Here is a 144,179-nt window from a genome sequence, read left to right as displayed (position 1 = left end):
TGCACGTCCACAGCGGGAACCACATAGGATAGACAGTAACGAGAATCCCAGAAACAAACAACCCTCAGTTGAAGAGAGAGCAATGGACAAGAGAGGACAACTGGAAGAATGGACAATGGAGCAGAGAGGAGAATGGAGAAACAAGGACAATGGACAAGACCGGCTAAGAATGCAAAGAGTAGAATGAAGAAGAGAGGAGACAATGGAGACAAATTGATCAGAGAGGAAAATGGAGCAGAGAGAACAATAAACAAAGGGGACAATGAAGGAAAGAAAATGCAGCACAGAGAAGTGAAGCAGAGAAAATAATGGAGAGGAGGGGACAATGAAGCAGAGAGGGCAATAGAAGGCAATGGTGAAAAGAGGACAGTGAGGCAAAGAACATGCAGCCTAGAGAACAATGGAGAAGAGGGGACAATAGAGCAGAGAATAATCAGAAGAAGACATTGGCAAAGAGGGAATAATGGAGCACAAACCACAATGTAAAAGAGAGACCAAAGGCGAAAGGACAAGGAAGCACAAAGGAGCAGAGAGGACAATGGAGCCGAAGGGACGATTTAGAGGGGACAATAAGGAAGAGAGAACAAGGGAGAAAAGGGGTCAACGGAGAAGAGAAAATAATAGATGACAGGACAATATAGAAGATGGGACAATGGAGCACAGAGGACAATAGACAAAAAGGGTAATGGTGAAAAGGGGACAATAGAGCAGAGAATGCAGCCTAGAGAACAATAGAGAAGAGGGAATAACTGACAAGAGAAGACAATGGAGAACAGGGAACAATGGAGCACATAGGACAATGAAGAAGAGAAACCAAAGGAGAAGGGGGGGGGGGGGGGGAGCAGAAAAGATAATGGAGAAGACAGGACAATGGTCCTCTTCTGCCCAGCAGAGATTGAAGTAACATAGCAGCCCATTATAGGTGTAGAGAGGTTACAGCACCATCTAGTGGTGGTTAAAATGTATTACACCTTGTTTTTCTGTCATGAAGACTAATGTATTATGGGTAGTTTGCAAGGCATTGTGGGAAGGAGGAACTTCCAGCTTCAAGTCTGAGAACAGACCTGCCTTCTGCACTCTCCTCTTCAAATTCCACTATCCTTGTAAAAGTATCTCTGTTCTACCAATCGCACCGAACGCACGCTGGTATGCTACGATCTGTTAGCCAATAAACCTGTCAGACTAATAGGAACAGTCTATGTATTTGGAAGACAGAAATGGTTAAACGGAATGTCGGACTGCCCACCGTGTGACCGTGTGAGACAGAACAGTAAAACAGATGCTAGGCACCAGCGATAGTGGATCGGACTAGACAGAGCCGCCATCAGCCACGCGGTCTTATGTACAAGATTGGAGCGGCCGCCATCCAGTCACAAGAAACACGAGTGCGGCCCCCAGTAAATGCAGCACGATCTAAGCCAAGCTGAAGTCCGTTCCTACCTGGACTGAGTCTGCACAGAGACATTAGGCAGCCAGCAAACAGGCACACAATGTCCACTAGCCAGACATCCTCCTATAAGACCAGGTCACGAGCAAGCTGCTCTAGCGGGTCTTCAATAAGAGACATGGCTGTCCTCGCCCGCGCAGAAGCTGAGGCAGCAAAAGTAAGGTCCACCTTTGCAGCACAAGAGATGCAACTGAAGCTAAAGCAAGTCTGCCTGCAGGTGTCACTGGAGAAACTCGCCACAGAGAAAGAAGCGGCAGCCGCATTAGCCAAGGCAGAGTTCCTAGAAACCGCAGAGTTTCCCGAATTAGAGAATCACAGCCAAGTGCTCAGGTTAGACCTAGACCAAGAAGATGCAGCACAGCGCGTCTCAGAATATGTCCATCGGCATCCCAAGGCGGAAGACAGCTATGATCCAGTATATCAAACAGAGCGTCAAAGACCCCACTTTGAAGCACAGTACCCCGAACAGGGTGGTATGCGACAAAGCAATGATGATCACGACTACTGCCCTTCATAAAGGAAGCTATAACCCTCTCCCCGGCTTAAAGAGACAGCTTTCGCATCAGAGTGGTATTTAACAGACTGCCCTAAGCCAGAAACTCCTAAAAGGTATGGTGATACACTTCACACGCAGCATAACAACAGCACACTGGGTAGTATTGGCGCTAAGCAGGCTATCGTGGACTTCGCTAGGTTCTTTGCTAAACGAGAACTGGTTACCAAGGGACTTACAAAGTTCACCGATCGCCCAGAGAACTACCGAGCATGGCGAGCCTCCTTCCAGAATGCCATAAGGGACTTGGGTCTCTCCTGCAGTGAGGAGTTGGATCTCTTGGTGAAGTGGCTTGGAAGCGAGTCTGCTGAACACGCCAAAAGGATCAGAGACATCAACATAAACTATCCGGGCGAAGGCCTAAAGATGGTGTGGGAAAGACTCGATGAGTGTTATGGGTCAATAGAAGCTATAGAAAATGCTTTATTTAAGAGAATTGATAATTTTCCCAAAATAGTGGGTAAGAGTTACCAGAAACTCAGGGAACTTAGTGACTTGTTACCAGAGGTACAGGTTGCTCAGGTAGAAGGAGATCTGCCAGGCTAGCATTCCTGGACACCGCCAGGGGTGTTAATCCGATTGTCCAAAAACTTCCTTATAACTTACAGGAGAAGTGGATCACGCATGGTTCTCAGTACAAACAGGTTCAAAATGTACCATTTCCCCCCTTTCGGGTGTTTGTAGGCTTTGTTGCTCAACAGACAAGGATCAGAAATGATCCCAGTTTTGACTTTACATTGTCTTGTCCCTTAGCCCTGGTATTAAAACTCATAAAACTTCAGTAGCGGTCCACAAAACTAATGTTGCCTCCACAGGTTCTCCTTGCAGGTCATTTAAGCCTCATCAAGTAGAGAACAAACATGAGGATCCTACCAAATAATGCTCCTTGCACAAGAAACCACATTCTTTGCTAAAATGCAGAGCCTTCAGAGAGAAGTCTTTAGAGGATCGCAAGGAATTCCTGAAAGAAAACAACATCTGCTTCAGGTGCTGCACTACAACATCGCACTTCGCCAGGAACTGTAAAGTTAGTTTGACATGCACGGAATGCGGTAGCACAGAGCACAACACGGCTCTACACCCTGGACCACCCTCTCTGGTATCATCCCACGCAGAGGAACAGGACAGAGAGCAGATAGACACAGCAATAGTCACTTCTCAGTGTACAGAGATCTGTAAAGGACTCGCAGGAGGAAAGTCATGCTCCAAAATCTGCCTTGTCAGGGTTTTGTAAGGACTGGCGGTTCGCGGGTCCGTCGTGCCCGCACCGCCGGTCCGATCACACGTGCGGCCGCTGTGCGGCGCAGGGGAGCCCCAGTCCTCGTCACCACCCCTGGCCGCCGGGCTCCGCCTCACCGCCGGGTTGCTAGGGACGCGGTGGGTGTTGCCCCGCGTCGCGTCCTAGGTATCCTGGCAACCAAATGTGTGTCTCCTGTCCTGCCTCCTGCAGGGCTGGGGGCGGGTTCCCCATTGCTGCTGGGTGCACTCAGCTGCTGTCAGGCTCCCCGCCCCAATCAGCTGCTGGGGCGGGAGCTCTGACAGCATTTAAACCTGCTGGTGTCTCCTGACCAGTGCCAGTGTTAGTCTGGGATTTCCTGCTACACCAGCGTACTGCATCTTTCTGACTCCTGACTCCTGTTACCGACCCTCTGCCTTTTGACCTGACGTTGCCTTTGCCTGATCCTCTTGTACCGCGTACCCTCTCGTTGCTGACCCGGATTGTCTGACTCTCCTTGCTGTGGTTTGTTCCAGTGTCTGTCTGTTTGTTAGTCCCCGTGTCCCCCTTCCTTAGTGAGTGTAGGGACCGTCGCCCAGTTGTCGCCCTGGGGCGTAGCCCAGGGGGGCAAGTAGGAAGGGACAGGGGTTGCGGGTATTTTCAGGGACCTCCAGTTTCCCGGACCCCGAGTCCTGACAGTAACACTGGCCGAACGGAAGTCGGTTCCCTACATCCGACCAGCAACCTTGAAACCCACTATGGAGGCTGTGGCGGCTTTAGCCAACCAGGTACAGATTCTGACGGACCTGGTCCAGGACCTGACTGCTCGCCTGCAGCATCAGGAGCAGCGAGGGGCTTCTAAGATGATGCAGCTCCCTGCCACTCCTGGTACGGTTTTCGAACCCCGAGCAACACCTCCTGACTTCTTTTTCAGGGAGAGAAGTCAGTTTTTTGTGTTCAGAGAAGGCTGCAAGCTTTATTTTGATCTCCGACCCCACACCTCTGGCACAGAATACCAGAAAGTGGGTTTTGTGATAACTCGCCTGAGGGGAGAACCCCAAAATTGGGCCTTCTCCTTACCAGCTGACTCCCCCACCCGACAGTCACTAGATGCCTTTTTTACTGCTTTGGGCCAGCTGTATGACGAGCCTGACCGTGCGGCCTTCGCAGTCTCTAAACTCCTGGCCTTGCGACAGGGGCGGAAGGTGGCTGAGGACTATTGCTCACAATTTCGCCTACACTGCACGGAGTCCGGGTGGAATGACGCGGCCTTAAAGGATCTGTTTTTGACCGGTCTGTCGGAGGGCCTCAAGGACCTCTTGGTGGCACACCCGGAGCCCAGAACTTTGGAGCAAGCCATGTCTCTGGCCATCCGGGCTGACCGACGCTTGAGGGCCAGACGCTCGACTCGGACCAGCCCTGTCCGTACGTCTACTCCGTCGGTGGTTCCGACCTTAACCCCTCCCTCCACAGAACCCATGGAGCTGGGAACCATGACCCCGAAGCAACGCCGGGAATATCGTCTCAGAATGAACCTCTGTCTCTACTGTGGGGAGCCGGGTCATCGCATTGTGACCTGTGAGAAAAAGCCGCGGCAGGAAAACTTCCGCTCCTGGGCAGTTGTCGGGAGGACTGCCTGGGAGCTAAGGTACTCCCTGTAAAGTCTAAAATGTTGTTGCCCTGCACCTTAGAATTCCGGTCTTTCTACCGTGCTGGGCAAGCATTTCTGGATTCTGGAGCTGCTGCTAATTTTGTTAATTTTGAATTTGTTGCTAAACTGTCTGAGTATTTTTTCCGTGTAGACCCCCCTATTCTCGTCTCTGGTGTCGACTCTACTCCCTTGCAGGCTGGTCTTGTAAATCTGGTTACCCCGGAGTTACAGTTCACTATTGGGGCCTTACATACGGAGTCCTGTACATTTTTGGTTATGAAGAACCTGTCTGTGGATGTTGTGCTGGGGCTACCCTGGCTAAGGGAACACAACCCAGTAATTAACTGGGATACGTTGGAACTGGTCAAGTGGGGTTCTCGCTGTGACAGCCACGTGCGCCCAGTGGGGGTGGATGTCTCCACCTGTGAAGGAGTTGAACTACCTGACTACCTCTCCGAGTTTTCGGACGTCTTTTCCAAACAGCTATCAGAAGCCTTGCCTCCCCATAGAGAATGGGATTGTAAGATTGAGTTGATTCCAGGGGCCAAACTTCCTAAAGGTCGCATCTATAATGTTACGGTTCCGGAGAGGGATTCTATGAAGGACTATATCCAGGATAGTTTGTCCCGGGGGCACATCCGGCCCTCCGAGTCTCCAGTAGGGGCTGGTTTCTTCTTTGTGGAGAAAAAGGATGGGGGTCTCAGACCCTGTATTGATTACAGGGAGCTAAACAAAATCACGGTCAGGAACCAGTACGCCCTTCCGCTCATCCCAGACCTCCTCAACCAGGTCACCGGTGCCCAGTGGTTCTCTAAACTCGACCTAAGGGGAGCTTACAACCTCATTCGTATTCAAAAGGGGGATGAGTGGAAGACGGCATTCAATACGCCCCTCGGTCACTTTGAGTACCTGGTCATGCCTTTTGGGTTGTGTAACGCCCCTGCTGTATTTCAAGGTTTCATGAACTCAGTTTTTCAGGACATCATGGGGGTGTTCGTCGTAGTGTATCTAGATGATATTCTGATCTTTTCCTCCGACTGGGAGACACACCAGGTACATGTTCAAACGGTCCTGACTCGACTCAGGGCTAACCAGCTGTTTGCTAAGCTTGAAAAATGTGTTTTTGGGGTGCAGAAGATATCCTTTTTAGGGTATATCATTACTCCATGGGATATCCAGATGGATCCGGAGAAGGTGAAAGCCATCACTGAGTGGGCCCAACCCATCACCCTAAAGGCCCTCCAGCGCTTCTTGGGCTTCGCTAATTATTATCGGAAGTTCATCAAGAACTTTTCTGTAGTGGCTAAACCTTTAACGGATCTCACCAGGAAAGGGGCAGATGTGAGTACCTGGTCTCCAGATGCGCTGGCAGCCTTCGCTACCCTGAAAGCTGCCTTTTCCTCCGCACCCGTTCTTGTCCAACCAGACCTGTCGTGCCCGTTTGTGGTGGAGGTGGATGCCTCTGAGTTTGGAGTAGGGGCGGTACTTTCTCAGGGGCCGTCTACACTCACAAATCTTAGACCGTGCGCTTACTTTTCTAGAAAATTTTCCCCAACCGAACAGAATTATGATATAGGCAATCGTGAGTTACTTGCTATAAAATGGGCGTTCGAGGAGTGGAGGCATTTTTTGGAGGGAGCACGCCATCAGATCATGGTACTCACAGACCATAAGAACCTTGTATATTTAGATTCTGCTAAAAGGTTGAATGCTCGACAAGCTCGTTGGGCTCTTTTCTTTTCCCGTTTTAATTTCCTGGTTACTTACCGACCCGGTTCCAAGAATGTGAAGGCAGATGCCCTATCTAGGAGTTTTGGTATTCCGGAACCTCCGGAGTCGGAACCTGAGACCATCCTCTCCCCCGGGGTGGTCCTAGCAGCTGTCTCCTCTGACCTCTCACCGCTAATTCAGGATGCTCAGCAATCTGCCCCTGAAGCACTTCCAGAAGGCAAACTCTTTGTTCCTTTATCATTAAGGTTAAAGGTGTTAGAAGAGACGCATGCCTCAGTCCTTGCTGGTCACCCCGGTATCTGGGGAACTCAGGAATTACTTGCCAGAACTTATTGGTGGCCTCATATGAGTAGGGATGTTCGGGCTTTTGTCACTGCTTGTCCGGTGTGCGCCAGGGAGAAGAGTGTCAGGAGACGTCCTGAGGGGCCTCTTCTTCCCTTGCCCATTCCGTCCAGGCCCTGGACACATCTGTCCATGGACTTCATCACAGATTTGCCGAAGTCACAGGGGAATGCGGTCATTTGGGTCATTGTAGATCGGTTCTCCAAAATGGCACATTTCGTTCCTCTGAACAAGTTACCGAATGCCAAGTTATTATCTGAGATGTTTATTAAGGAGGTGGTGCGGTTGCATGGGATTCCTGAGGACGTGGTCTCAGATAGAGGTGTACAGTTTGTCGCTCACTTCTGGCGAGCTTTCTGCAGGAAATTGAATATTGGTTTGTCCTTTTCGTCTGCCTTTCACCCCGAGTCGAATGGGCAAACTGAGAGGATGAATCAAGAATTAATCCAATACTTGCGATTGTTCGCGTCTGACAATCAACATCTGTGGGTTAACTTCCTACCTCTCGCCGAGTTTGCCATTAACAACCATGTAAATTCGTCTTCTCAGGTGTCTCCGTTCTTTTGTAACTATGGTTTCCATCCTCGATTTTCTTTTTCTCCCTCAGTTACTGACACGCCGTCTGCGGACTCTGCCATTAATGAACTGTGCACAGTTTGGGCCCAGGTTCGTAAGAACCTTCAGGGTTCCCAGGATAAACTTCTTGGTCAAGCTAATAAAAGACGCACGATCTCTGCTCCATTCGTGGTTGGGGAGCAGGTATTACTGGCCTCAAAAAATTTGAGGCTCAAGGTTCCATCCCTAAAACTGGCTTCCCGCTTTGTTGGTCCGTTCACCATCTCCCATGTGGTCAATCCTGTTGCATACAAACTATCTCTTCCGCAGTCGTGGAAGATTCATGACGTCTTCCACAAGGGGCTGCTGAAAAAATATGTAACCCCAGTTCTGCCCGCCCAGAGCCCGCCCGCTCCTACTCTTGTACAGGGGGAACTGGAGTATGAGGTAGAGCGTTTGATTGATGCTCGGCGTGTGAGAGGTAGTTTGCAATATCTTGTACATTGGAAGGGTTTCGGCCCTGAGGACCGTACATGGATTCCTGCCCGGGACGTACATGCACCCCTATTGGTCCGACGGTTCCACAGAGCCTTTCCCCTCAAGCCTGCTCCGGGCCGTGGGGGTCCAGTGTCCCCCCCGTAGAAGGGGGGGGTACTGTAAGGACTGGCGGTTCGCGGGTCCGTCGTGCCCGCACCGCCGGTCCGATCACACGTGCGGCCGCTGTGTGGCGCAGGGGAGCCCCAGTCCTCGTCACCACCCCTGGCCGCCGGGCTCTGTTTCACCGCCGGGTTGCTAGGGACGCGGTGGGTGTTGCCCCGCGTCGCGTCCTAGGTATCCTGGCAACCAAATGTGTGTCTCCTGTCCTGCCTCCTGCAGGGCTGGGGGCGGATTCCCCAGTGCTGCTGGGTGCACTCAGCTGCTGTCAGGCTCCCCGCCCCAATCAGCTGCTGGGGCGGGAGCTCTGACAGCATTTAAACCTGCTGGTGTCTCCTGAACAGTGCCAGTGTTAGTCTTGGATTTCCTGCTACACCAGCGTACTGCATCTTTCTGACTCCTGACTCCTGTTACCGACCCTCTGCCTTTTGACCTGACGTTGCCTTTGCCTGATCCTCTTGTACCGCGTACCCTCTCGTTGCTGACCCGGATTGTCTGACTCTCCTTGCTGTTGTTTGTTCCAGTGTCTGTCGGTTTGTTAGTCCCCGTGTCCCCCTTCCTTAGTGAGTGTAGGGACCGTCGCCCAGTTGTCGCCCTGGGGCGTAGCCCAGGGGGGCAAGTAGGAAGGGACAGGGGTTGCGGGTATTTTCAGGGACCTCCAGTTTCCCGGACCCCGAGTCCTGACAGGTTTATCCAGTCGGCCACAGAGCTAAGGTGATCAAGGTATACACAATCTTAGATGACCAAAGCAACAGGTCTTTAGCTAAATTCACCTCCTTTGACACCTTCAATATTGTTGGGCCCGGTTCTCCCTACTCCTTAAGGACGTGCACAGGTACCGTTGAGAAAGTGGGGAGGAAGGCAACTGGATACATGGTAGAGTCCATAGATGATCAGACCTGCTTGCCCCTGCCAACCATACTGGAGTGCAATCACATTCCTGACAACCGGTCTGAGATACCTACACCAGAGGTAGCACCATATCACCCTCACCTGAGACCGTAACTTGACCCAGAAGTGCCAATAGTCCTACTCCTTGGAAGAGACATACTACGAGTTCATAAAGCTAGGAGACAGATTAACGGTTCCCAGAATGCTCCATACGCCCGGAGACTTGACCTAGGATGGCTCATCATAGGAGAAGTCTGTCTAGGAGGAGTACACAAGCTGACCTTAGTCAACAGCATGCTCACCAACACACTTGAAAGCGGACATCCTTCCCTATTCTAGCCATGCCACAACAGTTTCCTGATAAGAGTTGCCACAAAGCACTCCCGTGCCTTGTCCCTTCGCAGACCCTTCCTGTGAAGACCACACCTGCGACGGTGAGCAAGATCATTTAGGGTGCACAGTCTTTCACAGGACGAGAGAGGACAACAGGGTCGCGATGTCCATAGAAGACAAGCTATTCTTGGTTATCGTGGATCAAGAAATAGTAAAGGACGAGTCCAAAAGCTGGGTCGCACCTCTACCGTTCAAAACCCAGAGACGACACCTGCCTAACAACAAAGAACTTGTCTACAGCTGATTTATCTCCCTCAAACACAAACTCCAGAGGACACCAGAGATGAAGGAACATTTCTTCACCTTTATGGAAAGAATATTCCAGAACAACCATGCAGAAGTGGCACCCCCACTCCAAGACTCCCAGGAGTGTTGGTACTTACCCATATTTGGCGTTTAAACCCCCCTAAAAAACCAGGATGGATAAGAGTATTCGACTCGAGTGCTAGGTGTGAAGGCATCTCGCTAAACGATGTCTTATTGTGTGGTCCAGACCTCAACAACAGACTTTTAGAGGTACTTCTCCACTTCCACAGAGATTCAGTTGCATTCATGGCCAACATACAACAAATGTTCCACTGCTTCCTTGTCAAGGAAGAACATAGAAACTACTTAAGGTTCTTCTAGTACCACAACAACGACCCCAATGAGGACATTGTAGAGTACTGAATGAGGGTGCACATCTTTGGAAACAGTCCTCTGATATTCTCCTTCGACTGGGAGACACACTGTGCACATGTTCAGACCGTGGTTGCTCGACTCAGGGCTAACAAGTTATTCACGAAGATTGGGAAATGTGTGTTCGTGTGCAGAAGATATTCTTAGGGTACATCATTACAGCATGGGCTATCCAGATGGATCCTGGAAAGGTGAAAGCCATCACGGAGTGGGCCCAACCAGTCATCTTGAAGGCCCTGCAATGCTTTCTTGGGTTTGCTAATTACTATGACAAGTTCATTAAGAACTTCTCTGTGGTGGCTAAGCCTTTAACGGATCTCACCAGGAAGGGGGCAGATGTGAGTACCTGGTCCTCCGATGCGCTTGCAGGCTTCGCAACCCTGAAGGCTGCCTTCTCTTCAGCACCCATCCTCGTCCACCAGACCTTTCCTGTCCGTTTGTGGTAGAGGTGGATGGCTCCGAGTTTGGAGTAGGAGCGGTACTTTCTCAAGGCCCCTCCACACTCACTAATTGTAGACCGTGTGCTTATTTTTCTTGAAAGTTCTCCTCTATGGAATGAAACTACGATATAGGTAATCAGGAGTTACTTGCTATTAAGTGGGCTTTTGAGGAGAGGAGGCATTTTTTTGGAGAGGGCACGTCATCAGATCACGGTACTCACAGACCATAAGAACCTTATTTATTTAGATTTGGTTAAGAGGTTGAATGCTCGGCAAGCCCGTTGGGCCTTATTCTTTTCACGTTTTAACTTTCTAGTTACCTACCGACCCGGCTCGAAGAACGTTAAGGCTGATGCCTTATCCATGAGTTTTGACACTTCGAAGCCTTCCGAGTCTGAGCCTGAGACTATCCTCTCTCCTGGGGTGGTCCTCGCCGCTGTCTCCTCTGACCTTTCACCTCTGATTCATGAAGCACAGCAGTCTGCCCTTAAAGCCCTCCCAGAAGGCAAACTGTTTATTCCTTTACCTTTTGAGGTTGAAGGTGTTAGGGGAGTCACATGTCTCTGTCCTAGCTGGTCACCCAGGTATCCGGGGAACTCAGGAACTACTTTCCAGAATCTATTGGTGGCCTCATATGGCTAGGGATGTTCGGGCGTTTGTCACTGCTTCTCCAGTGTGCACCAGGGGGAAGCGTATCAGGAGACGTCCCGAGGGGCCTCGTCTTCCCTTGCCTATTCCGTCCAAGCCTTGGTCATACCTGTCCATGGACTTCATAACCGATTTGCTGTCGTTGCAGGAGAATACGGTCATTTGGGTCATTGTGGATTGGTTCTCTAAGATGTCACATTTCATTCCTCTGGGCAAGCTACCAAATGCCAAGTTATTATCTGATATGTTTATCAAGGAGGTGGTTCGGTTGCATGGGGTTCCTGAGGATGTGGTCTCAGATAGGGGTGTACAGTTTGCCGCTCACTTCTGGCAAGCATTCTGCATGAATTTGAATGTTAATTTATCCTTTTCATTGGCTTTTCATTCCGAGTCGAATGGGCAAACAGAGAATGTATCAAGAATTTCTTCAATACCTATGACTGTTTGTTTCAGATAATCAATATCAGTGGGTTAACTTTCTACCTCTTGTCGAATTTGCCATAAAAAACCATGTTATTTCGTCATCTCAGGTCTCACCGTTCTTTTGTAATTATGGGTCCCATCCTCGATTTTCTTTCTCTGCTCCTTTGGTTTTGGACACGCCCTATGCTGAGTCAGCTATCGATGAACTGTGCACAGTTTGGGCCCAGCTTCGTAAGAACCTTCAGGGTTCCCAGGGAAGAATTATTGGTCAGGCTAATAAATCTCTGCACCCTTCGTGGTTGGGACACAGGTTTTATTAGCCTCAAAAAACTTGAAACTTAAGGTTCCGTCCTTAAAGCTGGCTCCTCTTTATGTTGGTCCATTCACCATCACAGAGGTGGTGAACCCTTTGGCTAACAGACTTTCTCTTCTGCAGTCTTGGAAGATTCATGATGTTTTCTATAAGGTGTTGCTCAAGAATGTAACCCCAGTTCTGCCCACCCAGAACCCACCCTCTCCTGCTCTTGTACAGGGGGAACTGGAGTACGAGGTAGAGTGATTGATGGATGCCCATCTTGTTAGAGGTGCTCTACAATACTTGGTGCACTGGACTGATTTTGGCCCTGAGGACTGTACATGGATTCCCGCCTGGGACATACATGCACCACGGTTGGTTCGGCCTTTCCCCTCAAGCCCACTCCGGGTCGTGGGGGGCCGGTTTCCCCCCGTAGAAGGGGGTGGGGGGTACTGTCAGGACCAAAGGCTCGTGGTCCTGTCACCCAGGCAGCTGCTGTGTGGCGCAGGGGAGCCCCAGTCCTGGTTACCTCCCCTGGTAACCTCCCCAGTTCCCGTGTCCCTCTTCCCAAGCGAGTGTTGGGACAGTCATCCAGTAGTCGCCCTGAGGCTTAGTCCAGGGGATCAAGTTGGTAGGGACAGGAGTTGCAGGCTTTCAGGGATTTCCAGTATCCCAGACCCCAGTCCTGACAGTAACAATGTAGAGGAGGGAACAAGTGAGAAAAGGTGACAATGGAGTAGAGAAAATGCAGCATAGAAAATAATGGAGCTGAGAGAACAATGGAGGAGAGGAAACAAGGGAGAAAGGGGACAATAAAGTATTGAAGATAATGGAGCAGAAAGGACGATACAAAATGAATTACAGGGGCCAATATATCACAGACGTTAATGCAGTATAGAGGACAAAAGGACAGAGCGAACAATTGGGAAGATGAGACATTGGAGTGGAGAAGAAAATGAAGTAGAGAGAAGGACACAATGGAGTTGAGAAGACAGTGGAGCAGAATGAACAATGCAGAAGTTGGAACAATGAAGCAGAGAGTCTGATGGAGAAGAGGGGACAATTAAGCACAGAGAACAATGCAGCAGAAAGGCCAATGGAATACAAAGGACTTTATACAAGAGAGGACAATAGACAAGAGGGTGCAATGTAGAAGAGAGTAAAATGGAGGAGAGAGAACAACGGGAGTGTCCGTATGTCCTACATTAAGTGTGACATGAAAAAAACTGAAGATTAAATGCTGCGAACTCACAGGAGACACATCTAGTGATGGTGGTGATGACAATAACCAGACACAGGGCCACCAAGAAGGTCACCAGGATAACGTGGCAGCGCCTACCTGCAGGTGCAATAGCATTCTCATGAGATAACCAGCAGCAACACAATGGAGAGGCATCCTCTGTGGTGTCAGTGCTGAGGATACAGCTATACACACCCCACATCAGGGGATTACTATAGAGCCTGCAGTCTAATATAGACATAGAGTTGGGCCTATAGGTACAGGTGCAGCACAGGAGACATCCTGGAGATATATGGGACTCATCTTACATTTCTCTCTCCATCACTGATGCCCTTGCTCCATGTCCAGCATTACACGGGTCAGATCCATGATCTGCCGCTCAGATAAAGACCTACAGTTATCACCCTCCCTCACTAACTTCTCACCTGGACTTCTCCCGTGCTGCACCAATGCTATAGAATGCCCCGCCATACTCATCCTCATGCCCAGGACATAATCTCTCAGCCATTAACAGAGAGGTCCACTTCAAGGACTCACTATACCTATACATAGAGTCATGACCACACCTTGGTATAGTCTCTGCTTACAGTCGATGGGCTCCGGGTCTCCTCCAACTATCACACACGTGTTTTTCTCAAACTGACCTGGAAAATAAACAGAAGAACCTGAGAAGAAAATTGCCAGCTCTGTATGACATTTGTGATATAACATGTAGAGAGTCTGTATTACATGTGTAATATAACATGTAGAGAGTCTGTATTACATGTGAGCTAAAACATGTGAAGCTTATATGGAAAAACAAAAAGGAAAGGTTCTGGGTCCAGCAGGTCCCACTGTAATGAATACCAAGACCAATATATTTGCCAAAAGCAACACCCCTGAGTGGATCCACTTAACAGTAAACTTTTATTAATCATATATAAAATTGGGGTGAACTCTTATAAGTGATTAATAAAACCATGTGAAGCATCTGCATTACATTTGTCTGTATTAGGCCCGGATTTCGGGTCCTCCCTGATGCTCTCCCAGATTGTGGATTCTTCAGGTCTCAAGTTCTTTTCCCACCTTTTTATTTAATACTTATTTGTCCTATTTATATTATATATTTTTTCCTTGCTTATATTTAAGGGCTCTATAGTGACGTGTCTGTTCCACTGGACTGGCATGTAGCTGATGTGATGCTAATATTCAAAAAAGGGTCAAAAATTGACCCAGGAAACTACAGGCCAGTAAGTCTGACTTCTATTCTGGTTAAGGTGTTTAAGAGTTTTCTAAGAGATGCCATCCTGGAGGACCCCAAGGAAAATAGCTTAACTTCGTATCAACCTGGGTTTATGAGAGATCGCTCCTGTTACACCAACCTGATCAGATTCTACGAGGAGGTAAGATCTAGAATGGACTGGATCTTGTGCATCTGGACTTTTCCAAAGCATTTGATACTGTGCTGCATAAAAGGTTGGTATTAGAGATGAGCGAGCGTACTCATCCGAGCTTGATACTCGTTCGAGTATTAGGGTACTCGAGATGCTCGTTACTCGTGACGAGCACCACGCTGTGTTCGAGTCAATTCCATTTTCTTCCCTGAAAGATTTGCGCCATTTTCTGGCCAATAGACATGCAGGGAAGGCATTACAACTTCCCCCTATCCCATCCCCCTGCAGTGAGTGGCTGGCAAGATCAAGTGACCGCCGAGTATATAAAGTGGACCCGCCCACGGCTCGCCACAGACGCACGCTGGCAGAGATTAGGGACAGTGCTGCTGCTATAGGGAGAGTTAGTGTCCACAAGAACCCCAATGGTCCTTCTTAGGGCCACAGCTCACCTAGGGCACTACTGTTGTGGCTGCTGGGAGCAGTTGTGCACTTTTTTTTTTGTATATCGGGCGTGCAGCCCCATTACAGCTATAGCGTTCTCACGCTGCAGTCTGTACTATGTAGTATAGGGGAAGTATTGGTGAGGCAGGGACAGTGGTAGTGTGGAATCCTGTCTACAACAATCCCAGCGGTCCTTCTTAGGGCTACCTGTGGCCGGGTGCATTTAACTCCGTGGTTGTTGGGAGTTGTAGTACCTCAGTATTGACTGCGTGGCCTGTGGGACTTCAGGTGCATCCCAACTGCATAGTGTACAGCTAGTCCTGCTTGCATCCTTCCTTAGAATTTATTTCTGGCTTCATTTTGAGTTATATAACCGCTGGCAGCCACCAACTGCGCGGCAATAATTCACAAAAATGTTTACACCGCTCAGTGTCTGCTCGATTCTTAATCCACCATGCTGAGGGGTAGGGGAGGGGTAGAGAACGTGGACGCGGTCGAGGACGCGGAGTTCCAAGTTAGGGTGTGGGCATAGGCCCAGTTCCTGGTCCAGGTGAATCGAAGCCGGCTGCTGCGGGATTAGGAGAGAGGAAAGTTTCTGGGGTCCCAAGCTTCATATCACAATTTTTGGGTCCACGTCGTAGACCTTTATTAAAAAACGAGCAGTGTGAGCAGGTCCTGTCGTGGATGGCAGAAAGTGCATCCAGCAATCTATCGACCAGCCAGTCTTCTACGCCATCCACTGCTGCAACTCTGAATCCTCTCGCTGCTGCTCCTCCTTCCTCCCAGCCTCCTCACTCCATGAAAATGACACATTCTGAGGAGCAGGCAGACTCCCAGGAACTGTTCTCGGGCCTCTGCCCAGATTGGGCAGCAATGGTTCCTCTCCCTCCTGAGGAGTTTGTCGTGACTGATGCCCAACCTTTGGAAAGTTCCCGGGGTCCGGGGGATGAGGCTGGGGACTTCCGGCAACTGTCTCAAGAGCTTTCGGTGGGTGAGGAGGACGATGACGATGAGACACAGTTGTCTATCAATGAAGCAGTAGTAAGGGCAGTAAGTCCGAGAGGAGCGCACAGAGGATTCGGAGGAAGAGCCGCTGGACGATGAGGTGACTGACCCCACCTGGTTTGATATGCCAACTGAGGACAGGTCTTCAGAGGGAGAGACAATTGCAGCCGCAGGACAGGTTGGAAGAGGCAGTGGGGTGGCCAGGGGTAGAGGCAGGGCCAGAGCGAATAATCCACCAGCTGGTTCCCAAAGCACCCCCTCGTGCCAAGCCACCGTGCAGAGGCCAAGGTGCTCAAAGGTGTGGCAGTTTTTCACTGAGAGCACGGACGACCGACGAACAGTGGTGTGCAACCTTTGTCGCGCCAAGATCAGCCAGGGAGCCACCACTGCCAACCTCACCACCACCAGCATGCGCAGGCATATGATGGCCAAGCACCCCACAAGGTGGGACGAAGGCCGTTCACCGCCTCCGGGTTGCACCACTGCCTCTTCCCCTGGGCCCCAACCTGCCACTGAGATCCAACCCACCTCTCACGACACAGGCACGAGTGTCTCCTGGCCTGGACCCACACCCTCACCTCCGCTGTCCTCGGCCCCATCCAGCAATGTCTCTCAGCGCAGCGTCCAGTTGTCGCTAAGAGAATCATTGGAGCGAAAGCGCAAATACGCCGCCACGCACCCGCACGCTCAAACTTTAAATGTCCACATAGCCAAATTGATCAGCCTGGAGATGCTGCCATACAGGCTCGTGGAAACTGAGGCTTTCAAAAACATGATGGCGGTGGCGGCCCCGCGCTACTCTGTCCCCAGTCGCCACTATTTTTCACGGTGTGCCGTCCCAGCCCTGCACGACCACGTCTCCCGCAATATTGTACGTGCCCTCACCAACGCGGTTTCTGGCAAGGTCCACTTAACAGTGGACAAGCACAGGCAGGCAGGGCCACTATATCTCCCTGACAGCACATTGGGTGAATTTAGTCGAGGCTGGGACCGAGTCAGAGCCTGGGACCGCTCACGTCCTACCCACTCCCAGAATTGCGGGCCCCAGATCGGTGCTGGTATTGGCGGCGGTGTATGCCACCTCCACTAAACCTTCCCCCTCCTCCTCCTCCTACGCAACCTCTGCCGCGCAATCCAGATGTGTCAGCAGCAGCACGTCGCCAGCAGTCCGTGTGGCGCGGCAGCACAGCGGTGGGCAAGCGTCAGTAGGCCGTGCTGAAACTACTCAGCTTAGGAGAGAAGAGGCACACGGCCCACGAACTGCTGCAGGGTCTGACAGAGCAGACCGACCGCTGGCTTGCGCCGCTGAGCCTCCAACCGAGCATGGTTGTATGTGACAACAGCCGTAACCTGGTGGCGGCTCTGCAGCTCGGCAACCTCACGCACGTGCCATGCCTGGCCCACGTCTTTAATTTGGTGGTTCAGCGGTTTCTAAAAAACTACTCACACTTGTCAGACCTCCTTGGCAAGGTGCGCCGGGTCAGCGCACATTTCCGCAAGTCCAAGATGGACGCTCCCACACTGCGGACCCTGCAACATCGGTTTTATCTGCCAGCGCGTTGAGGAGGAGGGGGAGGAGCATAAGGAGGAGGGGGAAGAGACAGCTTGGCCCACTGCTGAGGGTACCCATGCTGCTTGCCTGTCATCCTTTTAGCGTGTATGGCCTGAGGAGGAGGAGGAGGAGGAGGAGCAGGAGGATCCTGAAAGTGATCTTCCTAGTGAGGACAGCCATGTGTTGCGTACAGGTACCCTGGCACACATGGCTGACTTCATGTTAGGATGCCTTTCTCGAGACGCATTTTGGCCACTACGGATTACTGGGTGTACACACTGCTCGACCCACGGTGTAAGGAGAAGCTTTCCACTCTCATTCCCGAAGAGGAAAGGGGTTCGAGAGTGATGCAATACCACAGGACCTTGGTGGACAAACTGATGGTAAACTTCCCATCTGACAGCGCTAGCAGCAGAAGGTGCTGTTCCGAGGGCCAAGTAACAGGGGAGACGCGGAGATCAGGCAGCATGTTCAGCACAGGCAGGGGAACACTCTCCAAGGCCTTTGCCAGCTTTATGGCTCCCCAGCAAGACTGTGTCACCACTCCCCAGTCAAGGCTGAGTCGGAGGGAGCACTGTAAAAAGATGGTGAGGGAGTACATAGCCGATCGTACCACCGTCCGCCGTGACGCCTCTGCTCCGTACAACTATTGGGTGTCAAAGCTGGACACGTGGCACGAATTCGCGCTGTATGCCCTGGAGGTGCTTGCTTGCCCTGCGGCTAGCGTCTTGTTAGAGAGGGTGTTTAGTGCAGCTGGAGGAATCATCACAGATAAGCGTACCCGCCTGTCAACTGACAGTGCCGACAGGCTTACACTCATAAAGATGAACAAAGCCTGGATTTCCCCAGACTTTTCTTCTCCACCAGCGGACAGCAGCCGTACCTAAAGATTATTTTCGCTGCAACCGCGGATGCAAGCATTGTTCTCTATCACCGTAAAAAATGGGGACCTTTACCTTTGTCAATCTGTCTATGATATTCACCCTCCTCCTCCTGCTCCTCCTCCTGAAACCTCACATAATCACCCCAAACGGGCAATTTTTAGGTGGCCGAAAAGGCTCATAAAACTTTTGTAAACAATATTTTTACGTTTCAATTCTCATTAAAGCGTTGAAACTTCCACCTGAACCAATTTGTAGTTTAACTGGGCTGCCTCCTGGCCTAGTTAAAAATTTAGCCACAGTAAGGTAAGCGATTAATGGGTTTCACCTGCCCTCTGGGTTGGGCATGGGCAATTTTTCTGGGGTACATTTGTACTGTCGGTACAACAATTTTTCGGGCTCTCGCCTACAATGTAATCCAAGTAATTTTTATGGGCTTCGCCTGCACTCATGGTACACCACTGTGTCTGGGGTTGGCCTACACTTTTGCTACAGAAATGTAACTCTGTTCTGCCTACCTATACTTCTGCCACAGTAATGCTACAGGGGTCTGACTATACTTCAGCAACAGAAATGTAACTTCGGTCTGCCGATACTTCTGCTCCTGAAATGTTACCTTGGTTTGTGTATACTGTTACTACTTTAATGTTACTAATACTGGCCTCTGCCTATGCTGCTGCTACGGAAATGTTACTGGGGCCTGTCTATACTGCTACTACTGAAATGTAACTAATACTGGCCTCTGCCTATGCTGCTGCTACGGAAATGTTACTGGGGCCTGTCTATTCTGCTACTACTGAAATGTTACAAATACTGGGCTCTCCCTATACTGCTGCAACAGAGATGTTAATCTGATGCTCTGCCTATACTGCTGCAATGGAAATCTTACTGGGGTCTGTCTGTACTGCTACTACTGAAATGTTACAAATACTGTGCTCTCCCTACACTGCTGCTACGGAAATGTTAATGTGCTGCTCTGCCCATGCTGCTGCAACGGAAATGTTACTGGGGTCTGTCTATACTGTTACTACAACTGAAAAGTTACGGGGGTCTGTCAATACTGCTGCAAATGAAATGTTACTGGGGTCAGACAACACTGCTGCAACAGAAATGTTAAAGGGGTCTGTCTATACTGTTACTACTACTGAAATGTTACTGGGGTCTGTCAATACTGCTGTAAATGAAATGTTACTGGGCTCTGCCTATACTGCTGCTACGGAAATGTTACTGGAGTCTGTCTTTACTGTTACTACTGAAATGTTACTGGGCTCTGCCTAGACTGCTACTACTGAAATGTTACTGGCGTCTGTCTATACTGCTGCATATGAAATGTTACTGGGGTAAGCCTACACTGCTGCTACGGAAATGTTAAAGGGATCTGTCTATACTGTTACTACTACTGAAATGTTACTGGGGTCTGTCTGCACTGCTGGAACTGAAATGTTACTGGGGTCTCTCCCTACTGTTAGTACTGAAATGTTACTGGGGTCTCTCCCTACTGCTGCCAATGAAATGTTACTGGGGTCTGTCTGCACTGCTGAAACTGAAATGTCACTGGCGACTGTCGCTACTGATGCTACTGAAATGTTACTGGGGTCTGTACCTACTGCTGCCAATGAAATGTTACTGGGGTCTGTCTGCACTATTGGAACTGAAATGTTACTGGGGCCAGTCGCTACTAATACTACTGAAATGTTACTGGGGTCTGTTCCTACTGCTTCCAGTGAAATGCTACTGGGGTCTGTCTGCACTGCTGGAACTGAACTGTTACTGGGGCCTGTCATTACTGATACTACTGAAATGTTACTGGGGTCTGTCCCTACTGCTGCCAATGAAATGTTACTGGGGTCTGTCTGCACTGCTGGAACTGAACTGTTACTGGGGTCTGTCTATACTGTTGCTACTGAAATGTTACTGGGGCCTGTCTATACTGTTGCTACTGAAATGTTACTGGGGTCTGTCTATACCGCTGCAAATGAAATGTTACTGGGGTCTGTCTACACTGCTGCAAATGAAATCTTACTGGGGTCTGTCCCTACTAATACTACTGAAATCCTACTGGGGTCTGTCTGCACTGCTGGAACTGAAATGTTACTGTGGTCTGTCCCTAATGCTGCCAATGAAATGTTACTGGGGTCTCTCTCTACTGTTAGTACTGAAATGTTACTGGGGTCTGTCACTACTGATACTACTGAAATGTTACAGGGGTCTGTCTGCACTGCTGTAACTAAAATGTTACTGGAGACTGTTCCTACTGCTGCAAATGAAATGTTACTAGGGTCTGTCCCTACTGTTACTACGGAAATGTTACTGGGGTCTGTCCCTACTAATACTACTGAAATCTTACTGGTGTCTGTCTGCACTGCTGGAACTGAAATGTTACTGTGGTCTGTCCCTACTGCTGCCAATGAAATGTTACTGGGGTCTCTCCCTACTGTTAGTACTGAAATGTTACTGGGGTCTGTCACTACTGATACTACTGAAATGTTACAGGGGTCTGTCTGCACTGCTGTAACTAAAATGTTACTGGAGACTGTTCCTACTGCTGCAAATGAAATGTTACTAGGGTCTGTCCCTACTGTTACTACGGAAATGTTACTGGGGTCTGTCCCTACTAATACTACTGAAATCTTACTGGTGTCTGTCTGCACTGCTGGAACTGAAATGTTACTGTGGTCTGTCCCTACTGATACAACTGATCTGTTACTCGGGTCTGTACCTACTGTTATTACTGAAATGTTACTGGGGTCTGTCCCTACTGATACTACTAAAATGTTACTGGGACCTGTCTATACTGTTACTACTGAAATGTTACTAATACTGGGCTCTCCCTATACTGCTGCTACGGAAATGTTACTGGGGTCTGTCCATACTCTTACCACTGAAATGGTACTAATTCTGGGCTCTGCCTATACTGCTGCTACTGCTATGTTACAGGGTTGTGGAAACAGAGGCTTCCCAAAGACATGAAGGCGGCGAGGCCACGCTACTAGGTCCCCAGGCGCGACAATTTTTCAGCAACGCGGTTACTGGGAAGGTGCATATAACCATGGATACGTGGACAGGACACGTACTGCCTCAAAAAACATCCCCCTCCTCCAACAATGAAAACATTCTTGGCAAATGCTTTCACAGTGGTCTGTCTGGCAGCAGTCCAAGAATTTCACCTTAAACGAAACTATACTGTTACTACTGAAATCCCACTAATACTGGGCTCTGCCTATACTGCTGTAACGGAAATGTTACAGGGGTCTGCCGATACAATTACTACTGAAATGTAACTGATACTGTGCTCTGCCTATACTGCAGCTACTGAAATGTTACTGGGGTCCGTCTATACTGTAACTACAGAAATGTTAATAGGGTCTCCCTAGACTTCTGCAATATAACTGTTAGTGGGGTCAGCTTATACCTTTGCTACAGGAGTATTACAGGGGTCTGTGCATACTATCGGTGCACTAAGTGTTCCCATCGTGGTGTTCAACATACATGGCCCAAAAAAAAATAACCCAGACTGACTGGGGCGTGCAGTGTGGGCCGAAGCCCACCTGTATTTAATCTGACGTTAGCTCAGCTGTGCTGGGCACTGCAATGGGATATATTTATGTACCGCCGGTGGCTTCCTGGGACGCACCCATGCTGTGGGGGCACACGCAATTCACATAGGGGAGTTGTACCTGCCTGTGTCTACTTATAAAAAACCCAGTCTGACTGGGGCGTGCAGTGTGGGCCGAAGCCCACCTGTATTTAATCTGACGTTAGCTCTACTATCCGGGGCGCTGCAATGGGACAAACTACAGGATCAATACAGCGCTAATGAGACGTCCCCAGCTACGCTAGCATTGGAGTCCGCTCTAGGCCCACGATTGCTGAGGGTTTGTGCAGAGGTCTATGTGCTGGGTGCAGTGAAAGTCTGCTTCCTGCCTAGGATTGCTGAAGCTGTGGGCCGAGGCCTATGTCGTGGGCGCGGTGCAAGTCTGCCATGTTTGGCCGCTCTGATTTATTTATTGTTCATGTCTTGGGTTTCCTAGGACCCCCCTATGCTGTTGGTACAAAGTTAGCTCCGATCTCGGTGTTTGACCTGTCTGGCACAAAGACACTGACTGACTTGGGTAGAGGGCAGAGCGCTGACGGCTTTCCCCTTTCAGTGTGGATTGAGCTATGAGACACCTTGACAGAATGAATACTGTGTGGCACATGGATTCCCCATTGCTATGCCCACGTGTGCAGCTCCTGATGGAGGTGGCACAGGATTGGATATCTCATTGCTTCTGTATACTATCACTATATGCTGGTTATATCCGGTCATGGTGTGGAGGTATTATTCTATCACTGTACGGTAGTTATATCCAGTTATGGTGTGGAGGTATTATTCTATCCCTGTACGGTGGTTATATCCGGTCATGGTGTGGAGGTATTATGCTATCAGTATGGGGTGGTTATATATGGTCATGGTGTGGAAATATTATTCTATCACTATATGGTGGTTATATCTGGTCATGGTGTGGAGGTATTATTCTATCACTGGTGGTTATATCCAGTTATGGTGTGGAGGTATTATTCTATCACTATATGGTGGTTATATCTGGTCATGGTCTGGAGGTATTATTCTACCACTGTATGGTAGTTATATCCAGTTATGGTGTGGAGGTATTATTCTATCCCCGTACGGTGGTTATATCCGGTCATGGTGTGGAGGTATTATTCCATCACTATATGGTGGTTATATCTGGTTATGGTGTGGAGGTATTATTCTATCCCTGTACGGTGGTTATATCCGGTCATGGTGTGGAGGTATTATTCCATCACTATATGGTGGTTATATCTGGTCATGGTGTGGAGGTATTATGCTATCAGTATAGGGTGGTTATATCTGGTCATGGTGTGGAGCTATTGTTCTATCACTGTATGGTAGTTATATCCAGTTATGGTGTGGAGGTATTATTCTATCACTATATGGTGGTTATATCTGGTCATGGTGTGGAGGTATTATTCTATCACTATATGGTGGTTATATCTGGTCATGGTGTGGAGGTATTATACTATCACTATATGGTTGTTATAGCTGGTCATGGTGTGGAGGTATTATTCTATCACTATATGGTGGTTATATCTGGTCATGGTCTGGAGGTATTATTCTACCACTGTATGGTAGTTATAGCCAGTTATGGTGTGGAGGTATTATTCTATCCCTGTACGGTGGTTATATCCGGTCATGGTGTGGAGGTATTATTCCATCACTATATGGTGGTTATATCCAGTTATTGTGTGGAGGTATTATTCTAGCCCTGTACGGTGGTTATATTCGGTCATGGTGTGGAGGTATTATTCTATCCCTATATGGTGGTTATATCTGCTCATGGTGTGGAGGTATTATGCTATCAGTATAGGGTGGTTATATCTGGTCATGGTGTGGAGGTATTATTCTATCACTGGTGGTTATATCCAGTTATGGTGTGGAGGTATTATTCTATCACTATATGGTGGTTATATCCAGTTATGGTGTGGAGGTATTATTCTATCACTATATGGTGGTTATATCTGGTCATGGTGTGGAGGTATTATTCTATTACTGTACGGTGGTTATATCCAGTTATGGTGTGGAGGTATTATTCTATCCCTGTACGGTGGTTATATCCGGTCATGGTGTGGAGGTATTATTCTATCACTATATGGTGGTTATATCTGGTCATGGTGTGGAGGTATTATGCTATCAGTATAGGGTGGTTATATCTGGTCATGGTGTGGAGGTATTATTCTATCACTTTAGGGTGGTTATATCTGGTCATGGTGTGGAGGTGTTATTCTATCACTGTACGGTGGTTATATCCGGTCATGGTTTGGAGGTGGTATTCTATCACTATATGGTGGTTATATCTGGTCATGGTGTGGAGCTATTGTTCTATCACTGTATGGTAGTTATATCCAGTTATGGTGTGGAGGTATTATGCTATCCCTGTACGGTGGTTATATCCGGTCATGGTGTGGAGGTATTTTTCTATCAATATATGGTGGTTATATCTGGTCATGTTGTGGAGGTATTATGCTATCAGTATAGGGTGGTTATATCTGGTCATGGTGTGGAGGTATTATACTATCACTATATGGTGGTTATATCTGGCCATGGCGTGGAGGTATTATACTATCACTATATGGTGGGTATATCTGGCCATGGCGTGGAGGTATTATACTATCAGTATAGGGTGGTTATATCTGGTCATGGTGTGGAGGTATTATTCTATCACTATATGGTGGTTATATCTGGTCATGGTGTGGAGGTATTATTCTATCAGTATATGGTTGTTATATCCAGTTATGGTGTGGAGGTATTATTCTACCACTGTATGGTAGTTATATCCAGTTATGGTGTGGAGGTATTATTCTATCCCTGTATGGTAGTTATATCCAGTTATGGTGTGGAGGTATTATTCTATCCCTGTACGGTGGTTATATCTGCTCATGGTGTGGAGGTATTATGCTATCAGTATAGGGTGGTTATATCTGGTCATGGTGTGGAGGTATTATTCTATCACTATATGGTGGTTATATCTGGTCATGGTGTGGAGGTATTATTCTATCACTATATGGTTGTTATATCTGGTCATGGTGTGGAGGTATTATACTATCACTGTATGGTAGTTATATCCAGTTATAGTGTGGAGGTATTATTCTATCACTATATGGAGGTTATATCTGGTCATGGTGTGGAGGTATTATTCTACCACTGTATGGTAGTTATATCCAGTTATTGGGTGGAGGTATTATTCTATCACTATATGGAGGTTATATCTGGTCATGGTTTGGAGGTATTATTCTATTACTATATAGTTGTTATATCTGGTCATGGTGTGGAGGTATTATTCTATCACTATATGGTGGTTATATCTGGTCATGGTGTGGAGGTATTATTCTATTACTATATAGTTGTTGTATCTGGTCATGGTGTGGAGGTATTATTCTACCACTGTATGGTAGTTATATCCAGTTATGGTGTGGAGGTATTATTCTATCCCTGTACGATGGTTATATCCGGTCATGGTGTGGAGGTATTATGCTATCAGTATAGGGTGGTTATATATGGTCATGGTGTGGAGGTATTATACTATCACTGTATGGTAGTTATAGCCAGTTATGGTGTGGAGGTATTATTCTATCCCTGTACGGTGGTTATATCCGGTCATGGTGTGGAGGTATTATTCTATCCCTATATGGTGGTTATATCTGCTCATGGTGTGGAGGTATTATTCCATCACTATATGGTGGTTATATCCAGTTATTGTGTGGAGGTATTATTCTATCCCTGTACGGTGGTTATATTCGGTCATGGTGTGGAGGTATTATTCTATCCCTATATGGTGGTTATATCTGCTCATGGTGTGGAGGTATTATGCTATCAGTATAGGTTGGTTATATCTGGTCATGGTGTGGAGGTATTATTCTATCACTATATGGTGGTTATATCTGGTCATGGTGTGGAGGTATTATTGTATTGCTGTACGGTGGTTATATCCAGTTATGGTGTGGAGGTATTATTCTATCCCTGTACGGTGGTTATATCCGGTCATGGTGTGGAGGTATTATTCTATCACTATATGGTGGTTATATCTGGTCATGGTGTGGAGGTATTATGCTATCAGTATAGGGTGGTTATATCTGGTCATGGTGTGGAGGTATTATTCTATTACTATATAGTTGTTATATCTGGTCATGGTGTGGAGGTATTATTCTATTATTATATGGTGGTTATATCTGGTTATGGTGTGGAGGTATTATTCTATCCCTGTACGGTGGTTTTATCCGGTCATGGTGTGGAGGTATTATTCTATCACTATATGGTGGTTATATCTGGTCATGGTGTGGAGGTATTATTCTATCCCTGTACTGTGGTTATATCCGGTCATGGTGTGGAGGTATTATTCTATCACTAATTGGTGGTTATATCTGGTCATGGTGTGGAAATATTAGTCTATTACTATATAGTGGTTATATCCAGTTATGGTGTGGAGGTATTATGCTATCAGTATAGGGTGGTTATATCTGGTCATGGTGTGGAGGTATTATTCTATCACCGTATAGTAGTTATATCCAGTTATGGTGTGGAGGTATTATTCTATCCCTGTACGGTGGTTATATCCGGTCATGGTGTGGAGGTATTATTCTATCCCTATATGGTGGTTATATCTGCTCATGGTGTGGAGGTATTATTCCATCACTATATGGTGGTTATATCCAGTTATTGTGTGGAGGTATTATTCTATCCCTGTACGGTGGTTATATTCGGTCATGGTGTGGAGGTATTATTCTATCCCTATATGGTGGTTATATCTGCTCATGGTGTGGAGGTATTATGCTATCAGTATAGGTTGGTTATATCTGGTCATGGTGTGGAGGTATTATTCTATCACTATATGGTGGTTATATCTGGTCATGGTGTGGAGGTATTATTCTATTGCTGTACGGTGGTTATATCCAGTTATGGTGTGGAGGTATTATTCTATCCCTGTACGGTGGTTATATCCGGTCATGGTGTGGAGGTATTATTCTATCACTATATGGTGGTTATATCTGGTCATGGTGTGGAGGTATTATGCTATCAGTATAGGGTGGTTATATCTGGTCATGGTGTGGAGGTATTATTCTATTACTATATAGTTGTTATATCTGGTCATGGTGTGGAGGTATTATTCTATTATTATATGGTGGTTATATCTGGTTATGGTGTGGAGGTATTATTCTATCCCTGTACGGTGGTTTTATCCGGTCATGGTGTGGAGGTATTATTCTATCACTATATGGTGGTTATATCTGGTCATGGTGTGGAGGTATTATTCTATCCCTGTACTGTGGTTATATCCGGTCATGGTGTGGAGGTATTATTCTATCACTATATGGTGGTTATATCTGGTCATGGTGTGGAAATATTAGTCTATTACTATATAGTGGTTATATCCAGTTATGGTGTGGAGGTATTATGCTATCAGTATAGGGTGGTTATATCTGGTCATGGTGTGGAGGTATTATTCTATCACCGTATAGTAGTTATATCCAGTTATGGTGTGGAGGTATTATTCTATCACTGTACGGTGGCTATATCCGGTCATGGTGTGGAAATATTAGTGTATTACTATATGGTGGTGATATCTGGTCATGGTGTGGAGGTATTATGCTATCAGTTTAGAGTGGTTATATCTGGTCATGGTGTGGATGTATTATTCTATCACTATATGGTGGTTATATCTGGTCATGGTGTGGAGGTATTATTCTATCACTATATGGTGGTTATATCTGGTCATGGTGTGGAGGTATTATTCTATCACTATATGGTGGTTATATCTGGTCATGGTGTGGAGGTATTATTCTATCAGTATACGGTGGTTATATCTGGTCATGAGGTGGAGGTATTATACTATCACTATATGGTTGTTATATCTGGTCATGGTGTGGAGGTATTATTCTATCCCTATATGGTTGTTATATCTGGTCATGGTGTAGAGGTATTATGCTATCAGTAAACGGTGGTTATATCTGGTCATGGTGTGGAGGTATTATTCTATCATTGTACTGTGGTTATATCTGGTCATGGTGTGGAGGTATTATTCTATCACTATATGGTTGTTATATCCCGTCATGATGTTTATGTATTATTCTATCCCTTTACGGTGGTTATATCCGGTCATGGTGTGGAGGTATTATACTATCAGTATATGGTGGTTATATCTGGTGATATTCTGGAGGTATTATTCTATCACTTTATGGTGGTTATATCTGGTCATGGTGTGGAGGTATTATTCTATGACTACATGGTGGATATATGTGGGCATTGTGTGGAGGTATTATTCTATCACTATATGGTGGTTATATCTGGTCATGTTCTGGAGGTATTATTCTATCACTATATGGTGGTTATATCTGGTCATGGTGTGGAGGTATTATTTTATAACTGCAGTATTTTTTTAAGAAGAAAGGTGAAAAAAAACAAACACAGGGGTGGAGCTGCCTGAATGGGTGAGTGATTTGGTAAAATTTTAGGTAGAGAAACGCGTGGAAGATGTGATTCTTCTCTCTCAGGATGTTGGGTCTCAGAAAAGGCCTAGTTGTTCGGGTGCAGCCAACCCAATGATAGTCGTGTGGGCGGGTGAGACTATTCTGAGGGATTAGTGAAGAGAAAAATGTGCTGGGGGCCGGCGCAGCGGACCGGAATATAACGTTCATTACAATACTGGAGGTAAGCTCAGCTTCTCCATGTTGTTTTATACCAGCATAAAAAGACGCGTTTCGGGGCTCTGCCCCTCTGCCTGGTACACCAAGCACATACTAACAGCCAACACAAGGTGTATCCCGGCTATACCTGAGGAAGGTGCGCTGCCCCGAAACGCGTCTTTTTATGCTGATATAAAGTAACCCGGAGAAGCTCAGCTTACTTCTTGTATTGTAGTGCATGTTATACTTCGGTCGGCTGCGCCGGCACCCAGCACATTTGTTTCATCACTAGTATTATTATACACCTCTCTACAGGTCGGACGAGTCCACAATGTAGATGGAGACAGGAAGCCGTTAATGGCAGCAGAGGTTTACCTCCCAGCTTACCTTTCTGTCTGGCAGAGCTCTTCTTCTTCTTCCCTGGAAGCGTCTTGACGGCTGCATACGTCACATCGAGGTTCTCATCCTGTGGAAGGACTAAACAGCCATATAATTATCAGTCAGGCTTCCTCTGACCTCACAACGCTGTATCACATGAGCCCCACATCCTGATGCCGACCTGCATTCTTCCAGCAAACTTCTCAGATGACCAAACGTGGTAAAACGGTTAAGTCATTTGTGTTAACTAAAGTTTATTGGTCGTCCAAGACAAGGAGGACAAGACCAGTTCATTTGTGGGTCGTTGGTTCAGACTTCCCAGAGGGAGGATCCCCAATAACATGATGGAACATTATAGTATGCAGATCCACCATTCACAACTGACAGACAGGGGTGTCTAGCATCCGGGACGTCTTAAGAAGATATGAATTAGCCCCCCACATGTTGGCTCGCACTGCCGTCCCTCCCTATAAGGGTTTAGCACTCGGTCATGGGCAGTGTGGCCCTCAGGTTTCTTTGCTCCAATTTAATTTGCTAATTTTTCAGAGCCCGAGATGTTAATAGACCCATGGTTCACAGCAGGCATGAAGGAGTGGTGGGGGCATAATTTGGAGCTCCCCATGGCCCCCATGACAGTTGCATGTTGATGTATGCAAGTCCGTAGAGGAAGAAATGATGCTGAGAAATAAGATCAGATGTTAGCCTCAACCACAAATGCTTCACTGGCACCGCAGCTAGAAGTCCTCAGAGACAGTTGGACAAGATGTGGAAAACAGGAACAACCCCGTGACGATGAAGGGTTCTAAAGGCACAATCAGAAGTCAAAATTCTATAAGTACTTACCTGAAAACAGTAAGTAACCCTGACACACTCGACCACTCGGGAACTCAAATCTGATGAAGAACGCAGCTGATAAGTGACGTCTATAGATCACATACCGATAGGATGACTCTAATAAGTAATAGCTGCTCTGATAACATCACTAGACCAGGAATTGGAGCTCAGGGAAGATAATTTGCATATTCCTAGTGCATTCTGGGAAGAGTCGCTGTATGTTGGACAATTGCAGAGTTTAGCAGGGTCTAGATGCTTAGCTACACTTAGTAACATCATATAGTTTATATATCATCATGAGAATGACATCAACTGATAACATGGAGGGGGAGGAGCCATATGGTGAGCTATAACGTATGCTATATGTTAACAGACTGACCAGAGGAAAAGCTAAACTTCACCGGCCAGAAGTGCAAGCTTGTGTCTCTACTGGAGGAAAAGGTGCAAAGTCTTTGGAGAGAATAGCTACATTGTAACTCATTAAGGGAGGTGAGGATTTCCTTGACAGCAGAAGTAACTCTTCGGAATAATGAAGGAAATGTCCAGTGTACCTGCAGAAGCCGAGGAATGGAAGCATGTGACCCCAAGAAGCCGGAGGATCAGGAGTCAGCCAGCACCCATACTGATCAGGAACCGGTACCAGGCTCTATCACAGGGGAACAATGCTCTATATTGTTATAAGTGTATCTATAAGTTTTGATTATGCATTTTTAGAGGTAATATTATCTATTTATTTATTTATTACATCCAAATACATATGACGGAGCGGGTGTTACGAGTGCTGTCAGCGCCAAGCGCGGCGACATAAATTGTTCCTTGCGCAAGCGCAGTGTGTTTCATAAGGAATGACACGCAAAGTGCGGTTCATCCCCCTGCACATGCGCATTAACACACAAATTTACTGATAGACGCGTCACACGTTTTGCATGATGACATCAGTACGTAACAAGCGCAATGACGCGGCATGCGGGTCGCAACGGGACGCAAGACAGCCCCGTCACCGGCTCCACAGGTGAGTAAGATCTTTTACTCTTGTATTTTATTATTTATAGAGTGAGAAAATAGAAGTACTTTATGCTTGAGAAAGGCGTATTAACACGCCGAAACGCGTCGCATATCAGCTGCAAAATCTCCTATTGTACTGCATAATAGCCAGGCTTTGGCATTTTATTAAATGTGCCGTGGGCACTATTAAATTTATTTTCCTTGGAGGTTCATTTTTCTGTTAGTCACTGGCATTAGCGCGGATATACCTCTTTGACTGTTCCATTCCCCTCTTGGCAATTGTTCCTCTTGGGGATTTATTTTCTTCTGCTGCTTACTGGACTTCAGGATACTCCAAGCACCTGCTACAGGCAAACCAGGACGTTTGGTGCAGGCAGGTAGCCCATTGTTCACACAGGGCTCCCGCCAAGCACCAGGTGAGTTTAGACAAATTTTTCATTCTTTTCTTTCATGTCAGGTGGCGCGGATCATTTTGTCTCTCCACAGAGGAACAATGAGGAGGTGCAGCATGAAATGACTTCACCCACAAAGAACCATGTAGTAAGTGCACAGAGTCTTCTTGGATGGAGGAAAAGAAGTGTTGTTGTGAAGAAGAAGAGAAGAGTGGTGGTTGTGGGGGATTCCCTGCTGAGAGGAACAGAGGCCGCTGTCTGCAGACCTGATACCTCACGAGAGGGCTGCTGTCCTCCAGGGGCACAAATCACAGACGTGTCTGATAGGCTGTCAAGACTCTTTAGTCCTCCAGAACACCATCTATTCCTACTAATACATATAGGGACAAATGACACTTCAAAAAAGGACCTTGCAACTATCTGCAGAGACTCTGAAGACCTCGGAAAGAAGGTGAAGGAACTAGGAGCTCAGGTGGTCTTCTCATCCATCCTCCTAGTGGATGCCATGGAATAAGAAGATACAACAGGATTCTAGAGGTGAACAACTGGCTATGTCGATGGTGCCGTCAGCAAAGATTTGGGTTTCTAGACCATGCAGTGAATTACCTATATGATGGACGGCTTGCTAGAGATGGGTTGCACCTTACTAAGGCAGGAAAGCATTTTCCCCTCGTCATCCTGACAGCATACACATGGAGGATGTCCACTGGACCCCTGTTGGGACAGGAAGCGGAAAAACATACAAAAGGCACCTCCCGCCACCGGCTCACCAGTGTCTTCCTGTCCCTACAGGACAGTCCAAGCAGAAGCCTCCAGGTGTATGCTGGAGGCAAGGAAAAAAAGAAGAAAGGAAAATTCCTATGCAGCCTGTCCGCCCATGGGGGGACGACTCTCTGGTCGGGCTGGCAGAGCTTGCGCGGGTGAGACCCTACGTGGGGACCCTCACCCGCAGGATCCCAAGGACCAGCACCACGTTCCCTGCGGGGAACCCTTCCCTAGCGCGCTGCCCAGTGGGGTTGTCGCACTGGGAAGATACAGCCCGGTACCTGCAGGGCTTGGAAGCCGCCCTCCGGATCAGGCACCCGCTCTGGACGTCGGGACCCAGCTTCCAGAGATCCTCTGTCGGCAGAGCGGCTGAGCAGGTATGCCAGCGAGGGGGAGGGGGAGAGCGCGCGGCGCGGGCCGACGGTTGCGCTCGATCCGACATCCCCGGACATCTATGCACCCTCCTCAGAGCCCGACGCAGAGTGTATCCCCCGGGTCCGGCGCAGCGGCATGACGTCAGCACGGCCACGTCATGGGGGGGGGCGGGGCCTCGAGGGAAAAGGCGCCAAATTTGAAAATCAAAAAAAAAAAAAAAAGAGGAGAAAAGCAGGTATTCCCCACATGTCTTCGGTCAGCACCTAAGTAAAGATGTCGGCCAGAGAAGACACGGAGAGCAGCCCGCTGGTGAGTAAACCTCCGGGGGCTCACACCAGGGGTAAGGAAGGGATCAGGTGCTGGAAAACCCCCCCTTTTTTTCTGCTGTCTCCGTCTCTTAGGACAGAGAAGCACAAAAGGGCAGAGAGGCCAAGAAGCGCGTGCGCAAGTGCCCAGTCTGCCTGCGGCGACTGGACGAGGGACACACCAAACCCTTATGCGCAGCCTGCACAGAGAAAGTGGTTCGTGAGGAAGGCCCCTCGGGCATATCGGACATCCGAGCTATGATCCGCGAGGAGATCGAGGCCTCTCTCTCGTCTCTTTCCGTTCCGCCCCCCACGAAAAGGGTAAGGCGGTCACGGATAGAAGAATCAGACTCTGAGGAAGGGTTCTTAGAAGATTCCCCCTCAGAATCCATACCGCCCATGGAATACACGAGGAAGTACTTCTTCGCATCGGCGGATCTGGGGCAGCTACTAACAGCGGTCCGTCACACCATGCAGGTGGAGGAACAGACGCCGCAGCAGCCATCCCTCCAGGATACCCTGTTCCGGGGACTCATACCTCAGCCCAAACCATCATTCCCGGTCAATGATATCCTAAAACAGCTTATCTTGACCGAGTGGAAACAGGCAGAACACAAGTTTTTCCTGCCTAAGGTGTTTAAAGAGCGTATGGTCTTCACCCCGGAAGACATTGAGTTCTTGGACACCGTCCCGAAGGTGGATTTGGCGGTCGCCAGGGTCTCGAAGAAGGCTGCCCTCCCCTTTGAGGACATCTCCCAATTGCGGGACCCACTGGATTCACGAGTGGATTCGGCAATGAAGAAGGCCTGGGAGTCGGCGGCCCTCACCATGAAATCCAACATTACGGCCACGTCGGTAGCGAGATCCATGACGGTCTGGCTAGACCAACTCCAGGCCCTGGTCTCGCAAAGGGGTTCGAGGGAAGATATCTCCAACTGCCTTCCCCTCCTCCAACAGGCCACCGGCTTCCTGGCGGATGCCTCGATGGAGTCAGTAAGGTTCGGGGCCCGGTCGGCGGCACTTTCGAACACAGCCAGGAGGGCCGTCTGGGTAAAAGCCTGGACGGGGACAATGCCTCAAAGAACAGGCTTTGCTCTTTGCCCTTCCAAGGACATCGCATCTTCGGACCTTCCCTGGATACACTCCTGGAGAAGGCCTCAGACAAAAGTCAGGGGCTACCAGCAGAGAGACCCGTCAAGCGGCCTTCCTCCTCCTACCCTCCTCCCTTTGTCCCCCCGAGAACATACAGGGGGAAGGGGAAAACCGGACGCTGGTCTTACCCCAAAGGCGGAAAGGGTGAGAATCCGCCCATCGGGATCCGGCAGGTGGGGGGCAGACTTAGGGGGTTCGCCAATAGATGGAACGAAATAACCTCCAATCCCTGGGCCCTTCGCCTGGTCTCAGAGGGCTATAGAATTGAGCTTTCCGCCCCCCCTCCCCGGAGATTCGTGGTTACCCCCTGCCAGTCACCCGCGTCGGCCCGGGCCCTCCAGTCGGGGGTACGGGACCTACTATCGCTGGGGGCCATTATCCCGGTTCCCGCAGAAGAACGGTTCAAAGGCTGCTACTCCCCCTTGTTTCTTATTAAGAAGCCTAACGGGGCCTACAGAGTTATAATCAACCTGAAATACCTAAATAAATCTATAACATACCAAAGATTTAAAATGGAATCAGTAAGATCAGCGATCCCCCTAATCACACCAGATAGCGTCATGGCCACGGTGGACTTAAAAGACGCCTATTATCATATTCCCATACACTCAGACTCCCAACAGTTTCTTCGATTCGCCCTGGTGATAGAAGGGTCAGTCTCGCATTACCAATTCGCATGCCTGCCGTTCGGGATTTCCTCCGCACCTCGGGTATTCTCCAAACTAGTATTGGAGATGGTAGCAGCACTAAGGACGGACAAAGTACTAATTGTCCCATACCTCGACGATTTCCTGCTTATAGCAGGATCACCCTCGGAACTCCAGCACCGGGTCAACCTCACCCTCCACCTGTTCGAGTCGCTAGGTTGGATCATTAACTTCGACAAATCCAATCTTCAGCCCGAACAAAGGAAAAAGTTCCTAGGGGTTATCCTGGACTCACACCACCAGTGCTCTTCCCTCCTGCTAGAAAAGCAAAAAACGATCCAAGACGAAAGCCGGGCACTTTCGTTAGCCTCCCAAGTATCCCTTAGGAGAGGCATGAGGGTCCTCGGTCTCATGACAGCCTGTATTGGAGTAGTCCCGTGGGCCCAGTTACATGGTAGAACTCTCCAGGACTTTATCCTGAGCAACTGGGACAAATCACCAGCTTCCCTGGATCAGGAAGTCACCCTCACTCACAAAGTAAGGTCCTCCTTGGGGTGGTGGACATCTATCTCCAACCTCGCCAGGTCCACAAGTTGGGACCCGGCATCCCCAGTATCCATTTTCACCAACGCGAGCGCAACTGGCTGGGGGGCCCACTTAGGCTGTCGCTATGTCCAGGGGGTCTGGAACCAGAAAGAGGCCACTCAATCCTCCAATTACAAGGAGCTTTGCGCGGTCTGGAGGGCCATCCGTGACCTCGAGACAGAGATCGGGGGTAGACCCATTAAGATATTTTCGGATAACATAACAACTGTGTCCCTCATTCGCCACCAGGGATCCACGCGGAACCCCCGACTACAAGACCTGGCGGCGAAAGTGCTCGGGTGGATAGAGCAGCGGATGCCTTCCGTTTCAGCGTTCCACGTAAGGGGCCCAGAGAATGCCATGGCAGACTACCTCAGCCGCAGGAGGATAGACCCTGGGGAGTGGGCACTACATCCAGAGGCATTCCAATTGATTACAGAAAGATGGGGGACTCCAAAGGTGGACTTGTTTGCCTCTCGGGAGAACAACAAGTGCCCCCGGTTCTTTTCCAGGGGGGCAGACGGGGGCTCCCTGGGAATAGACGCACTATCCCAAGCATGGGAATGGGACCTGACATACGCCTTCCCACCTATCCCCCTGATCCCTCGGGTTCTAAAGAAGATCCAGGGGTCCCCGGGCTCCGTTATCCTGGTGGCCCCGTTCAGGCCCAAGAGACCTTGGTTCCTGCTCCTGGACGCTCTATCAACACAGGAGCCCCTACATCTGCCGTGGAGAGACGACCTCCTACAACAGGGCCCCCTGATTTGCCCAAAAGCCCGACAGTTCAGACTAGCGGCCTGGAAGCTGTGCGGGTAAAATACCTGAACCAGGGCCTATCAGGGAGGGTGACCACCACCTTATGTGAGAGTCTCAAAGAGTCCACCAGGAACATATACACCAGGGTGTGGGACACCTTCTCTAGGTGGTTGGGGCACAGCATTCACGACCTCCAACAACCAGACATTAATAAGATTCTAGAGTTCCTTCAGGATGGACTGGACATGGGCCTAAAACCTGGTACCCTTAAGGTCCAGGTGGCCGCCCTAGGAGCCTTCTTTGACTTCCCGTTAGGCGACCATAGGCTAGTCAAAAAATACCTTAAAGGAGCAGTCAGACTTCACCCCTTTATAAGAAGAACCATGCCCCCATGGGACCTGAATCTTGTTTTACAGGCCCTTTGCGCACACCCCTTCGAGCCCCTGGAAGAACTCTCAGTTAAGACCCTCTCATATAAGGTTGCCTTCCTGGTGGCCATTACATCCGCCAGGCGGATCGGGGAAATCCAAGCCCTCTCTATAAAAACCCCATATATGACCATCTTCCCGGACAAGATAGAGTTTAGGCCCGACCCCTTCTTTCAACTGAAAGTCCTCACGGACTTTCACAGAGAGCAAAGAATAGTACTTCCCTCCTTCTGCCAGGAACCCCGGAACACTACGGAACAGAGGTTCCATAACCTAGACGTGAGACGAGCAGTTCTGAAGTACTTAGAGGTCTCACATACCTTTAGGAAATCTAATAACCTCTTCATTCAATTTCAGGGTCCACGCAGAGGAGGGGCCGCTACTAAGGACTCCCTAGCGCGGTGGGTCAGGAGGGCCGTAGAAGAGGCATACAGATCCCAAGGGATCCCACTCCCGGGCGAAGTTAGAGCCCATTCTACTAGGGCGGTCGCCTGTTCCTGGGCGGAGAGAGCCCAGGCGACAACCGACCAGATTTGCAGAGCCGTCTGGACGTGGGGGCCAGCCGGGACACGGCCTTTGGGCGGAAAGTTCTGCAAGCAGTGGTCCCTCCCTAAAGCCCTCGGTTGTTGGTATTCCTCCATGTGTATGCTGTCAGGATGACGAGGGGAAGACAGGAATTAGGTTTACCTGTTAATTCCTTTTCTGGAGTCATCCTGACAGCATAGGGGCTTTTCCCTCCCCTTCAGTTATCCTTCTCTACGTGAAGTAACGTATTGTACTATGGTTTCGGTATTAAAAATGAGTGATTAAGCAAAGCCGGGTCACTGTAGTTATTTGGTACACACTGGTGAGCCGGTGGCGGGAGGTGCCTTTTGTATGTTTTTCCGCTTCCTGTCCCAACAGGGGTCCAGTGGACATCCTCCATGTGTATGCTGTCAGGATGACTCCAGAAAAGGAATTAACAGGTAAACCTAATTCCTGTCTTTTTGGCAGTATCTCATTCCATCCTTATTGAGAAAATTACCAAATATGGGATCGAGATTCAAAGAGAGAGGAATCAAAACGATCTAGAAAAGCTGGCACAGTGGGTGGCGACAGAATGGTATTTAACAAGGAGAAATGCAAAGTCCTATATCTGGGCAAGAAAAATTAAAAAAAGCACATACAGAATAGGAGGAATTGGGCTAAGCAGCAGCACATGTGAAAAAGACTTGGGTATACTAATAGATCATAGACTGAACATGAGTCAACAGTGTGATGCAGCAGCCAAAAAGGCAAACACAATTCTGGGATGTATTAAGAGAAGCAAAGAGTCTAGATCACTTGAGGTAATTATCCCCCTCTACTCTTCCTTGGTCAGACCTCATCTGGAATGTTATGTCCAGTTCTGGGCACCCCACCTTAAAGGGGTTCTGGAAGTAAAATAAAAAATGTATACTCCACTGCATCCCTGCAGCGTCTAACCTGTGAAAAGAAAAGAGTTAAAAAACAAAGCAAACTCACCTAATCCCGTTGTACTTCTTCCCTCCCTTGTTTACCTGGCACGTGAGGGGTCGGCTGCTGCGCGCTCTCGTCGACCTGGCCGCGTCTAACCTCCAACGTTCCTCGGAAGATTGATGGCGAGTGCGCAAGCACATCGGGAATGGGCGCACATGTGAACTCACCGTCAACTCTCCAAGTACATCGGAGGTTAGACGCAGCCAGGCCAATCAGTGATGCATCAACCACTGACTGAGGTGGCAGGACTTATCATCCGGCAGTGGTCGAAGCATGGGCAGAAGCTGGAACTTTGCCAGCTACTGCCCTGCGATCGGACGGCTGCCGGAGGGACAGGAGAAGAGCAGCAGCTTCCAGTGAACAGCCATGTAAGACACAAGTGAGTAACATTTTTTTTTCTGCCAGAACCCCTTTAAGGGCACCTACCCACTAGCGATTTATTTTCTTGTGAAGCGAGATTGAGTGAAAGCACATTAGTATGAAACGAATGATTTTCAATGGTTTCATACTCATTTGCGATTTTTACTCTCAAGCCACGCAGCATGAAGAAAAAAATCTGTGGTATCGCTTATTGTTTTCAATGGGTCCGACGGCAGCAGCGCCAATCCCATTGAAAACATAGGGAGTACATCGCAGACTTCTGTCACAGCTGTGACAGAAGTCCATGATGCTATCCCATTGTTTTCAATGGGGTCGGCACTGCTGAAGCCCCATTGAAAACAGTAGGTTGCAGGCAACCCCCACAGCGATGAATTTCGGGGAAAGGGTTTGAAATATAAGCCCTTCCCTGGTCACAGCACTCAGCCAATCACAGGCAGCGCTCAGCCAATGGCAGACATAACACTGCCCTATAAGCCATCTCTCAGAGAACTCTCTTCTCCACCCCCTACAGTCCGGCTTCCGCCCCCTACACTCGACAGAAACCGCCCTGACTAAAGTGCTAAACGGCCTCCTGATGGCCAAATGGAGGGGTGACTACTACTTACTGATCCTCCTCAATCTCTCTGCAGCATTTGACACTGTTGACCACAAACTCCTCTTCAGTATGCTTCGCTCCATCGGCCTAAAGAACACTGCTCTCTCCTGGTTCTCAGCTATGCCCTGGATGAAGCGTCACTACGGCAACCTTGGCTCATGTCCCAAATGTGCTTCATCCGGGGGTGCTCTAGGTGCGCCGAGCGGCTGTGGAAAAAAAGCTGCCCGCTGACTTCCTCCAGTTCAAATTCATGCTTAAAGCTTATAACCTAGCCCTCCACCATGCCAAACAAGTTTATTTCACCTCCCTTGTCTCCTCACTATCCCACAACCCCAAATGACTGTTCAAGACCTTCCACTCCCTCCTCAGCCCCATAGAACAGGCCCCTGTGATGGATCTGACTGGTGGAGAACTAGCTGCCTATTCCAAAGAAAACAAAACGATAACATCCAAAAAGGAATCTGCAATAGCTGCACGGCTAGCCCTGATCCCAGTCTCCTCAGCACTGCAGCTAGCACCTACTCACTTTCTTTGTTAGAACCAATGACAGACAAAGTAGTCTCCAGGCTGCTTTCCGTTGCCCACCCCACCACCTGCGCTAGCGACCCTCTCCCCTCTCACCTCCTCCGATGCCTCTCCCCAGCTCTCATTACTCACCTCACCACAATCTGAAACCTCTCTCTAACCTTAGGCACCTCCCCCTCCTCATTCAAACACTCCATCATATCCCCTCTGCTTAAAAAAAGCAACCCTGGACCCGACTGATGCTGCCAACTACCGACCCGTCTCAAACCTCCCCTTCATCTCAAAATTACTAGAATGCCTGGTCTATTCCCGCTTCACACGTTTTTTCTCTGACAACTCACTTTTCAACACCATCCAGTTTGGTTTCTGCTCTCTACACCCAACCGAAACCACCCTCACAAAAGTATCAAATGACCTGATGATGGCAAAGTCGTAGGGTGACTGCTCTCTCCTGGTTCTCTTCTTACCTCTCTGACCGCTCTTTCAGTGCCTCCTTTGCTGTCTTCTCTCCACTTCTTCTCACTGTTGGGGTCCCCCAGGACTCGGTCCTTGGCCCCCTCCTCTTCTCTATCTACACAGCCCCAATTGGAGAAACCATCAGGAGATTTGGCCTCCAATACCATCTCTATGCTGACGACACCCAACTATACACCTCTTCCTGTGAAATCTTCCAAAATATCACCGACTGTCTGTCCGCTGTCTCTAACACTATGTCCTCCCTCTTTCTCAAACTTTACCTCTCTAAAACGGACCTCCTCATCTTTCTGCCTTCCAACCGAACTACCCTCAACATCTCCATTCCAGTGTCTGGCACCATCATGACCCCCAGACAGCATGCCCGCTGCCTTGGGGTCACACTGGACTCCGATCTCTCCTTTACACCCCATATCCAATCTCTGGCCTGAATATGCCACCTGCACCTCAGACATATTGCTAACATCCATCCGTTCCTCACCACGAACACGCTAAAGACACTCGTGGCCACCTTCATCCACTCCTGACTCGACTACTGCAACTCGTTGTTCATTGACCTCCCCCGCACCAGACTCGCTCCACTCCAACCCATACTAAATGCAGCAGCTAGACTCCTCTTCCTATCCTGCTGCTTCTTAGAAGCCTATGCCCTGTGCCAGTCGCTGCACCAGTGCCCATCCACTGTGGAATTAAATTTAAACTCCTCACCCATAAAGTTCTCCGTGGTGCCGTGCCACCATTCATCACCTCCCTCCTGTGCGTACACCACCCAGCCCACACACTCGGATCCGCTAACACACTCAGACTAAACACCCCTCTAATACGAATCTCACATACTCCCAGCACGCCTGCTGCCTTGGGGTTATTTGCGCCCCGATCTCTCCTTTACCCCCTTATATCCAATCTCTGGCCCGAACTTGTCAGCTGCATCTCAAGAACATCACAAGAATGTTTACCTCCAATCCATCCTGAATGCGGCAGCCAGGCTCATCTTCCTGTCCAGCCGCTACTCGGTCGCCTCTGCCCTGTGCCAGTCACTGCACTGGCTGCCCGTTAAATACAGAATTCAATTCACATGCACCACCCTGATCCATAAAGCCCTTCACAGCACCGCGCCACCCTACATTTCCTGCGTCATCTCAATCCACCACCAAGCCTGAGTGCCCCTTTAACTCGAACCTCTCATCCCCGCCTCTAAGACATCTCTAGAGCAGCACCGGTCCTCTGGAACGCACTACTAAAAACTATCCATGCAATCCCCAACACACAAAACCTCAGGCGTGCTCTAAAAATGCCCCTTTTCAGAGAGGCATACCTTATCCCCTAAACCAAGCCCCTCTGTACTTTGCCTGATAACATGCTCCCTGACCTACTGACTGCAATCCCTGTCATCAACCACCCCCTGTAGTCATACTGATTCAGCCACTATACGGCCTGACCATCGTCTATGTGTATAGCATCCCAAACTCTCCACCCTGCCATACAGTGCACATCTCCACCCTGTCATACAGTGCACATCTCCACCCTGCCATACAGTGCACATCTCCACCCCGCCATATCGCACACATCTCCACCTTGCCATACTGTGCACATCTCCACCCCGCCATACCATGAACATCTTCACCCTGCCATACCGTGCACATCTCCACCCCACTATACATAGATATCTCCACCCCACCATACTGTGCACATCTCCAGCTCTCCATACCGCATACCGTGCGCATCTCCAGCTCTCCATACCGTGCACATCTTCACCCCATCATGCATAGATATCTCCACCCCACCATACCGTGCACATCTCCACCACATCATACCGCGCACATCTCCACCCCGCCATACTGCGCACATCTTCACCTCGCCATTCCTGTACATCTCCACCCCGCTATACCGTTCACATCTCCACCCCGCCATACAGTGCACATCTCCACCCTGCCATACCTGCACATCTCCACCCCGCCATACCGTGCATATCTCCACCGCGCCACACCGTGCACATCTCCACCCCACCATGCATAGATATCTGCACCCCACCATACCGTGCCCATCTCCACCCCACCATACCTGCACATCTTCACCTCGCCATACCGCACACATCTCCAGCGCACCACACTCCAGCCCCTTTACCTTCTGTACTTCCCATTATCTGTAGTCTGTAAGCTCGTTGGAGCCCCGCACCCCTACTGTCTCCATCAGCTGATCACTACATGTAATCAGGGTTTTGTTTCTGTTCCCTGTGGTATATGTTGGCGCCATATAAATAAAGATTATTATTCTTCCTCCTTTTCTTTGTGCTGTATTTTAACTACTTGGTCTTATTAAGCCTTATAATTTCCCCTAAAGAACTGAAGTAGAGAAGTGACAGGCCGAGTCAGGATGAAGGACCCAAGATCTCTCCGACTGTGGGGACATACCCGTGTACTTCACAAACTACCATTCCATCACCACACATAACCATAAGCAGTAAGAGGAGGCAATGAGAGTCCTGTCTTCTCTGAGACCTCTTATGGAGCCTCTGATGAGATCCGTCTCTACAACTGATGGAGGTCATGTCTGTCTTTCCTGTAGAGTCTCTTCCCACGTACGATCCTGACCGTAGGTCCTGGATTATGGGTTTGGATCAGGTCCTCATTTTGCTACATCGAGTGAACCTGTCATATTGAACATGGAGTCTTATCAGTGGGCAGCGTGTTACAGAGCAGGAGATGCTGAGCAGATGGACATATAGTGCTGTGGGAAAGATTCAGTCCAACTTGTATTTTCTTATAGAAATTCCTGCTCTTCTTATACTTAGGAGTCTGGTTGGTGAACCAATAACTGACAGCCTATAGAGGCCAGGGGGTGGTATTATCAGTGCTTTACAGCCTATAGAGGCCAGGGGGTGGTATTATCAGTGCTTTACAGCCTGGGGAGTCCAGGGGGTGGTATTATCAGTTCTTTACAGCCTATAGAGTTCAGGGGGTGGTATTATCAGTGCTTTACAGCCTGAGGAGTCCAGGGGGTGGTATTATCAGTGCTTTACAGCCCAAGGAGTCCAGGGGGTGGTATTATCAGTGCTTTACAACCTAAGGAGTCCAGGGGGTGGTATTATCGGTGCTTTACAGCCTATAGAGTTCAGGGGGTGGTGCTTATAGTTAGCTGTCAATCACTGATTAGACAACATGTTCAGTGCGACAGGTACCCTTTAATTTGTCAGGGCAGAAAATTCAAAGTTCTCCAAGTTGGTCCTTCTGCCTCAACAACCCAATGCATCCACAAAGTAAGTTCCGTTAGTCTCCGCCGGCAGGAATTAAATAGTGAATTCTTGGTTGCTGACAGGTTATCTATGTTCTGTCACCTGAGATGATCCCAAGATACCAAGAAGAATTGGAAGTTTCATAAAACAAACATGAACGCTGTGAGGATTTACTGTACCAATTGTACCAATTAAAGACCTGCAGGGGGGAGGGGGGGAGTTGTGATTATTTGCCCACTTTTAGGTCACCCACTTCTGTGGGTACAATAGTAAGTGCCATCCAACCTGTGAGGGTGGAGAGCAGAAAATAGCGCAGTGTCAGAGACGCCAGACAGATGGAAGGATTCTCTTTGTCAGGAAGGGTCCGCTGCAGTGCAACATGACCGCCCGGACCACAGAGGGTTGCAGAAGCAAAGTAAGAAAACCCAAGTTTCATATAAAAAAAATCATAGAAAAAAAATGTCCATTTAATAGCAAGTAACAGAAGCGCAGCTCCGTCAAACAGTGTGTTGCTCTTTTGGCCTAGACATGGAGGTGTAGGGGCAGGCACTGGGTTCACTTGGGTGGTACACCAGGCGGACTCTGAGGCCGGTTGCTTCTCCTAATCCCAGGCATGCTTTCTAGCAGGTTTCTCGCATATTGCTCCTGCACTCTTGCCATAGTGTGAAAATTGCGCCATCACTTGCCGCACTGCGTGAGAACAGGACTGCTGCAGATATTGTGCACTCTGACATTCAGTGTCATTTGCAGTCTCACTTTGGCATTCCTATGCCAACCTGGCTGCACTCAACCCAGGCCGAACAATACCACCGCCTCACAATATGTCCGCTATGTACATAAAGTGCAATTATAAGTCATACAATCCACAGAAAGGAGATTTATCTTCTTCCCTTACAGGAAAATCAAACCAGTATGAGTGACAGGGAGGGTCAACTGCCAAGCCATGAATAGGATCAGTGATTGAGAGTCCACTGGAGCACCAGGGCCGGTATCCGAGATGGAGAGGGTTCACTGCAGAATCAGAGCCAGCGTCGCGGAGTAACCACTGCAGAACCAGTATGAGTGACAAAGGGAAGCAACTGCAAAACCTGGACAGGGAAGGGTCGGTCCACTGGAGCATCAGGAGCAGTATAAGTGACAGGGAAAGTTCAAACAGCATCAGATCCAGCATGAGTGATGGGGAGGGTGTATTGGAGCACCTGAACTAGTATGAGTGACAGAATCAGGGCATCAGGGTCATGAGTGATGGGGAAGGTCTACAGGAGCATCAGAGTCAGCATTAGTGACAGAAAGGGTCTACTGCAGCATGAAGACCAGTATGAGTGACAGAAAAAGTCCATTGAAGTTCCAAGACCAGTATGAGTGATGGGGAGGATTCACTGGAACACCTTGTCCAATATGAGAGATGGTGAAGGTTGACAGTACCAACAGGGCCAGTATGAGTGATGCAAAAAGTCAAATGGAGCATCAGCACCAATAATAGTGATGGGGAAGCTCAAATGGAGCACAAGGAGCAGTATGAGTGATGGTGAGGGTCCACTGGAGCACCAGGACCAGTATGAGTGATGGGCAGAGTCCAACTAGAGCACCATGGCCAATATCAGGAATGAATAATAATATTATGTAACTGGAGACCACAGCACATACAAGCCGCGTACAATCAGAGATGTTTACACACAGCGATGTTTCAGGTTCATACATGAAACCCTTCCCTGTCCGAGCCTGAGAAGGTGTGCAGCGCTGAGATCAGGTCTTTTATCCTTATCTACATGATGACTGAAGGACTATAGATGCCCAGACTAGCTGGAGGCTGACCCTGCGACCACTCTGCCATCTGCATTCACACCCTTAGCAGAAAGTGCACCCGTAGTAAACACTGCACCAAAAGCACATCAGAAACAAACACCTGTTTTTACAATGCTGTTACCCCATTTGGGGTAAATACAACCTGCAAGCCGGGGCAAAACATAGCAAAAACGCACCAGGTTTTACCGATACAGTTTTGGTTCAGTTGTGTGAATGCACCCTCAGAGGGCAGTGACTGGAGGTAGTCCACATCACTCATGTGCTAGGGGAATAAGACCAGCCACTCACCCTATAGTAGCCAGAAGTGCTGTCTAGGGGGTGCACGGGTGCCACAGGTGCTGTCTACGGGGTGCACGGGTGCCACAGGTGCTGTCTACGGGGTACACGGGTGCCACAGGTGCTGTCTACGGGTGCACGGGTGCCACAGGTGCTGTCTGCGGGATGCACAGGTGCCACAGGTGCTGTCCGCGGGATGCACTGGTGCCAGAGTTGCTCTCCCTGGGATGCACGGCCCGATCTGCACATACTTCTTCTGCCTGCAGTAGTTGATAAACCATAAAGTGCAAAGACTTTTGCATGGTCTTGTCTTTTTTGGTTCCAGCCTCAGCTTGCCCAACCCCTTACTGTCTCACCATAGCATCCTCTCACCTGTATTCGTCTTTTCTGGACCTTTCCCTTTGCCGGTGGTCAAGGTCATCTCAGCATAGGTGATGTTCTCTGCCATGGTGAAGTGTCTCTCTGTAGAGCAACTAGGAAGTGAGACGGTGAGAAAGGAACTGAAGACGCAGCGAAGACAGCGAGGTGCAGATGTGAAAACTGGACAATAGCGCAAGGGCTAAAAATAAAGACCATTTGTGATGTAAGTGACATCCGGTGGTTTGTGAGGGATGACAAGTGTTGTGCTTCTTATTGGAATGGTCACCATAGCGGAAGTTGCTCCTCTCACTCAACTACTGCACAGTAGATCCACGATGATCTACACCTCAAGGTCAATCAGCTGCACAAAAGGGATGCAGTACTTTGTTTAGCCTCACTTTGTCCCCAGAAATCTGTACAGCTCTAAGACTCTCCTGCATCGTATTGTGTGTTTCTGTTATTTTCACCAGGAAATTTAAGGTCATATGTTCAAAATGATTAAGTAGAAGAACCCAGAAAGAGCCGGTCTGTAGGTAGGTCCCTCCCTTCGGGAGAAGACTCTGGTTTGGCTTCTACCCTTAAGGTCACAGGCCTGTTAGAAGGTGAGACATTGATGTACAGGGAAGGTGGCATTGTAGGTATTGTGCCATCGGTCACTTGTATTTCCCAGGGTGAAGAAGCAAAAAAGGAGTGACAAAGCGCCCAAGGACAATCAATCAAGGAACTGATTAGTGAGAAGCTATTTCACCAGCTCCGTGCCGATCAGAATCTCCATCAGCTCCATGCCCACCAGGCCTCTCATCAGTTGAGTGCCCAACAGGACCTCCGTCAGCTCCTTGTCCATCGGGACCTCCGTCAGCTCCTTGTCCATAGGGGACCTGCGTCAGCTCCTTGTCCATCGGGACCTCCAGCAGTTCCTTGTCCATCGGGACCTCCAGCAGCTCCTTGTCCATCGGGACCTCCAGCAGCTCCGTGTCCATCAGGACCTCCAGCAGCTCGGTGTCCATCAACACCTCCAGCAGCTCCATGTCTATCAGCAACTCCAGCAGCTCTGTGCCTATCAGATCCCAGTCACCTTTGTGCCCATCCAGACCCCGTCAGCTCTGTGCCCATCAGGACCTCCATCAGCTCCATACCCACCAGACCTCCCGTCAGCTCAGTGCCTAACAGGACCTCCGTCAGCTCCTTGCTCATCAGGACCTCTGTTAGCTCTGTGCCCATCCGCTTCATGCCCATCAGAACCCCCGTCAGTTCTGTGCCCATCGGGAGCCCTGTCAGATCAGGACCTCTGTCAGTTCCATGCCCATCAAGACCCCTTTTATCTCCATGCCCATCAGGACCTCTGTCAGCTCTGTGACCATCAGGACCTCCATCAGTTTAATGCCCAACAGAACCTCCATAAGCTCTGTGCCCATCAGCCCTCCCTTCCCCCCATCAGTTCTGTGCCCAACAATGTTAGAATGTAATAAACGCCAGCTCTACTCCCCAGCCTGCTGTACACCCGCTAACTTTCTACAAGAGATTAACCGTCCAACTATTTCTGCCTCACAACTCCAAGACCTAAATGCCCCCATTTCTCTGAATCAGGTCACAAAAATAATCAAATCCCATAAATTTCTCAAATCTCCAAGTCCAGCAGCAGCGGATGGAGAGCGGGAGCAGAAGGCAATAACCAGCAGTAGATGAAGCACAGAGCACACATGTGAGCCGCAGCCACTCCTGGTGGTAGCGGCTGCATACACAGATACTGCGGTCTGGGGGCGACGTCACCTGGCCTCACTAGGGAAGCTAAGAAAGCCAAAGCACTGTGACGTGTATCAAGACCTAAACACTGGTCTCTTCCTCAGGGAGAAGTGCAGTGTCTTGTGTTGAGACTCAATTCTATAGTAGTTGCACAGAGGGAAACACCGCTTTAGGGCTTCTTCACACTGGCCAGACAATTGTGCGAGATTCGTGCGTTGCGAGACACACAATGGGTTTATTCACTTCTGCGATGTTTCCCTGAATGGCGCCACCTTGTAATGCAATGCAGAAAACAAATCACAGCATGTTCTTTCTTTTAGCGACATCGCCCATTGCAGCAACGGCCCCATTGAAATCAATGGGAGAAGATTGCTAATGAATCCCCCATAGTGGGGAGAGAGGGAGGGGGGGAGAACTCCAGGGAATCTTCTAGAGATCTTCCCATTTTTGGAGAGATAGGGGCCCAGGGGTAGAGGGCTTCCCCGAGAGAGGACTATCAGATCACACAAAATATAAATGCAAAGCTGCTACCATATGCTCCTCAAGACCTGTATCGTGAGCCACAACGCATGCTTGCATCTGCTTCCTCCAGGGGTCGGGTAACAATGACTGATCATGTTTAAAAAGTCTCCTAAACAACTTAACATGGAACACCTGATGTATCACATGACTCCAAAGAACCCACACTCCAGCATGTCTCCCTGAGAGGGAGGGGTTCAGAAGTGTACAACTGTTAAGGACCGCTGCACGGCCACCTAACCTTTCAGGTCTTGAGCTCCAAATTAGCACCGTATCTGGATGCATTCCAGAAACCAAGAACTAGACACTGAGACAGTTATCAGTTTCCGCAGATACGTAGAGAGGAGCCACGGCAGGTAACAGGTGGATCTCTCTGTAAGGAGGCGTGCCGTACTCTGAGCGTTTATTCACCTTGTATATTTTTTTATACAGAAAAGGAATGGGTCATTAGTCACAGCGTTAATCTCATTGGGTTAGACAGACATTATGAATCATGCATTGTTCAGCAATCGCATAGCGTGAGAGTCTATGAAATGCCCTTCAAATATCTGTTTTTTCCCAGCGTGGTCCGGTTCCTATTTATACGGCCATAGTGCCTTGTTAATACAGTCAGTTCTTTGTCCAAATCTCCCTGGAGGCGTGGGGGAGCTTCTTCTGATAACAATTGTACATCAGGCACCAAGACTTGGTTTCTCGGAAAAAAACTGAAACAAATCATTAGACGCTGTACCGGACCTCCTGCTCTAAACTTATATCTGCTTTGAATTATTTTTTTACTACACACAAGCCTCTTCACATCATATAATGCTCCATTTTGTATCTAGCGTCCATTTTGAGACAGATTCTTCCATGTTATGAGCCTGTACCTTCTCACAACCCAAATTGCAAAATTAGATGTTATGTGAGTGACTTGCTTGTATGTGCACAGCTATGGCACACCAACTATGGTGCCCCCTCTCCAAGTTCAAGTCCCCAATGTATCATGAAAAAAATATAGAATATAAATAAATAAAAAGTTCCACAATCATCAAGTGGATGATTCAATGCAGAAAGTATACATTACAAGCAAGGGCAGAAATCTATCAAAAGTACGTACAAAAGATTTTACAATATATTACTAGAATATTGGGGACTTCCACTTGGGTCGTCTTACTTGGAGAGGGGGCACCTTAGTTGATGTGCTGTAGCTGGGGTATGATCAGAAATCTATTGGGAAAGGCTATTTTACTAATTATAATTCACTGACACTGAAGTGCTCCCCCCCTTCCCCCGCTGCTTCATATCTGCTTAAACTGCACCACTGCTATTTCCTTGCATCTTCTCACTTATGTCTATGGTACGCGGCTCTTGCCTAGCTTGATTACTGGTCATATTTGTGCAACTCCCCCCCATGTAGTATCATCCCCCACTTCTATGTCCAGTTTTAGTGTGGAGGTGTTGTTTATGTAAGGGAGCCATAAAACCTCTGGGTGGGTCCCTAGCCAGCTGCTTAACAAATCTAATTGAACTAGTCCCTCCCAGGTGAGGGTTTTGCCCTGGTTTTAAGAGTAGTATCCATTCACTTAAATAAGGGAGATGGAATAAATCCTCCACAGTGCCACCTATTGAAAGGCAGCATTCCTTCGAGTCAAAGTGGGACTTTTTATACAAGTCTTGTTACAATGACTGGGAATCAAAAGCAAAGCCAGACTCCATGTACATACAGCTGTTTCCGGGTTATTGCCCATCATCAGTGTACAGTAGGAGTCTGGCTTTTGCTAGTGAGAGGCCTGGGACGGGGGTCAGAAACGCTCTTTTCTCCTTAGGGAGAGCAACTATATACTAGGGAGAAAAGAGCGTTTCTGACCCCCGTCCCAGGCCTCTCACTAGCAAAAGCCAGACTCCTACTGTACACTGATGATGGGCAATAACCCGGAAACAGCTGTATGTACATGGAGTCTGGCTTTGCTTTTGATTCCAGTCATTGTAAGAAGACTTGTATAAAAAGTCCCACTTTGACTTGAAGGAATGCTGCCTTTCAATAGGTGGCACTGTGGAGGATTTATTCCATCTCCCTTATTTGCATATTACCCAGAGGAGCGTGCGTGGCCATTTGAGTCTCCTCACTTAGTTTATAGTATATAGTTGCTCTCCCTAAGGAGAAAAGACCATTTCTGACCCCTATCCATTCACTGACACGCATCTGTTCCCTGTGATGAAGTTTGCCCGTGATCAAGTGTGACTTCTATGCAGTTCAACAGGGCAAGAGACAGGTATGCCGCATAAATTGTCTTAAAACCCTGCACTCCCTGACCATTACCACTGCTGTAGTCTCTATTCTTATCTTTACTGTTTTCTATCAAACCCACATCCAGCGCCCCCTCTGGGGCATTCTATCCATATCAGCTCCTCTCTCCTTTCTTCACCTATGCACAGCTCACATGCACTCTTTACTTTCCTTAAATGTCTCAAGCCCCTGAAGCCACAGGGAAACATAACTATCGCCTTCACAAATCCCCTAACCACCTGCTCACCCTCGCTATACTGCTGCTACTGGCAGCAGGGGACATCTCTCCCAATGCACCCTCTAGTGCCCCTAACTATTACTCCCCACCTGCCCCACAGAGACACCCCTCTAGTCCAACCTCTAGTCCGTGCTCATGCTCCCCAGTTTCCTTTCCATGTGCACTCTGGAATTACCAGTCAGCATGCAACAAACGCCCCACCATCCATGACTCTAACAGAGACATGGATACAGCAGTCTGACACAGCCTCCCCTGCTGCACTGCCTTACAATGGCATGCAGTTCTCCCATACTCCAAGACGGAAAGACAGGTGAGGGGAAGGAGTAGGTGCGCCCCACTCCCCACAATGTACCTACCAGATCATACCCCCAGTACCCTCACTCACTTTCCCATCATTCAAGGTACATGCCCTATGGCTTTTCCGTCCACTGTCCATGCGAGTAGCAGCTATCTACCGCCCCCCCCCCCCCAGGTGCTCCTCGCCTGTTTCTGGACCACTTTGTCACCTGGCTCCCCCACTTCCTCTCCTGTGAAATCCCAACCCTCATCCTAGGAGACTTCAACATCCCCACTAACAACTCCATCTGCCTCTCAGCTTCTATCGCTCACCTCCTCCCTTGGTCTCTCACAACTCACAGCCTCTCCTACTCACAGGGACGGCAATACTCTGGATCTGGTGGTCTTCCGTCTCTGCTCTTCCTCCTCCATCACTAACTCCCCTCTCCCGCTCTCAGACCATAACCTTCTCTCTTTCTCTGTCACGCTCCCTAACATTTCCCCAGACCCTCCTACCTCCCGTACGTACAGGAACCTTCAGGCCGTTCACCCCCAAAATTTTGCATAGTCCCTACAGTCCTCTCTGTCCCCTATCTCTCTCCACTCCTGCCCCAACCTGGCTACCGCACATTACAACACCATTCTCAAACATGCATTGGATGAAGCTGCGCCCCCCGTAACCCAAGCCATCCGATACAGACCGTGGCAACCCTGGCTCACGCCTCAAACACGTTTCATTCGGCGAAGTGCTGAACAGCTGTGGAGGAAGTCTCAAAAGCCCACAGACTTTCTCCACCTTAAATTCATACTCAGAACATACAACCTCGCCCTCCACCACGCCAAATAAGTCTACTTCACCTCTCATCTCCTCACTATCACACAACCCTAAAAGACTCTTTGACACTTTCCACTGCCTTCTCAGCCCAAAACTGCAGCCCCCTATGACAGATCTCAGTTCTGATGAGCTGGCTGCTTACTTCAAAAAGAAAATTGATGACATCCGTCAGGATATAACCTCCCAATCCCAGACTAGCCCCGACCCTAGTGTCGTCAGTATTACATCTAGCTCCTGTTCACTCTCTGTACTCTGGCCAACGACAGAGGAAGAAGTCTCCAGACTGCTCTCCTCTGCTCGCCCCACCAACTGCGCTAGCGACCCTCTTTCCTTTACCTCCTGCGGTCCCTCTCCCCAGTGGTCACCTCCCATCTCACCACTATATTCAATCATCTCTAACCTCGGGCATATCCCCCTCATTCAAACATGCTATCATTTCCCCACTGCTAAAGAAACCGACTCTTGAATCGACCGATGCTACCAACTATTGACCCATCTCAAACCTCCCCTTCATCTCCAAACTACTAGAACGCCTGGTTTACTCTTACCTTATAAGCTATCTCTCAGAAAACTCTTTCTTGACCCTCTACAGTCTGGCTTCCACCCCGTACATTCAACAGAAACCACCCTGACTAAAGTATCAAACGACCTCCTGACTACCAAATCGAGGGGTGACTACTCCCTACTGATCCTCCTCGACCTCTCTGCAGCATTCGACACTGTTGACCACAAACTTCTCCTCACCATGCTTCGCTCCATTGGACTAAAGGATACTGCTCTCTCCTGGTTCTCCTCCTACCTATCTGACCGATCCTTCAGTATTTGCTTTGCTGGTTGTACCTCCCATTCTCTTCCCCTTGCTGTTGGGGTCCCCCAGGGCTCGGTCCTTGGCCCCCTCCTCTTTTCCATCTACACAGCCCTCATTGGACAGAGCATCAGGCAATTTGGTTTCCAATACCATCTCTATGCTGATGATACCCAGCTATACACCTCCTCCCAGGACATCACAGCAACATTCCTCCAGAAAGCCACCGACTGTCTGTCTGCTGTCTCTAACACTATGTCCTCTCTACCTAAAACTGAACCTCTCTAAAATGGACCTACTGGTGTTCTTGCCCTCTACTAACCGACCTCCTCCTGACATCTCCATCTTAGTGTGTGGTGCCACCATAACTCCCAGCACGCCCGCTGCCTTGGGGTCATATTCGACTCCAATCTCTCCTTCACCTCCTACATCAAATCTCTTGCTGGAACATGTCAGCTGCACCTCAAGAACATCGCAAGAATCCGCTCTTTTCTCACTGTGGACACGCTAAAAACGCTCACTGTTGCCCTCATCCACTCTCGGCTCGATGATTGCAACTCGTTGCTGATCGGCCTCCCCTGCACCAGACTCTACCCCTCCAATCCATCCTGAATGCTGCAGCCAGGCTCATCTACCTGTCTAGCAGCTACTCGGACGCCTCTGCCCTGTGCCAGTCACTGCACTGGCTGCCCGTTAAATACAGAATTCAATTTAAACTCACTACCTTCATCCACAAAGCCCTCCACATCGCAGCGCCCCCCTATATTGTATCCCTCATCCGCAGCGCCCCCTATATTGTATCCCTCATCCACAGTGCAGCGCCCCCCTATATTGTATCCCTCATCCACAGTGCAGCGCCCCCCTATATTGTATCCCTCATCCACAAAGCGCTCCACAGCGCAGCGCCCCCCTATATTGCTTTCCTCATCTCAATTCACCACCTAGCCTGTGCCCTCTGCCCTCATTCCCACCTCCAAGACTTCTGCAGAGCAGCACTGGTCCTCTGGAACGCGCTACCAAAAACTATCTGGACAATCACTGTCACACTAAACTTCAGACGTGCTCTAAAAATGCGCCTCTTCAGGGAGGCATACCATATCCCCTAAACCAAACTGCTCTGAACACCGCCTGATAACATGCTCCCTGTCCCACAGACTGCAATCCCTGCTAGCCGTAATCAACAGCCCCCTGCAGTCATCCTGATTCTATACAGGCTGACCATTGTCTATGTGTATAGCATCCCTCACTCTCCACCCCCCCATACTGGGCACATCTCCAGCCCTTTACCTTCTGTATCACCCCTACTGTTTCTATTAATTGGTTACTTCATGTAACTGTGGTCTTGTGTTATTTCCCCTGGATTGTAAGCGCTGCGGAATATGTTGGCGCTATATAAATCAAGATTATTATTATCACGCCCAAACACCAGCTGTCAGTCTTTATGAAGATCACAACCACACCCCAAAGAAAATCATAGTGTAAGATATCCCACAATACAACCCCGGATGGTCTCAGATGAGATGAATACAGAACAAATATTGGAATATTCCCAGGGTTGATAATCTTACCAGAATGATCATCGATCACTTACCGTAAATCACCAAATTTGGGAGGAGTCAATTTATTCCTAATCAAACTACATTTTTGTCAACTAAGGGCCCCAAATGGGGAAGCCGACCATGTGGTCATTGTGTGGCCTGCAAGAATATGGATTCAGCCACCACATTTACCAACTCCAGACAGGACCACACATTCCAAACCCCACATGCTATCAATTGTGAAGGTGTAGGAGTAATCTACTATGGAGTATGGCCATGTCATTATATTTATATAGGAATGACCACAAGACCCCTTAGGAAGCGGGTTAGAGAACACATTCTAGCTATCCAGGCGGCACGACAAGGATCTGAGGAGACGGAAAACCATTCCCAGACACTTTACGGAGTTCCATCAGTGTGATGGAGACTTGTGTAGGATCGGAGGTATTGACAAAACTCTAATCAGTACTAGAGGGGAGAATGGAAGAAGCTTCCTGCCCGAAGGAATGTAGATGGATCTATACTCCATCCAGTCCCCCCTTATGGGCTCAGTGAGCACATCAGCTTCGCTCCGTTCTCGTAGAGCCTCTCGTTCTCTCTGACATCACATTCTGGATGGTTTATATTACATTTTATTGTATAATAGCTTTACTAATTCTATATCTTTAACAGTTTGTGTATTACTGGATCGGTCGTGTTGGTCTTTAATTAATTGTATTTTGTCTCGTTCTTCCTCTATTTTTGATATACATAGACCCATCACCCTGCGGTATTTGTTTTCTATCTTCCAGGTGATGAACCAAATGCCACATCTGATGGATTGTCTGACTGGTTGTAGGCATTCAGCCCCTCACTCACCCCTTGTTTTTTCGCTTTGTATCCCCTTCCTGATGTATATATTTTTGGATACTCTTCCCTTTTTCTTCTCACTTTTGCGTTGCACTCGGGGCGCACTGTGACACCTCTATTCACTTTATTTCCCTCTTTTTGAAAATCATCATATTTGGACTATTTGGATGATTTCACACAGTTATGTCTCTTCCAATGGTATATGTGTATATATCTATTTTTGCAATATATTGTAAAATCTTTTGTATGTACTTTTTAGGCCCGCTGTCCACAGATGTGATTTTGCCGGTGGTAAATCGCCAGTGAATCACGCCGTCTGAAGCTATGGAATCCCCGGCCCCGTGTCCACGAGCGGAGAATCATTGCGATATATAAAACCCATAGGTGTCGTAGGTGTATCAAAGCCAGCCAAGTCACCAATGACAATGGTCCGTGGCAGCTGCCCTACGCCAGTTCGCTGTCTACCAAAGAAGTCTACGTTTATTACTACAGACAAGTGTTTTATCAAGAAGAGGAAGAAAAAAAGAAAGGACAGGAGCATACATGGCTTTATGCCAAAGCTTCACATAAGGTCTTGTGGGAGCCTATTAACTCATGTAGACAAATGCATGTGAAGCGGACAGACAGCACATATCTACAGAAACCCGTAACATTTCTACTGTGGAGCGCTGATGACTGAGCGAGCCGTACTTCAGGGAGACTCTGGAAGAACCAAGGAACGGCTGAGCACCCAGATCCATCCTCATCTAAGGTGAGAAACACAACTGGGCTAAAGTCCATCGTTAGTGATGTATGAGACAAGACTAAACGGAGTTCAGCAGCTTCAGACCCAACATTCCCCCATTTATAACAGATCATCTGAAGACTCTTGGTGACGCTGCATTACAGGTACGTTCACCTGTGTCTGCCGGATCCCCACCGTCACCGACTCCTCAGAGGCCGTTTTATGTACAGGTAGACGTTCTGAAGTCCCCTCGCTCGTCTCCGTACTCAGCAGAACCAAAATGTTTATCAAGCATAAAATGACAAAGAAAACAAGACAAGATTACCACAGGGTACAAGAACAGGTTGCATCGGTATTACTTCTGTTTACTGGTTAGGCTAAGCCTGGCTGCACACGCGGCGGAGCCCGTCACGGTGCACCCCAGAGACCCCCAAACTTACATGCGGATCTGGCGTCCTCGCTCCCGCATGACGCTTTGGCATGACACGCCGCAGCGTCATGTGACACGCCCACCGCGTCATATGACGCGGCCGGCCGTGTCATATGATGCTCCAGCCGCGTCATATGACGCAGCGGTAGGCGGGGAAGCAGTTTCATGCTATCTTTTGCTGTGCTGCAATGGAATGACTGCAATGTGACTGCAATGGAAGCCGTCCACGCGTACACCCGCGGCAAATAGAGCATGCTGCAGGTGAGGACGGGTGATTTCACGGTGCGGAATTCCTATAGTTCCGGAGTTCCAATAGAACCTAATAGCTGCCAGCAACGCGGCGGAAATCCGTCCGTGGGAAGGAGCCCTAAGGGTTTTATAAAGACTCCTTCTGGTGTGCCCAAAACATCTAATACGTAGAGATATTAAAGATGGTATACATTGTATGCAGTAATATACAGATGACCACCACCCCGCACACTATTCCGAACAACTGTCAAGATAGGCTGAACCAGGATCCAAACCACCAATCGCACCATCCCTGCTCCTTATCTTGTCTTATTGATTGCACTATGTCTGTATCTCCTGTATCTTTTTATGTATAGATTCTGCATTGTTAGTCAAATTAAAACCGCACCTTCCCTCAAACTCCTCACACTGGGGATTTAAGGCCAGCAGCATGTAGTCAATAGTGGCCCTTTTCTGTAAGGTGGCTTTATGCACCCCTATTACATCTAGAAGCAACAAGTCCAGGGCTTGAGAAGTAGCATTCAGAACCCTGGCCATGTTATATGCTATTCCATTTATTGTATATTGCCAAGCCCCATACCCCTATTATGGAGGCTTCCAACGCTATCACCTCAGAATTACTTAAAAGGGCTGGAGGGCCTTCACAGTTCTCATCCAGTCCTTTTGTCGCTCTTATTTCTGTGCAGAGGTTCTGTGAGCCTTCTAGAGAATTAGGATCTGGAATGGAAGAGAACACTTGGTCGTTGTGGTTTACTTTCAGACGCTTACTTAGAGACTGTACATAGTCAGTCAGTGTCCCAAACTGTGCCCACAGTTGTTGAGGAAACTACAGGCCCAGTCTTGGCACACTGCCAAACAAAATTTCATAGGGAGACAATCCTGTCTTTCTATTAGGGCTAATGGAAGGCACTCAGTCCAAGGTTTACCCGTTTCCTCCATTGCCTTTTTGTATTTTTAATTTCAGGGTACCGTTCATCTTTTCTACTTTCCCACAACTCTGCGGACGGTAGGGTGTGTGAAAGGCCTGGGATATACCCAGAGCAGACATGATGTGTTGCATTATTTCACCTGTGAAGTGTGTACCTCTGTCTGACTCAATCACTTCCGGTACCCCGTATCTTAAGATTACATCGTTCATGAGCTTCTATGTGGTTACCTGCTCATTTACCTTGGTGACAGGGTCAGCCTCCAACCTGAAAAGACATCAACAACAACAAGCACATATTCATGCTTCCCAACAGGTGGGAGCTGAGTGTAGCCAATTTGCAATCTCTGAAATGGGTAGAGTGGTCTAGGCAAGTGTGATGTGGCCAATTTACTTCTGCCCTGTTGCCTACGGCATAGATCATGCAAGATTGGACAAATTATGCAGCAACTGCAGAGAACCCAGGAGCCACCCATCCTCATTCAAGCGTAGACGTCATTGCTGCTTTTGATAGATGAGTCTTTCCGTGCATCAGCTGGGCCATCATCAGGTACAGGGACCGTGGTAGGCAAGTTCTGTTGACTGTTCACCATACGCTGTCCTGTTCTGTCACTCCCATCTTAGTCCATTTGTCCTTTTCTTCTTTGCTGGTTTGTAACTGTAAAGTAAATCAGAGTGCCCAAAAATGGCAGTTTCACCTTGCCAGGGACCTCGGCCCACATTTCTGCCCAAGTCAGTCAGTGTATTTGTGCCAGAGAGGTAAAACACCGCTATGGGAATTCTTTGTGCACCCACAGCATAGGCGGACCCCAGTAACATTTCTATAGCAAGAGTATAGGCGGACTCCAGTAACATTTCTATAGCAAGAGTATAGGCGGACCCCAGTAACATTCCTGTAGCAGAAGTATAGGTGGACCCCTGTAACATTTCTGTAGCAGAAGTATAGGTGGACCCCTGTAACATTTCTGTAGCAAGAGTATAGGCAGACCCCAGTAACATTCCTGTAGCAGAAGTATAGGTGGACCCCTGTAACATTTCTGTAGCAAGAGTATAGGCAGACCCCAGTAACATTTCTGTAGCAAAAGTATAGGCGGACCCCAGTAACATTTCGATAGCAAGAATATAGGCAGACTCCTGTAACATTTCGATAGCAAGAATATAGGCGAACCCCTGTAACATTTCTGTATCAAAAGTATAGGCGGACCCCAGTTACAATTTTTTAGCAAAGGTATAGGCAGACCCCTGTAACATTTCTGTAGCAAGAGAATAGGCGAACCCCTCAAACCATTCAGTAGAAACTGGATAGGCAGACCCTTGTAACATTTCTGTAGCAAGAGTATAGGTGGACCCCAGTAACATTTCTGCAGCAAAAGTATAGGCGGACCCCAGTAACATTCCTGTAGCAAGAGTATAGACAGACCCAATTAACATTTCTGTAGCAGAAGTATAGGCGGACCCCAGTAACATTTCTGTAGCAAGAGTATAGACAGACCCAATTAACATTTCTGTAGCAGAAGTATAGGCAGACCCCTGTAACATTTCTATAGCAGCAGTATAGACAGACCCCAGTAACATTTCTATAGCAAGAGTATAGGCAGACCCTAATAACATTTCTATAGCAAGAGTATAGGCAGACCCCTGTAACATTTCTATAGCAAGAGTATAGGCAGTCCTCAGTAACATTTCTGTAGCAAGAGTATAGACAGACCCCAGTAACATTTATGTAGCAAGAGTATAGGCGAACCCCTGTAACATTTCTGTAGTAACGGTATGGGCGAACCCCTGTAGCATTTCTGTAGCAAAAGTATAGGCAAACCCCTGTAACATTTCTATAGCAAGAGTATAGACGGACCCCTGTAACATTTCTATAGCAAGAGTATAGACAGACCCAAGTAACATTTCTGTAGCAAAAGTATTGGCGGACCCCAGGTACAATTTTTTAGCGAAAATATAGGCAGACCCCTGTAACATTTCTGTAGCAAGAGAATAGGCGAACCCCTCAAACCATTTAGTAGAAACTGCATAGGCGGACCCCAGTAACATTTCTGTAGCAAAAGTATAGGGAGACTCCTGTAATATTCCTGTAGCAGGAGTATAGGCGGACCCCTGTAACATTTCTATAGCAGAAGTATAGGCGGACCCAAGTAACATTTCTATAGCAGAAGTATAGGCGGACCCCAGTAACATTTCTGTAGCCAAAGTATAGGCGAACCCCTGTAACATTTCCGCAGCAAGAGTATAGGCGAACCCCTCAAACCATTCAGTAGAAAAGGTATAGGCAGATCCCAGTAACATTTCTGTAGCAAGAGTGTAGGCAAACCCCTGAAACATTGGTGTACCAAGAGTATAGGCGAACACCTGAAAAAATTTGGTTACCAAGAGTGTTGCGAAGGCCGGAAAAATTAATTAGATAACAATATAGGCGAGGGACAGAAAAATTGGTGTACCAAGAGTACAAGTGCACCCCTGAAAAATTGCTCAACCACGAGGGCAGGTGAAACCCATAAACATTTTTTAAAGATACAGCTCGCTGTTGCTTAATGTGTAACAGAGCCTGGAGGCAGCCCTGTGAAAAAATTAGTTTCTGTTAGAATATCAATACTTTTGAAAAATTGCAAAAAACTTTTAAACAGAGCCTTTTGGGCCATTGGCAGTTCAGCATGATGACATGCTGTTTTAGGAGGAGGAGTAGGAGGGGGAGGAGTAATAATATCTCAGAGTGATTGACGAAGCTAATTCCCCCTTTTTTGTGGTTATAGAAGATGCATTTTTCTTCTGTTGCAGTGAAAAGAATCATTAGGTTCGCTAGCGGCAGGGCAGGTCAGCACCTCTAGGGTGTACAGCTCAAGTTCGTGGCACGTGTCCAGCTTTGACACCCAATAGCTGTATGGAGCAGAGGCGTCACAGAGGACGGTGGTACGATCAGCTACATACTCCCTCACCATCTTTTTACAGTGCTCCCTCCGACTTCGCCTTGACTGGGGAGTGGTGACACAGTCTTGCTGGGGAGCCATAAAGCTGGCAAAGGCCTTGGAGAGTGTTCCCCTGCCTGCGCTGGACATGCTGCCTGATCCCCGCTCCTTCCCTTCTACTTGGCCCTCTGAACTGCGTCTTCTGCCACTAGCACTGTGAGATGGGAACTTTAGCATCACTTTTTCCACTAGGGCCCTGTGGTATAGCATCACTCTTCTACCCCTTTCCTCTTCGGGAATGAGAGTGGAAAGGTTCTCCTTATACCGTGGGTCGAGAAGGGTGTAAATCCGTGTTTGCAAGAATGCATTTAACGCGTGGGTCACGGGAAAGGCAGCCTAACATGAAGTTGGCCATGTGTGCCAGAGTCCCAGTACGCAACACATCGCTGTCCTCACTAGGAGGATGCTCCTCCTCCTCCTCTTCTTCAGCCCATACACGCTGAACAGATGAGAAGCAAGCAGCATGGGTACCCTCTGCAGTGTGGCCAGCTGTCTCTTTCCCCTCCTCCTCCTCATCCCCCTCCCCCTTCTCCTCCGAAACGCGCTGAAATATAGACATAAGGGTGGTCTGGCTATCAAGCGACATACTGTCATCCCATGTCTCCTGTTCCAACCGCAAAGCGTAGGCCTTTATGCTTAGCAGCGAACTTCTCAGCAGGCAAAGCAGGGGGATGGTAACGCTAATGATTGCTACATCGCCGCTCACCATCTGGGTTGACTCCTCAAAGTTTCCGAGGACCTGGCAGATATCTGCCATCCATGCTCACTCCTCAGTAAAGTATTGGGGAGGCTGACTACCACTCCGCCGCAGCTGGTATTCCACTATTCCTGTACGCTGCTCGTACAGCCTGGCCAACATGTGCAGCGTAGAATTCAAGCGTGTGGGCACGTCGCACAGCAGTCGGTGCTCTGGCAGCTGAAACCGATGTTGCAGACGCAGTGCACCTTGCCGAGCAGGTCAGACAAGTGGAGGTAGTTTTTCAGAAACCGCTGAACCACCAGTCAAGAAAACTGGGTGGTCGATAGATTGCTGGACACATTTTCTGCCATCCACGACAGGACCTCCTCACACTGCTCTGTTTGTAATAAAGGTCTACCACGCGGACCCGTAAATTGTGATATGAATCTGGGGAGCCCAGAAAATTGCCTCTCTCCTTATCCCGGAGCAGCTGGCTGTGATTCACCTGGACCAGGAACTCGGCCTGTGCCCACACCCTCACTTGGACCTCCGCATCCTTGTCCGCGTTCACGTCCACATCCTCGACCCCTACCCCTTGTCATGGCAGATTACGAATAGAGCACGGGCCAAATAAATTACCCCACTGTACAGCATTGACAACTGTGGCTTAATTCACCGCACACAGACTTGTAGATAGCGGAGGCTCTATGCTGTGACTTGTGTCTTGCGCTGATACCTAGGGGTAATTTACCGCTCACAGAGACTTGTAGATAATAGAGGCTGTGTGGAGTGGGAGAAGACTCTAAAGCCAGTGGATAGTGCTGGTAACTGCGGCGATCTCAATCCCACCAAGGAAAGGGTATTGTGAGACGCTCTGCACAGCGGCAGAGCTGAAATACTTTGCAGTGGCCCCGGTAATATTACAGTACTGTTTAGCGGTGAGACCTCTGCCTAATTCACTGCAGACACAGAACGGTATAAATAATTATGCAATTATTTGCGTCTACTTTCACGCTGACAGCGGTATTGTAACGCAAACTCCAGCCAGAAAAAAATTATTACGGAAGGCTGCAAACAGGCCTAGCTGCGCAATACTATAATGGAAGCACTACAACTCCCAGCAGCCACCAAGTAAAATGCACACGGTCAGATGCAGCCCAACGAAGGAGCTTTTGTTTTTTTGTGAAAAAGAATACAGGCTGTATACTGTGTATATCACTTTCCCTCTATCAGTGGCTGTGGCCGTACGCTGTGCGTATAATTCACTGCAGACACACAGCGGTGTAAATAATTATGGAATTATTGGCGTACCCTTTCACGCTGACAGCGGTATTGTAATGCAAACTGCAGTCATAAAATAATTATATGGAAGGCTGCAAAGAGGCCTAGCTGCATAATACTGAAGCACTACAACTCCCAGCAGGCACTCAGTAAAATGCACACGGTCAGAGGTAGCCCAAAGAAGGACTGTTGGGGTTCTTGTAGACAGGATCCTACACTACCACTGTCCTTGTCTCACCAGCACTGTCCCTATACTCTGTATAATAGACTGCAGACTGAGAACACTATAGCTGTAATGGCCTGCACAGCCAGAGATGAAAAACAAAAAAAAAATTGTGCAAAACTGATCCCAGCAGCCACAACCGTAATGCACACGGTCAGATGTGGCCCTAAGAAGGACCGTTGGGGCTCTTGAGGACAGGATCCTACACCAGCACTTTCCTATACTCTCCCAGTGTGTGTCTGAGGCGAGCCGTGGGCGGGACCAGTTTAAGTACTCGGTGGTCACATGATCTCACCAGCCACTCACTGCAGGGGGGTGGGATAGGGCAGGAACGTCACAGCAGGAAGTGGTAAGGCCTTCCCTGAATGTCTATTGGCCAGAAAATGGCGCTAAACATGCAGGGCAGAAAATGGAATTGACTCGAGTACCGCGTGGTGCTCATCTCGAGTACCCTAATGCTCGAACGAGTATGCTCACTCATCTCTAGTCCTGTTATATCCAGTGTGTGTGTGTTGCACAGCTGCGGCGCTTGAGAGGTTAAATGTAATAAAATCATTGCCTGCATGTAAATGTATCAGTCTGCCATGTGGTGTGAGTGAGGGTATAAATGGGAGTGCTTCAGAACAGGAAAGGAGTTCCATCTTCTGGTGTTCAGAGAGTTCCAAGCCACCTAACACAGAGCCGCATGGAAGCACCTTCAGCTTTCGTGTGGTGAAGATGGAAGAGGAGGAGAGATATCCCATAGCGGTTGGAATCTGAATGTGAGTGGAGTGAGGCCCAAGCATAACAGAGAGCACTGGTAAGTAATTCTGTAAGACGGAACCAATGCAGAGGTACTAATTCAAGTCCACAAGTTTTCCTATGTGGCCATCCAAAGCTAGGATCACTGCTTAGAAGTACACTCCTAAGTCACACCCATGCATGTCCAGTGCGGGGTGTAAATCCTAAAAAGTTAATAATTACTACCAGAGTGTCTGTGGAGTGCCCCTACCCCCCTTCCTCCTCCGGAGTGCTCCCTGTCCAGGAGCGGTACCTGACAGATAAACAGGACTGCAAGACCAGTTTCATCCTGTGTTTCCTCCCTGACCTCTGACCTCTGTTCTACCGGCACTGAGTAGATTGTACCTGAATTGCTGTGTAATAATTGTTTGCTCGAAGTTATTTCAAGTAAAGTTCATATCGGGCCCTAACCGTTCCTAGGGGGCCCGAGGTGTAAGAAATCTGTGTCTGTGATTGTTCCTATACCGGTGTGTAGGAACGGTGGCATCATCCGTGACAACTACTACCCCCATCCTCCTGTTTCATGGCATTCCTTATCCTAGAGGTGTCAACGGTGGCCTGCAGTGATACTTTGGCCTTGGCTGTGTGTCATGCCTCAGGGACCAGAGCCTGGTAAGTGCTGCCGTGACAAGCCATCACTTAACCCTCCCAGCTTCTCACGTGTGTCACGTGTCCGGGGTCATCCCACTGGGGTGCTGCAGAACTCTGTTTTCTGGCATCACAAAGAACACGATCAGAGCTGCTGCGCCATTTCTGCTTAATGGACTGTCACTTAATTTTCAGTTGGGCCACCCAAGAGGGCGCCTAATTCCCAGTGGTCTTCTCTCTGGCTCATTCCCACTAAAGCTGCTTTGCGCCAAAAAGACTATGCCTTTGCCTGGCACAAAGGAAGGGGGGAACCACCCCAGCTAAATGGACTTGTTGGAGCCCAAAGTGGGAGGAGTTACGTGCCGCTGAAGACTCCTGGGCTTAGAACACTTTTGGCTGGGCTACCAATAAGATAGATTCTACCTGCAGAACACAGAGGCTACGCCCAGTTCCACTGGCTGCTGTGGAGCCGGCTCCTAGGAGGCTGTCACTATACTGGGAGAAGGAACCACAGATTACTAGGCTGCCTACCTATCCAACACCTGAGGAGATGGAGAACACTGCAAGGCCTTCTCACCGCTGCATTTCTTTTTAAAAATGGTGTGACGGCCCCGGTGGGACACCCTGTTTGGATGTTAATTCACCGGGGCAATGGAGTTGTCAGAGAACACATCCCGGAGTTACTGTGTCCATTTGTGCTCACCTACGGAGACGCTCATTTTAGTTTTCACTTTATGGGAGAGCATCAAACTCCAGCTGGACTACCCCCCGGAGACACCGCTGAGGAGACCCGCTGCGTCCCCCGCACTCAGCATGGACACTGCACCCACTTCTCCTTCTACCAGCTCCAGGAGGTTGGAGGATGATGAGGAGTTGCTGGTAGGCGATAGCGCTGTAGCGGCTGACGCAGAAAATGGGGAGAATCGGTAGATGGAAGTTGGAAGACTGTTGCTGCCTCAGAACAACTTCCATTTCCCATAAGACGCTTTACGTAGGAGATGTTGTTTTCTCCGTTTTCCCGTTAAAGTCATGGCCCCGGGTTACTGATTGAAAAGTTCTACTTGTTTGCAACGTTTAGAATGTTTACGTATGTGCTGGAGGAGGAAGTAAAGGCCTGTTTAAGTTTAAAGTTCACTTGCTCATGCTCTCCAAAGTAATTTTCTTCTTTAAAGTCTTGTATTATTCTCATGCATATTCATGTCTAATTTGAATATAATCAATTAAGGCTAATTTAGAAATGCTAGCTTAGCTAAAGCCACCTTATGCCTGAGACTGTGAGTGGAATGATTGCCTTCTCTGTGTATGACTGGAGGTCTCCTGTTCCCCTTAAGTCCAGTCTTAGTGTTAGCAGCCCGTTCTAGCCTGTCTCAGGGGGCGGGGCCTTTCATTCACCTCTTCCTAATCACGGACAGCGGTATTGATTTAAGCCTCTGACTGCTCCGCTGATAATTTTTGCTCTTTTTCCTGCCAGTCACCCTTTCATGTTTTTCTGTATGGTAACAGTGTGTTTCCCTCTCCGTAAGAAACAGTGATGGTCATTCCACTGATCTTACATGACTTTCACTTGCTTATGCTCTCTAAAGTAGTTTCTTCCTTAACCCCTTACTGACACGGCCTATCTTGGGCTTAAGACACAACGATTTTGGCGGATTCTCATCACCATTTTTCAAAAGCCATAACTTTTTTATTTTTCCGTCGACACGGTCGTGTAAGGGCTTGTTTTTGCGTGGCGAGCTGTAGTTTTTATTTGTGCCATATTTGGGTACATTGATTATATTGTAAAACTTTTATTATTTTTTTATGATAGCAGGAAGAGAAAACGCATCAATTCTGCCATAGATTTTTTTTTAAAGCTTTAATCATGCAGCATAAATGACACCATACATTTTTTTCTGCGGGTCGGTTACAAAGATACCAAAATTCTTATATTTGTTTTAGGTTTTTCTACTTTTCTGCAAAAAAACCCCTTTTTTTGGAAATCTTTTGGTGCATTCAAAGTCCTGTAACTTTTTTATTTTGCCATGGGCGGAGCTCTGTGAGGGCTGATTTTTTTGTGAGACAAGCTGTAGTTTTTCTTGGTACCATATTGGGGTACATACAGCTTTTTTATCACTTTTTATTGTGTTTTTGGGAGGCAAAATGCTAAAAATCAGCATTTCGCCTCAGTTTTTAAGCTTTTTTTACGCTTTTTGCCATGCAGGATAAAACACGTGTTCAACTTATTGTACGTGTTGTTACGGACACGATGATACCAAATATGTGGGTTTCATTTATCCTTTAGAAATACGTCTTCAGAGAATTGTAAAGTTAACCCCTTGTTGCAAAGTTCCAAAGTTATCAAATCTGCTCACTCTCAGATTGCTAAACTAAAATGGACTGGTCTCCGTTATTACTGCGTCATCATCATCCGGAGTGTCTAACTAGAGTGTTGCATCACCGTGACAAGGACTAGGCCTCCTGCCATACCTACAGGAAGTTTGTTGGGGTGTTACAACCCCTAAATCTTGGCGTCCTGCGAACAGGATAGTTCCTTCTGTGCCTTACAAGCATAAAGTCAAGATGTCGGCTGCCGAAGATAACCCCGCTGACAACCCCGCTGACAACCAGCCAGCCATCAATGACCCTGCGGGCGTTGCTGCGCCAGTTAATGCCGCTGCACCAGTCATTGCACCTGCAGAATCAGCCTGTGACTACTAGCACCCCTGCTTTGCGACGCTAACAATGCCCTATTGCTTTAAGAGCGCCATGGCTACGTAAATACAGTGGTGAGCGCCACACTCAGGGAATTTAAGGGAAGATGGGGTCAGTATTCTGCCTGCACTTATTAGCTATGGAGCAGAAAGTGGAAATTCTCATAAGCCAGCTGGAAGGTCCCACTGCCAGGGAAGTTTAAACATGGCTGCGTGAGCACAAAAAGATGGTGGAAGATATTATGTATAGGCTTCAGGCTATCTTTGATAAACACACTATGTCAGAGATAAAGAAGCAATTCTTTAATAAAAGACAGAGAGACCCTAAGAGAATATGCACTGTCCCTGCAGGAGGACATGAAGGCCGTAGTCAGGGCCGACCCAAGGAGGCTGCTGGTGCCAACCAGGCTCTCAGGAGCTGAAGATGCTATTGGTACAGCACCCCGATAGCGCATTATTACAATTTAAAGAACTGGCCATTACTATTCTAGGTACGGAGCCCCAGACCGCTGAGGGGGAGGGGCCAAAGATGGGAATGAATGTGTTGAGTGACTTGAGATTGCCCCGGCCCGCGCAAGAGGGACATGTATCGGCAGGCGGAGAAATTCAGCCGTGATATGTCTGCTCCATTATGGGAAATGCAGAAACAGATGTTGGAGCTGACTCGCAGTGTTGCCGCGCTGTGCCATAAAGTCAGCGAGCTAGAGCTCACGTCTAATGCCTCAGCCATTACTGTCCGAGCACCATTTATTCCTAGGACCACATCGGCTGGCCGGAAGCTATCCACTCCCCTCGCGGTTATTCTGTGAACACTGCCGCCAAAATGGACATGGAATAAATAGCTGCTACCATTTAAATGGGCAACCTGTTTGCACACATTAATAATGAAGAAAAATATGCTTATCAAATGGAAAGAGGGGGAATAACTAAAGAAGAATATAATGGGGTCTGCAGAAACTGTAGGCCAAGTGTCAGAAAAGATAAAGCTGATAATGAATTGAGGCTTGTAAGAGAGGCCAAAAGCCATAAAAAGGATTTGGGGGTCAAAAGCAGAAGAAAAGTCCAAGATGCTATTGGATGCTTACAAGATGAAAATGGTGAATTGGTGAAGAATGATGTTGGGAAGGAAGAACTTTTAAATTCCTATTTTGTATCTGTTTTCTCTCAGAAAGTAGATGTAACATCAGCTGATCTTCCCTGTGCTATTGGGGGATACATGAATGCAGGACATCTATAAACAGAGAGATGGTGAGGGAACACTTAGCTAACTTACATGAATTCAAGTCTCAAGGTCCAGATGAATTACATCCTAGGATACTGAAGGAAGTAGGGGAGGTAATTGCTGAACCACTCGCCATAATCTTTTTTTTTTTTTTTTTCAAATCCAATTTTTTATTATGGTTTACACAGAATATACAGGGGATCAGACATCAACCTCTACACCGACAGACATTCAAACGGACTGCAGTCCGCTGCGTAACGACGCTCCAACAAAGTAACTCCGCTACATACATAGTATTCTCAGCTTGGAAAGTCTATGCGAACATTAACTATTAGAATGACCCAACTGTGGAACTTTATCGTCCCGCATCGGGCTGAACTCGGCATTCAGCCTTTTGCTGTCTGCACTAACTAAGACGAAAAAAGACACACACTAACACTCACAGTAAGGGGGGGGGGGGGAGAGCAGGGGTGGGGGAGGTAGAATAGGGAGCCAACCAAAGCGTGGGTTTAGGGGGGCCGCATCTCACACATCCCACGACGCCGCGGATCTCACCTCTCGCCAAGGAGCCCACGTCACAATGAATTTATCATAGGTATTATTTGACCAGCTGTGCAGTTCCTCCAAGGAGTATAAATTGTCCACTCTCTCCCTCCAGAGACCCAGCGATGGAGGCGCACTCTGAAGCCACAGGTGGGGAATCAAGTATTTGGCTGTGTCTATTAATAGGGCTACTAGTTTGTTCTTTTTCGGATGGAAATGTTTACTCGGCCTCCACAGAAAAACCAGGTCTGGGGTGAGGCAGACACCAGGCGCAACCTTTTCAATGATTTTCCCCACACCCCTCCAGAAGGGGAGTAATACCGGGCAGTCCCACCAGATGTGCAGGTATGAGCCCGTCTCCCTCATACACCTCCAGCAGGATTCTTGTGGAGAGAGCTTATCTTCAAATAGCCATTGTGGTGTCCGATACCATCTGACTAGTAGTTTATAGTGAGCCTCTTGTGCTATTACACAGGGGGTGAGGCCGAAGGACGTATCAAGGATCGTCCCGGTCTCCTCCTCCGTGAGCCGGATACCCAGCTCCTTCTCCCATGATGTAAGAAAAGCTGGTTTGTAGGGTTGGTAGGGGGAGATAAAGGAACTGCGAATAAACGAGATCTTTTTATGTGAGGTTTTGTTATCTGACCAGGACCTTTCAAACATAGTGAGGGGTCTGGTTGACTTGTACTCTCTGAAAAATTCTTTGAAGAAACCCGCTAATTGGGCCCCCTCCAAGAAGGAGAAGGATTCCATGGGGAGTAGTTTTTGGGGAATCGCCGAGGGGGTCAAATGCGCAAGAGCTTGCGAGTTGGCAATGGAGATCGACCTGCATTTGCTCCATACAGGCGCCCGGGATCGGTCTCCTTGCGGGTTCATTATTCCAGGGATCACGTCTATGGGCGAGATAGGCGAAGGAGACGGTGCAAGCTCCGTTCTGAGCTTATCCCACACCTCGCACAGTCCTCTGAGGAGGGGGTTAAAGGTTTTGGCCCGGTATTGAACGCTTGTGGGTAGCCATGTAACCTCAGATAGAGGTACGTTGCTATGCTCTACCAACAACCTTGAGAGTAGTTCGTCGTACTTCAACCTAGAGAGGTCCCACCAGTAGCGGAGATGGGCTGCGCAATAATAATCGTAAAGGTTAGGGAGATCAACACCCCCTCCCTTTTCTTTTTAGTCATCAGAGCATGTGCCAATCTCGGTCTCCTCTGTCTCCATACGTATGCCGAAAAGACCGCACGCATTAGTTTGAAAAATTTCGTGGGGAGGTGAATAGGGAGCATTCTGATCTTATAAAGTACTAGCTTACCCGTTGCGCGTTGCTGCGAAGACAGACAGACATACATTCATTCGTTTTTATATATCTAGATAACAACCAATCACAGCACAGCTTTCATGTAACCTCAGTGGTATAATATATAACAACCAATCGCAGAGCAGCTTTCATGTTACCTCAGTGGTATAATATATAACAACCAATCACAGCACAGCTTTCATGTTACCTCAGTATAATATATAACAACCAATCACAGCGCAGCTTTCATGTTACCTCAGTATAATATATAACAACCAATCACAGCACAGCTTTCATGTTACCTCAGTATAATATATAACAACCAATCACAGCACAGCTTTCATGTAACCTCAGTGGTATAATATATAACAACCAATCACAGCGCAGCTTTCATGTTACCTCAGCAGTATAATATATAACAACCAATCACAGCGCAGCTTTCATGCTACCTCAGCAGTATAATATATAACAACCAATCACAGCGCAGCTTTCATGTTACCTCAGCAGTATAATATATAACAACCAATCACAGCACAGCTTTCATGTTACCTCAGCAGTATAATATATAACAACCAATCACAGCGCAGCTTTCATTTTACCTCAGCAGTATAAAATATAACAACCAATCACAGCGCAGCTTTCATGTTACCTCAGCAGTAGGAGAAATAACAACCAATCACAGCACAACTTTTATTCTGCCTCAGCAATATAAAAAATACAACCAATCACAGCGCAGCTTTCATGTTACCTCTGCGGTATTATATATAGCAACCAATCACAGCACAGCTTTCATGTAACCTCAGTGGTATAATATATAACAACCAATCGCAGAGCAGCTTTCATGTTACCTCAGTGGTATAATATATAACAACCAATCACAGCACAGCTTTCATGTTACCTCAGTATAATATATAACAACCAATCACAGCGCAGCTTTCATGTTACCTCAGTATAATATATAACAACCAATCACAGCACAGCTTTCATGTTACCTCAGTATAATATATAACAACCAATCACAGCACAGCTTTCATGTAACCTCAGTGGTATAATATATAACAACCAATCACAGCGCAGCTTTCATGTTACCTCAGCAGTATAATATATAACAACCAATCACAGCGCAGCTTTCATGCTACCTCAGCAGTATAATATATAACAACCAATCACAGCGCAGCTTTCATGTTACCTCAGCAGTATAATATATAACAACCAATCACAGCACAGCTTTCATGTTACCTCAGCAGTATAATATATAACAACCAATCACAGCGCAGCTTTCATTTTACCTCAGCAGTATAAAATATAACAACCAATCACAGCGCAGCTTTCATGTTACCTCAGCAGTAGGAGAAATAACAACCAATCACAGCACAACTTTTATTCTGCCTCAGCAATATAAAAAATACAACCAATCACAGCGCAGCTTTCATGTTACCTCTGCGGTATTATATATAGCAACCAATCACAGCACAGCTTTCATGTTACCTCAGTATAATATATAACAACCAATCACAGCACAGCTTTCATGTTACCTCAGTATAATATATAACAACCAATCACAGCACAGCTTTCATGTTACCTCAGTATAATATATAACAACCAATCACAGCACAGCTTTCATGTCACCTCAGCAGTATAATATATAACAACCAATCACAGCACAGCTTTCATGTTACCTCAGCAGTATAATATATAACAACGAATCGCAGCACAGCTTTCATGCAACCTCAGTAGTATAAGAAGTAGCCACCAATCACAGCGCAGCTTTCATGTTACCTCAGCGTTATAATATATAACAACCAATCACAGCGCAGCTTTCATGTTACCTCAGCAGTATAATATATAACAACCAATCACAGCACAGCTTTCATGTTACCTCAGCAGTATAATATATAACAACCAATCACAGCACAGCTTTCATGTTACCTCAGCAGTATAATATATAACAACCAATCACAGCACAGCTTTCATGTTACCTCTGCGGTATTATATATAGCAACCAATAACAGCGCAGCTTTCATGTTACCTCAGTATAATATATAACAACCAATCACAGCACAGCTTTCATGTTACCTCAGCAGTATAATATATAACAACCAATCACAGCGCAGCTTGCATGCTACCTCAGCAGTATAATATATAACAACCAATCACAGCGCAGCTTTCATGTTACCTCAGTATAATATATAACAACCAATCACAGCGCAGCTTTCATGTTACCTCAGTATAATATATAACAACCAATCACAGCGCAGCTTTCATGTTACCTCAGCAGTATAATATATAACAACCAATCACAGCGCAGCATTCATGTTACCTTAGCAGTATAATATATAACAACCAATCACAGCACAGCTTTCATGTTACCTCAGTATAATATATAACAACCAATCACAGCACAGCTTTCATGTTACCTCAGTATAATATATAACAACCAATCACAGCACAGCTTTCATGTTACCTCAGTATAATATATAACAACCAATCACAGCGCAGCTTTCATGTTACCTCAGTATAATATATAACAACCAATCACAGCACAGCTTTCATGTTACCTCAGCAGTATAATATATAACAACCAATCACAGCACAGCTTTCATGTTACCTCAGCAGTATAAGAAATAGCAACCAATCACAGCACAGCTTTCATTTTACCTCAGCATTCTCAATATCCAGCAATTGTCTTGTGATACGTTCGGCGGATGCATCATCTTGTAGTTGAACACGCCTCCCGTTGCTCATAATGCCTTTTGCTTTCGTGCTTGAGATGGAAATCAAACTATCTAGGTGGGGGGGGGGGGGGGTTGTAACTGTCGACGACGCTCGCACGCGCGCCACCTATCGCAGGATAGTTGTACTATGTCTATAATCTTCCCAGGAGTGTACTCAACAACTTCCCCGAGTGTCATGGCGATCGGATGAATGGTGTAGTAATGCATAAAGGACAAACAGACAGATAGACATACATTCATTTATATATATCAGGAAGTGAGAGAATTAGATTCTGTGTGTAAAATTTGGACGCTAATTCTTTGGCGCTTAGAATTGAATAATCGAGTTTGGACCCATTAGCGTTTCCTATTTGTGACATATTCAATGCTCCTGCCAAATTTCATGTTTCTATGTGAGAAAATGACATTCCACACGTAAAATTTGGACGCTAATTCTTTTGCGCTTAGAATTGAATAATTGAGTTGGGACCCATTACCTTTTCCTATTTATGACATAATCAATGCTCGTGACGAATTTCATGTTTTTACGACATTGGGAAGTGAGAGAATTAGTGGCAGTGATGGAAATCGAACGATCTAGGTGGGGGGGGGGGCGCAACTGTCGACGACGCTCGCACGCGCGCCATTTATCTTAGGGTAGTTGTACTATGCCTATAATCTTCCCAGGAGTGTACTCAACAACTTCCCAAAGTGTCATGGCGATCGGATGAATGGTGTAGTAATGAATAAAGGACAAACAGACAGACACGCACGCAGACAGACACGCACGCACGCACACAGACATACATTCAATTTTATATATATAGATGAGAGGGAGAATATATGGGCATCCCTGCCGAGTGCCATTTCTTATAAGGAAGGGAGGGGAGAGGATCTCATTTATTTTCAGCCTTGCATGCGGGCAACCGTAAAGCGAGAAGATCGCTCGTGTAAGCTGCACCGGAAGACCGAAGGCAAACAGCACTCTCTCCATGTACAGCCAGTCCACCCTATCAAAGGCCTTTTCGGCATCTGTACCTACTAGGGCGAGTGGTATCCTGTGGTGTTGGGCGTACCTGGCTGCATGGAGGAGTTTGATGCAGTTGTCTCTCCCCTCCCTCCCCCTAACGAAGCCCGCCTGTTCCGAGTTAATCAGACCGGCCATAAACGGCTCCAATCTTTTTGCTAGCAATTTAGACTGGAGGGACTTACCCATTAACCCCCGTTCCCCATTAAACAAAGACACCATACAACTATATGCTGGCATATTGTGGGTAGGCCACAGCCTTTATTTAACTGTATAAAACCTTTTAACGAATCCTCTATTTTTCTCCTTCCATGCCAAAAAATAAAATGTCCGATTCTAACGTCGTAAAAAACTGAGGCGTAAGAAGGCCCCTCTCGGCCTGAAAAAGCCCTTCCATTTCTTGCTGGCATGGAAGTCCTCAAATTCCGCCTACCGGCTGTGACAACTTCCTGTAACATGCATCCCCCCAATCCCTCTAATAATTCTCTTCATCCCCCCCCCTCAGCTCAGAGGGCGGGTGGGCGGGCGTCTTCACTCTTCTTCTCCCGGTCCAGAATGATCTTCCTCTTCCTTCTTCTTCCTCTAACCCTGCTAACTCCACCCCTACCACTTGGTCACTTCCTTTCTTCCTGACCCCTCCCCTCCAGTCCTCAGCATCTTCGCCAGTAAGCTTTGCTGCTATCTAGACTGGAGGGACTTACCCATTAACCCCCGTTCCCCATTAAACAAAGACACCATACAACTATATGCTGGCATATTGTGGGTAGGCCACAGCCTTTATTTAACTGTATAAAACCTTTTAACGAATCCTCTATTTTTCTCCTTCCATGCCAAAAAATAAAATGTCCGATTCTAACGTCGTAAAAAACTGAGGCGTAAGAAGGCCCCTCTCGGCCTGAAAAAGCCCTTCCATTTCTTGCTGGCATGGAAGTCCTCAAATTCCGCCACGAAGGATGCAGCATATTACTATGCTGCACTCCGCCCCCCACATGCCAGCAAAAGAGCCGACTCTACCCCATCCTGCAACCTAGATAAAAAGGTATCTAGCCCTATGTCGCTAAGGTGCACTCCGTCACCTCGCATCATCCCGCGCTCTCTTCTCTCCAGCTCCCAATGACGTATTGCTATCCCACCTAAAGCTCGCACATGCTTTGATATCCTAAAATTGACAGTCTTCCTCACTCTCTCGATGGCTTCATTATCTCTTGCCTCTCTCCAAATTCTTCTGGCCACGATGTCTGACCAAACGATTATGACCCTCTTAAAAAATTCCTTGAAACGAAAAATATCCGCTTTCATCAATGCTATCAACTCCGCCACCTTTATCTTCCCAAGGTCATTTCCTCCAGCGTGAATAACTAATATCACTCTGTCATTCTTCCAGCTGCTGATTTTTAGAACCTCCTGGAGCAGCCTGGGCCATTGTAATCCTCTAATACCAAGCCAACGCACTTGCACATTAAGGCCTAAATTCACTCCAATGGGCCTATTTCTGGCTCTCTTTTCCGCCCAGTATACATAGGAGTGGCCCACCACCCATACTGTCCAATCCGACACTGTGAATAAAATAAAAGAACAAAACCAAAGCAGAAATCGCAACACCATAAACAATATTTATAGAACTCTCAGATTTGGCCGAACATATGACCGATATGCATCTGATTTCCAACGACCCACCTTCTTAACCCCCTCGATACCCATGCCACACGCAAAAGCGGACGTTGCCGCTCCGATCCTAAACGAATGTGATCCGAATTCCGAGGGGTTAAGGCCTAGCCTTCTAATGCTATTCCGCATGACCGCCGTGAATTGGTATTTAGTTAGGGGAAAACCCGACGCATGGCACAAAAACGGACCAGTCCCACAGTGTCTCTTGGCGAACTCCTTTACCAGTAACACCGGGCACCACTTTGTCCCCAATTTTCCCACTCTAATCCATTCTCCCATCCCGTATATGTCTGTCTTCGATCTTCTGACACCTATCTTAATACAGTCTTCGTCAATTACCACGTCTGAGAAAAACAGCCCCCCGGGCTTTGATTTGCACGACGATACTAACTCCCCGATGCGTAACGCGGCAAAAAAGGCGATGGAAAAAGCCGCGCGAAAAAGCTCTGCTTCGGAAGCATCCATGCAGACCGACTCCACCACGTTGAGGATAGCGTTTAATAACTCGAACGTGATAGGGCGCCTGCCGTCCTTGGTCACCCTGTCCTTCTTCCACCCTTTTATTATTTGCCCAAAAACGAAGTCCTTCGTCACGTCTCTTGACCCGTGTAAGCGCAACAAAAATGCTATAGCCGATAGTCGTTTTTTCGCCGCATCCGCTGATGACCCGCTTTTACGCATCGCGGACAGGACATCTAATGTTACCGCCCTTGCTCTTTCTTCTGTTGGAAAAATTCCACCCGCCGCTGCTAACCATTCTTTCCATACTTTGTTATATCGGTTCCATGTGGTACTTGTTACTGACGCTTTAACGAGAGCTAACAGCTCTCCTCTATCACTTCCCACAAGAAAGCAGGGCAACATACCCCCTCGACCTCCGCCGTCGGGTGCAGCTCCCTGAAATGTGACATCTGAAAACGAGAAAGAGCATCAGCAGTAGCATTCAAATATCCTGGTACATGTCTCGCTTTAAACTTAACATTGTGCTGTAAACACCGTAAGATCAAATGGCGTAATGCTGCCAGCACCAACGTTGAGGATGACGATTGCTTGTTGACTATTTGCACCACCGATTGATTATCTGACCAAAAACAAATATTACCGTTGGCCAACCTCTGGCCCCATATTTCCATTGCCACCACCAAAGGGAAAATCTCCAATAACGCTGTGTTTTTTATCCATTTTCTTTCAATCCATGTATCCGGCCATGCAGCACAACACCATTGATCACCCAATATTACTCCGAATCCGTATGAACCAGCTGCATCCGATACCAAACCGATCTCTTCATTCTGTTTCTCCTCCTCCAGACATATTACTTGACCGTTAAATGAACTCAGAAAAACTCTCCATATGTGCAGGTCTGACCTCATCCCTTTTGTCACCCTGACAAAATGATGGGGTTCCTTTACCCCTTTCGTTGCTAGTGACAACCGCCGGGAAAAAGCTCGCCCCATCGGAATGACCTTGCACGCGAAATTCAACAACCCTAACAATACTTGAAGTTGGTGCAGTGTTACCTTCCGAGAACTGCCCACCAACTCCACAACTTGGCGCAAACGCGCCACTTTTTCATCCGGCAAGTGGAAAGTCATTTCCTCCGTGTCGATTTCTATACCTAAAAAACCGAGCCTCGATGCGGGGCCAACCGTCTTCTCGTCCGACAAGGGGACCCCGGCTTTTTTCATCAAACTACGAAACGACGAAAGTAAAAACTCGCAGGCCGTCGAATTTGCCTGACCAACAAAAAGAAAATCATCCAAATAATGTGATACCGATGAGATGCCCGTCTCCACTCTTAACATCCATTCCAAGAATGAACTAAAAACCTCAAAATAATAACAGGAGATAGAGCAACCCATCGGTAGGCACATGTCAACAAAAAACTGGTCCTCGATGCTGCATCCCAGCAGATGAAAACACTGCGGATGCACCGGCAGGAGCCGGAAAGCCGATTCAATATCGGCCTTTGCCAACCAAGCGCCTTTACCTGCCTGTCTAACTAATGCAACCGCGCAGTCGAAAGACGCATAAGACACCGCCGCTTGCTCTTTTGATATTCCGTCGTTGACTGATTCACCCGACGGATAGGATAGGTGATGGATAAGTCTGAACTTGCCAGCTTCCTTCTTCGGAACCAGTCCCAAAGGGGAAACCCGCAAGTTCACGAAAGGCGGTTCCCGGAACGGGCCCGCCATTCGACCCAATTCTACCTCCTTCAGCAACTTCTCCATCACCAACTGCTTATTATCGCGAGCGGACTTTAAATTCTGGCAAAAAGACGCCGACGAAACTGGGGAATGCGGGATAAAGAAACCTTCATCAAACCCCGCTCTAAGCAGGTTTGCTTCCAGTCTCCGTGGGTACCGGTCGAGCCACGGCTCCAGGTACTGGACGCTCACCGGCGTTCGCCCCTGTGCCGGGAACTCCCGTCGCTCGTTGGCGTCGGAAACAACGCAACGCCGTGTGCGAACCTCCGCAGACCGAGCATTCGTGCCGAAATTTGCACGATGCGTAAAAACGGCAGTGGCCTTCGTTGAAGGCCCAGCAAGAACCGGACGGTTTTGGGGCCGCAGCAGCCTGCTGTCCGCTGGCTCCTGCGGCCGATCCTTGAAAGCTATGTTTAACAGGTTTCTGCGCCAGGATCAACTGGATCCAAACGTCTGTCGCCTTTGACGCCCAACTGATCTGCTGTGAACCCGAAATTCTGCGACGAAAATCTTCGTCATATCGCCACCAAGCCGATCCCCCGTGCAACTTATATGCACTGTGGATCGTGTTGATGTACACGAGCAATTCCGGGCCCTTCTGCGGCTGCTGCTTGCACACTACATGTGCCAAAATCAAAAAGGCCTGTAGCCAATTCCCAAATGTTTTGGCTACTTTGGGTTTTTTCTCGCTCCCACGTTCAGTGAACCGTTCCCTGTCAACTGACACGTGTTCGACTGATAACAGCGACCAAATATCCACATAGTTACCATTTATAATTTTTGATACCACTTCGTTCTCCAGCCCCGCATCCAACGGGGCTACTCCACAAAACAGCGAGTCTGCTAATTTTAGACCCTCGCTCACCCCTGCCACCGAGGGCAGGCACCTTTGTCCTTGTGCTGGACCACCAACCTCGGGCGAGGCCGCCCTCCCCGGTTTATCATAGGACACTAGAAGCCCTTTATCCATATCATATTTATCCACCAAGGCTCTGAGAGCCACCATAAATTCATCCTTCCGGCTCGTGCCGGACACATTGTCCCAAACTTTATTTAACTGAAACGACTCACCCGCCTCGTTGACCTCCGGCATAGCCAAGGGAACGTTAGGGGCGGGCAGTGATGTTTGTTGGTACTCCCGTGCGTATCGTGCCGTGCCACTTTCTTGGGGGACACGCCGGCTCCTTGGGCTCCTTGACATTGTAGCCCCGCAGGCTGACATCCTGTTACCCGGTCTGCTCCGCTCTCCTTGTCTGATATCTGCAGAAGAAGCCGGTGACCGTGAAAACAAATTCCTCATGACCTGCATCTCCACCTCTCGGTTGCTCTGCCCTTCCCTCCAAGTCACCGCTTCTGCCTGATCACCCCGTATGAATCTGCTCCTCCTCGTCTCCTCTCGTTCTGCTGAAGATGATGAGCAGCTGCGCTCCTCGTGCGCCCTAGCTGTACGCCTGCTCCTTGCCCCCTCTACCTGCCTGCACCTATCCTGCCCTATAATTCTACCGCTGCTATGATGGGGGCGGCTTAAGCTATTGTGCGCTGCGCAATGCTCCGGGGAGTCCCTCTCTACACTGCTGCTGGTAGAAACCCTGAACTCCCTGCGCCTGGCTGAAAACACAGGTGGAGGCCCCCGGCCCCCCCGCGCTATGGCGCGAAAATTCGCCGCCTCTTCTTCGCTGTCTGCCGGCCTGCTGCGCGCTGGTGAGCGAAAATGCGCTGATTTTCCGCTCCCGGCGCCCGCCCCATACCACGCTGTGGTGCGAACTGTCGCTGTTTTTGAGCGATGAAATGATCGCCCCTTCCGCGCTGTAGCGCGAAATTCGTCCGCCTCCTCTATTCTGGTCGCTGCCCCCCCCCTGTCCCCCCCTAAGTGCTGGTGGCGAATATTCTGCCCTCTGTTTGACTGGCCCTTTTCGGTTCCCCTCCCTCCCCCCCCACTCTCCCCCCCGCTACTCGCGGCGCACGATGAGGGAGATGCACTCTCTGGCATCTCCCTCCTAACGGTCGCTGCATCTCCGCGGCCGGATCTATATCCTGTGCGCGGAACCCTACGCGCGCCTGCTGCTGCACGTGGCGATCGCTCCGGGACCTCGCTCCTTGGGACCTCGCTCCTTGTACTGCCGTCAGCCGCGGGGATACCTCCTCCCGTGCTGGACTTACCCGACCTGGACGCTACCGTACCTCCACGGGTAAGTGTTGTCCTCTCCGCTACCTCTGGCTCACCGACTCCCATGCGTTCCGCTGGTTCCGCCTCCTCCCTACCGCGCTGAGACCGCACGGCGCTGTTCCCTCCGAGTCGCTCCGGTCTTGGGCTGCTGTTCCGTCCGCCTCTCTTCGCCACCGGGCTGGGACTTAGTCGCGCTGGCGGGTTTCTTCTCCGGGTTGGTCTTCCACGTGGCTCCTCGCTGCTGGGCAAAACCGGCTGGCTGGTGCTCGCTCCTTCTTCCACCGCTGTCGTCCCCGAAAGGTCTTCAGCCATCTTCACGAGCCAGCTTGTGCCCTGGCTGGCCACCACGTCCTTGATCATCCGCATTAGCTCCTCCATTCTTCAGCTGTTCTGGGTCCGTCTTCACTCTTCTTCTCCCGGTCCAGAATGATCTTCCTCTTCCTTCTTCTTCCTCTAACCCTGCTAACTCCACCCCTACCACTTGGTCACTTCCTTTCTTCCTGACCCCTCCCCTCCAGTCCTCAGCATCTTCGCCAGTAAGCTTTGCTGCTATCTAGCCCACAGCTTCATATCTAAATTAATCAGAGATATGGGGCGGTAACTGCCGCACAATTCTGGGTCCTTATTATCTTTGAGGATTAACGTAATATGTGCTTCTTGGGATTGACGCGGCAGGGATGCCCCCTCCCAAAAGGTCATTAAACAAAGATGTCAGTCTTGGTTTTAATATAGGGAGGAAGGCTTTATAATATTGTATCGGTAGACCGTCTGGCCCCGGACTTTTATTGGGGGGACTCGAGGCAATCAGCGCCTCCACCTCCTTCTGTGTGACTTGTGTGACCAGCATTGCGGCTCCTGCAGAGTTCAGTTTTGGCATATTAAGTTGTTCCAGGAATCTATCTACGTGGGCCGCAGGATTCTCTACCGGAGGAGTATTATGGGTGTCTCGGAGGTTGTACAGATTCGAGTAGAACCTCTGAAACTCCGCTGCAATGTCTCTGGAGGTGGTCAGGGTCGCCCCCGTGGGGGATTTGATCACTTTGATTTGGTTTTTTGCCCTAGCCTTTTTAATCATCGATGACATGAGCTTGCTGCCTTTATTTCCCTGGGCGTATATCTTGTGTCTGAAATGCAGCAGGTTTTTGTTAAATTTAGCGTTGAGCAGGAGTTTCAGGTCTGCTCTTGCTGCCGCAAGTTCAGCCATGTTCTGCTTCGCCTGGGAGAGTTTCACAGTCAACTCCAAACTGGCGATCCGTGAAAGCTTCTCATCGATCGCTTTCTGATTTCTTTTCTTGATACGTGAGCCCAGGGCTATAAGTAGGCCTCGCATATAAGCCTTATGGGCTTCCCAAACCAAAGGTGAACTCGACTCTTCTGTTGAGTTGAGACAAAAATACTCTTCTAGGTATTTTGATAAGTACTCTCTATCCTCCATTTGATCCAGAAGGGAGGAATTCAATGACCATCTCCATTCCCTGGCTAATGGCTGAGGGAGGCGCAGAGATGTATGCACCGGGGCGTGATCAGAGATCGTCATTGTATCAATGTTCGAGCTGATCAGGGACGGAAGTAGGGAGGAGGAGACCAGGACGTAATCCAATCTCTGGAATGTGGAATGCACAGAGGAGAAAAATGAAAAATCTTTCGTGGTAGGGTGCAAGGTGCGCCAGGTATCTACCAAACCCAAATCCTGGAGCCGTTTGACCAATTTTTTCAGTTTACCTTGGGATATATGTGAGCGGCCCAAAGAGGAGTCTACAGTGGGATTGAGTGTGACGTTTAGGTCACCCACTAAAATAATCTGGCCTTCGCTGAAGTGTTTTAAAATTTCAAGCTGCTTGAGCAACCATGGAATCTGCTCTGTATTTGGAGTGTATAAGTTGGCTAGAGTTAGTTTTGTATTGTTCAGAGTGCCCCTGATGAACAGGACTCTGCCTTTGTCGTCCCTAAACTGAGCCTCCTCGACAAAATTAATTGATCTATGAAGGAAAATGGAGACCCCTTTCGAGGCCGACGAGGGATGAGTGCAATGGAATGCCCTGGGGAATGACTTCCCTGGCAGGGAGAAGGTTTTATTACCTTTGTAGTGGGTCTCCTGGAGGAAGAGAATTTTAGTGTCGTACCTCCTCAGTAGCAGCTCGAGGCTGTGTCGTTTGGAGGGCGAGTTGAGACCTTTGGCGTTGAAGGAGGTGAGACGCAGTCCATTCATGGCGAAATCCCTGTACTAAATATGAGAGAAAGCACACGTGAGTAAACAACACAGAGCTAGCAGTTGCAGAGAGTGAAAAAAGCCTGCGTTAGCACTCTCCTACGCGATACCTGGGCTTGTTGGCGGGGGGTGAGGCGAGGGAAGGAGGGAAAGGTAAGACAGGTGGGGAAGAAAGATACAAGAAGGTGGGGGTTCGCACAAATCTAAATCAACAGAACAAACAACGTAAAGATAAATCCATGCAGCAGAGCTTCTGCTGGCAGAGAAAACGTGTTTTGAGTGAGCCCCGAGGGGGGGGGTCCGTTGACTCCCTACTTAGGGCCCACTCTGGGGGCAGCCTACTGAGATCCCACCAAACAACGATTCTGGTGGGAGGTCAGAGAATTAGTTACGGCCTGGACGATACAGGCACCCACAAGCCCACTATCAAGTGACAAGAAACACAGAACCAGCCAAACATAGGAACAGGCAGTTCTAAAGACTTGCATCAATATCGAATAATAATCGTCTCATAAAACATGCTCATAACATTCTTCATAGTCACCGGCCCGGGTAGTGTGTTTTACGATACCAAGTCCCGATAAAGGAGCGTCATGCCGACAAGAAAACGAACAGTCTTCCAATTCTCCCGAGAGGCTCCATAGCGGTCCGTTGATCCGCACCACACCAGCCCTATGTTGCAGCATGCTGTAGAAACAAAGCGTTAGGAGGAAAAAGGAGAAAACTGGAACCATCAGACCACCGAGGGGCTATCCCCCAAGCCGCTCACGGATTGGCTATTAGAGGGAAAAGCCCGACGGCTTGTCGCCACGTCTGGGGGCAAAACAGGAGAGACCACTCTCCGGCCTTAGTGAATCACGAGTCCTGTTTGGGCTTTTTCTTTTTCCCTTTCAGGGATTTCGCGCTGCCCGCCAGCAGCCAGTCTCCTGGGCTCTCTAAAGGTTGGAACTGGGGGAGGTCCGGGAGAGGTTGCCAATTGGGAAGTTCGATCGGATCTATTTCCAGGAGGCCCCACAGCTCCCGCATCTCTTCTTGGGTGCGTATGTTGACCCTCTTGCCCTTGATGGTCGCACTGATGCCAAAAGGAAACAACCACGCGTATCTGATCTCACGGGCTTTCAGGACTTCCAGCAATGGACGCAAGGCTCGGCGCTTTGCTAGGGTAGAGGGTGCCAGGTCCTGGAATATCGAAATAGGCGCTCCTTTGAACTTCAGATCCTTAAAGGTTCTGGCCGCCCTAAGAACCGCGACTGCGTCTGAGAAGGACAATAATTTACATATAACGTCCCTTGGCGGCTCCGAGGGGCCCGACGGCGGTCTTAGGGCCCGATGTATCCTTTCAACGCACATAGTGGACGATCTCTCCTCTCCCAATAAGGCGGCAAAAATAACTTTGGCGACTTTATCAAGGCATTCGTTTGCATAAGATTCAGGGATGCCTTTAAAGCGCAAATTATTCCGCCTGTTCCTGTTTTCTAAGTCTTCTTGAAGCAGGAGCGATCTATTTAAATGCAGGTACTATTCCTTTAAGGCTTGCTCAATTTGCAGAGAGTGAGAAGCAATGGCTGCAGAGGAGGACTCAAGATCTTCCACCCTGTGCCTCATTTGTTTGAATTCTTCTTTTATCTCTGCTAAGTCAGCACTAATGGGACGCAGGGCTTGTGATATCAGGTTCTTCATGAAGCCCCTGGATACGGACTCACCATCCTCCTCCTCCGAGGTCTGCTCCTCTTCTTCTTCATGGCTGAGAGCGGGAGCGAGCGCTCGTGCCGGCGCCATCTTAGCCGGGGGCCGCGGGGAGCGAGATGAACGATCCTTAAAGAAACCCCTCATGTCTGCTTGCGTTTTGGATGGGCGAGGGGTGCCCTGCAGGTCAGTGCTCTTCTCCTTATTCGTTTTGCCCATCTTTTTATCGGCTGGACGCTGCTGTAAGGTGCTGTGGGTGCCCGTTTGCGGGAGCGCAGCTATCAAGCAGCCATTGCGCTCGGCGTCCAGGCTCCACCCCCCTTTTCCACTCGCCATAATCTTTGAAAATTCCTGCAGAACAGGAGAAGTCCCAGAAGATTGGAAAAGGGCAAATGTTGTCCCTATCTTCAAAAAAGGGAAGAAGGTGGATCCAGGCAACTACAGTCCTGTGAGCCTGACTTCTATAGCAGGAAAGATCTTTGAACAAATTATTAAACAGCGTGTATGCAAGTACTTGGATGAGAATGGAGTAATTAACCAGAGCCAGCATGGGTGTGTAACAAACAAGTCATGCCAGACTAATCTAATTTCCTTCAATGATAGTATTACTGACTGGGATGATCAGGGAAATGCGGTGGATATAGTATATCTGGACTTTAGTAAAGCATTTGACAAAGTATCTCATACCATACTTATTGAACAAATGACCAAATCTGGGATTGACAAGACAACTGTTAGGTGGATTCACAACTGGCTGAGTGATCGTACCCAAAGAGTGGTCATAAATGGCTACACATCCAAGTGGGAGAATGTATCAAGTGGGGAACCACAAGGCTCTGTCCTGGGCCCAGTGTTGGTCAACATTGTTATAAATGATCTGGAGGAGGGAATTGAGTGGAAACTGATCAAATTTACCTACGACACAACGCTAGGAGGGATAGCTAACACTAGGGAAAAGAGGGAGAGGATTCAGAAAGATCTAGACAAGCTTGCACAGTGGGCGGCGGCTAAAAGAATGGTATTTAACAAGGAGAAATGCAAAGTCCTACATCTGGGCAAGAAAAATGAAGAAAGCACATACAGAATGGGAGGAATTGGGCTAAGCAGCAGCACATGTGAAAAAGACTTGGGTATACTAATAGATCATAGACTGAACATGAGTCAACAATGTGATGCAGCAGCCAAAAAGGCAAACACAATTCTGGGATGTATTAAGAGAAGCATAGAGTCTAGATCACGTGAGGTCATTATCTCCCTCTACTCTTCCTTAGGGTGGACACCCACTGGCGTCTTTTTCTATCTTGCGCTGCGAGAACAAATGAAAACACTCGCCTCGCAGCACAAGAAAAATGCTGGAACATCGCCAGTGTATTCAAGGGGGCCAGCGGCAGCAGCGCAAGCCCCACTGAAAACAGGGAAAATACCACGGATTTCTGCCACAGCTGTCACAGTTAACTGGTAACAGTTAATGTCGAGCAACGGCCTGCCTATACCAATAGGAGGATACCGGGAACCGACCGTGATAGCTGGGAAGGCGGGGCTACGCCAGTAAGGGATACTGGTGGTAGATGTGCTCGACAAGAATGCACACGCTGGGCATGAATAATTATCACGCTGAGCATGAGTATATTAAAGAACTGCTATGCAGAGATGTTGGAAGCGCTGCAGAGTAACGTGCCTGCAGCATCACAGGCCCAGAGAGCTGTGCTAAAGACCACTGTAAAAGCCTTATCAGCTCGGCAGCGGTTTGCCAATCCGCAGGGCCATGTGGGAAGAGTCACATAAAGGACTTCAGACCGGTTTTAGTCCCACCGGAGTCTGAATTTGTCCTGTGGTGCCAAACACGGTCAGGCCTACATGGCCGTGCCTATGAGGCTGTAGTAGAGCCCATCCCTATAGATGGTCACCCCTCTTTACTGGCTGCCCGGAGCCTGGCTACTGTGACCAATGGGAAGGTGCTGGTCCGCCCCATCAATATTGGGAGTATGCCTGCCCAGGTGAATAAATATACTGCTGTGGCACAAGTGTCCCTGCTGGAGCCACCGATGTGTGTGAGAGTGAGACTGACGGTGTGTTGTGGGGGGCTCAGTCCACACAGGCAGGATCCCCTACAGGGTGTTACAGGGGGCTCAGTCCGTACTGACAGGTTCCCCTACAGGGTGTTACAGGGGGCTCAGTCCACACAGGCAGGATCCCCTACAGGGTGTTACAGGGGGCTCAGTCCGTACTGGCAGGTTCCCCTACAGTGTGTTTCAGGGGGCTCACTCCGTACTGGCAGGTTCCCCTGAGTCTCCCCCCTGGCTCTCTGAGCTACATATTGGGGTTAACCAGATACCCCCTGATCAGGCTCAGGGAATAAAAAATGTGGCTCTAGAGAAGAAAGACACATTTCAGCAGACATAGCCTTGATTTTGGCCAGGTCAAGGACCTCTGCCTCTCTATCCCCACCAACGGTCACATGCCTATTAAGGAGAGATATAGGCCTATTTCACCTTCCTTCTATCAACATGTCAACAAGAAATGAAGGATCATCATATTATTCGGGAGAGACAAGGAACGGGAACGCCGTCTCCCCGCCCCTTGTCCATAGCCATCAATGGGAGGAGGCAGGAAGGGCACTTAGCTCCACCCCCATTCTGCCCCCTCCAATTACAAAGAACGAGCCGGGAGCAGAGGTGAGCCTGCGATGGAGAGGGAGGGGAAAGGGGTAACGGCATGGTATTCTCGGCGTAAATGCACAGGGACCTATGCCATCTGAACGGGCACACAAACGCTTGATTTGTGCGCCCATTCACCAGTTTTATCTCTCCCAATGTAGCGTATATCGGCTGGCCGTGTAAACGGCGACTGAAATACGATCATGGGAAAAAGCCCTCAAGGAAGGCAATTTCCTTAGTCTCAAACCACGAGGGATCGTTTTTTTCTCCAGGTAATTTCCCAGAGTGGTGGCATCCCACCATATGTACAATTGTTGTGCCACACATGTCCCAGATTGTCCATGAGGTTGTTCATATTATCTGGAAGATCTGGTTGGTCGTTACCACTCATAAACAATCTGCCAGGATTATTCAGGTCTAGCAAGGAGTGTTGGGCCGGGCAGACCCGGGGGTGGACATGTCTGTATATGCAAGGACAAGAACAGGGTCGGAATGTAGATTAATGATGGAATCAGATGATGCAAGTGGAACACTTCAGAAGGACGTATCTAAGCTGGGAACGCAAACAGTGAAGAAAAAAGGAAAACCGATGCAGCTCACTGTTACATGTTCACATATAGTGATCCAGTGTCCTTGCGGAGTGAGCCACATATAGTGATCCAGTGTCCTTGCGGAGTGAGCCACATATAGTGATCCAGTGTCCTTGCGGAGTGAGCCACATATAGTGATCCAGTGTCCTTGCGGAGTGAGCCACATATAGTGATCCAGTGTCCTTGCGGAGTGAGCCACATATAGTGATCCAGTGTCCTTGCGGAGTGAGCCACATATAGTGATCCAGTGTCCTTGCGGAGTGAGCCACAGGATGTAACGGCCGAGCCCAGGCCCGGAGGAGGAGCTGAGCAGTAGGAAGAGTTGATCCAGCACCAAGGCTCTTTAAAAAAAAATCCCTTCTTCATTGAATACACATTAAACATTCCCAGGCGCACGGGGATTAAAAGAGCCGACGCGCTTCGTCTGTTATTCAGCCGTACTCCTAGCATGGCATCACGGGAGAGATCAAGCTCTTAAGTAGTATAGAAGGATATGACCTTACAATTGTCCACCCCCCCCCCCCCCCCACCCTCCTGAGGACTACCAATCATGAGTGCGATGAAGACTGCAGCTCGCCAGCAAACACATCCCTCATGCATCCCTGGAGAGAATCCCCAAACATTGGTGTAGGCGGCGTCACTAAGGGGTTAATGGTTGTCATGGCTGCTGATACCTTTGTATGTTTGCTCTGCTAATCGCCTGAGAATCTTAAACTGAATGTTACACTAAGTGCGCGGCGTGACGTTACGTGCATTGGACCTCGCTGGATGATTACTATCCGAAGGGGAAGACCTGCGAAGACCGGTTCCCCTCCCCGTAAGTAGAAGGTGCAGCCGGAGTTTCATTGTGAATGTTAATTTATTAAATTAAAATAGCAAGAGGCCAGGAAGCCATTTTGTGGGAGGAGTCACTGCATATAACATGTCTGCCTCGCCACATGAGGACTTCCGTTCTGCACTTCAGATGACTGGATTGTTTGAGCTTCCTGTTATTCACATGCTCTAAGATTATCGAATGTGTATCCAAAGAGCGAGCTTCTCTGGAGAAGATCTCTGTTCCGAAGATCCGGATAAAATGGAACAACGTAGTCCCAAGGGCCGTGCCCCAGGCGAGAGTTGTTGGGGTAGTTGTCAGGACAGCCTTTGTATCGTTGCATCCACAACTCAAGAATACTGCAGAATGGAAAAGAGATGAATGATCTGCAAGACCTAGAGAAGCCAACAACCACAAACCAAAACCAACACGACCACCACCAGCCCGCTAACTGTCACCACTCAAATGAGACATCACCGACTACATGACCATGAGACCCCCGAACACTCATCCTCCAATCAGACACCATGAGACCCCGACCACTCATCCTCCAATCAGACACCATGAGCCCCCTGACCACTCATCCTCCAATCAGACACCATGAGACCCCCAAACACTCATCCTCCAATCAGACACCATGAGACCCCCGACCACTCATCCTCCAATCAGACACCATGAGCCCCCCGACCACTCATCCTCCAATCAGACACCATGAGCCCCCCGACCACTCATCCTCCAATCAGACACCATGAGCCCCCCGACCACTCATCCTCCAATCAGACACCATGAGACCCCCGACCACTCATCCTCCAATCAGACACCATGAGACCCCCGACCACTCATCCTCCAATCAGACACCATGAGACCCCTGACCACTCATCCTCCAATCAGACACCATGAGCCCCCCGACCACTCATCCTCCAATCAGACACCATGAGCCCCCCGACCACCCATCCTCCAATCAGACACCATGAGCCCCCCGACCACTCATCCTCCAATCAGACACATAAGATAGATAAATTCTTACAAGTCAACAAAATTGTGGTGCACAAGGAACATGGGGTCGTTGGCAGCTATGGTGACTTGTGACATTGTTCCTCCCATGTAGGCATGGACCTTGTTGTGAACATATCTTCCAGACGTTTTTCCATCTTTTGGGTTCACATAGCCTGGAAGGAGAAGACGGATGAGTTGGTGACATTTCTGGCGGTTTCTGTCTGCGTCTGATAATTACCACCCATCAGCAGGCTGTAGTGTGAGGGTCTTTATATCAGCACTGCACTCAGGGGGTTCATAAACTTTCTGTACATTACACAGGGCAGAAGGGGTTAACACATGGCGCTCCACAGTCAGTGATAGCTCTGGAATATCAGGGAAGAGTTTCTAGGTGGGTCACAGGTGTAGGTGTGATTGTTCTCACCAGGTGATCCTCCTGATATGATACCTTCTGATGGCTAACAAACATACACAACGTGTAGAGCACCGCGGCGGAGCGCTGGGGCCGACTTATCTTCAGGGGAATGATTCACCCCTTTTTTACCAGTTTTCTTCTTTTATGCAGTTTACAAGACGAGAAACGAATCAAATGTCACAAAATGTTAATAAATATGTCGCATTTTTCAAAAGGTCTGCGGTGTGGAGTCACGGATGCACTTATATTACTGGCGATACATCAGGATTTAGGGTATAATAGATGATGGGAGAGATCTCTGTACTGACCCCTGATATATCCATACATAGTTATTAGAGCCCCCCTTGTTACAGTCCTGGGTATAATAGATGATGGGAGAGATCTCTGTACTGACCCCTGATATATTATACATAGTTATTAGATCGCCCCCTTGTTACAGTCCTGGGTATAATAGATGATGGCAGAGATCTCTGTACGGACCCCTGATATATCTATACATAGTTATTAGAGCGCCCCCTTGTTACAGTCCTGGGTATAATACATGTTGGGAGAGATCTCTGTACTGACCCCTAATATATTATACATAGTTATTAGAGCGCTCCCTTGTTACAGTCCTGGGTATAATAGATGATGGAGAGATCTCTGTACTGACCCCTGATATATCTATACATAGTTATTAGAGCGCCCCCTTGTTACAGTCCTGGGTATAATAGATGATGGAGAGATCTCTGTACTGACCCCTGATATATCTATACATAGTTATTAGAGCGCCCCCTTGTTACAGTCCTGGGTATAATAGATGATGGGAGAGATCTCTGTACTGACCCCCCATATATCTATACATAGTTATTAGACCGCCCCCTTGTTACAGTCCTGGGTATAATAGATGATGGGAGAGATCTCTGTACTGACCCCTGATATATTATACATAGTTATTAGAGCGCCCCTTGTTACAGTCCTGGGTATAATAGATGATGGTAGAGATCTCTGTACTGACCCCTGATATATCTATACATAGTTATTAGAGCGCCCCCTTGTTACAGTCCTGGGTATAATAGATGATGGGAGAGATCTCTGTACTGACCCCTGATATATCTATACATAGTTATTAGAGCGCCCCCTTGTTACAGTCCTGGGTATAATAGATGATGGGAGAGATCTCTGTACTGACCCTGATATATCTATACATAGTTATTAGAACGCCCCCTTGTTACAGTCCTGGGTATAATAGATGATGGGAGAGATCTCTGTACTGACCCCCCATATATCTATACATAGTTATTAGACCGCCCCCTTGTTACAGTCCTGGGTATAATAGATGATGGGAGAGATCTCTGTACTGACCCCTGATATATTATACATAGTTATTAGAGCGCCCCCTTGTTACAGTCCTGGGTATATTAGATGATGGGAGAGATCTCTGTACTGACCCCTGATATATCTATACACAGTTATTAGAGCGCCCCCTTGTTACAGTCCTGGGTATAACAGATGATAGGAGAGATCTCTGTACTGACCCCTGATATATCTATATATAGTTATTAGAGCGCCCCCTTGTTACAGTCCTGGGTATAATAGATGATGGGAGAGATCTCTGTACTGACCCCTGATATATCTATACATAGTTATTAGAGCGCCCCCTTGTTACAGTCCTGGGTATAATAGATGATGGGAGAGATCTCTGTACTGACCCTGATATATCTATACATAGTTATTAGAACGCCCCCTTGTTACAGTCCTGGGTATAATAGATGATGGGAGAGATCTCTGTACTGACCCCTGATATATCTATACATAGTTATTAGAGCGCCCCCTTGTTACAGTCCTGGGTATAATAGATGATGGGAGATCTCTGTACTGACCCCTGATATATCTATACATAGTGATTAGAGCGCCCCCTTGTTACCGTTCTGGGTACAATAGATGATGGGAGAGATCTCTGTACTGACCCCTGATATACATAGTTATTAGAGCGCCCCCTTGTTACAGTCCTGGGTATAATAGATGATGGGAGAGATCTCTGTACTGACCCCTGATATATCTGTACATAGTTATTAGAGCGCCCCCTTGTTACAGTCCTGTCTATAATAGATGATGGGAGAGATCTCTGTACTGACCCCTGATATATCTATACACAGTTATTAGAGCGCCCCCTTGTTACAGTCCTGGGTATAATAGATGATGGGAGAGATCTCTGTACTGACCCCTGATATATATATACATAGTTATTAGAGCGCCCCCTTGTTACAGTCCTGGGTATAATAGATGATGGGAGAGATCTCTTTACTGACCCCTTATATATCTATACATAGTTATTAGAGCACCCCCTTGTTACAGTCCTGGGTATAATAGAAGATGGAAGAGATCTCTGTACTGACCCCTTATATATCTATACATAGTTATTAGAGCGCCCCCTTGTTACAGTCCTGGGTATAATAGAAGATGGAAGAGATCTCTGTACTGTCCCCTGATATATCTATACATAGTTATTAGAGCGCCCCCTTGTTACAGTCCTGGGTATAATTGATGATGGGAGAGATCTCTGTACTGACCTCTGATATATCTATACATAGTTATTAGAGCGCCCTCTTCTTACAGTCCTTGGTATAATAGAAGATGGAAGAGATCTCTGTACTGACCCCTGATATATTATACATAGTTATTAGAGCGCCCCCTTGTTACAGTCCTGGGTATAATAGATGATGGGAGAGATCTCTGTACTGACCGCTGATATATTATACATAGATATTAGGTTGCCTCTCAGCTGTCTGTTTACTAAGGCAAATAATCTCAATCTTGATAGCCTCTCTGGGTATTGTAGTCCGCCCGTTATGTTTATTACTATAGTTTCCCCCTTTCTACCGGTTCAAGCTCTGATACGTCCTTCTTGAGTATCGCTGCCCAAAAGTGTCCCCAATATTCCATATGTGGTCTGACCAGTGACTTGTTAAAAGGAAGAATAATATCTTGTCATGCGCCCGTAGACCTCTTTTGATGCCCCCCATGACCCTTCTTGCCTTGGCTGCAGCTGCCTGGCACAGGGTGCTCTAGTTAAGCTTACAGTTATAATCCCCCAAGTCCTTCTCGCTGTCGGGGTCCCCAGTGGTTTCCCATTTAGTATGTAATGGTGACATGTATTTCCTGGCCGTGTGCTGCACCGCACATGTATCCGCACTAGTAATGATGACCCATTTAATACTGCCCCCCTGTGGTACCCTTTCCTGCCCCCAAGTAATCCAGATCCTCTTGTACCCGCATTCAGTCCTCTTGTGTTAATATCTTTATGTAGTTTTGTATCAGCTGATATTTTACTGCACAAACCTTCACCAGGTCATTATCACATATATTAAAGAGAAGAGGGCCAGATACTGCCCCCTGAGGTACCCCACTAGTAATGGTGACCCCTCCAATACTGCCCCCTGTGGTGCCCCACTAGTAATGATGACCCCTCCAATACTGCCCCCTGTGGTGCCCCACTAGTAATGGTGACCCCTCCAATACTGCCCCCTGTGGTGCCCCACTAGTAATGGTGACCCCTCCAATACTGCCACCTGTGGTACCCCACTAGTAATGATGACCCCTCCAATACTGCCCCCTGTGGTGCCCCACTAGTAATGATGACCCCTCCAGTACTGCCCCCTGTGGTACCCCACTAGTAATGATGACCCCTCCAGTACTGCCCCCTGTGTTACCCCACTAGTAATGGTGACCCCTCCAATACTGCCACCTGTGGTACCCCACTAGTAATGATGACCCATTTAATACTGCCCCCTGTGGTACCTCACTAGTAATGGTGACTCCTACAATACTGCCCCCTGTGGTCCCCCACTAGTAATGGTGACCATCCAATACTGCCCGCTGTGGAACCCCACTAGTAATGGTGACCCCTCCAATACTGTCCCCTGTGGTACCCCACTAGTAATGGTGACCCCTCCAATACTGCCCCCTGTGGTACCCCACTAGTAATGGTGATCCTTCCAATACTGCCCTCTTTGGTACCCCACTACTAATGGTGACCCCTCCAATACTGCCCCCTGTGGTACCCCACTAGTAATGGTGATCCTTCCAATACTTTCCCCTGTGGTACCCCACTAGTAATGATGACCCCTTCAATACTGCCCCCTTTGGTACCCAACTAGTAATGGTGACCCCTCCAATACTGCCCCCTGTCATACCTAACTAGTAATGGTGACCCCTCTGATACTGCCCCCCTGTGGTAAGCCACTAGTAATAGTGATCCTTCGCATCCTTCTCCCTGTGGTGCCCCACTAGTAATGGTGACCCCTCCAATACTGCCCCCTGAGGTACCCCACTAGTAATGGTGACCCCTCCAATACTGCCACCTGTGGTACCCCACTAGTAATGATGACCCCTCCAATACTGCCCCCTGTGGTGCCCCACTAGTAATGATGACCCCTCCAGTACTGCCCCCTGTGGTACCCCACTAGTAATGATGACCCCTCCAGTACTGCCCCCTGTGTTACCCCACTAGTAATGGTGACCCCTCCAATACTGCCACCTGTGGTACCCCACTAGTAATGATGACCCATTTAATACTGCCCCCTGTGGTACCTCACTAGTAATGGTGACTCCTACAATACTGCCCCCTGTGGTCCCCCACTAGTAATGGTGACCATCCAATACTGCCCGCTGTGGAACCCCACTAGTAATGGTGACCCCTCCAATACTGTCCCCTGTGGTACCCCACTAGTAATGGTGACCCCTCCAATACTGCCCCCTGTGGTACCCCACTAGTAATGGTGATCCTTCCAATACTGCCCTCTTTGGTACCCCACTACTAATGGTGACCCCTCCAATACTGCCCCCTGTGGTACCCCACTAGTAATGGTGATCCTTCCAATACTTTCCCCTGTGGTACCCCACTAGTAATGATGACCCCTTCAATACTGCCCCCTTTGGTACCCAACTAGTAATGGTGACCCCTCCAATACTGCCCCCTGTCATACCTAACTAGTAATGGTGACCCCTCTGATACTGCCCCCCTGTGGTAAGCCACTAGTAATAGTGATCCTTCGCATCCTTCTCCCTGTGGTGCCCCACTAGTAATGGTGACCCCTCCAATACTGCCCCCTGTGGTACCCCACTAGTACTGGTGACCCCTCCAATACTGCCCCCTGTGGTACCCCACTAGTAATGGTGATCCTTCCAATACTTTCCCCTGTGGTACCCCACTAGTAATGATGACCCCTTCAATACTGCCCCCTTTGGTACCCAACTAGTAATGGTGACCCCTCCAATACTGCCCCCTGTCATACCTAACTAGTAATGGTGACCCCTCTGATACTGCCCCCCTGTGGTAAGCCACTAGTAATGGTGATCCTTCGCATCCTTCTCCCTGTGGTGCCCCACTAGTAATGGTGAACCCTTTAATACTGCCCCCTGTGGTACTCCACTAGTAATAGTGACTTCTTCAATACTGCCCCCTGTGGTAACGCATTGGTAATTGTGACCCCCTTCAATACTGCCCGCTGTGGTACCGCACTAGCAATGTAATGCCTCTAATACTGCCCCCTGTGGAATCCCACTAGTAATGATGACCGCTCCAATACTGCCCCCTGTATTACCCCACTAGTAATGGTGACCCCTCCACTTCTGACCCCTATGGTACCCCACTAGTAATGGTGACCCCTCCAATACTGTCCCCTTTGGTACCCCACTAGTAATGGTGACCCCTCCAATACTGCCCCCTGCGGTACCCCACTAGTAATGGTGATCCTTCCAATACTTCTCCCTTTGGTACCCCACTAGTAATGGTGACCCCTCCAATACTGCCCCCTGTGGTACCGCACTAGTAATGGTGATCCTTCCAATTCTTCCCCCTGTGGTACCCCACTAGTAATGGTGATCCTTCCAATACTTCCCCCTGTGGTACCCCACTACTAATGGTGATCCTTCCAATACTGACACCTGTGGTACCCCAATAGTAGTGATGACCCATTTAATACTGCCCCCCTGTGGTGCCCCACTAGTAATGGTGACCCTCCAATACTGCCCCTGGGGTACCCCACTAGTAATGATAACCCCTCCAATACAGCCCCTTGTGGAACCCCACAAGTAGTAGTGATTCTTCCAATACTGCCCCCTGTGGTACCCCACTAGTAATGGTGATCCTTCCAATACTGCCCTCTTTGGTACCCCACTAGTAATGGTGACCCCTCCAATACTGCCCCCTGTGGTACCCCACTAGTAATGGTGATCCTTCCAATACTTTCCCCTGTGGTACCCCACTAGTAATGATGACCCCTTCAATACTGCCCCCTTTGGTACCCAACTAGTAATGGTGACCCCTCCAATACTGCCCCCTGTCGTACCTAACTAGTAATGGTGACCCCTCTGATACTGCCCCCCTGTGGTAAGCCAGTAGTAATGGTGATCCTTCGCAACCTTCTCCCTGTGGTGCCCCACTCGTAATGGTGAACCCTTTAATACTGCCCCCTGTGGTACCCCACTAGTAATGATGATCCTTCCAATACTTTCCACTGTGGTACCCCACTAGTAATGATGACCCCTTCAATACTGCCCCCTTTGGTACCCAACTAGTAATGGTGACCCCTCCAATACTGCCCCCTGTCGCACCCCACTAGTAATGGTGATCCTTTCAATACTGACACCTGTGGTACCCCACTAGTAATGATGACCCATTTAATACTGCCCCCCTGTGGTACCTCACTAGTAATGGTGACTCCTACAATACTGCCCCCTGTGGTGCCCCACTAGTAATGGTGACCCTCCAATACTGCCCTCTTTGGTACCCCACTAGTAATGGTGACCCCTCCAATACTGTCCCCTGTGGTACCCCACTAGTAATGGTGACCCCTCCAATACTGCCCCCTGTGGTACCCCACTAGTAATGGTGATCCTTCCAATACTTCTCCCTTTGGTACCCCACTAGTAATGGTGATCCTTCCAATACTGCCCTCTTTGGTACCCCACTACTAATGGTGACCCCTCCAATACTGCCCCCTGTGGTACCCCACTAGTAATGGTGATCCTTCCAATACTTTCCCCTGTGGTACCCCATTAGTAATGATGACCCCTTCAATACTGCCCCCTTTGGTACCCAGCTAGTAATGGTGACCCCTCCAATACTGCCCCCTGTCATACCTAACTAGTAATGGTGACCCCTCTGATACTGCCCCCCTGTGGTAAGCCACTAGTAATGGGTGATCCTTCGCATCCTTCTCCCTGTGGTGCCCCACTAGTAATGGTGACCCCTCCAATACTGCCCCCTGTGGTACCCCACTAGTACTGGTGACCCCTCCAATACTGCCCCCTGTGGTACCCCACTAGTAATGGTGATCCTTCCAATACTTTCCCCTGTGGTACCCCACTAGTAATGATGACCCCTTCAATACTGCCCCCTTTGGTACCCAACTAGTAATGGTGACCCCTCCAATACTGCCCCCTGTCATACCTAACTAGTAATGGTGACCCCTCTGATACTGCCCCCCTGTGGTAAGCCACTAGTAATGGTGATCCTTCGCATCCTTCTCCCTGTGGTGCCCCACTAGTAATGGTGAACCCTTTAATACTGCCCCCTGTGGTAACGCACTGGTAATTGTGACCCCCTTCAATACTGCCCGCTGTGGTACCGCACTAGCAATGTAATCCCTCTAATACTGCCCCCTGTGGAATCCCACTAGTAATGATGACCCCTCCAATACTGCCCCCTGTATTACCCCACTAGTAATGGTGACCCCTCCACTTCTGACCCCTATGGTACCCCACTAGTAATGGTGACTCCTACAATACTGCCCCCTGTGGTGCCCCACTAGTAATGGTGACCCTCCAATACTGCCCCCTGTATTACCCCACTAGTAATGGTGACCCCTCCACTTCTGACCCCTATGGTACCCCACTAGTAATGGTGACTCCTACAATACTGCCCCCTGTGGTGCCCCACTAGTAATGGTGACCCTCCAATACTGCCCCCTGTATTACCCCACTAGTAATGGTGACCCCTCCAATACTGTCCCCTTTGGTACCCCACTAGTAATGGTGACCCCTCCAATACTGCCCCCTGCGGTACCCCACTAGTAATGGTGATCCTTCCAATACTTCTCCCTTTGGTACCCCACTAGTAATGGTGACCCCTCCAATACTGCCCCCCTGTGGTACCCCACTAGTAATGGTGATCCTTCTAATACTTTCCCCTGTGGTACCCCACTAGTAATGATGACCCCTTCAATACTGCCCCCTTTGGTACCCAACTAGTAATGGTGACCCCTCCAATACTGCCCCCTGTCATACCTAACTAGTAATGGTGACCCCTCTGATACTGCCCCCCTGTGGTAAGCCACTAGTAATAGTGATCCTTCGCATCCTTCTCCCTGTGGTGCCCCACTAGTAATGGTGACCCCTCCAATACTGCCCCCTGTGGTACCCCACTAGTACTGGTGACCCCTCCAATACTGCCCCCTGTGGTACCCCACTAGTAATAGTGATCCTTCCAATACTTTCCCCTGTGGTACCCCACTAGTAATGATGACCCCTCCAATACTGCCCCCTGTCATACCTAACTAGTAATGGTGACCCCTCTGATACTGCCCCCCTGTGGTAAGCCACTAGTAATGGGTGATCCTTCGCATCCTTCTCCCTGTGGTGCCCCACTAGTAATGGTGAACCCTTTAATACTGCCCCCTGTGGTACTCCACTAGTAATAGTGACTCCTTCAATACTGCCCCCTGTGGTAACGCACTGATAATTGTGACCCCCTTCAATACTGCCTGCTGTGGTACCGCACTAGCAATTGTAATCCCTCTAATACTGCCCCCTGTGGAATCCCACTAGTAATGATGACCCCTCCAATACTGCCCCCTGTATTACCCCACTAGTAATGGTGACCCCTCCACTTCTGACCCCTATGGTACCCCACTAGTAATTGTGACCTCTCCAATACTGGCCCCTGTGGTACACCACTATTAACTTTGACCCCTCCACTACTGACACCTGTGGTACCCTACTAATAATTGTCACCCCCTCCAATACTGACCCCTGTGGTACCCCATTAGTAATTGTGACCCCCTCCAATACTGACCTTTGTGGTAGCCCACTAGCAATGGCAATCTCTCCAATACTGCCCCCTGTAGTACTCCACTAGTAATGGTGTTCCCTTCAATACTGCCCCCTGTGGTACCCCACTAGTAACGGTGACTCCTCCAATGCTGCCCCTTGTGGTACCCGACCAGTAAGTGTGACCCCTCCAATACTGCCCCCTGTGGTACCTCATTATTAACAGTCACCCCTCCAATACTGCCCCCTGTGGTACTGCACTAGTAATGATGACCCTTCTAATACTGCCCCCTGTGGTACCCCACTAGTAATGGAGACCCTTCTAATACTGCCCCCTGTTGTAAGACACCAGTTAGTGTGACCCCTCCAATACTGCCCCCTGTGGTACCCCACTAGTAATGATGACCCTTCTAATACTGCCCCCTGTTGTAAGACACCAGTTAGTGTGACCCCTCCAATACTGCCCCCTGTTGTACCCCACTAGTAATGGTGACCCCCTCCAATACTGACCCCTGTGGTACCCCACTAGTAATGGTGACCCCTTCAATACTTCCCCCTGTGGTACCGCACTAGCAATGGTAATCCCTCTAATACTGTCCCCTGTGGTACCCAACCAGTAATACTGACCCCTCTAATACTGCCCCCTGTGGAACCCCACAAGTAAATGTGACCCCTCTAATACTGCCCCCTGTGGAACCCCACAAGTAAATGTGACCCCTCTAATACTGCCCCCTGTGGTAACCCACTAGTATTGGTGAACCTTCCATTTCTGCCCTCTGTGGTACCCCACTAGTAATGATGACCCCTCCAATACTGCCCCCTGTGGTAACCCACTAGTATTGGTGAACCTTCCATTTCTGCCCTCTGTGGTACCCTGCTAGCAAAGGTAATCCCTCCAATACTGCCCCCTGTGGTACCCCACTAGTAATGATGACCCCTCCAATACTGCCCCCTGTGGTACCCCACTAGTAAGTGTGACCCCTCCAATACTGCCCCCTGTGGTAACTCAATAGTATTGATGAACCTTACAATTCTGTCCCCTGTGGTACCCTGATAGCAATGGTAATCCCCCAAATACCGACCCATGTGGTACCCCACTACTAATGGTGACCCTACAATACTGACCCCTGTGGTACCCTACTAGTAACGATGACCCAATCAGAGTATGTACCCTTTATAACTAGTTAGTTACCCCCTTACAGACAGTCTGGCCGTGACCGAGCATCTCCTGTTATACACCATCATCAAATGCTTTGGAAAAGTCCAGATACACAAGATCCTCCATATTAAAGCCCCCCAGCCCCTATATTAGAACCTCCACCCCTATATTACAATCCCTGGCCCTCTTACGATTGGCGCCCCCTGTACGGTAATTTCCCACGTGACCCCGGAGAGCGACATAAAATCATGTGACAAGTTTTCCGTGGATCAGTTTCAGTGTGAATCCACATTAGATGGAAGATCCAGCGATCGGAGCGACTTCCAACAAGGCCGGTCATCGGTGCTGGACTAGCCGGGGGCTCACTGCCAACCGCGGGGGGTTTATCATGTAACGGTGTGGAGAGTATACAGAGAATGGCGCGATCGAGGAAAACATCCAGCGAAAGGGGATCCTGTGGACGGAAACAACTCATCAGTGAAAGGGGTCGGAGGAGGATGTCAGGAATCCTTCTGACCAACAGGCTGCACAGTCAGCTGAATACAACGCTGGAGCTCCAACTAACGTGTCCGAACGCTCAACTCGCCGTTCCTCCGCACGGATGGTATAATAGCGGGCGACCAGTTCCAGCGCCATTGTGTCTAAGAGAAACAGACTCCAGCGGGCAAAAGAGCGCAAAACTTGTATCACTGAGCAGCGGAGAAACATCTCCTGGTCAGATGGAGCCGGGTTTATGTTGTATCTCAGCTGCTGCAGAACCTCAGTATATACAGCTCATCTACTGCGGAGCATGCAAGAGAGTCAGGGCAGCATCGCCCGTGCCGCGTGCCGCCTGTATGTGCCTCCTTCATTGTACTCTTCCTTTAAGACAAGGAGAATAGAAGAAGCATCCAGCCAGAACCTCCCGCCACCCAGTTGTAGACCGTGACGGCAGCGTGACGGGAATCAACCACAGGGAACGCCGTAATCCACAAGGTCAATACTGGCTCAGTACGTGTAATCCACAGGGAGCGAACTGCAGTACAGAGCAAAGTGTATACTACGGTATAGTGCACTGTATATAGGACAGCATAGTGCAAAGTGTATACTACAGTATAGTGCACAGTATATCATAAAATCATAAAATGGTAGAGTTGGAAAGTACCTCTGGGGTCATCGGGACCTCCGGGGTCATCAGGTCCTCCGGGGTCATCGGGTCCAACCCCCTGCTCAGTGCAGGATCACTAAATCATCTCAGACAGAGGTCTGTGCGGCCTCTGAAGACTTCCATTGAAGGAGAACTCCCCACCTCTCGTGGTAACCTGTTCCACTCCTTGATCCCCCTCACTGTCTAATATCTAATCTGTCTCCTCCCTTTCAGTTTCATCCCATTGCTTCTAGTCTTTCCTTGTGCAGATGAGAATAGGGCTGATCCCTCTGCACTGTGACAGCCCTTCAGATATTTGTAGACAGCTATTAAGTCTCCTCTCAGCCTTCTCTTCTGCTAAACATTCCCAGATCCTTTACCCGTTCCCCATAGGACATGATTTGCAGACCGCTCACCATCTTGGTCACTCTTCTCTGAACTTGCTCCAGTCTGTCTATGTCTTTTATAAAGTGGGGTGCCCAGAACTGGACCCAGTATTCCAGATGAGGTCTGACTAAGGAAGAGTAGAGGGGGATAATGACCTCACGTGATCTAGACTCTATGCTTCTCTTAATACATCCCAGAATTGTGTTTGCCTTTTTGGCTGCTGCATCACATTGTTGACTCATGTTCAGTCTATGATCTATTAGTATACCCAAGTCTTTTTCACATGTGCTGCTGCTTAGCCCAATTCCTCCCATTCTGTATGCGCTTTCTTCATTTTTCTTGCCCAGATGTAGGACTTTGCATCCCTCCTTGTTAAATACCATTCTGTTAGTCGCCGCCCACTGTGCAAGCTTTTCTAGATCTTTTTGAATCCTCTCTCTCTCTTCCCTAGTGTTAGCTATTAGAGATGAGCGAACGTACTCGTAATGAGTACTTACGCACCCGAGTACCGCCATTTTCGAGTACTTCAGTACTCGCGTGTAAAGATTCGGGGGGCGCCGGGGGGGCGGGGAGAGGCGCGGCGGTGCGGGGGGTAGCAGCGGGGAACAGGGGGGAGCCCTCTCTCTCTCCCTCTCCCCCCCACTCCCCGCCGCAACCCTCCGCGCCGCCACGGCACCCCCCGAATTTTTTCGCCCGAGTACGGAAGTACTCGAAAATCGCGGTACTCGGGCGAAAAAGGGGCGGGCCGAGCACGTTCGCTCATCTCTATTAGCTATCCCTCCTAGCTTTGTGTTGTCGGCACATTTGATCAGTTTCCCACAATTCCCTCCTCCAGATCATTTATAACAATGTTGACCAACACTGGGCCTAGGACAGAGCCTTGTGGTCCCACTTGATACATTCTTCCACTTGGATGTGCAGCCATTTATGACCACTCTGAGTACGATCACTCAGCCAGTTGTGAATCCACCTAACAGTTGTCTTGTTAATCCCAGATTTGGTCATTTTTTCCATAAGTATGGTGTGAGATACTTTGTTCAATGCTTCACTAAAGCCAAGATATACTATATCCACCGCATTTCCCTGATCATCCCAGTCAGTGATTCTGTTATAGAATATTGTTCTAGTGTAAAGCTCTCCTAATGAGTGAAGCACGGCGTATATAGTACATTATAGGGCACAACATATAGTACTGTATAGTGCACAGTATATAGTACATTACAGTGCAATGTGTATACTACAGTACAGTGCACAGTATATATTACAGTATAGTGCACAGTATATAGTACATTATAGTGCACAGTATATAGTACTTTATAGTGCACAGTATATACTACAGTATAGTGCACAGTATATAGTACAGTATAGTGCACAGTATATATTACAGTATAGTGCACAGTATATATTACAGTATAGTGCACAGTATATAGGACAGTACACAGTATATATTACATTATAGTGTAGACTGTATACTACAGCACAGAGCACAGCATGTTTGTTTCCAGTGTCTGTGTTTTCTGTCCCTGTGCCCTGCTGGGGGGTAGCCCAGGGGGGCAAGTAGGTAGGGACAGGGGTTGCGGGCAGTGGCTGGGACTTCCAGTATCCCGGTCCCCGGTCCCCTGACACTGGTAAGTCCAGCCATGACAAGCCAACACTTTACCCTCCTGCACGTTAGTCAGGTGTCCGGGGTACCCCTCTGGGGTGTTGCAACCGTCATCCGAGGGTAGAGAGTTAAACTCCTTCGCCCATCCCAACCCCTTCTCCGCCCCTTCCTGGCTGCCAGCAGGGGGAGGAGCGGATGCTTAGCAGAACTACTGTGCTAAACTGTAGCAATGCAAGACGCTGCTAAATTCCCCCCACCTCCCTTTTCCGACAGCTCTCATAGGCTCCCATTGGAGTCCATGGGACCAGCAGGCATATTCTGGCACAAGATAGGTTAAGACCTACCTCCTGCAGCTGGCGTAAAAGCAGACGGCTGGAATCTGCTCTCCTTTCCAACTGGCTGTTTTTTCCGCACCCCAAAAATCGCCCATCTGAAAAAAAGCGTTGGAATCCAGTGCGTCAGACGAGCGGGGTCTCCGGACAGAGTCTTATTATTTAAAATGTGTTTAGCGTCGGGGCTGCCCCCCCCCCGCCCCCCTTATCTGCCTTCTTCTCCCATGCCCATTGTTACAATCGGGATGTTTACCTAATCTCTCCCCCCCCCTCGGTGCAGGAGTGACGGCTCAGGTCCCTTCTTTTTGGGCAGCAGGCAGTTTCAGTCGCTCAGGTCCCATCTTTTTGGGCAGCAGGCAGTTTCAGTCGCTCAGGTCCCTTCTTTTTAGGTGTGTTTATGCTAAGCAATATCTCTGCCATTACTGCCAGACTGACTGTTATGTATGAAGCACACTGCGTACCTCCAAACTGCAAATCAAAGCTACCCATACTCCTGTTATTTTCTCATTAACCCTTGGAGTCCCTGGAACGAGGTGCTGGTGTCACGTCGATGACCATTAATCATAGCAATCCCTTCTGCCACTGTGCACGACGGAGCCAGGAGAGATCACTGAGCCACCCGTTACATCTATCTAGTTTACTCATAATCTCCCCTACTTTGGCGTGCGCCGCTCGGATGCTGCATATGCGTTTTGGCGTCACGAACAGGATAAACTGCTCTGTGTCACATGCACATGGTTGCGTTAATGCTGAATATTTAAAGGAACAGCGTATAAAATTCAAACACACCAAAAGTGAAAAATTGTTGTTTCCAAAACTGCAAGCATGTCGAATAGTGAAGCTAATCAGCCGGGCAACCAACAAGGCCATGCTAATGCTCCGCTAGATGCCGCACGTGCTGCTGCTCCAGTTGCCACAACATCTGCAAATGCCACTCCAACAACCGGTTAAAAATGTGTTTGGCCCCACCTTCATCACCAGATGATTCAGGACCAGAAGAAATGGAAACGGACTCAGAGATTGAGACCGATGACCATCAGGACACTGGATATCCCTCACCCTTCGACTTGCAAAATCAAATATTGTGGTACCAAAATCCCGTTCTAGACTGTTATACCAATGACCAGCATCTGCACTACCACCACCAATTGCATCTCAAACTCCAGTATCTGCACCACCATCATCAGTTCTACTTGTACCAACAGCTAGAAGAGGGCTTCCTGGAGTACCGGTCCTAAGGATATCCACCAGGAGTACCCATGGACAGCTACCCCTGCGGCTGCAGGACTAACCTTGCTACCTTAGATTATTGAATCCCATGGATTATACAAACACCCTTTAATTTATTAAAGTTTGTGCCCTGAGGAACTTCTCAGCTTGTTACAGTTTTGCAGCGTTTAAGTCATTTGCCTCAAGAGGCTTCTTGGTGCTCCTAAACGTTTTGTTACTATATGTGTTTTGATGGCTCACCTCTAAGCCGTCATTTTCAGAGACATTTGACTATTGCATCGCACATTGCATCCTGGACTCTTTATTACTCTACTCATTTGCACCACATGGACTTCTACCTTCCCGTAGGGGCAGAGCGGCCACCAGTAGAGGTTACCAAGCTGAGACCAATCTCATATTTGTACCATATGGACTTCTACCTTCCCGTAGGGGCAGAGCGGCCACCAGTAAAGGTTACCAAGCTGAGACTAATCTCATATTTGTACCATATGGACTTCTACCTTCCCGTAGGGGCAGAGCGGCCACCAGTAGAGGTTACCAAGCTGAGACCAATCTCATATTTGTACCATATGGACTTCTACCTTCCCGTAGGTGTAGAGCGGCCACCAGTAAAGGTTACCAAGCTGAGACCAATCTCATATTTGTACCATATGGACTTCTACCTTCCCGTAGGGGCAGAGCGGCCACCAGTAAAGGTTACCAAGCTGAGACTAATCTCATATTTGTACCATATGGACTTCTACCTTCCCGTAGGGGCAGAGCGGCCACCAGTAAAGGTTACCAAGCTGAGACTAATCTCATATTGCATGTTTCTTTTCCAGGATAGCTCCATGCATTTGGACTCTTTAACAGGACTTTGAAGTACTGATGTGTGACTACTGCATGACCAGTGGATTCCTTCCCTCCCAGGGTGCCTGCTGTACCGCACATGCTTTACAAATGGTATTTACTGCATTAATGTTTATGCAAAAACTGTCTGAATGTGGGAAGAAGAATAACGCAAGGACCCCATAGCTAGCTGGGACCTAAGATTCTGTCTTAACCCAACATATTCCCTAAAAATACTTGCAAGTACTCTAATTCCTAAACTTATCTGCTGTCATGCATCCCAGTAGGTACACCTCTCCATCCCTCGGATCTCAGTACACGCTGGGAATGGCTGAGTTTTAAATAGGGGGGAAACTATAGTGGCCTGGGGGATCCCCAGGGTAGCCACACAATCATCAGTCCTGTAACACTTAGTTATGTGCTCCTAGCAGACATAGAAGGTGCTGTACATTGGAAAAAGACCACATCTTTCCCCTTTCTTCACAAGCTTAAGCTCACTACTTGGCAACAGCTGGCTGCTGATTGGCTGCTTGTCATGCTATCACTGATTGGTAGAGGGGAAAGGGTGAGAACCAAGAACAGGGAAAAAGCAGGGTGAGGCAGGATGTAGAGAGGAGATTGGAGAGAAAGTGTGGGAGAGAAGACAGAAGGAGTTAGAGGGAGTCGTGAGGAGGTGTACAGCAGTGTGTGCAGAGAAATAGCATTGCCTGGAGTGGGAAGCAAAGATTAACAAGCTTCCTAATCCAAAGCAGTGTGGAGGATAAAGTTTGGAAGCTATCCTCTTAATAGTGAGTTATACAAAACCCCCTTAAAAGTAAAGCCAGAGAAAGTGAAAGAGGCCCATCTTAAATCAACTTTACTCTACAGATGAATGATCTTCTAGTCAAGCACCCTCAGATAACTGGGACTGTGGGAATTCTACTGAGTAACCTCTAAATGCAAACAGAGAGCGTCGGAGATGAACTTGTGTTGTACTAAACTGGACTGTGGAGTAATCTGTGTTTATGCAACCCAATACCTCTGCCATTGCAAGACTGTACTTGTCATGTGTGAATCTTACTAAGGCTGAAGTAAACTGCGTACCTCCAGTTTGCAAATCAAAGCTACCCATACTCCTGTCAGTTACTTCGTCATTAACCCCAAAAAAAGGTTGAGTAGTAATAGTGACCCCCATATTGCCCCCTATTGCAGCTCCAGTAGTAATATAGACCCCTATATTGCCCTGAGTAGTAATAGTGACCCCTATATTGCTCTGAGTAGTAACAGTGTCCCCTATTGTGGCCCCAGTAGTAATAGTGACCCACTATATTGTCCTGAGGTGTAATAGCGGCCCCTATTGTGGCTCCAGTAGTAATAGTGACACCCTACATTGTCCTGAGTAGTAATAGTGGCCCCTATTGTGGCCCCAGTAGTAATAGTGACCCATATTGTGGCCCCATTATTAATATTGCCCCCATATTGCCCCCTATTGCAGCCCCAGTAGTAATAGTGACCCCCTATATTGCCCTGAGTAGTAATAGTGGCCCCTATTGTGGCCCCAGTAGTAATAGTGACCCCCTATATTGCCCTGAGTAGTAATAGTGGGCCCTATTGTGGCCCCAGTAGTAATAGTGACCCCTATATTGTTGCCAGCAGTAATAGTCCATTCACATGGCCGAGTGCAATGTATTAGCGAAACAATAGGCCACAGCCCCGAAATCCATCTCTTGGCATAAGTCCTCGGAATGGCTTCTAATGCCTACATAGCGGCAGCTGTCTTCTTTTCCCGGTGTTGCATGCAGCTAAACTGCTTCCCCCTCCTTTTTTGCAGCTCCCATAGAAGCCTATGGCAGCCGTTGGCGTATATCGGTCGAAAGATTGAGCAAGTCCTATCTTTTCCGGCGTATAAGTTTGGTCCCCTATTTTCTCCCACAATTTTTTTACGCGGCTAAAAATGGGTCATCTGAACGTTAAAACGCGGCGAAATAGCCACATAAAAGCGCTGTGTGACTAACGCCTGAACCACGGGAAGCCATCGGATGACTCCATCGGGCTGTTGGTCGTTACTGACTCTAACTCCAGCCTGAGCCACGAACATGGAAATCACACTGAATTACCCGCGCAAAACAAATCGCAGCTAACTGCGCAAAAGATGGCTTAATTAGCGGTAAATTGGCCATTCACACGATTGGGAGCTCCGTGTTGTTTTAACCCCTTCCCACTCCAGGACGTACATTTACGTCCTGGAGTGTCAGGGTATGTATGCAGAGAGGTGGCGGGGCGGCCTCTCTGCATACAGCGCGGGCGTCAGCTGTTTAACACAGGACAATGCGGGACAATCCTGACAGCGGCATTTAAATCCCCCGCACGATGTTCGGGGGTCCTGCCTGCCCCCGCCCCATCCTCATGGCTGCTGGGGGCCTTTAGAAAGGCCCCAGGGCTGCCTTGAGAGACTGCCTATGAAGCCATCCCCGTGGGGTGGCTTGATAGGCTGCCTGTCAGAATGCAGTATGACGTAATGCTATAGCATTACGTCATACTGCAGGAGTGATCAAAGCATCGCTGGTTGTGGTCCCCCAGGGGGACTTCAAAGTAAAGTAAAAAAAATCAAGTAATAAAAGTTTAAATCACCTCCTTTTGCCATATCTATAATTTAAAAACCTAAATAATAAAATAAAAATACATATTTGGTATCACCGCGTCCGTAAGAGTCTGATCTATCAAAGGAGCACATTATTTTCCCCGCACAGTGAACGTCGTCTGAAGAAAAAAATAAAAAACGCAGAAATGCACTTTTTCAGTCACTCTGTCTCACAGACAAAACGCAATAAAAAGCAATCAAAAAGTCATATATATTCCAAATTAGCACTAACGTAAACTACAGGACATCCCGCAAAAAATGAGCCCTCGCTCAACCACGTCGACGGAAAAATAAAAAAGCTATTGCGCGCAGAAGATGACGGCAGAAAATAATTGAAAAAAATGAAATGTCTTTGAAAATAAAAAAAAGAGTCATATAGTAAAAAAAACCTCTCCAAGTTTGGTATCGCAGTAATCGTACCGACCCGCAGAATAAAGTTATCAGGTCGCTTTTGTTTTAGTTTGTGTGCCGTAAAAACAAGACGCACTGAAAGATGGCGGAATGTCATTTTCCTTTTCATTTTACTCCACTTAGAATGTACTGAAAAACTTAAAAAAAAATTATATGGTACTTTAAATAACACCATTAAAAACTACAACTCGTCCCGCAAAAAACAAGTCCTCATCCAGCGACGTCGATGGATAAATAAAGGAATTATGATTTTTGTAAAGGGGGGAGGAAAAAACGAAAAGGGAAAAAGAAGAAAGGGCCACGTCATGAAGGGGTTAACCTGAAGGGGTTAACCCGCACCAAAATAATGTAGCTAATACAACCAATGCGTGCGACGAACACGTTCAGATGGGGGGGGGGGGGTAACTGCGTAACATAATAGGACATTCACAACTGAAAACCTCCAACTGAAATCCCCTGCTGCAGCCATCTTTGGCGCACTTAGTGCAGAAGCCTCCACTGACTCCTACGGGAGACTAAGCGAGCCGGCTGGCAAAGCGAGATCAATTCCCCAGCAGCGCCATGCTGGGATCCCTGCAGGGGAAAAGAAAGAAATCCCCAGCAGCCGGGGAATCCCTTATTCTTCTCTGCAGTGCAGCAGCTCCCAATAGGGCGAGTGGGCAGATTCACCGCTAATTAGGGTCAATAATGGAAAATTGTTAATTCCCACTATTCTCCACGCAGTTTAGGCCCCCCCACACGTGGTTTTAGCGCAGTATGGGCGTGCCTATGCTGCACTAAAAATTGCTTGAATGGGCCCTTTTCCATTCACAGAAGACCCGAGCTTTAGGGCGCCCACCCACTGGCGTTTTTTTTCACTGCGAAATTCGCAGTTTTTTTTTTTCTGCAGGGGTCTATGGGACTTGTAATGTAAAAATCGCGATCGCGCAAAATCGCGATTTACCGCGATATCGCGATTTTGCGTGATCGCGATTTTAGCTTTGCATGTCCCATAGCCCAAAGACCCCTGCAGAAAAAAAAAAACGCTGCGAATTTCGCAGTAAAAAAACGCTAGTGGGTGGGCACCCTTATGTGCGTGAAAAGTGGCCATCCACTGCAGCAGCATGATGCTTTAAGAAAATGCAGCTGCTGCAGAACATCGCGGTCCCCTGCAATGGCTGTGGCAGCCACGGTGGGGATGAAGGGAACCCCCGCAGGGATGCAAAGCTGTTCCATGTACAAACGCATCACATCCAAGGGTTTTCAGAAGGATTGCGAGGACGATATCGGGCCGTGAATCGCTGCAGCTGTACTGTACAGAAGTGCATATGTGGAAGCTTCTGGATGCTTCTGGATGGTCTCGTATGCAGTGAACTGTGTTAAGTAAACGGCATGTGACTGGGGACAGGCATAGGAGGGGTTAATAAAGCAAACGCAACAGGGGGAGGAGCTAGGACAGGAAGCGAGGAGGGAGGGGAGCGGAAGAAGACCAGAGACGAGAGACATGAGGAGAAGAAGGAAGATAGGAGCCGAGAAGACGAGCAGCAGAAAGAAAGAAAGCAACAGAAGACAGAGAGAAGAGCAAGAACAGCCGAAGATCAGAACAACACAGCAAAGGTGAAGTTGCTTCAAGTCGAGTGCAGCAAGCAAGAAGAGGGAGAGAGCGCCAGATTCGTCGGTGGAAGGGAGAAGCCCCAAGACAGAGGATGGAAGACTTAAAGGAGATGTCCCGCGCCGAAACGGGTTTTTTTTTTTTTAAACCCCCCCCCCGTTCGGCGCGAGACAACCCCGATGCAGGGGTTAAAAAAACCACCCGCACAGCGCTTACCTGAATCCCGGCGGTCCGGCGTCTTCATACTCACCTGCTGAAGATGGCCGCCGGGATCCTCTGCCTTCGTGGACCGCAGCTCTTCTGTGCGGTCCACTGCCGATTCCAGCCTCCTGATTGGCTGGAATCGGCACGTGACGGGGCGGAGCTACACGGAGCCGCTCTCTGGCACGAGCGGCTCCATAGAAGACTACAGAAGACCCGGACTGCGCAAGCGCGGCTAATTTGGCCATCGGAGGCCGAAAATTAGTCGGCTCCATGGAGACGAGGACGCCAGCAACGGAGCAGGTAAGTATAAAACTTTTTATAACTTCTGTATGGCTCATAATTAATGCACAATGTACATTACAAAGTGCATTATTATGGCCATACAGAAGTGTATAACCCCACTTGCTGCCTCGGGACAACCCCTTTAAGGTTACAGAACCAAGAAGCAATCCAGCGAGATGGCGCCGAGTGGCTGGAGGAACTGATCGCCAGCTGCAGGTCGGGATTGGAGTCTGGGAGGCCGTTGGAGCCGGCAGCACGGGAGCCGGAAACCGGAGATGGAGCAGCACAGGAGGGGGGTGCCGGGCGAGGCCGCCCGAAGCGAAGAAACCCCCCCGGCGTGACTCAGTCCGAGTCCCGCCACAAAGAGAGGCGGCCGGAAGAACAGTCGCGGCAGTGAGAGGCTGCAGGGAGCAGGACGCGCCACGCGGAAATTGGCGCCAAATTCAAATTCAAACCGCGTGGCGGGGAGAGCGCCCGCGGTGGATCCACGGTTACCGCCAGCCGGCAGTCCGCCACAAAGTAGGGGGCAGACGGCAGCATCATGGGCATGCTCCGGCCCAAGGGACCAACGCGCGGCAGGGCGCACGGTATCCGACCCCAGCCTAAGGGAGGAACAGCAAGGAAGGAGGGAGGCACGCAGCAGGATCGCAGGCACACCCAAGACCAGCAGTTGCAGGTAGCGGCTACAGTGGCGGGTAGTAGAGCGCCAGCGAGGCAAGTGGCCGGGGGCCAAAGTTTTGTACAGCGCAGCCAAAGCATGGCGGGGGCGGGGGGGGTGGGGAGGTACAGCCCAGCCACTAGCACAGCGAGTAGTATAGTCAGCAGGACAGGGAGCATGCAGGGCAGCAGGGATAGAGGGGATGTAATGGAGGAGAGCAGGAGCCCCTTTTCGGACCGCACACCTGAGAGACCACTGACCACGTACTACTTTGACCACCCCCCCCGCTCAGGGTCATAGCCGGCAAGCCCTCCAACTCCCCCCCCCCCCCCCCGTGTTCTCACACAGACCCTCTAGTCACAAGCACAGTAATCATGGTGCACGCAGGAACACCCCTTCGCAGCAGCAAGATAGCGCCCTCCCAAGCTCATATAGGCACTGCTATGTTAACCCACGTTTCATGGGGGCCCTCTCCTCTGGGGGGGAGAGTCGTCTTACGGTTACGCCAGTCGCGTCAGCAGCAACAGACAAGGCCAGGGCGCTAAGCGGAGACAGAGGGAGAGAGATATCAGCGCAAGCGCGATAGAGAGCATGTTAGGCTAGTTTCAGAGGCAAGTAGAGGGAGGAGGAGGGCAAGCAGAGAGAACGAGGGCGGCGGGTTCAGTGGTCCAGAGCAACGGCACCAACCAGAAACGTACCGCCAGGCGGCTGCTTCGCCATCAACCCCTGCAAGCAGGGATCTTATACGCCGCAGGAGGCGGGATATTTCGCAAGAGCGGCCGGAGCAGGGGCACCTTGGAGCAGAGCAGGGAAGGAGGGCTCGAGAGGCACCGCATGCGAGTGCGCGGCAGCCATCGCCCGGCAAGGACCACGCCCTTGGCAACGCGCGGAGGCCGGTCAAGCCGGTGAGTCTAACTACTTAAAGGGGTTGTCCCGCGCCGAAACGGTTTTTTTTTTTTTTCAACCCCCCCCCCCCGTTCGGCGCGAGACAACCCCGATGCAGGGACTTAAAAAAAAAAAACAGCACAGCGCTTACCTGAATCCCCGCGCTCCGGTGACTTCTATACTTACCGGTGAAGATGGCCGCCGGGATCTTCTTCCTCCGTGGACCGCAGCTCTTCTGTGCGGTCCATTGCCGATTCCAGCCTCCTGATTGGCTGGAATCGGCACGTGACGGGGCGGAGCTACACGGAGCCGGCATTCTGCACGAGAGGCTCCATTGAAGAAAGCAGAAGACCCGGACTGCGCAAGCGCGGCTAATTTGGCCATCGGAGGGCGAAAATTAGTCGGCACCATGGAGACGGGGACGCCAGCAACGGAGCAGGTAAGTATAAAACTTTTGATAACTTCTGTATGGCTCATAATTAATGCACAATGTACATTACAAAGTGCATTAATATGGCCATACAGAAGTGTATAACCCCACTTGCTGCCGCGGGACAACCCCTTTAAGCGCTTGGAAAAATGTCATGGATCCCACCAAGGCGGCAGATAGAAATGATTTGGTTAATGTGTTAAAATCGCTGTTGAGCAAGGTGGATCAAAAAGATGTGTTTTTAGTGTCCTGTGGATCCCCAGGGGGCTCGGGCCCGCCTGCGGGGCAGGAGGGTGGATGCTCAACAGCCGGTGGTGATGTGGACCCCCTAGAGGGGTTAAGATATGCAGACTCGTTGTTCTGCGGTGTGGCCCCGTTAGGGGTCGGTTTGTCGGACGAGTTATTGGATAAAATACGCAAAGGTGTTCATGTGGATATTTGGTCCTTGCTATCGGCGGACCACGTGATGGTGGATAAAGTGCGGGTTTTGGATCATGGCGCGGATAAGAAGCCGAAAGTCGCTAAGACTTTAGGCAATTGGCTGCAGGCGTATATGGTGTGGGCATATATTACATGCCAGCATCAGCCGAAGAAAGGTCCAGAGCTTATGGTGTACCTTAACACGATATTCAGCGCATATAAATTGCACGGTGGCGCCGCATGGTGGCGCTATGACGAAGACTTCCGTCGTCGAGTTTCGGGTATCAGTCACATAAGTTGGGCGTCAAAAGCTACTGACGTCTGGATACAGCTTATTTTAGCGCAGCGCCCGCAAAAAACGACATTTCAGGGGGGAGCCGCGGGGGGCGGTCAACAGCCCCCTGCAGCCTCGCCAAGACCAAATGGCTCTTGTTGGCTCTACAACAAGGGCCATTGCAGGTTTTACTTCACCTGCAAGTTCAGACATGAGTGTTCTGTCTGTGGGGGTCAACACGCCGCGGTACGCTGCTTTAGGAACAAAGACCATCAGTCGCTGGGGGCGGTGCCAATGGAGCACCGAACCCCGGTGAGAAGCCAATACCTCTTCCAGTGGCTCGCCAAGTACCACAGGAAGCAGGAGGCAAGAATCCTTAGACAGGGTTTTTCCGACGGTTTCGTTATTCCGTTTACGTTCCAGCCCGCGTCCACGCTGTGTCCAAATCTAAAATCGGCAACGGACAACATAGAATTAGTTAAAGAGAAAGTGTAAAAGGAGGTAGCAGCGGGCCGCATGGCCGGCCCTTCGAGGAACCGCCGTTTGTTAATTTGCGGGTTTCCCCATTGGGGCTAGTTCCCAAGAAGGAAGACGGCAAGTTTCGCCTGATACATCATCTATCCTTCCCAAAAGGGGAGTCGGTAAATGATGGTATTTCCAAGGAGCAAGCCTCGGTAGTGTACGCTTCTTTTGACCAGGCAGTGTCACTAGTTAGAACAGCAGGGAGGCGGGCTCAGTTAGCAAAAGCTGATATCGAGTCTGCTTTCCGGCTTCTGCCGATTCACCCCGAGTGTTTTCATCTGTCGGGGTGCAAGGTAGACAACCAATTCTTTTTTGACATGTGCCTGCCGATGGGTTGCTCTATTTCATGTTATTACTTTGAGCTTTTCAGCTCCTTCCTGGAATGGATGCTCAAGTATGAGACGGGCATCACATCAGTTACACATTTTATTGATGATTTTCTGTTCATCGGAACGGAGACATCGGGCGCGTGCGGGTTTTTGTTACACACGTTCCGGACACTTATGCAACAGGCGGGGGTTCCGTTGTCCGAAGAAAAGACGATTGGCCCGGTGAGCAGGCTGATTTTTCTTGGGATCGAGATCGACACCGAGGAAATGGTATTCAGGTTGCCATTACATAAAATAGCCCACCTGTGACAGACGGTAAAAGAGGTTGCGAGCTGTAAGAAGGCCACGCTGCGCCAGGTCCAGGTCCTGTTGGGTTTGTTAAACTTTGCCTGCAAAATGATACCCATGGGCCGCGTTTTTTCCAGAAGGCTATCACTGGCGACAGTGGGAGTAAAAGAGCCCCACCATTTTGTAAGGATCACGCAAGGAATCCGAGGGGATTTACATATTTGGAGAATTTTTTTGGAATCATTCAATAGGCAAATGGTGTGTCCCAAGGAGGAGTGGTCGGGATCCGATCTCTGCTTGTTCGCTGATGCAGCAGGGTCGGTCGGATTTGGTGTGATTTTCCGGAACCACTGGTGCAGGGAACCCTGGCCAGTATCCCGGATGGAGATAATGGAATAAAAACATCACGCTTTTGGAGTTTTTCCCATTGGTGGCTGCGCTGCAGTTATGGGGTGAAGAGCTCCAGGACCATAAGTTATGTTTTTGGTCCGATAACGTGTCGGTGGTGCAAATTTTTAACAGGCAGTCTTCGGCTTCCCCGCCGGTGTTGGCGCTTCTGAGGCACGTGGTTTTAAGATGTCTGCAACGGATTATGTATTTACGGGCAAAACATGTACTGGGTTATAAAAATCTAGCAGCTGACACACTCTCTCGTTCGCAGATGGAGCGGTTCAGGGAGCGGCACCCGCAGGCGGACGCCGAGGGGGTACGCTGCCCGCCTTTCTTGTGGAATCTGGCAGAGCAGAGCTGCTGAAGCTAGTCGAGGCATCTGTGGCGGTTGGGACGTGGAAAAATTACAACGCGGTTTGGCAGAAGTGGTTGACTTTTGCCGGGGGTTGCATGGCAAGGGGCGATAGGGCCCGCACGGCAACGCTGGACATGTTAGCGTCATTGCGGGAAAAACGGTCGTCGGTTGATGCGGCTAAAAAACACCTGGCGGGTGTAGCGTTTTTATTGAAATTGCATTTTGAAGATGTTACAAAAGATTTCGTTTTTCGTCAGATTGTGCGGGGTTGGAAGAAGGATAAGGTACGGGTGGATGACCGACGCCCGATAACCTATTCGGTGTTGTGCAAGTTGTTAGATTCTTTGGAAACCACCTGTTCGAACGGTTCAGAAACTTTGTTGTTTAGGTCGGCGTTTTTGCTTGCGTTTTTTGCGGCCTTGAGGATTGGAGAGCTTGTTCCCACCAGTAAGTATAAGGCTGGCGGGCTACTTTGAAACGACGTGATTGTGGTCGACGGGTCGTTACGCTTGAGGATAAGAAGGTCGAAGACCGATGTGTACGGCAGAGGTGAGTGGGTGACGATCAGCCGGCTGGGCTCACAGTGGTGCCCAGTCGACACGGTGGTACATTACATGGCCGCCAGGACCTCCGGTGAGCAATTTTTGGTCCATTCTTCGGGACTCCCCCTTACCCATTTTCAATTTTCGGCGGTGTTACAATCGTCTTTACGGTCAGCAGGTTTTGACCCAGCGGATTTTGGGACGCACTCATTTAGAATTGGTGCGGCTACATCGGCGGATGCGGGAGGTATGAATGAAGAAGGTTTGAAAAGACTGGGTAGATGGAAATCCGAAGCATACAAATCTTACGTTAGACCTGACCTGATGGTGGGTGATGTTAGTTAATATTAGCCTCAGCGCTTAATGTTATGTTCGTGCTAGAACGGGTTTTTGCCCTTGTATTTTTCTTTTGTTTTTCTCAGCCGCGGAGCCGTGGAAGGTGTGCATCGTGGGTCACTCCTACGTTTATTGGGCACAAAAGAGGGCAGCGATGCGGCCATTGGGAGTGGACTTAGGCCTAACTGGAACATCCGTAACCTGGCATGGAGTATGGGGGCTACTATGGCCCGACATGTGGAAACTGGTAACGGACATATGCAGGCGTACCCCTCGGCGAGTGGTTTTGGTTGTTCACGCTGGGGGGAACGATCTGGGGAAGATGAAGACGCGTGATCTTTTGATTATTATGAAACAGGACATTTTGCGGTTCCGTGAATGCTTTCAAGGAGTTATAATCGTTTGGTCAGATATAGTAGAGCGAAGACACTGGAGAGGAGCAAGAAATGTGGAGGCAATAGATAGAGTGAGGAGGTTAGTCAATATGAAAATGTCACAGTTCGTTCAGTCCATTGGGGGGGGGGGGGCGGTTCGACACTGGGAGCTAGAAGATAAGGAGAGAGGGGCATTGAGGGAGGATGGGGTCCACCTCAATGATTTGGGGTTGGATACATTTTGATCTGGGACGGTTTACGGACTGATAAAGTTAGCCTTCGTAAAGCATGGATAGGTTTTGATTGCTGAAAGTTATTATTAATGTTGTTGCCATATGTTAGTTAATAAAGCTGTGGCCTACCCCACGTTTTATACAGCAAGAAGTTGTAGACATACTTTTGTTCATTAGGTAAGTGAGCTATTAAGTAAGTTAGCGTCCCCAGTCTTTGCAGTCTTGTGCTTTTGTAGATTGTCAATGTGTGTGAGTGAATATGACATGCATTGCATAACTGCAGCACTGAATGAGTTACTGTCTGGGTTATGTCTGGGAAAGTATCTCTTTGTGTGTCATGTGACCTTGTTCTATGTATGTAGTTGCAAGATGGATGACTGGGGAAGTGATCGTTGGACTTGGTCGTGGCTGGTTCTATCCACCTGTCTGACCTGAGAGGAGTCTGTCTACACACAGAGACCTTCAGTCTGTGTGTGGTGAACATAGAAGAAGCTGAGAGGATAGCGAATGGGTGGTTTGGACCCTTTATTCTTCCCCTCCTGGAAGATTAAGTGAGAGCAAGAATCCGCAACAAGTGTGAGTCCCCACTGTGCAGCGCTGGGTGCCGGTAGAGAGTCGGTGCTTGTGAGACGTGTCCGGGAACAGAGATCCACAGATAACTGGGACTGTGTAATCCACTCTGCCACCCCGTGTTTCCTCCCTGTCACCACATGTTTCCTCCCTGTCACCACGTGTTCTCCTGCGCTGAGCACCCTGCCAGTGGATGTTAATTGTGGACTCTGTTGGATTGTATTCCAAGTCGAATTCCAGTAAATGGCTTCACTGACCGTTCCCGGTTCTGCCTTTAAACTCTAACCCTGCGTGTGGACTTCATTCTGACATCGAGCAGTCACCGCAGAGGACGGAACGGTGGCGCTCCCCGCGACAAAACAACCAAGATAAACCGCACAAGGTTAACCCCCTTTAATAGCCTGCCCTCGGCCCTTTGGATGTGTCCCTGGTTACCCTCCAGGTGGGAGACAGTAGAGCCACCGTGACAAGGCCTAAACTCACCCCTGCCATCTCCTAGCAGGGGCCCGCTCCTTGGACGCTGCACAAGCTATCTCGCTTTCGCCATTGTGAAGGAGCCCAAAGAGATTTCCCAATAGCAGGGAGAGAGAGAGTGGAGCTATACGGGATTAAGCTATAGCACCGCTATCTCTCTGCATGCTCTGGGGATCCCCGAAGGATAGTGGGCGGGGCTAAAGAGCTTCCCACAGGGATTCCCTATAGCAAAGATAAAGGGGTGTGGCTAGAGGGGCGATGCTAGATGGGTGGGACTAGAGGATGGATCCCTCAAGCCCCGGACCTCTCCTCTCTGTTAGTCCCAGTGGGGCTGGAGGAATTTCCAGCTGCATACAGCCGGCATTTAAATCTGCTGCTGCCCAGAAGCACATTTCATATGTCCCACTATAAATTCCTGTTAGTCCCAACGAGGATTAAGGAAAACCTTGGGGCTTCCCCTCATCCCCTCAGGGACTAAAATCGCCCACGATCAGGGGTGTTGCCGAAGAAATGCACTGATGAGAGACAGAGATTTTTATTTCCTCCGGCCCGCACAAAACCTTCACTACAGACATACATTGGGATGTTTAGATATAGGCCGTATGCATACGGGCAGATTTTTGCTGCGGAATCCCCGGCTCGCGACTGCCCACGGGTGCGGCAGCAATGTCCGTCCATAGCATGTAATGTAAAAGTGATTCTTCCACGCACATGAGCAGAAACTACTTGCGATTTCCACTTGTGGAGGAAAAATCTCAGCATGATAGATTTCGGTGCGTTTTCCACACGGACGGCTTTCATTGAAGTCAATGGAAGCCATCCGACCTGCAGCCTGTCCACAATATCATTGATATTGCGGATGGGCCACAGATTCCATGGGAAAAGCCGGGATTTAAAAAAAACTGTACTGCGCGTGTCCGACAGCTCCCCACACAGACCATAGGCAGTACAGGAAGAGAAGACAAAACAGGTACATTGAATGAAAGCTGAGTACTGCTTCTGATTGGCTGAGCGCTCAGGGAATCGGAGGCAGCGCTTTCTGGAGGCAGGGATTTTTCAATCCTCGGCCTCTAGAACAGAGAAGAAGACTGCCGGGGCCGGAGAGAAGAGCCGAACTGCTCTTCTAGGTGCAGCTTGCTATGAATTTCAGGGAGGGGCTTATATTTCAAGCCCTTCCCCGAAAATCATCATCGCAAACCCACTGCTTTCAATGGGGTCGCAGTAGTGCCTGCCCCATTGAAAGAAATAGAATATTATTACAGACTTCTGCCACAGCTGTGGCAGAGAATTCCTTCATCCCCGCAGGGGTAAAGGAATCCCCTTCACAGCTGTGACAACTGTGTCAGAGGAGCGCAATGTTCTCCATATTGTTTTCAATGGGGCTAGCGTTGCTGCTGCTGGCCCCATTGAGAACAATGGGCGATATATCCCATTCTCTTTTGCAATGCGAGATCACAGTGAAAACATCGCAAATGAGAATGAAACCATTGAAGATCATTGGTTTCATTATCATGCGTTTCCACTCACTCTCGCATAACAAAGCTATCGCATAGCGAGTGGGCGTCCACCCTAAGGGTGATATAATGATAGTGAAAGAGTGGGCAGCCCTGTGAGCACCATGTGTGGTCCCTTCAGCCAGCAGACCTGATGGATGGAGCTGGAGAGCTTCTAGACTGGACATCCATAACAGCAGGGTGTGGACTGTGGCCGAGTGATGTCTCACGTTCCACTAGATAAGTGTTGATCAAATGACAAGAGCACAAGAGTTTTTGACATTTTTGTAGTCATATAGCAACAAGGGAAGAGAAACCAGAGAAGAGGAAGGAGAAGAGGAAGAAGATCCTCCTTTACGAATATTAATAGCTTTTATATTTCTAAAGTTTGGTTATGGTTACATTAATTTAGTTTCAGATCATAAGCCTCCGATGCTCCTGGCTTGTAGTCCTGAGCCCGGTCGCTTTGTGTGCCCTCAACCACTGGTCCCAATACCTCCTAACAGTCTAGTCAGACGCTCCTCTCTACTGGTGGTCTGTAGGGGTGTCCTGAGCCTGGTCACCTTGTGTGCCCCCACCCACTGGTCCCAACACCTCCTAACAGTCTAGTCAGATGCTCCTCTCTACTGGTGGTCTGTCGGGTTCCTGAGCCCGGTCACTTTGTGTGCCCTCACACATCTACTGGTCCCACCCAACACCCCCTAACAGTCTGGTCAGACGCTCCTCTCTACTGGTGTTCTGTCGGGAGTCCTGAGCCCAGTCACTTTGTATGCCCCCATCCACTGCTCCCAACACCTCCTAACCGTCTGGTCAGAAGCTCCTCTCTACTGGTGGTCTGTAGGGGCATCCTGGGTCTGCTCAGCTTGTGTGCCCCCATCCACCGGTCCCAACACCTCCTAACAGTCTGGTCAGACACTCCTCTCTTCTGGTGGTCTGTAGGGGCATCCTGGGTCTGCTCAGCTTATGTGCCCCCATCCACCGGTCCCAACACCTCCTAACAGTCTGGTCAGACGCTCCTCTCTACTGGTGGTCTGTATTGGGCATTCTGAGCCTGGTCACCTTGTGTGTCCCCATCCACTTGTTCCAACACATAGTAACATAGTTTGTAAGGCCGAATGAAGACAATGTCCATCTAGTTCAGCCTGTTTATCCTCCTATGTTGTTAATCCACAGTTAGGCAAAAACCCCAAGAGGCAGGAGCCAATTAGCCCTTCTGGGGGAAAAATTCCTTCCCGACTCCCTAATGGCAATCAGACTGTACCCTGGATCAACCCCTAATAGTTCCTACCTGCCTGCATACCCGGATTAACAATTAACCTATGTTTTATATTCTGTAATATCCTTCCCCTCTAACACCACCTAACAGTCTGGTCAGGGGCTCCTATATATATATATATATATATATACACACACACATACATGCTAGCTGATATACCCAACTTCACTCAAGTTAATTTGATACAGGTGTTTACATGTTGTTTGCAGGGAAAGTTTTATGAAGTCAAGGTTATTTTAGTGTAACCGAGGAATAAAGTATGTATTTATATAGAGGAGCGTTAGATTCTCCTCAGGCTGCATGTACCGATGTCCCTCTGTAGAATGTGCCAGCCCTCCCACTCTCCTCATTTAGGACCTAAAGAATGCTTGCTCCAAATTTCACGCTTGTACGACATTGGGAAGTTACATTACATAGGGATGCACTTACTTTTGCAATTAGCATTAAATAATTGAGTTGTGACCCATTTACTTTTCCCATGTAGGACCTAAAGAATGATCTTCCTAAATTTCATATTTGTACGACACCGGGAAGCTAGAGAATTATACTAGGTACATAACATATACACCCGGGTATATGTGTGTGGCTTCTTCATGACTTCTGACTCGTGTGCTTGCTTATGTTACTTCCTGTATGTTATCATATAGATACATATAGCTGCCATTTACAGAAAGTTATTGCTATAACCTGATTGGGTATTTCTGTACACTTACTGATGTCGTGTAACAGCGGTTCTTGGTGTATCTGTGCATTACCATTCATAGTTAGTTCTCAGGAAGAGATCTTCATTAACTACAGCGGGCTTTCTTGAAATCTTCGTCTGCCCAACTTTATAACATGTAGCCCCAGTAAAAATTATTCCTGATCCCCTTTGGCTTCAATGATAAAAGACAGCCGCTCCCCCCATGTCTTCCTACATTTACTGTTTCTATCCCAGGTGAAGTCACTGGTAAAACTCATTTATGTCCCCAGTCTCCCACCCAGAGAGGGTTCTAGATTTCCTCGTCCCATACAGGGACTGTGTCTGTTGTGGGAGGGACAGTATTCATAGCCCCGGCAGAGTTACACTAGCATTGGCGAAGCTTTCATCAATTACAAACATGTGACCAACATTTCTAACTGGGAAACGACAGTTCCCAGAAACACCCGCATCACATCCTGCTGCCAACATCTGCCATCTCCATGCATTTAGCAATACTCTGCCTGTGCACTGAAAGGGTTACTTGGAGCAGGTAGTCAGTATCCAGACAGTGTGCGGAGGAGAGGCAGTTCTGTAAAGCTTATCTCCTCCAGGCCTGATAAAACCCATGTAACTGGACCTTCGCATATGAAAGGGTCAAAGTGGTTGTACCAAGATTACAAGTCATTCCCTACACACAGGATTGGGGATAACTTGCTGATTGGTAGGGGTCTCACTGCTGTGACCCACGCCGGTCTCAAGGACAGGGGTCCCATGTCCTCCATCCTCCTCACTGCAGGGGTGCAGAGACCCCCTACAATGAGGTGGAGAGTGAAGGAAGAACGGGTTGCACAAGCGCTCCATTTACTTTCAATGGGACGGCAGAGATACCCGAGAAGCACTCGCTTCAGCCCCATTGAAATGAATGGAACTCTGAGTACACATGCTTGGCCAGCGCTCCCTTCAGGCTCGCATCACTGCAGGGGGAGAAGTGACCTGGACAAGGGAGTCCCTTCCGTACATCAGATGCGTGGGGAGTCCCGCACATGACACACGTGGGGAGTTCCGTACATCAGACGTGTGGGGAGTCCCGCACATGACACACTTGGGGGATCCTGCACATCAGACGCATGGAGAGTCCTGCACATGACACACCTGGGGAATCTGTGTGCTGTGCAATGCGAGTCTTGCTCTCGGCCAGGTAAATATGACCTAGCGGTTTGAGGAACTTACATGACAACCCTTGTGGTGGCCATATTTATGGCCAATGTTGCCCTGAATACCAGAAAAATGACGTCTAGATGAGGATTTTACTATTTGTCCGGTTCCCTAGAGCACCCTTGGTGCCGTACAATAATTGGTGGTTTCCTCAGCCCTGTCCAATCGGTGCCGACAGAAGGAAGAGGTGCGGCGCGTGCTTCACATTTCTCTATTGAAGTCTATGAGAGTGACGAGAGAGGAGGGGTGAGCTGGCTGTAACGCCCATAGACCTGGTGAAGGGATGAGGGAACCCCCAACAGGGGAAGTGCCAGGGGTGGTCCCCACAGCCCCTCCTTATCCATAGCACATCGTCCCACCTTGGATTCATTCTCACCTTCTAGAGTGTTCCGGAAGCAGCATTTTGCTTTACTGTTGTATGGGGAATTGTCGTAGACGTCCCACTTCAGAACATCCTCAACATCTTGGTAGCTGGGCAGGCTGCTGTCAGACGTTCTGCCGGGGGTCCGGTGCAGATTGTCGGGGTATCCAGATGTATCCGCTGACTTGCAGTAAGTGCTGGAGAGCTCGCTGTCACTGCAGATCGCCTGGGAAACAGGGGACAAAACTCAGAATGGCGCGGAGAGACCCCTAACAATACACTCATGCCCCCCTCCTGAGAGCAGACCCTGCAGAGTGCTGGAGTGGTCCACGCCTCCCGCTCCGGCCGCCCTTCGCCTCTTGTCACATGGTGCAGTTTTTTCTCCTGATGCTCATTTGCTAATCTTCGCAAACCACAACATGTTTTCTGTAACTTTGTGAAAATCACTGAAAAGTAGCAACTTTGTGTCGTCACGGTGACATGACTAAAGGTCCTGCTCCTCTGGGGAGGATAACGATAATGGAAGAGTGTCTCATCTGCAGTTTGGAAATACAGTATTATGGGGTCTCGTCTGCTTGGGGACTTTAGAAATTAAATGGGGGGTTTAAATTCACCTGATGAGTGGGGAGAAATGTTTGCTTGAACCCGATCACCGAGATGGCTGGAATACGGGCTAAAAAATCAGTTTTGAGGCTTCTATACTTTGTTGATGCTGGATATATTATATAGGGTGACAAGATTTTCCCAGGGTCATAGAAGGACAAAGGGGTGTGGCCAGCGGCGGGGCTTATCACAATGTATGATTTTACCTTATTATTATTATACCATTAGTACAGATTTTAACTAAAAATCAGCCGTGTCCCCGCAGCTGATGTCATACTGTGCGGCGCTCCCCCTCACCTCCTCCGAAGGCTTCCCGCTGTCAGCGCTCCCAGCTTCTGGTTCCCAGCCGCCTGTAATGGCCTCCCCTGACCAGGCTGAAGGGAGCCGGAAGCCAGGAAGCCCTGACAGCAGGAAGCCTACAGAGGAGGTGAGGGGGAGCGCCGCATAGTATGACATCAGCTGCGGATGTGCAGATTTTGGCTGGTTTTCTTCGATGCAGAATTTGCTGTGGAATTTTCTGCTCCGGACATTCTGCAGCATTTCCTTCATGTGTAGACATCCCCTAAGTCAGCTTGAGGTACTGTGCCACATGTAGTGTGGCCTCAGTAGTATTAGTGACCCCCTATATCGTCTCTAGTAGTAATAGTGACCCCCACTGTAACCCCAGTAGTAATAGTGACCCCCACAGTAACCCCAGTAGTAATAGTGACCCCCAGTAGTAATAGTGACCGACCACAGTAGCCCTAGCAATAACAGTGACCCCCCAGAGAAGTCCCAGCATATAATAGTGACCCCTCACAGTATCCCCAGGAATATTAATGACACCCCACAGTATCCCTAGTAATAATAGTGACCCCCCACCGAAGCCCTAGAAATAATAGTGACCCCCTCACAGAAGCCCCAGCATTAATAGTGACCACCACAGTAACCCCAGTAGTAATAGTGACCCCCAGTAGTAATAGTGACCCCCCACAGTAGCCCTAGCAATAACAGTGACCCCCCAGAGAAGTCCCAGCAATAATAGTGACCCCTCGGAGTATCCCCAGGAATATTAATGACCCCCCACAGTATCCCTAGCAATAATAGTGACCCCCCACAGTATCCCTAGCAATAATAGTGACCCCCCACAGAACCCCCAGCATTAATAGTGACACCCCCCCCCCAGTAATCACAGTAGTAATAATAGTGTCCCCTAAAACCCATATACTTACTTGTTCCTGGTGTTCACAGCACCTGTGTTCCTCTCAGCACTGCCATCGGAAGTTTGTGCGCCCGCAGCAGTGCCTCATTTCCTCTCGTCTCTTGTGGAACCAAAGACGAAGATCCTGGATGCACACACTGCCGTCAGTGTGTGCACCCGGCCCGCGGCGCTGCAGAGTGATTACCGGCTGGGGAGCTGCGGCACTGCGGCTGGTTATCACTATAATGGTGACTCGACATCCCAAAAGTGGGACAAATGGCTGTCCCACTGGGGTCCCGGTGGAAAGTGGGACATAGGGTCCCAAAGTGGGACGTCCGGTCACCTTATAATACATGTATATTTATATTACCTTATCTAACTCTGTGAACCCATGTTCTGCATTACCCCCAGTACCCCACTGTATCCCCCCATCCCATACACTCTAGTACAACAAACACCTGTACACAGATAGCACCTTGATGTATACACCCTATTTATATACAAGATGGCCGGACCATTTTACAGAACAAGCACTGCTGCCACCTGTGTCCCCATTTCCTGTGTCCAAATTTCCTCATAGACTATAAGCTTTTGTGCCCCCTAGTTCCTCCCCATAGACTGTAAGCTCTTGTGCCCCCAATACCTCCCCATAGACTGTAAGCTCTTGTGCCCCCCCTATTTCCTCCGTATAGACTGTAAGCTCCTGTGCCCCCTATTCCCTCCCCATAGACTGTAAGCTCTTGTGCCCCCTATTCCCTCCACATAGACTGTAAGCTCTTGTGTCCCCCCTAGTTCCTCCCCATAGACTGTAAGCTCTTGTGTCCCCTCTATTTCCTCCGTATAGACTGTAAGCTCCTGTGCCCCCTATTCCCTCCCCATAGACTGTAAGCTCTTGTGCCCCCTATTTCCTCCTCATAGACTGTAAGCTCTTGTGCCCCCTATTTCCTCCTCATAGACTGTAAGCTCTTGTGCCCCCTATTTCCTCCCCATAGACTGTAAGCTCTTGTGTCCCCCTATTTCCTCCTCATAGACTGTAAGCTCTTGTGCCCCCTATTTCCTCCTCATAGACTGTAAGCTCTTGTGTCCCCCTATTCCCTCCTCATAGACTGTAAGCTCTTGTGTCCCCCTAGTTCCCCATAGACTGTAAGCTCTTGTGTCCCCTTAGTTCCTCCTCATAGACTGTAAGCTCTTGTGTCCCCTTAGTTCCTCCTCATAGACTGTAAGCTCTTGTGTCCCCTAGTTCCCCATAGACTGTAAGCTCTTGTGTCCCCCTAGTTCCTCCTCATAGACTGTAAGCTCTTGTGTCCCCCTAGTTCCTCATAGACTGTAAGCTCTTGTGTCCCCCTAGTTCCTCCCCATAGACTGTAAGCTCTTGTGTCCCCCTAGTTCCTCATAGACTGTAAGCTCTTGTGTCCCCCTAGTTCCCTATAGACTGTAAGCTCTTGTGTCCCCCTAGTTCCCCATAGACTGTAAGCTCGTGTCCCCCTATTTCCTCCTCATAGACTGTAAGCTCTTGTGTCCCCCTAGTTCCTCATAGACTGTAAGCTCTTGTGATGGGACCCTTCCCCTATTATCAGTTTAGTACAGTATGTTGATGTTCCCTTGGAGTAGTACCGAGCTGCGGTCTATGTTGGCGCTATATACTGAGCACCACTGAGAGCCTCATCTTTCCCTCTATGGACTCTCACCGCTCCGTTTTGCCCTCCCAGCTCATACTTTTGCCTGACTGCATCTTGTTTTTTACACTTTTGTTTACACTTGGGGACTAGAGTTGAGCGAGCGTACTGGTCCGAGCTTGATACTCGTTCGAGTATTAGCGTGTTCGAGATGCTCGTTACTCGTAACAAGTACCACGCGATGTTCGGGTTACTTTCACTTTCATCTCTGAGATGTTAGCGCGCTTTTCTGGCCAATAGAAAGACAGGGAAAGCATTACAACTTCCCCCTGCGACGTTCAAGCCCTATACCACCCCCCTGCAGTGAGTGGCTGGCGAGATCAGGTGTCACCCGAGTATATAAATCGGCCCCTCCCGCGGCTCGCCACAGATGCATTCTGACAGAGATCAGGGACAGTGCTGCTGATGCTGCTGCTGCTATAGGGAGAGTGTTAGGAGTTAGTGTAGGCTTCAAGAACCCCAACGGTCCTTCTTAGGGCCACATCTAACCGTGTGCAGTAGTGTGGAGGTTGCTTTTTGCAGTGTTGCACTTTTTTTTTTTTTGTATATCGGCCGTGCAGAGCATTGCGCCCTGCAGTAATTATACATAGTCCAGGGCCAGTAGTGGTGAGGCAGGGACAGAAGACATATTGATTGAATATAGGCAGTGGGCCTTTCCAAAAACATTTGGAAAAAAAAATCTATTTGGGCTGCCTGTGACCGTCCTCAGTGTACTGGGTCTGTGCTGGGGGTAGTTGTCCTCCTAATTCATACGCAGCCAGCTAAGTGTTACAGCAGGCTTGCGCAAAATTATTTCCTGGCTCTGCTGTGCGTTCGGTAAGCGAAGTCAGCCTCCAACCACAGGCCAGTAAGCGGCACATTTAATTAAAGCGTTCTGTTTCTGCATTACTGGTAATACACCATTCTGAGGGGTAGGGGTAGGCCTAGAGGACGTGGACGCGGGTAAGGACGCAGAGGCACAAGTCAGGGTGTGGGCACAGGCCGAGCCAGTGCGGTGGCCAGGGGTAGAGGCAGGGCCAGACCGAATAATCCACCAACTGTTTCCCAAAGCGCACCCTCGCGCCATGCCACCCTGCAGAGGCCAAGGTGCTCTACGGTGTGGCAGTTTTTCACAGAGACGCCTGACGACGGACGGACAGTGGTGTGCAACCTTTGTTGCGCCAAGATCAGCTGGGGAGGCACCACCACCAGCATGCGCAGGCATATGATGGCCAAGCACCCCACAAGGTGGGACGCCTCCGATTTGCACCGCTGCCTCTCCCCCTGTGCCCCAACCTGCCACTGAGATCCAACCCCCCTCTGAGGACACAGGCAGTACCGTCTCCTGGCCTGCACCCACACCCTCACCTCCGCTGTCCTCGGCCCCATCCAGCAATGTCTCTCAGCGCAGCGTCCAGACGCCGCTAGCGCCACTGTTTGAGCGCAAATACGCCGCCACGCGCCCGCACGCTCAAGCATTAAACGTGCACATTGCCAAATTGATCAGCCTAGAGATGCTGCCGTATAGGCTTGTGGAAACGGAGGCTTTCAAAAGCATGATGGCGGCGGCGGCCCTGCGCTACTCGGTTCCCAGTCGCCACTACTTTTCCCGGTGTGCCGTCCCAGCCCTGCACGACCACATCTCCCACAACATTGTACGCGCCCTCACCAACGCGGTTACTGCCAAGGTCCACTTAACAACGGACACGTGGACAAGCACAGGCGGGCAGGGCCACTATATCTCCCTGACGGCACATTGGGTGAATTTAGTGGAGGCTGGGACAGAGTCAGAGCCTGGGACCGCTCACGTCCTACCCACCCCCCAGAATTGCGGGCCCCAGCTCGGTGCTGGTATCTGCGGCGATGTATGCTTCCTCCACTAAACCACCCTCCTCCTCCTCCTCCTCCAACGCAACCTCTGTCTCGCAATCAAGATGTGTCAGCAGCAGCACGTCGCCAGCAGTCGGTGTCGCGCGGTGTGGCAGCACAGCGGTGGGTAAGCGTCAGCAGGCCGTGCTGAAACTACTCAGCTTAGGAGATAAGAGGCACACGGCCCACGAACTGCTGCAGGGTCTGACAGAGCAGACCGACCGCTGGCTTGCGCCGCTGAGCCTCCAACCGGGCATGGTCGTGTGTGACAACGGCCGTAACCTGGTGGCAGCTCTGCAGGTCGGCAGCCTCACGCACGTGCCATGCGTGGCCCACGTCTTTAATTTGGTGGTTCAGCGCTTTCTGAAAAGCTACCCACGCTTGTCAGACCTGCTCGTAAAGGCGCGCCGGCTCTGTGCACATTTCCGCAAGTCCCACACGGACGCTGCCACTCTGCGCACCCTGTAACATCGGTTTCATCTGCCAGTGCACCGACTGCTGTGCGACGTGCCCACATGGTGGAACTCTACGCTCCATATGTTGGCCAGACTCTATGAGCAGTGTAGAGCTATAGTGGAATACCAACTCCAACATGGGCGGCGTAGTGGGTGTCAGCCTCCTCAGTTCTTTACAGAAGAGTGGGCCTGGTTGGCAGCCATCTGCCAGGTCCTTGGAAACTTTGAGGAGTCTACCCAGATGGTGAGCGGGGATGCTGCAATCATTAGCGTCACCATTCCTCTGCTATGCATCTTCAGAAGTTCCCTGCAAACCATAAAGGCAGACGCTTTGCACTCGGAAACGGAGGCGTGGGAAGACAGTATGTCGCTGGATAGTCAGAGCACCCTCATGTCGATATCTCAGCGCGTTGAGGAGGAGGAGGAGGGGGAGGAGCATGAGGAGGAGGGGGAAGAGACAGCTTGGCCCACTGCTGAGGGTACCCATGCTGCTTGCCTGTCATCCTTTCAGCGTGTATGGCCGGAGGAGGAGGAGGAGGATCCTGAAAGTGATCTTCCTAGTGAGGACAGCTATGTGTTGCATACAGGTACCCTGGCCCACATGGCTGACTTCATGTTAGGATGCCTTTCTCGTGACCCTCGCGTTACACGCATTCTGGCCACTACGGATTACTGGGTGTACACACTGCTCGACCCACGGTATAAGGAGAACCTTTCCACTCTCATTCCCGAAGAGGAAAGGGGTTCGAGAGTGATGCTATACCACAGGACCCTGGCGGACAAACTGATGGTAAAATTCCCATCCGACAGCGCTAGTGGCAGAAGGCGCAGTACCGAGGGCCAGGTAGCAGGGGAGGCGCGGAGATCAGGCAGCATGTACAGCACAGGCAGGGGAACACTCTCCAAGGCCTTTGCCAGCTTTATGGCTGCCCAGCAAGACTGTGTCACCGCTCCCCAGTCAAGGCTGAGTTGGCGGGAGCACTGTAAAAGGATGGTGAGGGAGTACGTAGCCGATCGCACGACCGTCCTCCGTGACGCCTCTGCCCCCTACAACTACTGGGTGTCGAAGCTGGACACGTGGCCTGAACTCGCGCTGTATGCCCTGGAGGTGCTTGCTTGTCCTGCGGCTAGCGTCTTGTCAGAGAGGGTGTTTAGTGCGGCTGGGGGAATCATCACAGATAAGCGTACCCACCTGTCAACCGACAGTGCCGACAGGCTTACACTCATCAAGATGAACAAAGCCTGGATTTCCCCAGACTTCTCTTCTCCACCAGCGGACAGCAGCGATACCTAAACAATACGTAGGCTGCACCCGCGGATGGAAGCATCGTTCTCTATCACCATCCAAAACGGGGACATTTTTGCTTCATCAATCTGTGTCTAATATTCCTCCTCCTCCTCCTGCTCCTCCTCCTGAAACCTCACGTAATCACGCTGAACGGGCAATTTTTCTTAGGCCCACAAGGCTCACTCATATAATTTTTGTAAACAATTTTTAGATGTTTCAATTCTCATTAAAGCGTTCAAACTTTCACCTCAACCAATTTTTATTTTAACTGGGCTGCCTCCTGGCCTAGTTACCAATTAAGCCACATTAACCAAAGCGATTAATGGGTTTCACCTGCCCTTTTGGTTGGGCATGGGCAATTTTTCTGAGGTACATTAGTACTGTTGGTACACCAATTTTTTGGGGCCCTCGCCTACAGTGTAATCCAATTAATTTTTAGCCCACCTGCATTAAAGCTGACGTTACATCAGCTGTGCTGGGCACTGCAATGGGATATATTTATGTACCGCCGGTGGGTTCCAGGGAGCCACCCATGCTGTCGGTCCACACGGAGTTGTAAATGCATCTGTTTCCACTTCTAAAGAACCCCAGTCTGACTGGGGCATGCAGTGTGGGCCGAAGCCCACCTGCATTAAACATGACATTACCTCAGCTGTGATGGGCAATGCAATGGGATATATTTATGTACCGCCGGTGGCTTCCTGGCACCCACCCATGCTGTCGGTCCACAGGGACTTCACAATAGGGAGTTGTACCTGCCTGTGTCTATGAATTAAAAAGCCTGGTCAGGTTGGGGCATGCAGTGTGGGCCGAAGCCCACCTGCAGTTAATCTGACGTTAGCTCTGCTGTCCAGGGCACTGCAATGGGATACATTTATGTACAGCCGGTGGGTTCCAGGGAGCCACCCATGCTGTGGGTGCACACGGAATTCCCATTGCGGAGTTGTACCTGCCTGTGACTATTTATAATAAAACGCGGTCTGACTGGGGCATGCAGACACCTTGACAGAATGAATAGTGTGTGGCACATAGGTTCCCCATTGCTATGCCCACGTGTGCAGCTCCTGATGGCGGTGGCACAGGATTATATTTCTCATTGCTTCTGTACAGCATTGTGGGCTATCGCCCCGCCCCTTTTAAAGAGGGTCGCTGCCTAGCCGTGCCAACCCTCTGCAGTGTGTGCCTGATTTTCCTCTTGCAGACGCACTTATAAATAGACATGAGTGTGACGTGGCATGAGGGCAGCTGAAGGCTGCGCAGGGACAGTTTGGTGTGCGCTGTGGACACTGGGTCGTGCGGGGGAGGGGGGGTTGGGCAGCATGTAACCCAGGAGAAGTGGCAGCGGAGTGTCATGCAGGCGGTGATTGTGCTTTGTTGGAGGTAGTGTGGTGCTTAGCTAAGGTATGCATTGCTAATGAGGGCTTTTCAGAAGTAAAAATTGTTGGGAGGGGGGGGGGCCCACTCTTGCGGCTATTGTGGCTTAATAGTGGGACCTGTGAACTTGAGATGCAGCCCAACATGTAGCCCCTCGCCTGCCCTATCTGTTGCTGTGTCGTTCCCATCACTTTCTTGAATTGCCCAGATTTTCACAAATGGAAACCTTAGCGAGCATCGGCGAAATACAAAAATGCTCGGGTCGCCCATTGACTTCAATGGGGTTCGTTACTCGAAACGAACCCTCAAGCATCGCGATAATTTCGTCCCGAGTAACGAGCACCCGAGCATTTTGGTGCTCGCTCATCTCTATTGGGGACACATCACACAACTGCCCCCATTGGAACCTCTCGTCGGCCCCTTAGTCATGGCACTCACCTCCCAGGATGAGAAGCAGGAGTTTTCCAGAATGTTCCCTTCCCAGTCGCTTCTGCCGAGTAGCTCGTCGCAGCAGACTGAGCAGTTCTCCTCTTGTCTCCAGTCATAATACGGAAGGGCGAAGTCTTCATTACCGGACATCTTCTGCATCTCTCTCTCCAGGAAGAGGAGCAGCCTGCGGTGCCAGGTGGGAAATGCCGGTCCCTTGTGGGCAAAGTTGCTGAAGGATGTATAAGAGCAGTTCACATAAATGGGCTTCGTGGCGTAATGGTGCATCCAGACGAACAAGTCATAAATGGAGACGTTCCTGAACTGGTAGGACACGGGGTCGTGGCGGTCGCTGCTCACCAGGATGACGTAGTCCTTGCTGGTGGTGGTTTTCGACAGAGTCAGATATCTGAGGAACCTTTGCCTTTCAGTATCATTGAGCGATCGGATCTCTCTTCTAACCACTAGCTTCTTCTGATCGCACTTTTCCCCGCCGTGGCCGTATTTGCATTCTCCGCAGTTAAAGCCGGTGTAATTGCCTTTGCATCTACAATAGTACTGGTAATGACGAGTGGGCCAGTACAAGCGGTCATCAAGGCAATGACTGTCCTCATGAGGAATCTGTGAGCCTTGGTCGTACGATGACCTGTCCATAATGGAGCATTCTCCGCGCCCGACATGTTCACCGCAGGGGCTTCCATTCCATGGCGGGCAGCAGATTTTACTACTTACTGCCAAGTGAGTGCTGCAATAGCGGGGGAACTGGCCGTCCACTGCAGAGAAGCCAAAAGCAAGAAACCAGATGACAAGAGACGCCAGAACAGCTCTGATGGAGACGATGTGCAGGTCCGTAATGAAGGCTCCAGGAATGGAGGAAATCTGCACAAAAAAGATGAGAAAAGGCAGCTGTCAATGGAAGGTCTGAAACCCTACTGTGGCACAAACAGAGGTGCAGCAGCAATCTCTGGCCAGCATGGCCACTGCAGGAGCTCGGGAACACTATAAAAGGGCATCGCATCGTACCGCCACAATGGCTACTTATGAATTGCCTCTTTGTAAAGCCAGCATGCTACATTACCCTACGGCTTTACTGCTCTTCTGTAGCGAGGTGGTCTATGGGGGTCAGTTGTCAGGAACATTTCATGTAGGATCTGCAGGCTCCCAGTCACACACACATGGACGTCAGTACTTGGCATGCAGTTTCATCTCAGGCAGATATGTAAATAATGAGAGTTGTGGTGTGATTAGATAAATGGTCTTGTCACTGGAGGCCTTAAAAGTGGTTCCCCCTTGGCTTATAATAGACTCTCGGAGGCTCCTTGTGTGCAGTGACCTCTTCTTCCGCTTGTAGAGCTTGTTGACCACTAGATGCCTCTACGTCGCAGAGAAGAGATTTAACCCCGTTACCACAACCTGAGAGGAGCGCATTATTGGGATGGGAGAAGCTGGATGGTCGTATCAATGAATTTTTCCCCACTGGGCTATTCTGACCAGACTGTTCGGCAGTGCTGGGACCAGTGGATGGGGGCAAACATGGTGGCCTGGCTCAGGATGCCCCCTGCAGACCACCAGTAGAGAGGAGGGTCTGACCAGACTGTTAAGAGGTGTTGGGACCAGTGGATGGGGACACACAAAGCAACCGTGCTCAGGACACTCCCTACACACCACCAGTAGAGGGGAGTGTCTGACCAGACTGTTAGGAGGTGGTGGGACCAGTGGATGAGGGCACACAAGGTGACCGTGCTCAGGACGCCCCCTGCAGACCACTAGTAGAGAGGAGCATCTGACCAGACTGTTAGGAGGTATTGGAACCATTGAATGGGGGCACACAAGGTGACCTGGGCTCAAGACACTCCCTACAGACTACCAGTAGAGAGCACTGTCTGACAAGACTTTTAGGAGGTGTTCTGACCAGTTGATATGTAAGGGCACACAAGGTGACCGGGCTCAGGACAACGCCTACAGACTACCAGTAGAGAGGAGCGTCTGACCAGACTGTTAGGAGGTGTTGGGACCAGTGGATGGGAGCACACAAGGTGACCGGACTCAGGACACCCCTATAGACCACAAGTAGAGAGGAGCATCTGACCAGACTGTTAGAAGGTGTTGGGACCAGTGGATGTGTGAGGGCATGCAAGGTGACCGGGCTCAGGACCCCCTACAGATCACCAGTAGAGAGGAGCGTCTGACCAGACTGCTAGGAGGTGTTGAGACCTGTTGATATGTGAGGGTACACAAGGTGACTGGGTTCAGGATGCCCTCGACAGATCACCAGTAGAGAGGAGCATCTAACCAGACTGCTAGGAGGTGTTGGGACCAGTTGATATGTGAGGGCACACAAGGTGACTGGGCTCAGGATGCCCTCGACAGACCACCAGTAGAGAGGATCGTCCAACAAGCACCAGCAGCTCCAAGTGTTCCATTGTCTGACATCCAGAAACAGGGGGCGCCATCAATAAACCCCTGTGTCTGACGGGACCATTTCCAGGCACTTGGCTGAAGGATATTTGGTCTTGCGGCCCCCATTACATGTACGGCCTTTGACATCCACCATCAATTCCATTTGCAGTGATGTCATGAACGATGAAACTGGACACTACGGAGGGGAACTGGGTTGTCTTCAGCGATTAATTCAGGTTTAGTTTGGGTTCTGATGATGGCCGTTTTCATGTCTAGAGACCTTGGGGTGAGCAACTCAATCCTACTCCTGCTGGTGTGATAGTCTAGGGGGCCATCACATATTACAGCCAGTCACCCCTAGTAGTGGTACGAGAGTGTTATGGCACTCAGCCCCCCGAGTGCCAGGTGGGGTGCCCTGAACTTCCCGCACCCCACTGTCCCTGCCTACTTGCCTCGGCCCTGGCTAACCCCAGGCGGGCAACTGGGCGGCGGTCCCTGTACTGGCTAGGGACCTGGCGACTACCACGATGGAACTAACTAACGGGGGACAGAGTGCCGACAGAAGAGGCAGGTGTAACAGACCAACAAAACTACTAGGTAAATCAAGGCTGGAGGTGGAGCTCACAGGCAAACGAAAGGATACTGACAAGCAACTAGGGCAGACTGAAACAGACCTGACTAGAGGCTAGCAGAACCAATAACTGGCAGTGAGCTCAGGTCACTGCCAGATTTTTAACTTCAAGCCTCCGCCCGGGGGCGGAGAGTAGGAGGAGCCGACTCTCCCACTGTGCATAAGGAAGGTGGGGGAGAGCGGGCGGCACCCTACGGGCGGACACGCCCACGCCGCCGCACGCTGGCTGCCCCACGCCACCGGGAGAGCCCCGACTGCAGAGCTCCGGGGCGCCGGAGCCGACATCGGAGCGGTGCGCGCCGGCTGCAGGAGCCAGCGCCACCCTGCATGGTAACATTACCCCCCTCTCACCGAAGGGACAAAAGGTTTCAATAAAGACTTATGGAACACCCTGTGTACCCTCCATGTAGTTGGCAAATCCAGTTCGTAGGCGAGCGGGTTTACCACCCGTGTGATGACAAACGGACCCACGTAACGTGGCGCTAGCTTCAAGGATGGGACCCTCAATTTGAGATTTCTAGAAGACAGGTATACCTTCTGTCCCACCCTGTACGGTTCAGATACAGACAGACTTTTCCCACTACGCAACTGCATACGAGTCCCCGTTGCTTCCAAGTTTTTCTGTACCTCTTCCCATACTCCCCAAAGCCTATCTGTGGCGACATCAGCTGCAGGACAGACCGAAGGAGTAGGTATTGCTGTAAGAAAACGAGGATGCTGACCGTATACACAAAAAATGGAGATACCCCAGTGGAAGAACAAGGGCGGTTGTTTTGTGCAAACTCTGCCAATGGCAGGAACTCTGCCCACTGATGAGCCTTTTTGCTAGCAAATAACCATAAATATTGCACTAAATCCTGGTTCTTCCGCTCAGTCTGACCATTAGTTTGCGGGTGGAATGCTGACGAAAAGGAAAGCGACGTTCCCAGGTTTCTACAGAAGGCACGCCAAAACTGCGACACAAACTGAGCCCCGCGATCAGATACAATGTTCTCGGGAATCCCATGTGGATGAATGATTTCTGTTACAAAAATCTTGGCAAATTCTTTTGCCGAAGGTAGCTTCTTTAACGCCACAAAATGTGCCATCTTTGAGAACCGGTCGACCACCACTAAGATAGTAGTGCACAGCTGGGATTCTGGTAGATCAGTGATAAAGTCTACCGATAACTGCGACCATGGACTGGAAGGAACCGGTAGCGGTCTCAGGGGACCCTCCGGAGGACGCCGTCGACTCTTGTTGCAGGCACAGACCGAGCATCCCCTAACAAAGTTGCGGATCTCCTGAGCCATGCCTGGCCACCAGAAGTGTCTGGAACAAAGATCCAGGGTCCCCTGAAACCCTGGATGCCCTGCGAGAACCGACGAGTGAGATTCGTCCATGACTCGAAGATGTAAGGTCTCTGGCACAAACCATCTGCCCTCCGGCACCCCCGAAGGAGCGTCCTGCTGGGCATTCTGTAGTTGGGGAACGAAGTTAGACTCTACAGCTGCCACCACCATGCCAGGTGCCAAGATATTCTCGGGAGACATAGTCTCACTTTCCGGCACCCCGAAACTCCGTGATAGGGCGTCCGCCTTCACGTTCTTCTCCCCTGGGATATATGTCACAACGAAATTAAAACGGGCGAAGAATAACGCCCACCTGGCTTGACGAGCTGTGAGTCTTTTAGCATTGGCGAGATATACCAGATTCTTATGATCAGTATACACGGTAATTGGGTGTCTAGCACCCTCAAGATGGTGTCGCCACTCTTCCAAAGCCCATTTGATAGCCAGTAATTCACAGTTACCTACGTCGTAGTTGCGTTCTGCTGAATTAAACTTCCGCGAGAAGAACGCGCATGGGCTATACCCAGACCTCCCACTGACCTCCTGCGACAATACTGCTCCTGTCCCCACCTCAGACGCATCTACCTCAATGAAAAAAGGTAGTCGTGCGTCCGGCTGTATTAGCACCGGGGCAGTCGTAAATGCCCTCTTTAGCTGACTAAAGGCCTCAAGGGCTGCCGGCGACCATTTTACCAAGTCGGCCCCCTTCTTATTCAGGTCGGTCAGGGGTTGAGCAATAACAGAGTAGTTTCTAATGAATTTGCGGTAAAAATTTGCAAAACCTAAAAACCGCTGGAGAGCCTTAAGGTTGTCTGGTCTGACCCAATGGGAGATTGCAGCTACTTTATCAGACTCCATCTGAATCTCCGTGGGTGAAATCACATAACCAAAGAAAGAAACTTTTTTAGAACCAAAAGTACATTTCTCTGACTTGACAAAAAGTTGGTACTCGCGCAAACGGGTCAGGACCAACCTCAGGTGCTGCACATGTGTATCCCAGTCAGGAAAATACACCAGAATGTCGTCAAGATAGATGACCATAAATACCCCCAGGAAGTCGTGAAAGACCACGTTCATAAACCCCTGAAACACAGCGAGAGCGTTACAAAGTCCGAAAGGCATGACCAGACATTCAAAGTGTCCTAACGGGGTGTTGAACGCCGTTTTCCATTCATCTCCCTCTCTAATCCGAATAAAATTGTAAGCCCCCCGCAAGTCCAGTTTGGAGAACCAGTGGGCCCCTACCACCTGATTCAACAAGTCAGGAATTAGGGGCAAGGAGCACTGGTTCTTCACTGTTATTTTATTCAAGGCCCGATAATCCACACAAGGCCTTAGTGTCCCGTCCTTCTTCTTTACAAAGAAGAGACCTGCCCCAGCAGGGGACCTGGACGGCCGGATATGTCGGTTGGCCAGAGCCTCCGAGATATAGGACTTGAGGGCTTCATGCTCACGGCCTGACAAATTGAAAATGGCTCCCTTAGGGATGGGACGGTCGGGAATCAGATCAATACCACAGTCCCACTCCCTATGAGGAGGCAGAGCCTTAGACAGTTCTCTGGAGAATACATCCTGAAAGTCTGACAAATACTCTGGAATGAGCACAGTATCTGCGGGGCACATGGCTATGGTAGACAGGTGATTATGACAGGATGATCCCCAATGAGTCAATTCCCGGGTGGACCAATCAAATTGGGGATTGTGCAGTGCCAACCAGGGCATACCAAGCACCACATCCACCGACATTTTTTCCATAACCAGGAAAGACAGTTCTTCCGAGTGGAGAACCCCCACCGTGAACTGTAATCCTGGGGTCCTCCATCGTACCAGGCCTGTAGAGAGAGGGGTAGCATCGATACTGGTAAAATGAATTGGCGTCTCCAGCGCCACAAATTCTGCCATCAAAGGTTTAACGAAACTCATGCTTATCAGGTTAGCGGCTGCTCCGGAATCAATAAACACCTTCCCGGGTCGGGAAACATTCCGGAATCTAACCTGACAAGGTACCAACAGTTTAGGTAGTACCTGAAGTCCTAGGCGATCCTCCCTGCAATCGCCTAGGACTCGGAGTTTTCCGCCGGTTTGGACTGTGAGCGCTGAAGCCTCAGGGGGAAGGTGATCACCCGATGTCCAGCTTTCCCGCAGTGGAAGCAGAGATGATGCACCAAACGAATCCGGCGTCGCTCTTTGGGGTCCAGCGGGTCCACCTCCATTGGCTCAGGAACAGCGACAGGTACGGAAGAAGAGGGAACAGGACAAATGACCTCCCTGACCCTACGGGCCTGTCTATCCTGCTTCCTAGACCTGAGCCTCCTATCTGCCTTCACCGCTAGCTCCATGGCCTCCCTTAAGGACCCGGGAACGGGATGGGAAATCAACAGGTCTTTTACCGCATCCGAGAGGCCCTGCAAAAAGACGTCCTTCCTGCTATCGTTTCATGCAGTATCCCCTGCATAGCGTCTGAAGTTGGAGCAATAATCCTCCACACAGAGCGACCCCTGGTGCAACGCCAGCAACCGTGAAACCGCCAACCCCGCCCGGTCCGGCTCGTCGAAGATACCCCCGAGTTCCTGAAAAAACGAGTCCACGGACTGCAGGCAGGAGGAACCCTCGGGGATGGAAAAGGCCCATGTCTGGGCAGAGCCCCGCAGCAGGGACATTATCAGCCCGACCCTCTGAACCTCCGACCCGGAAGAATGGAGACGCATCCGAAAAGACAGGCGACACGCTTGTCGGAAAACAAAAAACTTGTTCCTCTCCCCAGAAAATACCTCGGGAAGAGGGCACTTGGGTTCTGGGCTGGTTGAGGCGTCCGGCCCCTGCGACACTTCCCGCTGCTCCTGGGCCGCCATGCGGGCGGATAAATCCTGGATCACAGGCCCCAGGGCCTGCAGCTGGTTCGTGAGGGAACTGATCGCCTCCATGACAAAACAGTTTTAAGGGTCAGTTATTATGTTACGGCACTCAGCCCCCCGAGCGCCAGGTGGGGTGCCCTGAACTTCCCGCACCCCACTGTCCCTGCCTACTTGCCTCGGCCCTGGCTAACCCCAGGTGGACAACTGGGCGGCGGTCCCTGTACTGGCTAGGGACCTGGCGACTACCACGATGGAACTAACTAACGGGGGACAGAGTGCCGACAGAAGAGGCAGGTGGAACAGACCAACAAAACTACTAGGTAAATCAAGGCTGGAGGTGGAGCTCACAGGCAAACGAAAGGATACTGACAAGCAACTAGGGCAGACTGGAACAGACCTGACTAGAGGCTAACAGAACCAATAACTGGCAGTGAGCTCAGGTCACTGCCAGCCTTTTACCTTCAAGCCCCTGCCCGGGGGCGGAGAGTGGGAGGAGCCGACTCTCCCACTGTGCATAAGGAAGGTGGGGAGAGAGCGGGTGGCACCCTACGGGCGGACACGCCCACGCCGCTGCACGCTGGCTGCCCCACGCCGCCGGGAGAGCCCCGACTGCAGAGCTCCGGGGCGCCGGAGCCGACATCGGAGCGGTGCGCACCTGCCGCAGGACCCAGCGCCACCCTGCATGGTAACAGAGAGACAATGACAGCTCAGCGATTTGTTCGGGATATCTTGCAGCCACGTGTGTTCCTCTCATGGCCGCACACACATGGGGGTCACAGGAAGCCCCCACAACATTGTCACAGAAGCCCGGTTGCCAAATTTATCACCAATACAAAATGTATGGGTCCATCTGGAATGACAACTCCCACAGCATAAGCGCTGCGGAATAAGTTGGCGCTATACAAGTAAAGATTATTATTATTATTATTACAGCCTACGAGTTTATGTGATCTTGAGGCTTGGTTATAGCAAATGAGGAGTGATATACTGCAGGATATTATACAAAACTTGTATGCCTCCTCGCCCACCCGTATCCAAGCTAGAGACGGTACAACAGGGTACTAGAGCCTCTATGCCCCCGTATAACATCTTGTATCTAAGCTAGAGGCGGTACAACAAGGTACTAGAGCCTCCATGCCCATCCGTATCACATCTTGTATCCAAGCTAGAGGAGGTACAACAGGGTACTAGAGCCTCCATGCCATCCTGTATCACACCTTGTATCCAAGCTAGAGGCGGTACAACAGGGTACTAGAGCCTCCATGCCCACTTGTATCACATCTTGTATCCAAGCTAGAGGCGGTACAACAGGGTACTAGAGCCTCCATGCCCACCTGTATCACACCTTGTATCCAAGCTAGAGGCGGTACAACAGGGTACTAGAGCCTCCATGCCCACCAGTATCACATCTTGTATCCAAGCTGGAGGTGGTACAACAGGGTACTAGAGCCTTCATGCCCGCCTGTATCACATCTTGTATCCAAGCTACAGGCGGTACAACAGGGTACTAGAGCCTCCATGCCCATCCGTATCACATCTTGTATCCAAGCTAGAGGAGGTACAACAGGGTACTAGAGCCTCCATGCCATCCTGTATCACATCTTGTATCCAAGCTAGAGGCGGTACAACAGGGTACTAGAGCCTTCATGCCCGCCTGTATCACATCTTGTATCCAAGCTACAGGCGGTACAACAGGGTACTAGAGCCTCCATGCCCATCCGTATCACATCTTGTATCCAAGCTAGAGGAGGTACAACAGGGTACTAGAGCCTCCATGCCATCCTGTATCACATCTTGTATCCAAGCTACAGGCGGTACAACAGGGTACTAGAGCCTCCATGCCTGCCCGTATCACATCTTGGATCCATGCTAGAGGAGGTACAACAGGGTACTAGAGCCTTCATGCCCGCCTGTATCACATCTTGTATCCAAGCTACAGGCGGTACAACAGGGTACTAGAGCCTCCATGCCTGCCCGTATCACATCTTGGATCCATGCTAGAGGAGGTACAACAGGGTACTAGAGCCTCCATGCCCGTCCGTATCACATCTTGTATCCAAGCTAGAGGAGGTACAACAGGGTACTAGAGCCTCCATGCCCGTCCGTATCACATCTTGTATCCAAGCTAGAGGCGGTACAACAGGGTACTAGAGCCTCCATGCCCGACTGTATCACGTCTAGTATTCAAGCTAGTGGCAGTTACTGGCAATGAGTATATATATTGTAGAAGTGCACTACAGAGAATGGCCTGTAGGGGGCAAACCGTCCACAGTTAGGAGAGATGTTGGATCCCTCAATGTAATGCTTCACCACCTGAATACCTTTCTCATGGGTGATTGGCCTGTTCCAACCACCGACATCTTTGTATACATCAATCACCCAACATTCCCCCTAACTGTGGACGGTTCGCCCTGTCGCTGCTGGAATACATCCTCTCGAACAACTATTTTGTGCCAGTGACAGGGCACCGCCATGGGTTCAGATGTAACTCCAACCTGCGAGACCATTTACATTGAGGAAGATTTCCTATTGCCTGTGTTCCCCACCCCCTGCACCTCCTGTACCCCCTCAACCCATTTGTGTCTAACCCAATGTACCTCATATTGTAATTGTTGTGTTTGCATTTATCCATGCCTGAGAGCGCTGCGGAATAAGTTGGCGCCATACAAATAAAGACTATTATTATTATTATTTTGTTTACTCTTCCATATATGCCAATAACCTCTGTAGCCACGTTATATAGATGACGTCTTCTTACTACGGAACGGAACAGCCTTAGAACATAATATGCTAAACCCGGTCTATCCAGAACTGAAATGTACTAGTCACAAAAGGAAATCCAATAAAAAAGAACACACTACTTGTTGTCAGATCCTCCTTATTGTAAATCCCCAGACCGTAATAGCCTATTGCTTTCTGATAGCTGGCATCCAACATCCATGAAGAATTCCCTTCCCTGGAGCCGGCTGCTTCGGGTGAGGCAAGTAACACATGAGCGATTTATCGATGCAAGGCTAGATGAAATGTGTAGCAGATAAGAGGGGATCCCCAAGTATGTGTACCAGACAAGAGGGGATCCCCAAGTATGTGTACCATATAAGAGGGGATCCGCAAGTATGTGTACCATATAAGAGGGGATCTCCAAGTATGTGTACCAGATAAGAGGGGATCCCCCAAGTATCTACAGGAAGCTGACACTGGAGAGGAGTTATTAGTAAAAGCTCATGATTTGTCCTCTGACGGGATCCCCTTTGTTTCTACTTACAACCAGCTAAGTTATAAAGTGCCCTCTCTAATTAGAAAGCATTGGCATATCCTACAAGTAGGAGACAACTATCCCCCAACTCAAGGAAAAACCAATGATGGGGTGTAGGCGGAAGTATAATCTAGGGAACAGATTGGTTCAATCATTTCCTGATAGTGGATACCGCTCCACACAAGGGGTTTTGGCACCTATGAGAAATTGCGATTTCCCCTGTTGTGGCGCTCTTGTTGCTTCAGACACCCCCTCAGAGGAAATAAATATTCGTTATGGGACGGCGCGCCTCCAGTTGTGTTACTTACCTTGTTCCGTGCCCTGGTGGCCGAGCATACATAGGTGACACAACCATGGAAACAAGAACAAAACATAAAGTACCATTCACACTCGAAATACGACTTTGCCGGTGAGCAAGCATTGTGTTGACATGAACCATGAAGTTTCGGGTTATAGACAGCATTCCCCATTTAGTGAGGGGGGGGGGGGGGGGAGGCGTATGCAAGTCAAGAAAAAGGAGTAATTCTGGATTTATGAACGTTCTACCTAGAATGTCACTACACGCCTCATATGTGATATTGGCCATGGCTGCCATCTGCTATGTATTCTGCTCCTCAGCTTAGCTAGCTACAAAGTGATTAGCGAGGGAGCAAGGGACTGGGGGGCGGGTGTAGGGACAGGAAAGGGTTAAGGAAGCGACCTGGGAGGTAGGAGGAGCTAGTGCTAGGAAGAAGAGAGAGGAAGAGGAGGAGAGGTCAGTCCACGTGGAAGAAAAGAAGAGAGAAGACGTGTGAGGACATCGGGGAAGAAAACACCATGGACCAGCTCATCCAACAGATGAAAGAGGCGGTTGCCAGCCAAGGCCCTCAGTGGCTGATGCAGATGGTCGCTGAAGTTGGAGCAGCGGCGACAGGAGAAGCCGGGGCTGGAAGGGACCCTCCGGAGCAGAGCGCCAGTGTGGAGCCCCACGGAAGACCACAGAGGAGAAGAATCCCCCCTGCCAGGCTGAGCCCAAGCCCAGCCGAGAAGAAGGGGGGTCGGACTATCAGCCCAAGACCGGCGAGAGCAAGCGGTAGCGGTGGAGCACGGTCGCAGCGCAGGACAGCCGGACGCAGCCAGGGCGTGGACGGAAGCGATGCCGAAGCGAACGCGGAGGTGGTATCGGAACTTACCGGGAGCGGTGCGGTCGAGTCCGGGAAGGGTAAGTCCGGCGTGGGAAGGGGATGCCTCGTGGCTGTCCGCCGATCGATAGAGGGAGAGGTAGAACGACCCTCGCGCCGCTCCGGCGGAGGACGAATGGATCCGCGGGCCGGAAAGAGTTCCGTGCCGGGACTCTCGGGCGGCGGGATACGAGTGAAAGCTGCGGGAGCGAGTCCCTCAGCAGCCCAGGTGGCAGCAGCGAACCAGCGAGGGGACAAATTAGTAAGAGAGCCAGGAGGGGACCAGACAGGGCGTTAGGCCAGTGGCGGGAAAACCAAGCGGAGTGGGGGGGAGGGGGGAGATGCGCGGGAGGCACAGTCAGCGTGGCTTCAAACTCGCCCCGGGGCTCATGCTCTGAAATGAGGGGCACTTCTCCACGGCGCTATGAGGCCACCAAAAGCCAGCACAGAGTGTACCCGGCAACACAGAGGGAGCAGTCCGGCGGGTGGCTGATAAAGGGGGAAGGGGATAGCTACACGCCCTGTAGCCAGGGGTCTAGCAGCAGGCCAACTGGAGGATCAAAGCGCAGGCAGGTGGAAGGCACTTTAGCGGGCAAGGACTGGCGCGGCGAGGCTAGGCAGGGCAGTTCGTCGTCAGCAGAGTCGAGCGAGGTTTGCGCCGGCCGCGAGGAGATCCCCCTTTACGGGAGACGTAGGCGATCGGGAGCGGTGCAAAGGAGCAATAGGCGTAGCAGCCAGTGGCATCTGCTTGGGCTACGCGGTACGCTTTACCATCTTCACCGGCTTCCTCCACAGATGATAGGTGGGCCGTCCGCAGCAGCAGGCAGAGCGAACCGGTCACGGCCACCAGAGCTTCATACGGCAATAGCCCGTTGCCCCGTGGTGTCACCCGCAATAGGGACATGGCACGACATGCGGTGGCAAGTCCTTTGCAGCGTCAGCCTAGACCAAGTGACCCGTCCTTTCCCTCGGCAAGGCCGGAGGACGAACTAGAGGGTGAGTCATCATGCGGTAGAGTGTGGGGCGACACATCGCCCGGGAATATGAATAAATTTATGGTAGCACTGAGAGCGCTGGTGAATGATTTTGATAAAGAAAAAGGGCTAACAGTGTCCTATGGTCATCCGGGGAGCCAAGGCTCGCCCGGGGTTGGTAATTTGGCTCACGCCCCCGGGTACTCGCCTGCGGGGGCGAGTGGGAAAGGCGAAGAGCTTGGAAAGATGGTTAAGGTATTTGGATTCCTTAATTTGTGGCGTAGCCCCGTTGGGTGTGGGCATCGCGGAGGACACGGTAGAGAAAATAAATAACGGATGTTATGGATATTGGGTCACTCTCATCGGTGGAGCATGTGGCGAGTCGATAAAGAGCGTTTTTCGAGTATGGTGGCGCCACGATGAGGATTTTCGTCGTCGCATCTAAAAAAAAAAACAAAAAAACTTCAGTTCCTAAGGCGACGGACGCTTGGATTCAATTAATCCTGGCGCAAAAACCGACGAAGCCGTTTTCGGAGTAGTACCTCGGGAGTCGGAGTTGGGCAACAGGCACCCGTGGCGTACAAGCCCTCGGGGTCCTGCTGGTCGTTTAACGAAGGTCAAAAGGAAACAGGAAGCAAGCCTACTTAAATCAGGTTTCGCTTCAGGTTTCGTGATTCCGCATACCCCAAGTTCTGCTTTGATGCTTAGTCGTAATGTAAAATATGCACACGAGAATAAGGGTTTAGTGATGGAGAAGCTGCTGAAGGAGGTTGAATTGGGTCGGATGGCGGGGCCTTTTCAGGAGCCGCCATTCGAGAACTTGCGAGTTTCACCGTTGGGTTTGGTACCTAAGAAGGAACTAGGCAAGTTTCGGCTCATCCATCACTTATCCTATCCGACGGGCGAATCAGTCAACGACGGAATTTCAAAGGAACAGACGGCCGTATCGTATACTTCTTTCGATAGGGCGGCCTGTCTGGTCCATCAAAAAAGTAACGGTGAGCTATTGGCGAAGGCTGACATCGAGTCGGCCTTCCGCCGACTGCCGGTGCATCCAAACTGTTTCTATCTACTAGGCTGCCGCTTAGACGGCCTGTAGTTCGTGACATGTGTTTGCCAATGGGTTACTCAACCTCGTGCTATTATTTCGAAGTTTTTCAGTTCCTTCCTGCTATGGATGCTACGTTGCGAGACGGGCATGCGATTGGTTTTGCATCTGGACGACCTTCTTTTCGTCGGGCACTCAGATTCTAACGTATGCGGGTTGTTACTTCCCTCCTTCAAACGTTGATGGAGAAAGTGGGAGTGCCGTTATCGCGCAAAAAAAAACAAAAAACGTCGGTCCGGTCACATGCCTAACTTTTTTGGGTATAGAAATCGATAAAAAGGACATGGTTTTCCGCTTACCAGAGGAGAAAGTAGCGCGGCTTCTTCAAGAGGTGAAACTGGGTGGCAGTTCAAAAGAAGGTTATGCTGCACCAGCTTCAAGTGCCCCTAGGTTTGTTAAATTTTGCGTGCTGGGTCATTCCCATGGGCCGCCCGTTCGCCAGGCGGCTGTCATTGGCAACGGCAGGAGTCAGACAGCAGCATCACTTTGTCGGAGTGACAAA

The 144,179-nt window shown here is 49.4% G+C and overlaps 3 protein-coding genes across 5 annotated transcripts in view; all 3 read right to left on the bottom strand.

The window, feature by feature from the left end:
- The window catches only part of LOC136626857 (early activation antigen CD69-like), a 51,419-nt gene extending 5,953 nt beyond the window's left edge, over positions 1 to 45,466 (bottom strand). The window contains exons 1-4 of the mRNA XM_066601815.1: positions 45,390 to 45,466; positions 28,997 to 29,086; positions 13,724 to 13,801; positions 13,170 to 13,256 (exon numbers count right to left, since the gene is read on the bottom strand). Coding sequence (XP_066457912.1) covers positions 13,170 to 13,256; positions 13,724 to 13,801; positions 28,997 to 29,086; positions 45,390 to 45,465 — 331 coding nt within the window. The 5' untranslated portion in view covers position 45,466. The remainder of the gene's footprint in view (positions 1 to 13,169; positions 13,257 to 13,723; positions 13,802 to 28,996; positions 29,087 to 45,389) is intronic.
- A 27,552-nt stretch (positions 45,467 to 73,018) lies between these two features.
- Positions 73,019 to 79,360, bottom strand: LOC136627262 (uncharacterized). Of its 3 annotated transcripts, XM_066602214.1 has the most exons (4): positions 78,847 to 79,360; positions 77,737 to 77,925; positions 75,322 to 75,366; positions 73,019 to 74,343 (listed from the first exon to the last, which is right to left on the bottom strand). In XM_066602214.1, the coding sequence occupies exons 1-4, from the start codon at positions 79,208 to 79,210 to the stop codon at positions 73,754 to 73,756; spliced, it is 1,188 nt and encodes a 395-aa protein (XP_066458311.1). In that variant the 5' UTR covers positions 79,211 to 79,360; the 3' UTR covers positions 73,019 to 73,753. The 3 variants fall into 3 exon arrangements, 2 of the variants coding, with proteins under 2 accessions (XP_066458311.1, XP_066458310.1); XR_010792764.1 differs by having other exon boundaries at positions 75,322 to 77,925; XM_066602213.1 differs by having other exon boundaries at positions 73,019 to 75,366.
- A 7,494-nt stretch (positions 79,361 to 86,854) lies between these two features.
- Positions 86,855 to 136,247, bottom strand: LOC136627215 (tyrosinase-like). The gene is made up of 7 exons (XM_066602144.1): positions 136,152 to 136,247; positions 135,245 to 135,407; positions 134,022 to 134,587; positions 129,975 to 130,841; positions 121,128 to 121,338; positions 87,816 to 87,957; positions 86,855 to 87,147 (listed from the first exon to the last, which is right to left on the bottom strand). The coding sequence occupies exons 1-7, from the start codon at positions 136,245 to 136,247 to the stop codon at positions 86,964 to 86,966; spliced, it is 2,229 nt and encodes a 742-aa protein (XP_066458241.1). The 3' UTR covers positions 86,855 to 86,963.
- Between the last annotated feature and the right edge of the window lie 7,932 nt (positions 136,248 to 144,179).

Source organism: Eleutherodactylus coqui, chromosome 5, assembly GCF_035609145.1.
Source record: "Eleutherodactylus coqui strain aEleCoq1 chromosome 5, aEleCoq1.hap1, whole genome shotgun sequence".
Classification (NCBI taxonomy): Eukaryota; Metazoa; Chordata; class Amphibia; order Anura; family Eleutherodactylidae; genus Eleutherodactylus; species Eleutherodactylus coqui.
The sequence above is the reverse complement of the archived record's forward strand: the minus strand, read 5'-3'. Positions and strand labels throughout refer to the sequence as shown.

Excerpts from the sequence above, each read along its gene's own strand:
- LOC136627215 (XM_066602144.1), bottom strand. The coding sequence starts at position 136,247 with ATGAGTTTCGTTAAACCTTTGATGGCAGAATTTGTGGCGCTGGAGACG. Across the intron at positions 134,588-135,244 it reads TTTTGTCAAGTCAGAGAAAT|GGGAGAAGAACGTGAAGGCG; the intron begins GTACTTTTGGTT and ends CATATATCCCAG. Across the intron at positions 87,958-121,127 it reads CTTCCGGAACACTCTAGAAG|GCTATGTGAACCCAAAAGAT; the intron begins GTGAGAATGAAT and ends TTCTCCTTCCAG.
- LOC136627262 (XM_066602213.1), bottom strand. The coding sequence starts at position 79,210 with ATGGAGGAGCTAATGCGGATGATCAAGGACGTGGTGGCCAGCCAGGGC. Across the intron at positions 77,926-78,846 it reads GACAACACTTACCCGTGGAG|ATATCAGACAAGGAGAGCGG; the intron begins GTACGGTAGCGT and ends CTTCTTCTGCAG. Across the intron at positions 75,367-77,736 it reads GCCGGAGGTCAACGAGGCGG|ATGTCACATTTCAGGGAGCT; the intron begins GTGAGTCGTTTC and ends TCTCGTTTTCAG.